The 106,187-nt window shown below is 40.0% G+C and overlaps 5 protein-coding genes, 2 long non-coding RNA genes and 1 pseudogene across 9 annotated transcripts; 4 read left to right on the forward strand and 4 right to left on the reverse strand.

The window, feature by feature from the left end:
- Nucleotides 1-11,886: 11,886 nt before the first annotated feature.
- On the reverse strand, nucleotides 11,887-13,234 carry LOC146501103 (olfactory receptor 2K2-like). Its single transcript, XM_085136114.1, has one exon. It carries the CDS (start codon nucleotides 12,953-12,955, stop codon nucleotides 11,984-11,986), a length of 972 nt encoding a protein of 323 aa, XP_084992240.1. The 5' UTR covers nucleotides 12,956-13,234; the 3' UTR covers nucleotides 11,887-11,983.
- Nucleotides 13,235-14,774: 1,540 nt separating this feature from the next.
- Nucleotides 14,775-15,616, reverse strand: LOC146501104 (olfactory receptor 5F1-like; annotated as a pseudogene).
- Nucleotides 15,617-21,291: 5,675 nt separating this feature from the next.
- LOC146501105 (olfactory receptor 6N2-like) lies at nucleotides 21,292-22,591 on the reverse strand. The gene has a single exon (XM_085136115.1). The coding sequence runs from the start codon at nucleotides 22,467-22,469 to the stop codon at nucleotides 21,540-21,542; it is 930 nt and encodes a 309-aa protein (XP_084992241.1). The 5' UTR covers nucleotides 22,470-22,591; the 3' UTR covers nucleotides 21,292-21,539.
- Nucleotides 22,592-24,854: 2,263 nt separating this feature from the next.
- Nucleotides 24,855-30,661, forward strand: LOC146501106 (putative methyltransferase DDB_G0268948). Its single transcript, XM_085136117.1, has 6 exons — nucleotides 24,855-27,781; nucleotides 27,885-28,045; nucleotides 28,390-28,606; nucleotides 29,928-30,028; nucleotides 30,261-30,398; nucleotides 30,492-30,661. Exons 1-6 carry the CDS (start codon nucleotides 27,671-27,673, stop codon nucleotides 30,580-30,582), a joined length of 819 nt encoding a protein of 272 aa, XP_084992243.1. The 5' UTR covers nucleotides 24,855-27,670; the 3' UTR covers nucleotides 30,583-30,661.
- Nucleotides 30,662-32,803: 2,142 nt separating this feature from the next.
- Nucleotides 32,804-36,462, forward strand: LOC146501107 (putative methyltransferase DDB_G0268948). The gene is made up of 6 exons (XM_085136116.1): nucleotides 32,804-33,024; nucleotides 33,117-33,277; nucleotides 33,536-33,752; nucleotides 34,578-34,681; nucleotides 35,939-36,076; nucleotides 36,328-36,462. Exons 1-6 carry the CDS (start codon nucleotides 32,914-32,916, stop codon nucleotides 36,422-36,424), a joined length of 828 nt encoding a protein of 275 aa, XP_084992242.1. The 5' UTR covers nucleotides 32,804-32,913; the 3' UTR covers nucleotides 36,425-36,462.
- Nucleotides 36,463-47,873: 11,411 nt separating this feature from the next.
- Nucleotides 47,874-104,931, forward strand: ube2f (ubiquitin-conjugating enzyme E2F (putative)). 3 transcript variants are annotated; one of them, XM_085135239.1, is made up of 10 exons: nucleotides 47,875-48,108; nucleotides 53,341-53,525; nucleotides 55,710-55,739; nucleotides 59,262-59,327; nucleotides 69,772-69,839; nucleotides 76,178-76,248; nucleotides 76,547-76,604; nucleotides 86,547-86,579; nucleotides 87,619-87,681; nucleotides 103,469-104,931. In XM_085135239.1, the coding sequence occupies exons 2-10, from the start codon at nucleotides 53,411-53,413 to the stop codon at nucleotides 103,517-103,519; spliced, it is 555 nt and encodes a 184-aa protein (XP_084991365.1). In that variant the 5' UTR covers nucleotides 47,875-48,108; nucleotides 53,341-53,410; the 3' UTR covers nucleotides 103,520-104,931. The 3 variants fall into 3 exon arrangements, 2 of the variants coding, with proteins under 2 accessions (XP_084991367.1, XP_084991365.1); XR_014869773.1 differs by lacking the exons at nucleotides 86,547-86,579; nucleotides 87,619-87,681; nucleotides 103,469-104,931 and adding exons at nucleotides 77,454-82,233; nucleotides 82,774-84,845 and having other exon boundaries at nucleotides 47,874-48,108; XM_085135241.1 differs by lacking the exons at nucleotides 86,547-86,579; nucleotides 87,619-87,681; nucleotides 103,469-104,931 and adding an exon at nucleotides 77,454-84,845 and having other exon boundaries at nucleotides 47,874-48,108.
- Nucleotides 59,335-60,652, forward strand: LOC146501109 (uncharacterized). The gene is made up of 2 exons (XR_014869774.1): nucleotides 59,335-60,464; nucleotides 60,508-60,652. It is a non-coding gene; the product is annotated as an uncharacterized LOC146501109 (long non-coding RNA).
- On the reverse strand, nucleotides 61,870-63,663 carry LOC146501110 (uncharacterized). The gene is made up of 2 exons (XR_014869780.1): nucleotides 63,486-63,663; nucleotides 61,870-62,438 (listed from the first exon to the last, which is right to left on the reverse strand). It is a non-coding gene; the product is annotated as an uncharacterized LOC146501110 (long non-coding RNA).
- Nucleotides 104,932-106,187: the final 1,256 nt, after the last annotated feature.

A 106,187-nucleotide genomic window follows, 5' to 3' on the forward strand; every position in this document is an offset into this window, starting at 1 on the left:
TAGAGAGGAGAATACGGGTGGGCGAGGTCTCTAGTTCACAGTCTCCTCCACGGCTCATGCTAGCAGCTAAATTAATGGTGCAGCTTCAAGTCCACCCTCTTAAGGCTCTAATCGATGCAGGGGCGGAACAAAACTTTATTGACGCTTTGCTGGCCCAACGATTTAATCTGAACTCCGAGCCTCTGCCACAGTCACTCCAAGACACCGCCCTCAGTGGCCAGCGACTCTTTTAAATTCTGACTTCGAGCTCCTTCAGGGGGCCACCATCCTCACTAAGCTGGTCCTGCGCAACGCCTACCATCTGGTAAGAATAAGGGAGGGGGATGAATGGAAAACAGCCTTCAACACTCACCTTGTTCATTTTGAATATCTTGTCATGCCGTTTGGTCTGACGAATGCCCCAGCTGTTTGTCAGGCCCTGGTAAACGACGTACTGCAGGACTTCATTAACCACTTTGTCTTCGTTTATCTGGATGACATCCTCATTTTCTCTCATTCTGTCTCTGAACACGAACGCCATGTCAGGCAGGTCCTCCAACGCCTCCTGGAAAACCGTCTCTTCGTGAAGGGGGGAAAAATGTGAGTTTTATACTTCCACAGTCTCTTTCCTGGGCTATGTCATTGAACAAGGTAACCTGAGAGCGGACCCTGCCAAAGTTCAGGCTGTGTTAAACTGGCCCACTCCATCCCATCGCAAGCAGCTTCAGAATTTCTTGGGTTTTGCTAACTTTTATCGCAATTTCATCCGCAACTATAGCCAGCTCGCTCTACCCCTGACTCGTCTCACCTCACCCAAGGTCCCCTTCCGCTGGGATCAACCGGCTCGCCAGGCTTTCTCTTGCCTGAAGAAGCGCTTTGCCTCTGCACCCATCCTCATCCAACCCGATCTCAGTCAACCCTTCGTCGTAGAGGTGGACGCCTCGGACGCAGGAGTGGGGGCGGTGCTCTCCCAGCGACAAGGCGGTAAGCTTCATCCTTGTGCTTACTTATGATACTTATGATGTGGGGAACTGAGAGCTAGTGGCCATCAAGCTGGCCCTAGAAGAGTGACATCACTGGTTGGAGGGAGCTCCCCAACCGTTCGTGGTTTGGATGGACCACAAAAACTTGGAATACATCCGGTCCGCGAAACGACTCAACGCCAGGCAAGCTAGTTGGACTCTGTTTCTCACCAGATTCCAATTTACAATTACCTACAGACCCAGCTCTCGTAATGTCAAACCCGATTCCTTCTCACGCCAATTTGCCACCTCCGAAGACGCTGCCCAGGACGCCCCCATTCTTCCTTCCACGTGTGTTGTCGGGGCCCTAACCTGGGAGATTGAGTCAGCTATTCGAGAGGCCCAACAAACGGAACCGGACCCTGGTACAGGTCCCCCAGGCCTACTCTTTGTTCCCTCTACTGTCAGATCACGAGTTTTGCATTGGGCTCACACGGCCAAGTTCACCTGCCACCCTGGGGTCCACCGCACCATTACCTTCCTCCAACGCTTCGCCTGGTGGCCGTCTTCAGCTAAGGACGTCTGCGAATACATTGCTGCCTGTCCTACATGTGCTCAAAACAAGAGCATCAATCAGCCATCTTCCGGCCTTCTCCAACCCCTACCGACCCCTGGCCGCCCGTGGTCACACATTGCAATGGACTTCATCACGGGCCTCCCTTCCTCATCAGGTAACTCAGTCATCCTTACTATCATTGATCGTTTTTCGAAAGCTGCTCACTTTGTCCCCCTCTCCAAGCTCCCCAGTGCTTTAGAAATAGCTCGACTCCTGACTAACCATGTCTTTCTCCTTCACGGAATCCCCACGGACATCGTCTCTGATAGGGGGCCGCAGTTCACACCACGGGTCTGGAAAGAATTCTGCAACGCCCTCGGAGCGCAGGTCAGTCTCTCCTCTGGTTTCCACCCTCAGACTAACGGCCAGACAGGATGGGCCAATCAGGAACTCGAGGCAGCCCTCTGGTGCTTGGCATCCACCAATCAGACAACTTGGAGTGAGCAACTCCCATGGGTTGAGTATGCCCACAATAGTGTAACAGGTATTACAATTAAATTATATGAGATACGCATTAAATTATTGTCTCGACAACTTTGGACTAGTATCAGAAAGTTCTAGGTAAGACTATGGAGCCATGAAAGGATCAGCAGAGAAGGAACCACACAATGATAGATAAGATGTGATTAGAATAGAAACTGTATTGAAAGTTGTAAAGTTTACAAACCCTGCCTGTCTAAAGCTGGCTTCCTACAGTGCACAAACGCACATTAAAGGGCTCAAAAATCAAATCAAAACCAAACATCCTCTTTAAGGAAATTCTCCAAAGAGTTTCAATTAAAGAGCTTCCGCTCCTTTTGCTCAGTCCACTTCTCTTTGGAAAGAGAAATTAGAGTTCCTTGTGTGTGTGTGTGTGTGTATGTGTTTCTGTCCACTGGTTCTAACACTACCTGGGTAGATTTTTAAAGTGTTAGTCTTATCAAAGTAGATGTCTTTCTGAAAGCGCTGTAACTAAGTTTAAGAATATAATCCAGCCACTGTTATCATCGTCAATGCCCTGTACCAACACAGAGCAGAGCAGCTATCTGAACGCTACCCCAACAGAGGTCGATTATCTTGTTAATAATTTCACCTCCTCACTACGTACGACTCTGGATACTGTAGCTCCAGTGAAAACTAAGGTCTCTAATCAGAAGTACCTGACCCCGTGGTATAATTCTCAAACACGTACCCTAAAGCAGATGACTCGTAATCTGGAGAGGAAATGGCGTGTCACAAATTTAGAGGATCATCATTTAGCCTGGAGAAATAGTTTGTTGCTTTATAAGAAAGCCCTCCGCAAAGCCAGAACAGCTTACTACTCATCACTGATTGAAGAAAATAAGAACAACCCCAGGTTTCTCTTCAGCACTGTAGCCAGGCTGACAAAAAGTCAGAGCTCTGTTGAGCCAACCATCCCTTTAACGTTAACTAGTGATGACTTCATGAACTTCTTCACAAATAAAATTTTTATCATTAGAGAAAAAATTACCAATAATCATCCCACAGATCTAATATTATCTACAGCTACTCTTAGTTCCATTGATGTTAAGTTAGACTCTTTTTTTCCAATCGATCTTTCTGAGTTAACTTCAATAATTACTTCCTCCAAACCATCAACGTGTCTTTTAGACCCCATTCCTACAAAACTGCTCAAAGAAGTCCTGCCATTGATTAATTCTTCGATCTTATATATGATCAACCTATCTCTAATAATCGGCTATGTACCACAGGCCTTCAAGGTGGCTGCAGTTAAACCTTTACTCAAAAAGCCATCTCTCAGTCTTAGCTAATTATAGGCCAATCTCCAACCTTCCTTTCATATCAAAAATCCTTGAAAGAGTAGTTGTCAAACAGCTAACCGATCATCTGCAGAGGAATGGTTTATTTGAAGAGTTTCAGTCAGGTTTCAGAGCTCATCACAGCACAGAAACAGCTTTAGTGAAGGTTACAAATGATCTTCTTATGGCCTCTGACAGTGGACTCATCTCTGTGCTTGTCCTTCTTGACCTCAGTGCAGCATTTGATACTGTCGACCATAATATCCTATTAGAGCGATTAGAACATGCTGTAGGTATTACAGGTACTGCACTGCAGTGGTTTGTATCATATCTATCTAATAGACTCCAATTTGTGCATGTAAATGGAGAGTCCTCTTCACACACTGAGGTTAATTATGGAGTTCCACAGGGTTCGGTGCTAGGACCAATTCTGTTTACATTATACATGCTTCCCCTAGGCAGCATCATTAGAAGACATAGCATACATTTTCACTGCTATGCAGATGACACCCAGCTCTATCTGTCCATGAAGCCAGATAACACACACCAATTAGTTAAACTGCAGGAATGTCTTAAAGACATAAAGACCTGGATGGCCGCTAACTTTCTGCTTCTTAATTCAGATAAAACTGAGGTTATTGTACTCAGCGCTGAAAAGCTTAGAAATATGGTCTCTAACCAGATTCTTACTCTGGATGGCATTACCTTGGCCTCCAGTAACACTGTGAGGAACCTTGGAGTCATTTTTGACCAGGATATGTCCTTCAACGCACATATTAAACAAATATGTAAGACTGCGTTCTTCCATTTGCGCAACATCTCTAAAATTAGAAATATCCTGTCTCAGAGTGACGCTGAAAAACTAGCTCATGCATTTATTACTTCCAGGCTGGACTACTGCAATTCATTATTATCAGGATGTCCAAAAAACTCACTGAAAAGCCTTCAGCTAATCCAAAATGCTGCAGCAAGAGTACTGACAGGGACTAGAAAGAGAGAGCATATTTCTCCTGTTTTGGCTTCCCTTCATTGGCTTCCTGTTAAATCCAGAATTGAATTCAAAATCCTGCTCCTCACATACAAGGTCTTAAATAATCAGGCCCCATCTTATCTTAATGACCTTGTAGTACCATATCACCCTATTAGAGCACTTCGCTCCCGCTCTGCAGGCCTACTTGTTGTTCCTAGAGTATTTAAAGGTAGAATGGGAGGGAGAGCCTTCAGTTTTCAGGCCCCTCTTCTGTGGAACCAGCTTCCAGTTTGGATTCAGGAGACAGATACAATCTCTACTTTTAAGAGTAGCTTTTTGCTAAAGCATATAGTTAGGGCTGGACCAGGTGACCCTGAATCCTCCCTTAGTTATGCTGCAATAGATGTAGGCTGCCGGGGATTCCCATGATGCATTGAGTTTTTCCTTTCCAGTCACCTTTCTCACTCACTATGTGTTAACAGACCTCTCTGCATTGAATCATATCTGTTATTAACCTCTGTCTCTCTTCCACAGCATGTCTTTTATCCTGTCTTTCTTCTCTCACCCCAACTGGTCGCAGCAGATGGCCGCCCCTCCCTGAGCCTGGTTCTGCCGGAGGTTTCTTCCTGTTAAAAGGGAGTTTTTCCTTCCCACTGTCGCCAAAGTGCTTGCTCATAGGGGGTCATATGATTGTTGGGTTTTTCTCTGTATCTATGAAGCGCCTTGAGGCGACTTTTGTTGTGATTTGGTGCTATATAAATAAAATTGAATTGAATTGAATTGGAGGAGGTGGCTGAGGAAAGGGAAGTCTGGGCTTCTCTGCTAGGGCTGTGGCCCCTGTGACTTGGCCCCGGATAAGCAGATGGACGGATGGATGCTCTTTGTGGATTGCAGCTCAGTTTTCTATACAATCATCCCGGCTATCCTCTTCACCAAACTGGTCACTCTTGGCCTTTGACTTTCTCACCAACCGGCCCCAGACTGTAAGACTTGGCCCCCATCTCTCCTCCGCTCGCATGCTGAGCACTGGCTCCCCACAAGGCTGTGTGCTGATACACGGCATTATATTGTCTCTAAACCCAAGACTGCAGTTCGACCCACTACAACAACATCATCATCAAGTTTGCTGAAGACACCACATTAGTCAGTGTAGCATCCAGTCGAACTGAGAAGGCCAGAACTGATGGTTGTTGAATGACCTTTATTATTCCTTGCCGTGTATCAGACAACGAACCAACGTAAGAGCTAGACAAACAAATAAAACAATTACCATGTTATTTATGTAACACCATTTTAACCGCTCATTACGCTGGTCTACCCGTTTTCTATTAAACTATATAATACATATTATGCGTTTCAGATTGCTCAAATTAAATCATGTACATTACAAACCTTGTTCCCCTGTCGACCGTAGCTAGAACCATTCGTTTTTGTACAATTTAACCATGTTTTTCTCTCCCTTTTCTCCGTTAGCATTAGTTTTCTGTTTGTACATCAAGTTGGTTACCGTTACATCATTCACTTCCGGTCACACAGGAAGTTATCAAAATAAAAGCACGTTATATTACGTGAATATGAGCTAGGTTTACATATCCACCGTTACACTCCCACCAAATGATTTGCTGTTACAAACAAAATAAAACACAAATAATTTCTTTTTTTTTTTTTTTTTTTTTTTTTTTTTTTCCTTTTTTCCAAATTGACCATCCCAGCTTTGCCGTAATGGTCCATTTGATTCACCTTTTATTCTTTATTTTATTTTCACTTGCTGAATACGGGACAGACTTGACTGGGGGAAAGAAAAGGGAGAAAGAAAGAGGGAAAGAAAAACAGTTGAGAAGAGGGACGGGGGAGAAGGGCAAAAAACAAAAACCAACAGAATAAGCAGAAAAAAAATAATAAATAAAAAAAAAATACATATATCGATCACCTGGATCACCTGTTGAGAAAGAAAAAAGAAAACAAGCAGAAGAAAACGAGAGTAATACAATAAACAACATCACAATGATATATGGGAATATGACAGTAAATACTAAATATTAAACATTATTGTGCAGCACGTAAGATCGACAGCACAGTGTGCATTGAGGTAGGAGCCAAAAAGGGTGTAGTTTGTGTGTGTGATCACCCGTGTGTACACCTGTGAGCATGGACGCGCTTGTTTTCTTAAAAGGTTCCCTCATGTAATGATCTGCTAGAGGGTGTGGGGGGCCACTGCCCCGTCCTCCAGGGCATGAAGCAGGTATGGAGGAGATGAAGCAGGTATGGAGGAGAACACAAATAATTTCTAAACAGGTAACTTAACAATGATAATGTCACGGCCAGGGGATCAGCAGGCCGCTGACTAGTAGCGTTCTCTCTCTTGCTCTCTCTCTCGCTCTCTCGCCAGGGCGGAACTCATGGTGGGTTCACGCCCTCGGCCCACGCCCCTCTGAAGAGGAAACACCTGGGCCTCATCAGTGCAGCCAGCATTTAAGCCAGGGAGTAGCTTCTACTCATCGCTGGATCGTTGTGTGTGACTCGCGTCAGTGCAGCCCGGCTCTGAGCAAATTCTCTTTTGCTTCCCTGCGCAAAACTTCTAACGTGTGTTTCCTTCTGTACATAGATCCCCTGGACCCGACCCTGCATTTCCCGAGCGGATTCCTTTTTGTGTGTGAGTGTTTGGAGAGAGACTGGTCACGATAGGAGAGAGTCAGAAGAGGAGCAAGTGTCTTTTCCCTACCTGGATTTCCCCAAAGCCTTTTCCCTGTCACCGCTTTGTATATAGCACTACCCCCTGCACTATTTGTATATACACCTGGTGGAACTGTAATAAATACTAACTGTGCCTCTAAGTCCTGCGTGTGAGTCCTCAAGCAAATGGTGACAGATAATACCTTTGTATATGCAACAACAAATTTTCATTGCATTTTAACTTCTTAGTGCATCTTGCTTTTCACAACTTTCTAACAGTAGAACCAACTTATGAACTTTGCGTTCCACTGTAGACATCTTATGCAAACGTTCACCCTTTTTACTAAGGTTTCGGTCTGCAAAGGTTACTTTGACCTTTCTCACAAGTCCGTCTTCATCTGTTATGGTGGCCACAACTCTACCAAGTCTCCATTGGGCTCGTGGCAGTATTTCTTCCTTGTCCATCACTATGTCACCTACTTGCATATTCCTTTTAGCAGCATGCCATCTCTGCCGAACCCTGATGTTGTAAAGATATTCTCTCTTCCATCTGCTCCAAAATTGCTCCGTTAGGTATTGTACCTGACGCCATTGCTTACGAGCGTACAGATGCTCCTTAACAAACTGTCCTGGAGGAGGCAAAGCTGTTGTGGTTTTCATAGTTAGGAGATGATTTGGAGTTATTGGTTTCAAACTGTTTGGATCATTGAGATTGTCTGTCGTCAATGGGCGGCTGTTTACTATTGCAGCTGCTTCATAGAGAAAGGTTCTGAGCAATGAATCGGTGAGTCGTCTCTTTGTGAGAGCAAGTGTGGCGTTGAGGACGTTTCTCACAGTCCGAATTTGTCGTTCCAATACTCCACCTGCGTGGCTTTTGTTTTCTTTTCTTGCTTGTTTGGTTAGGAACGAGCCGAAAACATCCATACCACAGTATGTGAAAGGCGGAGAGTGTTCAACTCTTTCTGTGGGGAGATCTTTCATTTTTTGTCCTTCCACAGCTCTCCTTAGTCTCCGACATGTCACACACTGACGGATGTAGTCTGATACTGTTTGACTTAGCTTGGGAATCTAATAACCGCTGGACTGTATTTCGTTCATTGTGAAGCTCTTTCCTTGATGATTTATTCTTTCGTGACAGTGAGCGATTATGAGTTTTGTAATATGATGGTCTCTTGGAATGACAGTTGGATGTTTGAATGTGTTAGGAAGCGATGAGTGTTGTAGCCTTCCTCCCACCTTGAGCACATTGTCTTCGTCCAAGAAAGGATCCAAGTTATACATTTTGTTGCTCTCATGTAGTGCCTTTCCTTTGCTTAATGTCTTTATCTCATCTGAAAATGTTAGTCCTTGTAAGTTTTTGATGATCACCATTTCAGCGTTTTGTCTTTCAGTTACAGTGCTGAGTGACTTTGATTTGTCTCTGAGTAGGAAACGTTTGAGACGTGCTATGGCACTGACAGCGTGTGACCAGGATGAGAACCTTGTGAGACGGTCCCAGAGACTTCTGTGTTCTGTAGTTTGGCTGTTGAGTGTTTGCACTTTTCTCACCTCTGGATCTCCCACCAAAAGTTCAATAGACTCTTTAGTTGGAAGATTTAACTTGCTTTCCCATAAGAACTGAGGGCCTGTGAGCCAGTTTGATGATAGCAGTTCCGCAACTGATGTGCCCCTTGATGCTATGTCAGCGGGGTTTTCACTCGTCGGTACATAGAACCATTGCTTTGGTGTAGTATTGTTTCGTGTCTCACCTTCAGGTCCATTATCCTCAGTCTCTTCGGCATCACCCCTTTGTATAATGTCATTCATGTATGTGACATAGTCTCTTTTGTATTTTTCATCACGCGTTGGTTTACATTTGAGCTGATTGAGTCTGCTCTCGGCGAGTTGTCTGTTATCTGGCATTTGTAGCCTTTCTTTAATTATGGCATTTCATAATGTCCCTTTTCTGCTTGTGTTATGCCTTGTTCAAGTTTCTCAAGAAACCTAAGGTCGTCTTGAGACACCATCTTTTCGTTTATTTCGTTTTCTTTGAAGTCCTTTTCTAGTGCACGTATTGCATCTGCAGGAGTACATGGAGGCATTTCTTTAACAGTTATTCTGTGACAGAGACTCCTTGTTGTCTCTGATGCATTACATGGCACTGAGTTGCCAACTATGCTCCATCCTAAATCAGTTTGAATGGCATATGGCTCATTGTCTTTACCTAAGAGTACTTGTCTGGGTGCCAGAGCTTGGGGACAAGTATAACCAATCAGGAGACTCACCTCACAACTGAGGAGCGGTGGGATCTCATCTACAATGGATGACAAATGACTCCACAGTTTTGCCGTGTCACATATTGGTATGTGCTCTCTATTTGCAGGTATGTAGTCCTTTGTGTAAGCAGTTGGGAACCTTAGCACTGTTGCTGAATTGTAACCTCTCACTAGAAGATCACACACCTTTCCGCTGCTTACTACTGCGTTTTTACCCATCATTGTGGTTAGTCTGAGTTTTCCAGGGAACACATTTGCTTGCAGTTTCTGTGTCCTGATCTATAAAAACAGTGTCACTCTGCGTGTCTAGTAGCGCATAGACTAGTTTTTCCCTTTGTGGATTAGCAGCCGTTGAGACCCATACTGGGACTATCATGGAGGTGCTGACTGTGTGTTCTGCTCTAGCGACATTTAACGCCATGGCTGTTGCACTTTCAGGTGAGTTCCCTTGTGTTGCGTGGTCTATACTTACTCAATCTTGCTTTTCTCTTTGCAGACTAATGCTGTAGTTCTCATTGTGAAGACAGGTCAGGTCTTGTTCCCCTGTTGACTGTAGCTAGAACCATTCGTTTTTCTACAATTTAACCATGTTTTTCTCTCCCTTTTCTCCGTTAGCATTAGTTTTCCGTTTTCTTCCGTCTTTTTTGTACATCAAGTTGGTTACCGTTACATCGTTCACTTCCGGTCACACAGGAAGTTACCAAGCACAAACGTTATATTACGTGAATATGAGCTAGATTTACATATCCGCCGTTACAGTCAGACTTATCTCAAAGGGAGACGAGGCAGCCTACAGAGAGGAAGTCCTGAAGTTGACATCATAGTGTTCAGAGGAAAAACTAGCACTGACCACTATGGAAACCAAAGAGATCATTGTCAACTTCAGGTGGCACAGCACTGACTTAGGCCCCCTATACATCAACAGTGATGGTTGGAGAGGGTCCACACCTTCCAGTTTCCCAGGAAGAACAAACTGGACTCCAACCTGCTGCTGATCTTCTACTGCTCGTCCATTGACAGCCTGCTGACATACTGCATCAAAGTAAGGTACGGCAGCTGACCAGATGGGAACAGAGTGAAGCTTCACAGTGTAATCAAGGCAGCACAGACGATTATTGGCTGCCCTCTCCCCTCCTTGGCAGACATTCATTTCACCCGCTGCCTCAACAGAGCAACAAACATCATCAAGGGCAGCTCCCACCCAGGTTTTGACCTGTTCGACCTGCTTCCCTCAGGGAAGCGCTACAGGTGCAGCAGCACAAAAACTGACAGACTTAGAAACGGTTCCTTTGCAAAAGCCATGAGCACCCTGAACTCACACATGAACTGACGACACAGTTTCACCCCCCAATTCAAGCCTCCCCTCTATACACAGAATATACAAACACTACCGCCACTGTGCAATATTTAATTTATGTCAAATACCTCAGTGTAAATATAGACTATTTATGTTTTTCCAGTATTTGTATATTTGATATTTTTTGATATTGACCTGCCCATATGACTGAGCGATCGTGGTTCAAGAGCCCCGGCTTGGACAGTCTCGGTCGTTGTGTTCTTGGGCAAGAAACTTCACCCTTTGCCTACTGGTGGTGGTTAGAGGGCCCGGTGGCGCCAGTGTTTGGCAGCGTTGCCTCTGTCAGTGCGCCCCAGGGTGGCTGTGGCTACAATGTAGCTTGCCATCACCAGTGTGTGAATGGGTGGATGACTGGATGTGTAAAGCGCTTTGGGGTCCTTAGGAACTAAGTAAAGCGCTATACAAAATACAGGCCATTTACCATATGTATACAGTGCCACAGAACTGTGCACCTCACCCCCTTTCTTCTTCTCCCACATGTCTGCACTGGGTAGGAGATGCTCTCAATCTCTTTGTACATGTTTATAGTGACAATAAAAGGCATTCTAGTCAATCAGTTTAGAGGGTCAAGAACAGCAGGGAGTGAACACGCTTATTGGGGAGGCCTTTGCTGGTAGTTTGTGTGGGATGTGGTGCTTCTTGGCCTCACCTGCTGCTGGGAAATGAGCTACCAGATCTTTTTTTTTTTTTTTTGCAATTGTACACATTTATTTCTTACTATTTAACAGATTTCTCATTTCTTTTTACTTAATACAGTAAAAAGAAAATTTTGTCATGTAGAAAAACTTATTTGTACTTTTAAATATTCAGCTTCAACTTTCAATCCTTCAAACAATGGAAAAACCATTTAATTATACAAGTGTTAAGTAAAAACGGACTTTCATGTTTGATTAGACAGAAATTCAAAAACTGGTCCAGTTGCTAAAACCTCTGACTGGTTCAATAAGTGTTAAAGAAAAAGGATAAAACTGAGAAAACTACTACAACTGCTTCACATCCATGTAGTTGTGGATCAGATTTATAAGACAGCATAATATCAAAATAGATTGACACTGTGATAGTGCTGCCACATCTAAAACAGTTTGTCTTTTAGTCCTTTTCACATGTGCAGTCTCCACGGTGCCTGTTATTTCCTTGAACAGTAATGTGAAGAAAGACTGAAATTTACAGCCTTTCTACATATCAGTGTTTTTTTGGTAATTAGGCAGGTGACCATCAAAAATACATTTAGTGCAAAGACATCTACAAAATGTAAATCATCTGGGAAATGCAGATAAATAATAAAACTACATATCTGCTCACATCATTAGACATGTTTTCAGACAACTCCAAATAAAACACAAATTTCAGTAAAAATTTTTAAAAAAATTGGACTTATTTTAAAATGGATGTCAAACAATGGGTGTGACACTTAGCTGTGTGTGAAACTATTTTCTGACCAAATAAAACAAAAATTAGTTCTTTTTAAAATAACAACACTATGCAATTTTTTTCTAATCTTGGTCAGTTTGAAACCGTAAATCAGAGGATTCATAATAGGAGGAATGACAAGAAACTCTATTGCTACAAAGTTTTGAAGGGACCGAGGCAACTCTTTCGAATCCAGTCGCATACTTATAACATCAGTAAGTATTGCCACAACAAAAGTAAATAATGAGACGAGATGTGGGACACATGTTTGCATGAACTTTGCCCTGTTTTCTATAGACCTGACACATGTTTGAATGATATACATATAGGACCAAACTATAAAAACACCATGAAGCAAATAAATAATTATTGTAATATTTGCAGATATAGCATTAATTGCCGTTTGTGCTGGAAAACAAGCGAGTTGAACAATACTCCAGTTCACACAGAAGAGTCTGGAAAGAAACGGGCTGCATAACTTCAGTCTAGATGTTAGAAAGGTATTAACAGCCATAATGCAGAAGGTTGTTAACCACAAAAAACATGCAAACCTAATGACTCTTTGCTTTGACATGATAGAGTGGTACTTCAGGGGCTGACATATGGCCACATATCTGTCATATGCCATGAGTGCAAGAATCGACAATTCACCACAGATAAAAGAATAAACTACCTGATTCTGAATAAGGCAACTGTAATATGAGATGAGATGAACATCAGAGAGGAGATCCCAGAGAAATCTGGGGTAAAAACCTGCTGTTCCATAAAGTGCATTCATGCAAAAGACACAGAGCAGAATATACATTGATTCATGGAGGTTGCTGTCCAAGATGATAATCACAATGAGAGAAACATTTAGCAGGCAAATGATGCAGTAACACAACAAACTGAGGAAAAACAGAACAAACCTGTGACTGATAGTTTCATTGAAACCTGAAAGAAAAAACATTGTTATTACAGAAACATTATTCATTGTGATTGAGAGACCTAAGTGAAGCCTAGTCTCTCACTGTATCTGGTCTCTGATCTCCTCTCTCCTCTATCAGGTACAGATAACAGCAACATGTGAGCTGGGATTTCAAACCAGCCAATCATTGATCTGGAATGAAAGCTCACAGCTTTGGAAAATCACAGGGGATTTAATATGTATCATGTACTAAACACATAATAAAACAAACCTGCAGGTTCTTGAAAAAGAAATATTAAAAAGTTTTAAAACTTTATTAAAAAAACGCTTTCTTCATATTACTGTTAGGAATTTCTTACACGTATGCCAATTAAACATAATTGTCCAGGGCTTGTTGTGGTTTTCTTCTGTTTTTCGTTTGTAGTCTTTCGTAGTCCAGTCAGATCATTGTTGCTTCAGTGATAATGATCAGGCTCTCTGACGTTTGCTAAACACACTAGTCTCTCATGTAGAAAGAAACAAACAAATGAACAAAAGATTTTCTCCTTCATTTCTGTCAAACAAAGCTGTATGAAACGTTTCCAGCTGTTAGTATCATGGTTGCTAGGCAACCTGGGCAGCGCGACGGAGGCTAGACCGTCCCATTTCACAAGCCCCGCACTTCCAGCCTTAGCGGTCTTTGAGTATGCGGCCCTTGTGGACTGTTAAGGCTGCGTACTTTAAGGCTGCAGGCCCTGAATTGGGATACAGCTACAGGTTTGTCACTGTCACTACCCGATCCGTACCGGAAACCCGATCGGTACCCCGCATGCGCGAAAGGTGTCTACTTACGGTCAAAGCGTTTTACGATAGTTACGGGACAGAGTATCTGTTAAGATGTTAAGAATAATAAGTATCTCTTAAAATGTTTCCGATAATGAAAAATTTAATATAATAGTAGTTAGTATAATAGTTACGGATCAGGACTCCCGATCCTTACTGCGCATGTGCAAAGTCAGACCATACAAATCGGGTCTACCCGATCCGTACCGCGCATGTGCAGGGGTTTTCTTCTTCTTCTGTTCGTTTAATGGCAGTTTACTCCCCAGTGTACGAGGATACTGCCACCTGCTGACTGAGCGAATGAACCCTATTGTAAACTGAATTAGCGTCATTACAAACGTGTGTTAAATTTGATTTAGTGATAATCGAGTGTGTTTATGCTTGTCTGTGTGGAGAGGATTGATTGGAATAGTGATGATGATGATGTCCGCTATCACTGTCAGTTGTCAGTAAACACTTAATCTGGCTGATGAATCTTCATGTGACACATTACAAAGTCTGCATTATTAACTCTGTAATTAGGCGCCATTCTTCTTATTTTACGGCGCTGTTGTTCAATCGGGGAACGCTCTCTGTTGAGGAGAAAAGCATGAATTTGTTTGTAAACGGATTATCCATTGTTTAAATGTCCCGGTAGTCGAAAAGGAGGCAGAGCTGTTGAGAAATGCTAGGAGCTAACTGGGCGCTAACCGTATCATTCAAATATATTGAATGTCGCAATGTTGGCAAAGAGAGGAAGTGACGTAAGATTTGTGGGGTACGGATCGGGTTTCCGGTACAGATCGGGTAGCAACAAGGCTCCACATGCTAAAGGCAGTATGTAATCAAATGCCATCTACTCTGAATTATCAGGCTGGAACGCCCTAAGTTACTTTATATGACAGTTTATACAGATAGCTTTGGATATTAATGTATATTTTGCTAACATGAATGTTTTAGTGAGAGTAGTGCACTTTATTGATGTAAACATGTTCTGTCTGTTGGGAAGGATTTTATCTTCTGTCATTTGAGTTTTGACCACATGTTCATGGAGACAATTAAACAAGCTGCAACTAAACTTGGTTTAACTCGGTGTCACCAACATCCTTGTTGAAAACACTACAGGAGGAATGACAAGAAACTCAATTGTCACAAAGTTTTGAAGGGTTCGAGGTAAAACTATTGAACCAAGTCGGATATTCATAACATCGAAAAGTGTAGTCACAAGAAAAGTGAGGAGGGAAACTAAATGTGGGACACATGTCTGCATGAACTTTGCCCTCTTTTCTGTAGACTTTACACATTTTAATGAGGTAAACGTAGGACCACACAATAAACAAACTGTGGAATACATAAACAGCTATTGTAATATATGAAGCTATGTGGTTAATGATAGTAACTGAGTTCACACAGAAGAGTCTGGATACGTACGAGCTGCATGACTTCAGCCTGGATGTTAGAAAAATATTTACAGCTATAATGCAAAAAGGTGCGAACCAAGAAAAACATGCAACCTTTATGACTCTTTGCTTTGACATGATAGAGTGGTACTTCAGGTGCTGACATATGGCCGCATATCTGTCATATGCCATGAGTGTAAGAATCTAAATGTCGATGCCGGCAAAAGAATAAACCACATGAGCCTGAATAAGACAACCAGAGTATGAGATAACATGAACAGGAGAAAGAAGATCCCAGAGAAATTTAGGGTAAAAACCTGCTGTTCCATAAAGTGCATTCATGCAAAAAACACAGAGCAGAATATACATATGTTCATGGAGGTCTTTGTCCAAGATGATGATCACAGTAAGAGCAAGATTTAGCAGGAAAATGATGCAATTACACAGCAAACTGAGAAAGAAGAGAACAAATCTGTGATTCACTGTTTCATTTAAACATGAAACATTATTCATCACGAGCGGGAGACTGAACTTAGGGCTGGGTATCGTCACTGATTTCTAGAATCGATTCAATTCCGATTCACAAGGTCCCGAATCGATTCGATCCACGATTCGATTTAATTCGATTCGATTCACTTCGATTTTAATCTGGGAAATTTTGACAGTCAGAAATATTATAATTCAGATCAGTACATTTACATATTTTTGTATCTATAAAAAGGAAGCTGACACACGCAAGACTTTATCACAGATGTAAGCGTCACAGCAGATGCCTTTGTGTCAAAGTAGCTGAAGATAAAACACAGAAAAACATGAAGGTGATTTTCCTGTTCTGGGATTTTATAAAAATATTCTGCAGTACATCAAAAACGAAAGAAAACCATTAATCAACACATGAACGTTACCTCTGAAGTTACAGCGGTTTTATTAGAGACACAGCGTTTTGCATTTTGCATAATTTTAAAAAGTTTAAATTTGTTCAGTATTGAACGGCAGAAATTAGGTTTTCGTTTCAGAAGTATATAAAACGGAAAAAAAAACCAAAACGTCGACGACAGCGCTGTAAACAACGGTAGTCTTGTGCGTAACAAGCAAGCGAATAATGAAGAAAACAGTACAGAGAGAGAGAGAGAGAGAGAGCTGTGCATCGTGGTTGAAGCAAAACAGTAAAAGTCAGAGTGAATACATGAAGATGTTTATGTGACGCATAGTTTGGATCTTCTTTTGCTGCTGTTCGGTCAATATTGTTTGGAGAGACATCAAACTAACAGCTTTAGAATCGGCGCATAAAGGGCGTGAACACAAAGCTCGACCCGCCACAGATCAGAATCAGCGAGCTGTCGGCTTTCAGCCCCAACCGTGAGAAAGGCGACATCTCACTGATTCTGATCCGCGGGTCGTGCGTTTACGTCTTTGTGCAGAATCCGTGTTCCTGCTCTCATTTACTGTCTTAGCTGTTTGGTGGTTGTTGAAATTTTGTGAGATTTCACCAGAGATTCTGGCATTTCGGGCAAAATAAATTTATATTAAGAAATCGATTCAAGATTTTAATGAATCGATTTTACGTTATCCAAGCCAGAATCGATTTTAATCGATAAATCGATTATAAAAACCCACCCCTAACTGAACTCTGTCCCTCACAAGCTCTGAACTCTCCTTTTCTCTCTAGTGTTGACTAAAGCGTCATTTCTAAACAGCCAATCAATGATCTGGAATCAAAGCTCTCTGCTTTTGAAAACCACTGGAGATTCAGCCATGTTGCAATGTACAAAACACAAAATAAAACAATATAGAAAAAATAAACAAGAATGAACAATTTTCATCATGAACTAAAATAGCATTCACGTGTCACCTGTTTTCCGGTAGGCTGGCCAGTCACACAAGCGAAAACGAACCCACAGCATTAAAGGAAAAAATGAACAGTTGGTAAAAACAACCAGTGAAGTCTGGCAAGCCTGGAAAGAGGCCCTGGGGCAGATCCATGTTCCAGGATCCAGATCCGTGTCTCTCGGTTGTCCTGAGGGATATCATTCAGGAGTAGTGGAAATCTTACACTTTTTAATCCCCATGCAACCATGCTGAAAGCTTGGTATGCATTGCTGGCAGTAAGACACTTTTTCTCTGTAGGTCTGCTCTGGCTATTCTGTTCATAACTTTAATGGACAGAATATCTGCAAATACTACAAAAGTTACAGAGGGTTTCCAATTTGGTGGCCTCAGAAATCATCTCTCTGCATTTTGCGGATTCGTGGTTCTTTTGGCTTCATTGGGTAGTGCGAAGACATGGGAATTAGTACCTCCAAGTCTGAGACAGACCAAGCCAAGACCACGACAAAGTCGAGACGAGACCAAGACCGAGATCGAGACAAAAAAGTCTTTAAACTGCAGCCAGATGCTGCTTCGTTTACGGGTGTCAGGCATATGTATGTGTTTTTGCGATGCACTCGCACAGCCCTCCTCACCGCTGTCTACTGTCTCACTCACTTACTGAGAGGACAGACACATGCTCCACTTGACTGTCGCGTCTCTCACCTTCTCTGTTTTTCACATAATGATATTATCCTATATCCTCGCATGTGATTGTCTACCCACAATATGGAGGGATTGGAGCGTAGCTGAGCCACTGTGTGAGAGCTGAGCAGCAAAAGGAAATTAAGTGAGAAGCCGGCTCTCGCTCAATGGGAGTCGACTCTTCTGATTCACTACAAAGCACTCTCTAAACACGGCTCTTAGAGCTGATGGTTTTGCGCATGACACATTATCGAACGTTACGTTGTGTGTCATGGATGCTGTTGACTCCAAATCTGCCGACCACTATGTTGATCTGAGACAGCAAGACCGAGACAGCAAGACCAAGACAAGACCGATGGATCCGAGACCAAGACAAGACCAAGACCAAAGTCCATTGAGACCAAGACAAGACCAAAACCATGTAAAAGTGAGACCAAGACCGGTCTCGAGACATCCAACTCCGACTTTTGAGAATAAAGTCCTAATTGTATTTTGAGAAAAAAGTTGAAATGTGCAGACAAACTGCAATGTTTGCTATACCCTGTACAACAGCGGTCCCCAACCTTTTTTGCGCCACGGACCGGTTTATGCCCAACATTATTTTCACGGACCGGCCTTTAAGGTGTCGCGGATAAATACAACAAAATAAAACTAGTACCGGTACCGAAAAAAAGAAGATTTATTCATAGCACACGTGAAAAGACCCAGGAAAACTGAGTTAACGATAAAAACGATAACAAAATAACGCTGAAAACCGATAAAAACCCTGAAAACCATACATTTCACACCTGAGCCTCAACTCTCGCGGCCCGGTACCAAATGACTCACGGACCGGTACCGGTCTGAGGCCCAGGGGTTGGGGACCGCTGCTCTACAAAATGCCTTGTTTAGATGAGTTAGTGAACCAAATTGATCCGCCGTCTTGTGATACAACACATAATCTTTATTGGAACATAAAGGTTCACCTCAGTTTTGCCAAAAATCAACTTGATGATCCCCCAAGACTTTTGGGAAAATACTCTGTGGACTGATGAGACAAAACTTGAGGTGTAAGAGTAACACGGCATTTCGGAAAAGGAATATCGTATGAACAGTAAAATATGGTGGTTGTAGTGTGATGGCCTAGGTCTGTTTTGCTGCCTCAAGACCTGGAAGACTTTAGTAAATGGAACCATGAATTCTGCAGTCTACCAAAAAATCCTGAAGGAGAATGTCTGGCCATCTGTTCGTACCTCAAGCTGAAGTGCACTTGGGTTCTGCAGCAGGACAATGATCCAAAACACACCAGCAAGTCCACCTCTGAATGGCTTAAAAAGCATACAGAATACTTTGGCGTTGCCTAGTCAAAGTTCTGACCTGAATCCGATGTGCTGTGGCATGACCTTAAAAAGACGGTTTAAAACCCTCCAACATGGCGGAATAACAACAATTCTGCCAAGATGAGTTGGCCAAAATTCCTCCACGGTGCTGTAAAAGAGTCATTGCCAGTCATTGCACATGCTTGATTGCAGTTGGTGCTGCTAAAAGTCAATCAACCGGTTATTATGTTTAGAGGGTGTAGAATGACCACTCGGTAGCTTTTCTTATAACGCTGCTTTATTGAACATATGCTCAGCATCAGTTATAATGGCACAACAACGGGTGCAACAGCGAGGAGTAAAACTGCCACTAGGCAGCCCTGCCGCAAAGCATATTGGATGGCGTAAAGCTGCAATGCCCACCAGCTCAACACAGGCACTAACATAATCCAGTATATGTCAGAGGGAAATCAATTTCTCACATAGGGCCATGCAAATTTGGACTATTCTTCCCCTTAATATTGAACACCTTTATTTAGAGACTGCATTTTGTGTTTACTTGTGTTATTTTTGCCTATCATTTGAACTTGTTTGATGATCTCAAATATTTAAGTGTGACCAAAAAATAGGAAATCAGGAAGGGGGCAAACACTTTTTCACACCACTGTATATATAATTTTATTTTCTTGTGGCCCTAATATCTGTTGTGCTCAAACAGAAAATCTCAAAGTAACTTACAACGTACCCAGAAGCCCCCCTTAACCCTATACCATAGCTTTCAACCTAATCTTACCTGATGTGCATCTTCCAAAAAACTACAAGTCGGATCGGCTCAGCCTGCAAGTCTTACACCCTTGTTTGCAGTGTGGCTATTCATTTTCAATTGGAGGCAGAAATTAGTTGTAGCTAGTTGTGATATATATATATATATATATATGTGTGTGCGTGTGTGTGTGTGTGTGTGTGTATACTATACAAAACTATAACACAAGGTTAAAATGTAAATGGCATAAGTGCAGACATAATATAGAAGGGCTTTTTAGAAGTACATTAGTGTATTGCAAATTGATTGGAAAAAATGTAAATAATAGTAATCTTTTTACGCAAATGCATTGTCTATGATGCACAGATGGTTGTGGTAGATGGGAGCTGGGCTGCAGAAGGATGTTTTAGAAGGTGGCTGTTGTGCTTGCATCCTACTGTGAAAATATTTGTATTTGGAGGTGTAAAAATTTCGGGTTCGGATCTGTTAAATGTGAAATTAATAAAAATAAATAGTATATAATCTTTTTAATGGTCCCTTTTTCAAAGTGTTTTCTTGTCCATAAACATGTCAAAAATACCATAAATCTTCATATTTAATTTTTAATTTTATATTAAAATTTATTTGACATAACAAGTATTTTTTTTTAACTCAAAGTTCCTTTTTCTGAAACATGCTACCCTATAGCACAAACCATCTGTCTGTCATTCGAGTGCGCATAACTAACTGTATTTACTTGAAGAAGCTAATTAAAGGATAAATTCTTCAAGTCTCTGTCTGGAGAATCCAGTCAGGATAAGAACCCATCGCTCTGTAAACAGCAAGAATCCTGATTTGTAACAACAGTGAAACACAGCTGTAACACAGGCTCAGCAGGTGGGATGGTGTGATGGTGGACCTCACATATGCTCCCACACATCCGCCCCCAGCTCAGCATCTCTGTGTGGTTCCCAACCTTTTCCATTCACTGCAGGCAGATATGTTGTCTCATTTTCCCCTGCAGCCTCATCCAAGGATTTTAATTATGGAGATTATTACTGGTGATATGGTTTGTTGTATTGTGTTCAGCAAATATTTTCATAGTTTTTCACACTTTTCTGGTTGCCTGCGACACCTTGTTACAAGTGCTAGAACCTGTTTACTGAATCAGGTGCGTGCGTAGAAGGAGGAAGTGCATTTACCTTTAGTCATGGTCCCGGAGGAAACACTTTAACTTATTTTTTAAGAAATTCAAAATAATAGTTTCTTACCAATTTAAAAAAAAATAATAAAAAAATCTCTCTCTGTGAACTGCTCTTAAACTGTCGATATTTAATTTTTAACTTACAGTGCATATTGGAGTCGGCCTGCACAAAATTGTTTTAGATGATTTTAGATCTTTGGTCTGAGATTTAACTTTGACTCTACCAAAAGTGAACATGTGTGTGATTAATGTGGAGCTGTATGAATTCAGTGACAGAGCTATTAAAGTGTGTAAAATTAAGAAAATGCTAATTTTATCATTTGCTGGAGAATATCACATTTATTAATTGTTCCCTTTTAAAAGTACTATGTTGTCCATAAACAAGAAAACACATATATTGAATTTACACATTTTTATTAATAATATGTATGAAGCATATCACAAATGTTTGTTGTTGTTTTTTTTAACTCAACTCTTTATTTCAGTTTGTTTTTCTGAAACAGTCACAGCACAGGAACATGCGTTAACATTAATGCTGAAACATGAATCTATCCGCATTTACTCACATATTAAAAGAAAGTCATTCTTAGCAGAACCATAATCCCTGTTTAATTCTTTTAAATTGATAATAAAATAACATTTTTATTAGAAACGGCACAGATTATTTTACACTATTTTCCTTCTCATATGACATTTATCTAATTAGGCACGGTAAGTTTCTTAGGATACACTTTCTAATTTCTGGTAACTTTAAACCATACATGAGAGGATTTAAAATGGGGGGAATCACAACAAACTCCAGTGACAGAATGATGCCCAGAAATGGATTCAGCTCTTCGAGGTCAATTCTGCTGAGGGAAACATCACAAAACACAGTAATGGAATAATTGACAAAAGTAACAATGTGTGGCAGGCAGCTCTGTATGACTTTGCTCTTGAACAGTGACGAGCGCTTCCTACAAACCAGGAAAATTCGCATATATGTATACAAGACAAAAGCAAGTGGCAGAAACACTGTGGTTACGCTCACAAACATGCCAATAATATTATTGATCACTGTAGGGACACATGACAATTTTACAACAGGCCAGTTGGCACAAAATACCTTAGGTATCTTATTGTCACACAGTGGAAGTCTGGAAGCCAAATAAACACAGGCTGCAACTGAAAAGGCTGGATAGATCCATGCAAAAGCGAGCAACTTGGAGATCACCCTGGAAGTTAGTTTGCTGTGGTAATGCAAAGGCTGGCATATAGCAACAAAGCGATCATATGCCATTATGCCTAAAATAGTAAGCTCATAGGATGCATAGGTGTAAATGATATAGATCTGAGTGAAACAAGCTGAACGTGCAATCAAGTTTGAGTCAGACAGAAGATCTCTTAGAAATCTGAAGAAAAATCCACCAGAGCCATACAGAGAGTTAATTGAGAGGCACATAATAAAAATATACATAGGCTCGTGTAAGGTTTTCTCTCTTGATATTACCACTATTATGACAAGATTCGCTGAGATAATAAAAGTATACAAGAGTAAAAACAAAACAAATGCCGGATAGCGGAACTTTCCTATGTTCACAAACATCGTCAGATTAAAATATAGTGGATGGGAATTGTTTTCCATTATCCCATAGGCAATGGGCAGTACCACAGATGAGCAACACAGAACAACACAATTTAACAGAAATATTTTCAAACCAACCAATAATGTAAAACATTAACAGGTTAAAAAAATATTTGTAATAAATCCGGACAAGTTAGAAAATAAACAACTTTTAGTCTCAGTTATATTTAAAATATAAATTCAGTGTTTTTAAGCCTCACCACAACTGAAAGTCCTTTGTGTTGTCAGTGTGTGTGGTCTGTGGAACAGCAGGTAACCGCTGAGGATTAAGAGCGGTGCTGAGAGCCTCTTTAAATAGTCACACAAAACTGTATGATGGCAGCTGACAGTCATCGTTCCATGGAGAATCTAAAACAATGATAGTTTACATTACTGATGATTGCACTTGTGTACAAAAATACAAATAAGTACACAGTATTATCATGATTCACTCACCAGACACTTTCTCAGTTATACCATGTTCATATCCAGTTTGAGGCTTTTTTTTTTTACTTCATAAATGCCTTAATTCTTTATTTTAGAGGGTCCATATTAATATGATAGCATCACAGAGTTACTGCAGGTTTGTCTGCTGCACGTCCATGATGCAGAACCTGCCATTACACTGCATCTGAACAGTGCTCTTATGGACTGCAATCTAGTCACTGTGGGAAAACCAACATGATCCCGTCTTTGTGACATGGCACGTTAACCTGCTGGAAATACCCATCAGAACATGAGCACACTATGGTCATAAAGGGACGGACATGGTCAGCAACAATTTGCTTGGTAAGTTATGATGGTATCAACACTGGTCCAAGTTCCCACTGCATTCATTAAGGCTGTTTGTGACAAGGATGACGCATGACAGGTCCAGAGGTTTGATTTGAGAGCCAACTTTGCGGCCTGCAGCCTGCAGCTCTCCGCACAGACGCGTTGCCACCACACACACCAACAACCCTGAATCCCCGTGACTCTAACTCTCCGGCCAGATTGCGGATGCCGTGCAGGTGTGTCCGCATGGCACCGCAGACCATGCCCCACCACACTGTTGTCTTTTTATGTGTTTTGATCTTGTTTAATTAAATATAAACAAGCCTCTAAAAATAATCAGTGGTGATTGCCGGCTCGCTGGGGTTTTTGTTGTTGTTGTTTTTTAGCATATTCGTTTGTGTCTGTAAGCTAAATTTTTAAGACCTAATGATGAAACTGCAGCCCATGGGCTCATGGATTGAAAGACATCAAATAGCTCAATGCTTCACTCTGAGGCAAAGATTTGAATTTGTACATGAAGCTTAGGATCAGGAATTGTTTATAGCAAGTAATCCAAACAACACAGCAACATATTAATGGCTAACCTCGTTCAGTCAGATGTTGTCTTGACTAAAGTTTGGTTCATTTTCAGCGCCTTTTTTTGCCATATGATTGCATTTGTCTCTGACTATCAGGGACCCTGAAATTGACTTTTATTCAGTGGAAAAGAGATAACACTCATCCTCCATCTTTGCTGTCCTAATGTGTTTATATTATCCTTAACACAGCTTTGTAACTAGCCACCAGGTAGCACACCATTATATGCCAGCAAGCCCAACTTTAATAACCCTTCAAACATTGCTGCTGTTTAGTTTTTCCATCTTCATTTATGCATAAAGTGATTGCAGAACAGTACATGTTAGTCTCTTAGAAATCCATTAGTCAGAACATGGTACATCATCTTTAGATGGAGACCAGCGAGCTAACTTCCTGCTAACTCCTAATCAGTTAAGTCTCATAAATCCTCTTTTCATGGTCGTCGTTGTAACACCTGGGAGAGCAGCCCTATTATTAAAAGATGAAAGATTTTAGGCTGTTTTTAACTCACTGTTTGTTTAGGTTTGGGAACTGAAGAAGAGTGAACCTGGAAATGGCCAATGACGTCAGAGGCCGCTGTATTTAAACACTGCCTCTGATTGGCTGACTAGAGATTTGTGTTAAAGAGACAGGTTTGTGAGCGTGGGTAGCTAACTGCTGGTGATAGAAGCTGTTAAGTCAAACATGACTTTCAATAGCACCCGTTAACTTTTGAAAGGCCCAAGAGGGGGGGGGGAAATAAGAGAAATATCCTGCGAAGATGACGTCACTTCCTGTTTTGCTGACGTGTGCTGTCACAATGCGATGACCTTTATTCCAATGTAGGAAGTGCCATGAGCAGCTGATCAGATCGGCAAAACGTGTTTGTGGATTGTAATGTTTTTGTTGTTGCCAGCGGTTTTTACGCGATCTTTCCAAAGTGGAAGGAAACCGCGGCCTGGGACAAGTTGAGTGCGTGATATGTAAGTAAAACCCTCCGTTTTCATATGCAAAAAATTATTGCTTTAGCACGTTTTGGTTGCAATTCTGAAACCAAGATGAATTTATACAAGATTGAGAAAAGAAAAATGTTCATGATCTCAGCAGGATAAACGTTTACAGACTATACTATATGTATACTGTGAAAGTAAATAATAGATGTTTTTCAGTGGCCAAGTCAGTCACCTGCAGTCAACCTCACAGAACATTTTCAGGTATTAAAACAATAGTAAAGGCCTGACAGAGTCTCTCAAGGCTGATGTTCAGTAATCTTTGTCTGGGACTTTATTCCACATTTTAAAAACATAACTTATAATTTCGTCTAATTACTTTTGATCCTCTGAAATGGTGGACAGCAGTAAACATATATTATGTTGTTTTGGGATAACTGGGCTGAAATAACTGATGATGCTTATTTGGGAAGGACTTATCGGGTTCAATATTCCAAATCACATTTGAGGTCTCAGGTCCTTACTTTTAACTCCCTATATGTGTATTTAGGTGGATAGAGTGATGCATAATGGAATACTAAAGATGGATTCACATGCATGAAGGATTTATAGGACAGACAAAATCTGTTTCATTTCAAACTTTTAAAACAAAAAAACACACACAGGCATGAATGATGCAAGGACACTGAGAAGAATTGCGTGAGTCCCTCGGCCCTTCTAGATGTCCATCACGGCCATGAACCCCCACGTGTATCTGCCTCAGGTGCCAAAACACAGAGCTTGGGTGATTAGTGTCGGTAAAGTGAACTTGGGTGAGCTGTAGTCAAATAACGTTTAATTCATCTCCTGGTTCAATGTTTGATGAGGCTGAAAGTAATGAGAACCCATGGGATGGCTTACTGCTCAAGTTGGAAATGGTCAACAGGTCATTACCTTCATTATCCCACAGGAGCAATTATACACACTTTGCAACGCCCAGGGGGCTGTGCTGGGTTACCAAATCAAAACAAAGATGTTTTTCAGTGTAAGTGGTCAAGAGAAGATCGCAAACTATGACAAACATAGAGTGAAACCAGCTGACTGACCTAATGAACATGTTTGTGAGACTCTATGATGGCAGCAGTCATAAAATTTATTCCATACATTTATGCTACACTGTATACGCATAAAAGGGCCCATAGCAGTATTTACTTTTAAGGGAACAGTGTTACTACTACTAATACTGTATATGTTCATTTTGTTTTGTTTGTAGTGTAGTAAATATCAGATAAAGGTAGCATGACAGATGGTAAATGGCCTGCATTTGTATAGCGCTTTACTCAGTCCCTAAGGACCCCGAAGCACTTTACACTACAACCAGTCATCCACACATTCACACACTGGTGATGGCAGCTACATTGTAGCCACAGCTGCCCTGGGGCGCACTGACAGAGGCGAAGCTGCCGGCCACTGGCGTCACCGGGCCCTCTGACCACCACCAGTAGGCAGCCAACAGGCAGCCTGGGATCCGACCTTCTGATTAGTGGCTGACCTGCTCTGCCACCTGAGCTACAGCTACCCAGCTCAGGTAGCTGTAGCCACCCACCGACAGATGTTTACTTTGACTATATGAACATTATGTAGGCGTTGGTAATCAGTATTAATTTTTAAATAACTGAATATGAATAACTTATATAATATCTTACTGTACTGTGCAATTCTATGAAGATATAACACATTTTGGGGTAGAAACAAAATTCCCAAATAAGATTCTAAAGTCCTAAATGTTGTCAGCACAAACAAAGTTAGTAGAATTTTAAGCAAAGCAAAAGACATTTTCTGAAAGTTTGACCTTATGTGATCTTGAAGAAGAGGTCAGAGGTTCAAAGTGATATTTAGAATCCTCATATATCATTCCCTACATATCAATATGTTGTTAATGCAAATAATGACAGTAAGAAACATAGTCTTAAATACCTTTTATAATGCATTTTTCTGACTTTGACCATCAGATGAATCTATTGACATTAAAGCAGAGGTCAGAGGTCAAATGTGACATGATATTTTTATGAGGCCTTTTGGCAATTTTTAACCAATAAATCATTAACTGGAGCTTGAACACACTGATGAATTATTCCTGTATTGTTAACATAACTTTACACTCCTACAAAGTTTCATTCAAAACTATCCTGTATGACACAGACACTCAAAAACATAACTTGCTTGGTCGAGGTTATGACAAAGCATTTTATCACAGCAGTTGGCTATAATATAATCATAGCCAGGTATCCTTTGCTAAGATAAACCTTTTTTTCTTGAAGATATACTGTAAGGAATTTGGGGTATTAAGTGCCATCGTACAGTAAAATGGGTGACAGGAAAAATAATAATAAAAATCATAAGTATGTTTTGCGTTCTCACTTGAAATCATGCAATACAGTGACTAAAACTGTAGTGTGTTCTCCACTTTTCTATTTTGTTAATGTTCCAGTATGAGACAGTACAGTCTGTAGAAATTGTCCCATGAAAGGGTTAAGTAAGAGGCCCTGCCCCTGTTGTGCAGCTGAGTTTAGTTCCTGGCTTCAGAGACACCTTTCAACTCATAAGAAGCATTTTTCTGCATCGGTTTTACTTTCTGCTTTTCTTCCCTCAGTGTTTTAAACATATCTCTGCTCTCATGTTTGAGACTGCAGCTTCAGTTCAGTGATTTTTTTCCCTGTTAATGCTTTGATTAATGTGGAAAAACAAAGAGTCCAGTGTGTGTCCGGACAGAAAGCAGCTCTAACAGAGACTGTAGCAGGAAGACAAGAGAAGATATGCAGAAGCTTTATTAACAGAAAAGCAATTAAAGTCAAACGAGAGGCTGAAGGGCAATACGGGTGAACTTTGCTCCACAAAGAAGGCTGCTTTACAACCCAGATTAAAAGGCCGCAGTTGTTAAGAGACGAGTGAAAAAGCAACTCCATGGCATACCGGCTCTTTGAAGGGAAGGATCATGCTTCCATCTACCAAAAGTATCGCTTTACACCTCCAGCAGGGCTCAAGGATATTATTATTCAGTACTTAGATAAAAAGGTATGCTATGCTTAAAATATAATGTGCAAATTATCTTCACATATTGAAGGCCTTTCCTAAGGAAAGACATTAACAAGTAGCAAACTCCTTTCTGCAACTCCAGAAGGGACAGCCACATGAGCTGGCGGTGGATCTGGGATGTGGAACGGGACAGAATTCACGTCTACTGGCACCGCACTTCAAGGAAGTAGTGGGTCTTGACATCAGTGAGTGTCAAGTGGAGGAGGCTAGAGCTGTGCCAGGGAACCCCAACATCACGTACAGGTAGGAGAGCTTCCGAGCTGCAGCCTGTAGGAGTGTGTACAGTAAAGTACTTTGAGCAAGTGATTTGCAAAATCTGCCTTCTTATCTGGCTCACAGCAAGAAAGTAAATAAAAGTTTTCTTAATGCCAAACTGTTCTTTCAAGACCATGTCCACATTTCTCTTATAACTGCCAAGTCCACAGCTTGAAGAACATTTCTATTGTAAATCATTTGTTGAGTACTTCCTTCATGTTTCACCGCAATATATTTTCCCGAGTATTATCAAGCAGATCAGCTTTTAGCTGACTAGATAGAAGGATCCCTTTACATGGGCAGGTTGTGTATCGTGTCTGTTGCATTTGCAGAAAGGGGACAGCAGAGGAGCTTCCATTTTCAGATGGATCTGTAGACCTGCTGACGGCAGCTTCAGCAGCACACTGGTTTGATCAGTCGAGGTTTCTGCCAGAGGCAGCTCGGGTCTTGAAACCCAGAGGCTGCATGGCTCTGCTGGGCTTCAGCGATTATAACACCAAACCCACCTACCAGAACTGTGGAGACAGGCTCAAAAACATCTATGAAGAGGTAGGTGCAGACTGATAATCAGAGTAGTGTTAAAGTCCATTCCCATGTGCACCGTTGGATTCCTTTCAGTGCTCCTGGATCTCTCCCTGAACGTGTCCTGTTCTACTCAAACATCCATGTGTGCATGTGCGTTATCACCTCGTCAATCAAACATCGACTTTGCCAAAGAGCCTGCAGCGTCTGAGACAGAATCAGCTCATGAATGTGACAAAGAACACTTTTTTGCAAAATGCCAATTCTTTTCACTTCATACAAAGCGTCATTTGTAAATTTTCTCGAAGTTTAATTACTTCAGCTGCAGTTTTTCAGTATATTTTCATGTTCAGTGAGAGAAATCTGGTCTGTTTAGAGTCAGATTCAGTGCTGTGACTGAGGATCTGTGTCTAGTTTTGTTAAACGTCATCACTGACAATGTTTGTTCACATGTGAAGGTGGATTCAAACATCTTCCGAGCACGTGTCTTTATGTGAGAGAAGAATAAAACTCGAGCAGTGATACTGTCCTGAAGTAATCTAACTGTAGCGAATCAAAGTGCAACAAACTCTCTGTGAAGTTAACTTTCTCAGTTTCAACATCAGCAACGTGGTTAATTTTTAGCGCTGACAAAACCTGGTGCAAAAACGCTGCTTTTGTTGCTTTCCAAGAAGAGTTTCAGATCTCTGTTCCTGCTCTGCTTCCATGAAGTTCTTGTATTTCACTGTGTTTAGTCTCATTCTTGATGATTCAAACTGTAATCTTTCACCACAGAAATCTGCTTTCCACAAACAAACCACACAGCTTTACTTCTGACTTCAGTAAATACTTAGAAGTCTTGTCTTATTGAAAACTTCACATTCCACATCAGTCTTTCTTTTGTCACTGTGACATCTCTCGGGGCTAGAAACCTTCAGAAACAGTCACGGTGCATTCCTTTGTGCACATCTACATACTGTGCACAAGGTTAAGGTGGAACACCCAACTAAATATAGTTTGGCCTAATGTAGCGTAGACTAAAGGTTTGGGGAAAGAGCTAGCAATTCTGTCCCTTAACAAAATCGAACACTACAGCTAAGCCTTCTCTCTGTTATAAAATGCATAACTTTTTATTTTAAAATGTTTGTACTTTGGTAAATGTCTCTTGTTGAAGAATAATACTGGGCACTGACTGTTTTGAGAATCTCATATTTTTGTAAAGTCACTATTTGCAGCAGTTCCACCATTCACTGCTTTAATGTATCTTTTGTTTGTGTTTTTTAGAAATGTACTACTTTGACAGCTTTTGCAGACAGTCACATAACAAATGGTGCAGTACCATCTCACACCTCTATGAACTCACTTCCAGGTGAAGCAAGCGCTGCAGCCGTACATGAGCAACCGAGTAGCTGTAGCTGAGGGTAAGCTGGACCTGCTGTACTCTGCCATCCCGTTTCCAGACAAAGAGAGGTAAACACAAACACATCCCTGTCTTTATGCTGCCTCTGTGATGGCTAAGTAAAAACCACTTAAGCACAAAAACAGCATTAACTTGTTGCTTCAGAGGAAACTCACTGCCAATAATACAAACTTAGACTGGAATGATTTTTTCAGCTGTGTGTAAAACTAATCTCGTGCCTTATAGGAGACATTATTGGTGCTTTTTCATCAGATTCATTGTATTATTTTACTGATCCGACAGGATTGATTGTTTTCAAGCAAAGTCCTTGATCTCAGTGAGGCATCTGGTGGGTTTCATGCAAAGCTGGTCCATGTTCCAAGCCTACGCTTTGAAAGACCCCAAAGGTGCTGAAGAGCTGCTGTCCAACGCTGAGAGGAGGTCACCTGCACACACAAACTCAGATATTTAACTGGCCCGTGCCTGTTATTGTGATCTGACTCACACTTTTTGGTGTCACTGATCTTCTTACAGGTTCATTCAAGAGATGGGAGTCACGTCTCCTGACACTGAAGTGGAGCTTGAACTGGATTATTTCTGCATCCTGGCCTGCAAACCACATTAATCAACACTTCAACATTCAGTGAATATCACTGAGAGATACATAAACCTGTTGTTCTAAATAAACCATGTTTTTATCAGCAGATTCTGTGTTTTACTGATTTTCTTGAACTGGACACATGTTTCATTTTGAAGTGAATAACCTCTTTAAACCGGTGTCTGACATGCACAGTCACAGGTTACGTAAGTGGAAAGAAAGAATTGAAGATTAACCAGCTGTGTCACGTCAGGGGGTGGAGGTGGGTGGGTGCTTAGATGAGTCTGTCAACGGTCTTGATATTGTGGGTGGCTTGTCCTCTTATTGTAACCATATCAGTGCCCCTTCCTTAATATTTCCAATAGTTAATCTGATGTTCCAGCTGAAAGAATAGCTGTCATTATCACTCGGAAATCTATTTAAGAGATTTTTTACTTAATGAACTGTCAGAATCAACAGATATGTCTTAGTGTAGGTATTATTTAGGTGTAGTGTAAAATCCATCCATCCCCTCGTTTCCACTTCTCATGGTGGGGTTGGAGCCTATCCCAGCTGTCCTAGGGTAAGAGCCAGGGTACACCCTGGACATGTCCACAGTCTGTCGCAGGGCTAACACGCAGGCTGTATCCCAATTCAGGGTCTGCAGCCTTAAAGTACGCAGCCTCAACGGTCCTCAAGTGCCGCGTACTCAAAGACCGCTAAGGCCGGAAGTGCGAGGCTTGTGAAATAGGACGGTCTAGCCTCCGTCACGCTGCCCAGGTTGCCTAGCAACCATGATACTAACAGCTGGAAACGTTTCATACAGCTTTGTTTGACAGAAATGAAGGAGAAAATCTTTGTTCATTTGTTTGTTTGTTTCTACATGAGCTTTGATCATTCTCTGATTAAGCTCAGCTATTGAACGGCGTATATTTTAAAGTAAAGGCTGTAAAACCAAGTTAGTACAAACGTCACTTATGTCACATAACTTTGCCGACATGTGGCCAACGGTAATGTTTTAATGTTCTTCGTTATTAAACATTTGCACATAAATAAGTGACATAATATTCAGTGCTTAGTTTACAAAGTTACTCTTCGGGCGCTCCTCATCCGCCGTTTTTTTTCGGCAAAATTATCCACACCCACTGCCGCGCTATGCATTCTGGGATATGTTGGGCCACGAAGTCTACACCGCCACGTCCTTAAAATTCAGGGAAATTAAGGACGCATTTGAGGGCCGCATTTCGAGCAGCCTTCGAATTGGGACAGCCTTCGTCGCGGCGCTGTGATGTAATCGGCCTTAAAATGCTGCCTTTAAGGCTGCAGACCCTGAATTGGGATACAGCCATTGACAATCATTCGCACTCACATTCACACCTTCAGGCAATTAAGAGTTTCCAATCAGCCTATGACCACTAACTGCATGTCTTTGGACTGTGGGAGGAAACCAGAGTACCCGGAGAGAACCCACGCAAACACAGGGAGAACATGCAAACTCCACACAGAAAGATGATGGTGGACTTGAACTCAGGACCTTCTTGCTGTGACGTAACTATCCTAAATACCGTGCCGCCGTAGTAGCGCATGTGAAATGCACTTTACAACTTAAAGTGGCCTAATGGGATCAAGATGAACTCACTGTGCCAAATGTGTTTTGCTAAGTAACTGTAAATCTCTCAAGAAAAGATATCGCTGACGTTCATCATAATTACTTCCTTGGAGGTTTTTTCCTGAACGTAATCCATCCTTCTAAAGGTACCTCACACGTGGGAAAAGAGGAAACCATTACGTTTCCTTGCAAAATAAAATGTGTTGTAGGTGACATTTAAACTTTTTGGTACAGGAAATACTGAAAGACTCCACTTTAGCTGTAACACACAAACAACACATTGCTGACACACACACACACACACAACCTCAGCCAGGAGTTTTTATTGGTTGTGACGGGAGCACATGACCCGTAATCTAACCCTTTTCTCACACAGCGCTTTTGAGCTTGACCCAGATTTCAGTTTAATGTTAATATCATGGCTTAAATTTGACATTTAGAATATTAGAAATTATGTAGGGAAAGAAGAAAACAACAACATTATTATAGCAACAAGCAAAAAATAGGAGTATAAAAAAAAGACTGTCTCTTTAAAAGGCTCTAATTATGAAGCAAAGCAGGTTTTGGCAGGAGTGGGACCCCCCACTCCACTGTGTGTCTTTCTTTGTGTTTGTGACTTACTGCTGATTCTCACAGTGGAGTGTAGAGTTTCACTTCTCTTATCTGGTCAAAAAGAAAAATACACAGACAAAAAAACAACAACACCACATTAGGTAACTTATTACTTAAACTGATGCTGGTTCAGCTGTTTAAGAAGGCTTCAGCTCACCATGGCCTACCGCCTGTTTGAAGGCAAGCAGCATGCTTCTTCCTACTGGAGGTACAGGATCTCTCCATCAGATCATCTATTTCAACACGTGCTCGACTTCTTGGAAAAACATGTAAGTGTGACAAATGCTTCGAGAATCCTTTCCACTGTAAACTGCCATCAAACCTTTACAGCGCGTTAACAACATGTTGAATATTTTGTCAGAAAGGTCGGCCCTTTGAGCTGGCAGTGGACGTGGGCTGCGGCTTAGGACAGGGCACTCTGCTGCTGGCCAGACACTTCACCTGTGTGGTGGGCACTGACGTGAGTCCCGCCCAGCTGGAAGTGGCTTTGCAGCACGCTAAAGAGCCGAACATCACATACAAGTAAGAAAAGACCAAACAAGTCAGAATTTATCAAAACTCATGCCTGTAAAAAAATAAAATACCACAGTTAATGCTACATCATTTGTTCAGTTCTAGTAGGAGAATGTTCCATAACGTGAGCCACACAGCATGACCAGCCTTCACAGGACAGGGGTTACATTGTTCTGCCGCCAGCTACGTGTTTTCAGAAGTCCTGCATAAACACTCTGAAAAATGATCAAAAGTTTCACTTGGCCTTTGCTCCTCTTTCATCTTCAGACAGTGTGGTGCCGAGGAGCTGCCACTCGCTGACAGCTCAGTGGACCTGGTGACGGCCATGTCTGCCTTCCACTGGTTTGACAGGCCACGCTTTCTCGAAGAGGTCCACAGGGTCCTGAAGCCCCGCGGCTGCTTAGCCTTGCTCAACTACACCATTGACATGGAGCTCAGCTACCCCGACTGCTGCTCGCACTCACTAAACCAAGTCTGCAAAGAGGTGCTCGCATAATATCCACCTAGAATAGACTGCTGTGTTTTCATTACCACTGTTTATAGTCTAGTGGTTTTTAAAGTAATGCAGCAAAACCATTTCTGGAGAAACTCTTGAGCGCTCACTTATACACCACAAAGTCAACATGATTACTAAAACAACTCTTTTCTTTAAGACTAAACATTATTCAAGCCTCATATTCATGTCCAGGAAGGTGATTTCAGTTAAAATAGTTACATTTAAACTAAATCATTCTTACAGAAAAGATTTATGTAAAAAGGATTAGATGTTCCTGTGTTTAAAGTCTGTTTTAGAGGGTAAAAAAAGTCCACCTTAACTAATAAATATATAAGGAAGGAGGGTTTGTGTGCCACTCAGATGTTATTTTATAGGAATGTGAGCAGTGAATAACGGCGCTTTCAAAAAACAGCAAAAAGATAATAAATAATAATAAAGGAAGCATCTCCTCTCTGCTTTCGGTGGAGTTTTATGCACCAGCTTCATTGCCACATCATCCAGAGAAACAGCACTTGGTACAGTGCAAACATAAGGACACAGACCTCATCAGAGTTTGGATTACTTTGTTGTTAAGAAACTAAGATGATGTGCGTTGCCATCTAGAGGGCGTTTCTGGTAAAACAGCCTGAGCTGAGGGGTGCAGTTGTTTGAGTTGATGAGTGAGGTGCACTAACTTTGAGTGGACTGTAACACACAGCTCATAGTTATCATAACTTGAATATTACTGAGTTATGTCTGGTTGATGCTCTTTGTCATATTATTAACAAATTCATAATAAATACTTCTCATGGCCTTTTCTGTTGGATTTGCCAGTTTTATGCAGCGTTGCAGCCGTACCGCAGCCCCCACCTTGGAGCGAGCTCTATTAACTTGTACCGGGAGGCCTTAGAAACTATTCCCTACCCTCACAAGGAATGGTAAATAATCCTAACTCTAATTGTTTCTTAATATGGAATTTTCACAGCAGACCAGCATTACTAATGTAACAGACGTCTGTGAAGGTTCTCAGTCATCCAGGTCATCGTAGTCAAAGGAGCTTCTGGACTTCTTGAAGTTGCTTGAAGACGTTTCACCTCTCATCCGAGAAGCTTCTTCAGTTCTAAGGTCAAATGGTGGAGAGTCCCAGATTGTACACCGGCTACATAGGGGATGACAATGTTGTTGCGTCTGTCCTGTCCGTTAGACGCAACAACATTGTCATCCCCTATGTAGCTGGTGTATCAGAAAAAGCATGACATCCCGGTGCATTTCAGACCCAGCAACACACTCAGACAAAAACTGGTTCACCCGAAAGACAAAACTCCAAAACACAGACTTAACAATGTGGTGTTTGCTGTACAGCAGCGAGGAATGCCCAGACCTCTACATTGGAGAGACCAAACAGCCACTTCACAAGCGCATGGCACAACACAGAAGAGCCACCTCCACAGGACAAGACTCAGCTGTCCATCTGCATCTAAAGGTCAAATGTCACTCTTTGAGGATGCCAATGTTCACATTTTGGACAGAGAGGACAGATGGTTTGAAAGAGGAGTGAAAGAAGCATCTATGTCCACTGTGAGCGACCATCTTTGAACAGAGGCGGTGGTTTACGACACCAACTCTCTGCCATCTATAATCCAGTTTTGAGATCCCTTCGCAGACGCCTTAACGCCCACTCACATCCTGGGCCATCTGACCTCAGGAGTTCGCATGATAAGGTGGGGCCAGGTTTCACAATGAGCTCACCCGAAACTCTGGCTGATTGGGACCCACACCCAGTTTCACACCTTGGCTCAGGCGATTAGAGGATCATCAGGGGGTCCTTTTGTCCCTCTGTGGGGGGAAACTCCCACCAGGTTTATATCTGGGACTCCCCACCATTTGACCTTAGAACTGAAGAAGCTTCTCGGATGAGAGGTGAAACGTCTTCAAGTAACTTAAAGAAGTCCAGACGCTTTTCTTTGCAAGCTCCTTTGACTAATGTAACAGACATTTTAATTCTTTCCAGCATATACATGTTGTGTACTTTGTAATTTGTAACATTTAAAAAAAAATATCACTGTAGTTATTTTAATGTTCAGCACCACTTTTAAAAAAAAATCCCCTTGGCATGTCTGATGGGTATTTTATTTATCTCTCTCTCTCTCTCTCCACTGACCGCGTTCATGCCGCGAGTGTATTTTGTGTTACAGGCAGGAGTGTTTGTGTGACAGAAAGACCATGCCTCTGTCCAGCTACATGGGGCTGGTGGAGTCTTTCTCCAGCTATCAGGCTCTGCTGAGAGACGACCCGCAGGAGGCCTCCAGGCTCTCCCGGGACATCTGTCAGAGGTGAACCTTCACGGTGTATATGTGTCATAATGACAATAATGTGTTTTGACAGTTTAATGTTCCTCAGTGTTAAAATCTATTACATACAGTAACATGACGAACATGTCAGCAGGTTTTGTGGGTGATAATAATGTCAGTGGAAAAACACAACAACACACAATTATAGGTGTAAGACTGCCATTCGTTGTTGTCTAAACGAGTCCCTCTAGCTGAATTATCATGCGCTCTGCTTCCTGTGTTTCTCTGCATAGGCTGATGTCTGTAATGAAGGTGACCTCTGCAGAGACAGAGGTGGTGGTGGCTGTCAAGTATTACTACCTTTTGGCCTGCAAACCACAGGAAGCCTGACACCTGTCTCCTCCATTATTATTATTATTATTATTTTTTTAAACAACAAAAATGAACCTAATTAAGGATCCAGTAGAAAACATGTCCTGTTTTTGTTTTCTCTTCAGTTTCTCTGTGCACAAATGTATCTCTTCGATACTCAAAATTAAGGACAAGCTCAGAAACAAATGGTGCTATATAATGCTTTAATTACATAATTTATTTCCTGTATTTTCACTAAAATTAGTCACGTGTGTACATTTACCGTACAAACATGAGTGATATTCATCATCGCACTTAATAATCCAGCTTTTATAAAACCAGCCTTTTCATAGAGAAGTTGCACAGAAAGGTTGTGCAGATATTGATTATCTGCTTAATACGCACTTTTCCCTATAAGCATAGAATTATATACTCAGGGTTTGCATCAGATTGCTTTAGTAAATTCTCAGAAACGTGTGAAGCCTTCATGATGTTTCATAAGTTGCCACTAGAGGGAGGCATTGATCAATGTTCTACTGATGACTGAGACCATTCCGATCAGGTTTTTGTAAGTCTGGCAAAGCACCACCATTAAAACCCGACTGCTGCGTCCTTGGTTTCTTCATCATCATCATCAGTGTCTGCTTGGCTTCATTGCCCAGGAGGAGATGTAAATGAAGGCCCTGTTATCTTAATGTCAGTGTGCTTAGGCCATTTTCAACCTTCAATCTTTGAAAGTTCATCGGAGCTTCTCTTAAATTTGTTTGCTCAGAATCTCAGTGAGAAAATAGAATTTCCTTACCTATCAGAAGGGGTTGGAGTTGCTATTGCTTCTTAACAGTTCTCTATGACCTTGTATCACTCTTGTCTACAGGGCTTTAGAAAACCTTTGAACTTCTCAGGGCCCTCATCCCATTACAGACCACAGTGGATTTATGGGCTTGATCTCCAGACTAATCCTTTTGTATTCTTGTCTTTACTGAGCTAAGAGTAACTTTGTCATGTTTGTTATGCTTAAAATAGCCTCAATTATGTTCTCATAAACCCTAACTTTCTAACTGAGGGCCTTTATTATAAACACATTATAGCACTGGCAGTGCAGGAGTGTTAAACATTAGAGTGCCACTGCTGGCATGACTTGAGATCATGGTTTGACTCAGGAGGGCCAAGTAAGCATGTTTGCCTAATCTGAAGTTGGTTTGCTTTTTCTTTAACCTGACAGGACATCCTCAAAATATGTAGTTACCTACATTTTGTTTCACTCTTTATCATTTTATTTTTTACAGTATCTTCTTGTCTTCCTCCTCTGACCAGGCAGAAGTATCTAACAGAATCTGTTAAATAGTGAAAAACATGATATTCTCACTTCCCGCTTTTTGATTTTCTTCTTCTTCCAATTTCTGGATTTTTAAATGATTTTTTTTACCTTTAACTTTTTAGTTTCCTTTGAGCATTATTGCAGTTTTTTACTGTTTAATGTAATTAATGTAGTGAAGGCTACAGCTGATTTAAACTATGATAGAATAATAGTTGTAAATAATATTACTTTCATGTATTAAATACAACAATTTACTACGGCACATCTGCGTCCTCCTTTCTGTCTGATGTTTCAAGTGCATGGGCTCCATTCAGATCTCATTATAAGCCCCCTGCTATCATCTAAAGAATATGGGAGGAAATCAATAGCTGTCTGTCCTTTGAAATCACATCTGTTCTGTCAGGCTGCTGACAAAGCTTAGCAGAAAGTCAGCTTGAAGTGATTTATTTTTATTGATCTGCTTTTGAATTACGTCTTTGCACAATGGGGTACTCTGTGCATGCATCTCTGCAGACTCCACATCTTTGGACACAGTCTGTGTCTATGTAAGAGTTTCTGATTTTAATGGGAAATGATTAAAAATAATGTGAAAGCTGAGAATAATTTGAAGACCACCTGGAAGTCAAGAACACAAACAAACCAAGATCAGAATCTTCAACTCTGATATTAAATCAGTTTTGCTCTGTGGTGCAGAACATTGGAGGATGAGAAAGGCTACATCAATAGCACACAGACCTTCATCAGCAGCTGTCTAACGAACATTTTAAAGACTTACTGGTCTAATGTGATCTGCAATGACCTGTAGGAAAAAGCAAAACAAAGACCTGCAGAAGAAGAGGATGAGATGGGTAGGACACAAGGGAACACCACCACTAGACGAGCCTGAAGGAAAGGAAAAAAGAGGCAGCCCAGAGTTTGAATAAGCAAATATTTGAATATGCAAATATGAGCTAGAGCTCATTTGCATCCTCCTCCATCCCTATGCAATGATCAAACAGAAGCAAAGGGCTCAGGGAGAGTTTAGTTTTGTCAGCGCACGTGTGCGGTGATTTGTGAGTGAAGAAAACTCCGTCAGAGACGCCAGGCTCTGATAGTAACTCTCATTGAATTCTGCAGAATGCGCTGGAGCAACTTCAAACCAACTGAGATGTTCCATCAAACAGTGAGCATGTCTGATGTGTCTGCTAAACACGCGTTTCCATCTGTGCAGTCTTGAATGTTATGCATTAAAAACCAAAGCAAGGATATTAATAACAGACAAATAATTTTTTAGAGCATACATCGTAAAATGAACACAAGCACAAACAGTCCTCTCGTGACTCAGTAAGCCTGTGTTTTCTGGTACTTGCAAACACTGCACATTACACATCAGCTTCCCGCATGCCCGAGGACAGCATGACCAAATACTGCCATCAGGGTCTACTTTTTGACACAATTCTTCTTTCAGCACTTTGCCCTGTCACGTCGCATATTCCTAAAGCTCAACTACGACAATAACACCACATCTAATGGTACATGAGCAAAGGTGGATTGCTTGTAATGGGTTTGACACAAAAGTTATGCCTTTTTCTGACATGACAAATTTGAGCCTGATACACGTTCTCTGGCAGCACTACGCTACATGTCTTACTCTGCTCAGGAATCACTACTGCAGGGAATTTCAGCTCATAACATTCTTCTACATTTCACACATAAATTAGTCTGAAAGAAAAGCCAGCAGGTTAATGGCTGTCTGTATTTACCATCAGGTATAAGCATGACTGATCTGCAGCTATACGCAACAAACTCTGATCTTCTGTGTGTTCAGACACTTTTCTATCAGAACCAGCACAAACGTTTTGTTCTTTTGTTTTTTTAAACTTTGAGCCACAGAAGCTCATCTGTCGGATCAGACCTTAAATCCTCATGTGCATCCATGAACCTTGGTGGTCCATGACCCATCACTGGATTACCACTGTTCCTTCCGTGGACCACTTTTGATCGATCCCTATAAACCAGGAGCAGAGCTGTGGTTGTGATCCAGTCATCTAACATCACAGTTTGGCCTTTTGTCAAACTCAAAACTCACCGTTTTTCCTGTTTCTAACATCAACTTTGAGGACAAAATGTTCACCTGCTCCCTGAAATAGTCCATCCACTAACAGAAGAGATAATCAGTGTCATTCAGTTCACCTGTCAGCGGTCAGAGCATTACACCTAATCGGAGTAAGTGTTAGTGCAGAGATGGACTGGCATCCTGTCGGCACTGTGCTCTGTAAAACCCCTGTTCCCTGAATCAGACAAGGAGGGATTGTTTTTTCTCACACAATAGTAACAGATTTTTGATAGAACCTAGCTGATAATAGCAAGTTGGCAACAGACATAATAACGGTATAAAAAGGATATCACAAGCATTACTCATGTTCTTGTGGATACATTTTCCTTTAAACTGAGTGGACACTGTGCCAACATCTGGGTCATTTGGTCCAGTGGGGAGAGCAAAGCCCCAAGTGTAACTTTTTGTTTCTGCATGATTAAGACTGGAGCCTCTGGGGCTGATGTCACTGCTGCTGCAGTCGCAGTGTGATCTGAATTGACAGCCAGACATGACTTTATTGTACATTAAGAGTAACCAGGGGAACTTCTGGGGACATTTAAGAAAAATCTTTGTTAAAACTATTTTTTCTTTTTATTCTGTACTTTGGTTTCTGAAAAAATATGAGCAAATCTTTGGTTCACCCATAAACTACAGATGTTTATTGTGCCAGTTAGAAAATGAATTAGAAATAACAAAGACGGTTCTTTTTAGCCGTTGTCCTTGGATACAAGCACATAACATACAGTGATTTAATAAAGTACCAATAACAGTTTAACTGTATTTACATTATTTAGGTGACCTGCAAATTGTCACCAAAGAAATAATTAAAATATACAGTCATTTTAAGTGTTGCATAACTAATTTTGCAGAAAACAAGCAATATTTCCCCATCCTACATTATAAGTATGCTGTGGAGCCATATTATTGAGTGACTTACCTTTTTACATCGTTATTTATTAAAATAGTTTTTAATCGTCCTTATATTGATGTGCATGATGGATATTCTATGTTTATTTGTTCTTTTTTGCTTACTCTGTACTTAGAAGCTACTGAAATTGGCCGATAATATAATAATTTCTTTGTGTTCTGTAAAAACTTGACTTGTTACTTATTGTACTTACTATCTGTAAGTACTTGTAGGTAAATATAATCACATTGTAATTTCAAATAAAATACACTGAAATTCCATTCAGCTGATTTTGTACTGTATGAACTTGCTTGTAAATTTTAGGAATAAATAAATAAATATAGCAGATTGTTTTTGTTTACTTTCAAGGAAGCTGTGTAATGAAGCTGGCTCAGAAGTGAATAATTACATGGAAATGCGATGACTGGTATCCTGTGGTTTAAAGTTGGAACTCATTAGTTTTGCTGTAACTTGATAATAAAGTCACCAAAAGCGGTGAGCAGTCTCGACTTAAAACGTCAAATTACTGTGACATTAAATCAAGTCAGTACCTCAAAATAGCACATGCACTGTGAGGAGCGCACAGCTTCAGTCGGTTAGAGTTATAAAATAATAACTTGTGTAATATTTTCCAAGCAGCGTGACTGAATCTGAGTCACGGAAGGGAAATGAAGATTAAAGATCTGCCTTCAAGGACAATCCAGAGCCACCGGCTTGTAGACAACATAGCAGCAGAAGATAAATCCTAATATGTTTCTATGGGACTGTTTTTTTCACTTGGGCTGAATACTTTCCAAGGCACCGGTGGGCTTCAAACATCAAAGCTGACAGAAGCTAATTAAACATTTCAATTTCAAGATGTTTCTGAAAAGATAAACAGAACTCAGAAATTCCTTAAGGGGCATTTCTGTCAGTTAATTGCCTCCTTTGGGTATAAAAGTAACAAACTTTGTTTTAAATCCCCCTCTTTAGTCTGTTTTGATCTCTGAGGCCCTGACGTGACAGTATACATAATTTTAGTAAATGTCTTGATTTTCAGTACTGGATTGGGGTCATTTAAGGACAGAAAGTCTAATTTGTCTATTTCTTTAGTCTGTGTTCTTGATCTCTCGCTCTCTCTTTAGGCTAAAACTCTCATTGATTTATGAGAGTATTTATTTGCTCAGGGTTCGAGTGTAATTTTTGCACTATTCATTATAAATATTTACTTATTTACTTTGGTTCTCGATCTCTACAATGAAGCACCAACACTCCCACAAATAAATACAGATGTACGCTTTGTTGTTACTGGACATCCTCCAAATAACAAACGCATTGCGTGAAGCGAGGAAGTGAACGTAACACGGTCACGGGGTAAATCCTTTGGCCAGAAAGCCTGATGGCCAACACCTGTCTAAACACGTGTAGATGAAAAACAGAATGCGCACCCGCTGCAAGATTAATACGCCCCTCCTGTTTTAAGACCCTTATCTAATCAGACGGGTCAGTCAAGAGCATGTGCTTGTTTACAGTGACAGCACCACCCTCGTTCCTTGTTCAACTGGCCGAGTGAATGAACAGTTTTGTCCAAATACTTTAGGGCGAACTGGGTTTGCTCCAAGAAAAATGCGCTGTTCTGTCAAACAGCAAATACTTCGCTTTATATTTCTGAGTGTGTTTGTGTGTCTTTGTGCAGACATGGCAAACAGGAGGTTTTCATTTTATACATAGATGCTTCTTCATCCTAACGTTTGAATTTATGAGCCTTTGCCCTGCACGGCAATGCAAGAGAACACCTTCACAGATAGATAGATAGATAGATAGATGGATGGATGGATGGATGGATGGATGGATGGATGGATAGATAGATAGATAGATAGATAGATAGATAGATAGATAGATAGATAGATAGATAGATAGATAGATAGATAAAATTTTAATTCAAACATGAAGATATAACTGAAATAACAAGAGAAAAAAGAAAAACAAAACTTAAAAACCATCACGTTTCATGTATATATCTTTGTCTACAGAATGAGCATGCTCAGAGTTGGATGAAGTCTACACTTTTCCTGTTCCTATCCCGTATTTCAACATTTATTACTTACAAGTCCATATTCAGAATTCAACATTATATGATCCATACATGTTTAACTATATACAAGTCTGCACTCATATACAACACATAAACACACACACATAAAACAATTTTAGCACTTAAACCAAAACAATAACAAACTACATTTTTACATAAACTAAGCACGGTGTGGTTAACACCTGCTTAATCTCTGAGCTTATTTTATATCTGTGTTACAAACCTTAATGAGCACTTGAAGCTTGGGTTACTCTGGCTTTGATCTATAAAAAGGAGGACGAGGCTTCAATAGAGCACAGTGAGACAACTCAGTCACTGAGAGGAATATTTCCTATATTCATGCAATTAGGGATGCAACGATACCAATTTTTTCAAACCGATACGATACGATACTTGGATCTGAGTACTTGCTGATACAGAGTACAAAAAACGATACTTCTACCACACACACACACACACACACACACACACACACACACACACACACACACACACACAAATGCAATGAATTGGAAGACAGGTTTTATCATATTCCCTGCCAATAAAAAATAAAATCTTAATAAAAATGACCACAAAAAAATTTCAAGTGAAAAATAAGCACTTCTGTTAAATTATTGCAGAGTCTCCACATTGTAATTTTACAAAATATCACTGAACTATTGGCACTGTCTCGAGCTTTCAGAATAATAAATAAACACTTCTGTTTGGAATAAAATAAATACAAATTAGGTTTGAGAATAAAATAAACTTTTAAATTATTGCAGAGTGTCCATATTGTAAACAAACAAACAAAAATAATTATTATAAAATAAATAATAAATAAAATAATAATTGGCCCCCTAGTGGCCAATCTAAAAAACTACAACAGAAATGACAAGCCACCCTCTGATTAATGAAATAAGTTGGTATCGGTTCATGGTATCGTTAACTTTTACGAGTATGAGTACACACACATTTTACAGTATCGGCCCCGATACCCGATACCAGTATCGGTATCGGTGCATCCCTACATGCAATTTATTATTTTTAAACAATCGTGTGAATTTGTGAACTGATTACTTTTCTTGATTTCATCTGTACAGGTGTTCTACACACTAACTCATGTGACTGTAATGCTGTGATGTTTTACATTTGTCCCTACTATTGGCTTGCTGAACATAAGGATTCCTCTCAGGTCATGAGTATTTTGTCTTATTTGGAACAAGTTCTGGATGTTGTGGGGCAAAGATTTATTTGCTGCTTTGTACATTGTTTGCACAGTTCTTAAACATTAAAGTTCATTACATTAAAATTAGAAAAAGACCAAATAATATTTGAAAGGGTTACGAGGAGAAAGCCTCATCTTTCAGTTACTTCTGAACAAACACAAACTTCTGGAAAAATTTGCTTTAGACAGATGAGACCAAAATAGAGATGTTTGCCTATAACATAGCACCACATGTGGAAAAACAAACACAACTCATCAGCACAAACACCTCATACCAAGTGTCAAGCCCAGTGCTGAGAGGGTGATGATTTGGGCTTGCTTTGCAGGGACAGTCCCTGGGCACCTAGCAGCAACTGATTCGACCACGAGCTCCTCCGTATGCTAAAGTATTCTAGAGTGAAAAGCGAGGCATCCAGTGCTGCAAAGTCCAGACTTCAACCAGATTAACACTACAGAAGGACCTGTAGGTGTATTTAATTATCCACATGGCCCGACTGTAAGTGATTCCAGCCTCCTCATAAAAAGACTGCAGCTGTTTGTATCAACAAACACATATTGAAACTATTCACTTGCACTCGTGTGTTTCTCCACTTTTGTTCAGTGTTTTCTTTTACTTACTGATATTTTACATATGTTAATCAAAGATGCTCCACTGTTTCACTCAATCCACAGAACTGCACCGTGTCCTAGTTTCCCATTGGTCACATGACTGCATTTACTCCTCTTTGTCTATACAACATTTCTCCTTTTCTTTCTTCTCTTGAATTTACATTTTTCAAACCCTTTAAAATGTATCTTGTACATGCATTATGGATCACACAACTTGGTTCCTCATCAACACTCTAGAGTGTTGATGAAGTATAATTGTAAAAACATATTGAGTTATTGATTAATTTTGAAAACAGGTGATGCTTTGCCAGAATAAGATGGCTGATATGCTTTATTTAAAATGTAGTTTCAAATGTTCGTGGTTGACATGTTAATATTCACTGCTCATTACAAATATGTTATTAGCACAAGTATATAAGCACATTATAGCTATATTGAAACATGTATACTGTCAGGGTGGCAAAGCTATCTTTTTTCATGTCAAAAGAAAGGTGAGTGCAGGACTCAGGCTGACTGAGATTTTTTCCCGAAAGCCCTTCAGACTCAGTCTCCAGTTACAATGAAGTCATTTCAAGGCAGTGAGTCAGGATTGTGCTACTGAGGAAGAGGAGGAGGAAGAAGAAGAAGGTCAAATATATACCTTAAATCTGAAAAAAATGCAGAGGAATTAAGCTGTGGCAGGTCTGTACCAGGGGCGATTTTAGCCCATTTTTGGGGGTGCTTCAGCATCCCCAAAAATGAATCAAAGCACCCCCAAAGATTTCTTACTTTTTTTGACAATATTTGCTGTTTGTGTGACACACCGCTAAAAATATAAAAAGCATACAGTACTTGGTTGAGACATAACATTTTAACAACAAAAGTATAGATGACCCCGTCCCCCCTCTCCCAAAATGGTTTGTTCCAGCTCGCCTCTCCACTGCTCTGGCTCTAGCACCGTTGCTACCAGAGCGCTGGTGGCTGAGACACAGCGGAGGTGTAAGTACCTGGCTTAAAACAGGACATATTAGCTGCATTTAACCTTCAGTTACTCTTTATGTAGTTAGGTAGGAGTCGGACCATGTTTCTTTTTAGCTGAAAAACATTACACCCAGGTAAGGGTGTAAAAAAAACTTGTTTTCCAGCGATGTTTGCTACCCTACACTGCAGTAAAGTCAGCGACATTTGAAAACCTAAAACTTAAAATTGTCCGTAGCCCACTGTTGTTACCACTGTCGTGTTTTAAATCAATACTAACTAGCTAACTGACCGAATGCCCATTAACCTTATAACTCCTGTTGTGTGTGTGTGTGTGTGTGTGTTTTGGGGCCACCCTGGGGCGCACTGGCTGTGGCTACAATGTAGCCAGTACCAGTGTGTGAATGTGTGTGTGTGAATGGGTGGATGACTGGATGTGTAAAGCGCTTTGGGGTCCTTAGGGACTAGTAAGGCGCTATACAAATACAGGCCATTTACCTTTTTTTGTACAGAGAGACAGCCAGGTTCATAATGGATATAAGGAAGTAAGGAAGGAGCCACATTCAGGTAAAAGTGTAAAATCAAATGATCGGTCAATCAAGAATAATGTTGGATCAGTGTTTCAATATTTATATCTTTTATTAGATGTTCGTGTGGTTTGGTTATTTGCCTTTTGGTTGAAAGTACACTGAGAGAGGACTTTTTGTTAGTGATCTTAATAGTATTTTTTCATATTAATGTAATTTATCATCTAATTGAATACAATCTATTTGTGTATGATTGTCAGTCCAAAGAGGGAGAGAGGAAAGAGGAGAATGTGAGGAGAAAGTACAAGGTCAGGAAGAACCAGGTAAGAAAACAGACAGGGAACAGTGACAGGCACAACACAAACTGTTAAACTGACAAAGAGAAAAAACCTGATTTTACTCACACAATCTGGAAGTTGTGTCCTCCCTATATTAAAGCTGCTGTACAGAATCTGCTAAACAAACTGGGTTGAAACATTTTTGACCCTCTTTAACAACATTCCAACATAACATTATAATTGATTGGGGAGATTAAAATTAATGATATATTTTCATGTGGTTCAGCCACAACTCTACTAAAACCGCAGCCAGTAATAGGTGGGCCAACTTTTGGACCGTCCAGTTGTCTGTATGACTGCCACAGTACGTGTGCCACATTTGCGCACTAACAGAAAGTGCAAAACAGCCCTGGTGGAGTGAGGAGCTGTAAAGAGAAGCAGATGCTCTGTTTCTAAAAATGTTAAACTTTTTACAGTGTGTACCACCTGATAAAAATGTTGAGCTCTCCCAAGTACCACTATGAAAGCATGATACCCATAAATCTTACAACACAAAATTAGTATTATTAAATTAGATTTTTATTTGTAATAATTTATTCTGTTTTGGGAGTATTTTTTATGTATCTGTATTATATTATACATACACATTAAAAGTGAATCTCTGTCCAAAAAAATGCACTCAGTTTACTTTTTACTATGAGCATCATTCATTATTCTCCCGCAGTTTTTAAGGTTAGGATATGTATATGTTTTTATTCCAATCCATTCTTCTTTTGCAGCATTTAAATAACCTTGATCAGATTTGATGGTTTTGTTACAGACTTTTCAAAAAAGTGTTTTGCTTTTCTTTCACAAATATGGGGATTCAATTGTGTTAAAATGTACAGTAACAGTAATGTGATGTTTTGAGACAAGGACCCAGGCACAGAGAGACTTGATGAATTTAAGAATCTTATGATTTATCTTGCCTGGTTGGGCAGCTCTCTGGGTGCTCAGCACCCCCAAAGCTCTGATCCTAAAATCGCCACTGGTCTGTACTTTGATAAAGAATCACTGAATTTATGCAACAAGTAGCAATTATAGTGTGCGTACAGAACAAAAATGTATCCCTGCTTTTCATCAAATAAAAACCATTAAATGTTTCCCATTTTTGACTCCATTGAAAACAATATATCTGGTTACATGCAGCTCATAATTATATATAGACACACATTATTTGTGGATAAGTGGAAATATTTTACTGCACAATGAATCCCTGGAAGATCTTAATATAAGAAAAAAGACATACACTTTTAAAATGTACGTCTCAGTTTTTCAACATGACAAAAATGCTGTTGTAGTTAATGACATAAATGAAATGCACGTACAAATGTACAAATAATATACCAATGTAATGTTAAATTATTTCTGTAATTAAATTTTTAAATAATTATATCATCTACTACCCATTTTAAACTGGAACTTACTAGAATGGACGAGAAGACGGCTGCCGCCCTGCGGAACTATTTATCAGCTGCAGTGTCTACACGGACAACAATAAGGTAAACTACTCACTGCACTTCCGTTGCCCATGACACCGGAGCGAAGTTCTGACAGCTGATTCCTAAATCAGTTCATATCCATTTCGTGCCTCCAGGGCGTCATTTTTGAGGTTATTTACAGGCGCACGGAGCTGCTACGACCCTCGGCTGGAGTTGCAGACTGCGGCCCGAGCAGAGGAGGGGCGGCTGATTATGGTGTAGCGCGGAGCGCTAGCTCTGAGACAGCAGGTAACACAGATCACACACAGGCTAACAGCAGTTAGCACACAGACTTTGCGGGTAACTTTCAGTTGTACAGCTGCTCCCATCTGCGTTTAGAGAGGAATAACCCCGAGCCGAGGCTGCGTATGAGCTTGGACATAGTGTCCAGCTAGCCGTGCTGAGCAGTGTGAGCCATTTGTTGTTGTTATTTTACGGTAACACAGCAGCCCACAGCTCGGAGACGAGGCAGTGACTTCACTCTGAAAAGTTTTAGTACGAGTCCTGAATGTGTTTGGAGCACTTTCAGCCCTGCACAAAGGTTTAACTCGTGTACTACACCCCTGTTTGGTTTGGGTGTTATAAGAAGGGAGCCGACTCCTTCTAGTTTGGGTCACTTTGGGTTTTGGGGAAGTTTGGGATTTAGGGAACATTTTCAATTGCGCTGATCGCTGGAACTGCGGTAGGACTTACAGATGTGTCATATGTTGCCTGCTTACTGTTTGACCGGCATCCAGGTACTATGTGTCAAGGAGGTGCAGCAGTGAGTGACAGCTGAGGCAGGTGGGCCTTGACTCAGGCGCAGTGACAAACATTTCACGGTCCGCTGATAGTTGATACCTTTACTCTCTGCTTCCCACATCGCTCAGACTGGATTCACACTGACCGAGAACTGCTGTCTGTGAAGCAGTATCACAGTAAGAGCGCCGTGGCACATGATGTTTTCAAAAGACCAAAAAGATTGCGTCTGATGTCAGATGAGAACGAAGGACAAATATTGCATGTGCAATGTCTCATGATGTTCCAGATAAAAAAATGTAACCTGTGTTACGGATTCAAATACTGGGGATGGATACAAGAGGAAAACCAAAAATAACCACACTGGTCCGGCCGGGTCAAGTCAAACGATGATTTAATGAATACACGTGTGGGAGATGGACACCATACAGCAGACAGCATCAGATCTCGCTTCAGACACCACACAATCATTGTTTTATGAAAATCAGGGTATTAGAACGCCCCCTCATGCGTACAGGTGGTACAATACAGTCAATATTGACAACTTTAGACACAGCAAAGGAACATTCTCTTTGTCTCAAGGACAGACACTGGCTCCCACTCATCTCCTTAGAGCCAACTGTCCCTTATGGAGACACAACATTACAGCTGCAAGGTTTTGCAAATTATCAAGTTGACCTGTGTATAATACGCTGAATCAGGCATGCAATATTAAATGAATGTTGGTTTAATTAACTACCACTACTTAAAAACGTAATGAAAAGATATAACTAGATAAAAAATCACAAAGAATCACATGATATCAGTGTTATGTAAGCGCGTGCAACCTCCTGGGCCCAAAGTCATCCCACACCATGGATCAGCCAGTCATAACGCCGACTGAAGTTTTTAACCTTTATTAACTCGGGCACAACTCTATAATGAGCAACAAACTGCAATGTGTATAAGGTGGTCATGTTTACACCTGCAATGAGAGATAATATGATTATCCTGACACCTGTAAGTAGAAGATTAACACCAGGTTATAGCAATCACTGTAATACAAATGTTAAGATAATGTCAATAGCTTCAGTCAATGTTTAATGCAATGCTTATTAAATGATTCTGATATAATATTGATGCTGATGCAAAAATAAAAGTAAAACACCCCCTTCTCACCCGACACCTGTCAGGAAAAAGGTAAGATAGACCAACTGACAGCAAGCCAGTGCTGTCCTCTGTATGCCCCACTGATGATTTACCCTTAACAGTCAGGGTCACATTCTGCCTCAGACACTGTTTGTTTACAGTATATCTGTGTTCCTGGATTCAAGGTCCTTCTGTTTTCTCCTCATGAAAACTTCCAGCCCATGACTGACTGTGGACTGTACTGTACGAGTAGTGACCCTGCAAGAAATATAACACTCCGTGATGTCTTGACTTAGCAACCTGCTTATCACACAGAAGGAATGTGTGCACTGAGATTTCCTTCTGTTGATGGAAATGTTGTGTTGCGGTGCTCAATACTAGATCCTGTTTTTGAGTTACATTTGAACCCCCCCCTCCCCCCCCCACTAAATTCACACTAAATTCACACCTTCTCTGCAACCAAATGATAGCTACGAGATCAAAAGCATGATTGTGCAGGAAATAATATTTAACATATCTTTAATTCAAAACTTTTTCAGCACGTCTCTGCACATCATTCGCAATTGCAGATGAATTGCTTATGAGTTGCAATTAAGATGGATTAAATATGAACGAGTTTAAAATCATTTTTTCACAGTAGTTGTAGTAATGTATGTGATATGTAGTAGTACTAATTTTCTGTGAAAAAATAGAGAAGACTTCTTACTGTTTGCCTTTGATGCAATTTACCTTGAAAGAGCTGTGGTCTGTGTGTTTGCTCCTCTCTATTCTCTGTGTTACCTGTATGTGCATAATTGTAACAGCATTATGTTTTAAACCACAGTTACATGAGAAGTTTTGAATTTTTGTCCTCAATTTTAGATCGTGGGAGGAAACCAGTGTGAATGTTTGAATAACTGCAATTAACAAGTGACGTTACTACAGATGTGATGCTTGTTTTGAGTGTTGATGGGGAAGTATAGATGAGGTCAGAAGGAGCTTCACTAAGTCTTCAATGTTCTAGGGGAAGCATATGATAGGGTGTCCAGAGAGGAACTGTGGTGCTGCATGAGGAAGTGAGGATTGGCAAAGAAGGATATAAGGGTGGTGCAGGACCTGTATGAGGTCAGCGAGATGGTGGTGAGGTGTGCAGTAGCAGTGACAGATGGGTTCAAGGTCGGGTGAGTTTACTTCAGGGATCTTCTTGTTTGCAGTGGTGATGGACAGGCTGACCATCCACCCATGGACTGTGATGATTGCAGATGACTGTGATCTGTAGTGAGAGTAGGGATCAAGTGGAAGAGAGTCTGGAGAGGTGAAGCTGTGGTCTCAAGAGGAGGAATGAAAGTCAGTAGAAGCAAGACAGAATACATGTGAATGAGAGGGAGATGGGTGTAAGGGTGAAGGAGCAGAGGTGATGAAGGTAGATGAGTTTAAACGGGGGGTCAGCCATTCAGTGCAACAGACAGTTCACAAGAGAGATGAAGAAGTGAGTGCAGGTTGAGTGGAGTGGGTGGAGATGGATGTCAGGGGTAATTTGTGACAGGAGAGCTTCAGGAATAAAAGGGAAGTTTTACAAGATGGTAGTGAGACCTGCTATGATGTGTAGCTTGACATGGTGGCACTGACAATTGGACAGAAGGCCGGCCTGGAGGTGGCAAATTTTTATTGCAGGTGACCAAAATGGACAAGATTAGGAATGAGTTCATGAGAGGCACACATCAGGTTGGAGTCAAAGTTGATCTGGACATGTACAGAGGAGGGGCAATGGGTATATTGTCCAATGGATGTTAAATATGGAGCTGTGAGGTGGTTTATGGATGTATTGAAGGAAGACATGCAGAGGGTGAGAATGAGAACAGTTAAAGGAAGTGGTAGAAATATCTACAGTGGGGCAAAAAAGTATTTAGTCAGCCACCGATTGTGCAAGTTCCCCCACTTAAAATGATGACAGAGGTCAGTAATTTGCACCAGAGGTACACTTCAACTGTGAGAGACAGAATGTGAAAAAAAAATCCATGAATTCACATGGTAGGATTTGTAAAGAATTTATTCGTAAATCAGGGTGGAAAATAAGTATTTGGTCAATAACAAAAATACAACTCAATACTTTGTAACATAACCTTTGTTGGCAATAACAGAGGTCAAACGTTTACTATAGGTCTTTACCAGGTTTGCACACACAGTAGCTGGTATTTTGGCCCATTCCTCCATGCAGATCTTCTCAAGAGCAGTGATGTTTTGGGGCTGTCGCCGAGCAACACGGACTTTCAACTCCCGCCACAGATTTTCTATGGGGTTGAGGTCTGGAGACTGGCTAGGCCACTCCAGGACTTTCAAATGCTTCTTACGGAGCCACTCCTTTGTTGCCCGGGCGGTGTGTTTTGGATCATTGTCATGTTGGAAGACCCAGCCTCGTTTCATCTTCAAAGTTCTCACTGATGGAAGGAGGTTTTGGCTCAAAATCTCACGATACTTGGCCCCATTCATTCTGTCCTTAACACGGATCAGTCGTCCTGTCCCCTTGGCAGAAAACCAGCCCCATAGCATGATGTTTCCACCCCCATGCTTCACAGTAGGTATGGTGTTCTTGGGATGCAACTCAGTATTCTTCTTCCTCCAAACACGACGAGTTGAGTTTATACCAAAAAGTTCTACTTTGGTTTCATCTGACCACATGACATTCTCCCAATCCTCTGCTGTATCATCCATGTGCTCTCTGGCAAACTTCAGACGGGCCTGGACATGCACTGGCTTCAGCAGCGGAACACGTCTGGCACTGCGGGATTTGATTCCCTGCCGTTGTAGTGTGTTACTGATGGTGACCTTTGTTACTTTGGTCCCAGCTCTCTGCAGGTCATTCACCAGGTCCCCCCGTGTGGTTCTGGGATCTTTGCTCACCGTTCTCATGATCATTTTGACCCCACGGGATGAGATCTTGCGTGGAGCCCCAGATCAAGGGAGATTATCAGTGGTTTTGTATGTCTTCCATTTTCTGATGATTGCTCCCACAGTTGATTTTTTCACACCAAGCTGCTTGCCTATTGTAGATTCACTCTTCCCAGTCTGGTGCAGGTCTACAATTCTTTTCCTGGTGTCCTTCGAAAGCTCTTTGGTCTTGGCCATGGCGGAGTTTGGAGTCTGACTGGTTGAGGCTGTGGACAGGTGTCTTTTATACAGATGATGAGGTCAAACAGGTGCCATTCATACAGGTAACGAGTGGGGGACAGAAAAGCTTCTTACAGAAGACGTTACAGGTCTGTGAGAGCCAGGGATTTTCCTTGTTTGAGGTGACCAAATACTTATTTTCCACCCTGATTTACGAATAAATTCTTTACAAATCCTACCATGTGAATTCATGGATTTTTTTTTCACATTCTGTCTCTCACAGTTGAAGTGTACCTCTGGTGCAAATTACTGACCTCTGTCATCATTTTAAGTGGGGGAACTTGCACAATCGGTGGCTGACTAAATACTTTTTTGCCCCACTGTATTTGTAATGAAAACACAGACTCCCTCGTGTAATTCAGGATTATTTGACTGCTGTGTCACTACCTTATAATGCCTCTGCATCTGTGTGTTATGCAGTATGGTGTAACTGAGCATTTTATTCTGTATGCTCTGTGTTGTTTGCAGGCATTTGAGCAGCAGTGCATTGCAGCACGGTGCACCGTGGTTTTGACAGTCATATCACATCAGCGTAGCCATGCTCACGTTGGCCAGTAAGCTGAAGAAAGAAGACGGAGGAAAGACAGGCCGTGCCTCCGGAGCCTCAGACTCCACCCACAGGGTCTCAATCAGAGACCGCCTCCTTACCAAAGGTACCCGGGTATTTTATAATTTGGTCCATTTTTTAGTTTCAGTTTCCCTTTTTTATTACAGGAACAAAACAAGATTTCAACAAGGTTGCAACAGTTTTCCTCTTGGGACTATAATCCATTCCTCCATCCTTCCTTCCTTCTTTCCTTCCTCCCTTCCTTCCTTCTTTTTAACTGTTTCTCCATCTTAGCTTGACGGAGTGGCTGGAGTCTGTCCCAGCATTTGTGCTCACTGGTTAGGGTGAGAGTCACTTGTATGTTAGCTCTCTCTCTGGCTCTGACCACAGACACAAAACATTCACTGTGCAGAGCGCCATGAATACTAGGGATGCTCCTTGAGGCTAATTTACTAATGTTTTTAAATGGCAGAACACAGTCTGACTGACTCGTGTCATAGTAGTACACGCTCGGAAATCCGAGTCGAGCGTAATGGACGAGGTTAAATGCTGTCTCCTCTGATATTACGTGTGTATTCAAGAGTTGTTAGAAACACTTAATCATGTTCTTAAATAATCAAATCACATTTTACATTTTGGGTTGTAGCCCTTGAACTTGTAGCATCTCAGAAACAATGGGCAACAACAAGTGTTCAGTAATAAAATAGGAGAGAGGTACTTTAACTGTTTAGTATTTGAATGTTGACTAGCGATAGCAGCCATTTTTAAACCTCTAGTTTAAACCTATAAGTGGGCATGCCCTGAGGTGAGACTGGCCACCTGCTCTGCGCTCTACAACGTCGTCTTCCTCCTCAACTTGAAACTCTGGTTGAATGCTTGTTTTAGACACAGTAAAGTAGATCCAGAACATCGTAGGGCAAGAGTGCAAGTGGTTAAAATGGGGCTTCCAGTGAGGGCTCTGCAATAGCAGAGATGATCTCTCCAAAGGGATCTTTCTTTATTTTCTTAATAATTTTGTGTTTCAACACAGAAAATAGCCTCGAAATAACTTTCACACTCACATTTATCTGACGTTATTATCAAACATGTAATCTTACAGTCGGCTGTCAGACTCTTATTTCCTTGGTCTTACATTCCTGAAGCTTTACCTCCACTAACAAAACGCTTTTCAGGCCAACTGTTGTAGTAAGACATGTGCCAGCCCTCCAACATAAAGGCTGCACATGTCCTTGTTGTATTATTGTTATTTTGGTATTTTATAGTGCAAGTATATCATGTTTAACGACGCAAAATAAAGTTGGTAAATTTTATGTTTAACTTTTGAATGCATGACCGTATAAGTTGGTGATTTAGAGCCAAAAACATACTTCACACAAATGTTTTTACACATATTAGTTTTATAGAGAGACCCACCTTCAGCCAGAAGGAAGGAGTCTTTTAGCTTTTCTTAGCTGGGGACAGGTGACCTAAATTGTAGGTGATGGATTAAAGATTTTTCAAAATCTGAATAGGACTTTGACTTTTGGCCAAAGTTTGTTACTGTGAGCTACTCTTAATCTGATAAAAGCCCATCGTTGGTCTCCTTAGGCAAAACAGTAAGCCGGCGTTATCTCCAAGGGAGCTGTTAAGTAGATTACTGTGTACACACATTCTGTGTGGAGAAACAGATGAAACTCCAGCGACTTCCTTGAATTACCTAATTATTAGACTATGCACATCTCAAAGAGCATATTTACCAAAGTGAAAAATTCTCAGCAGGCCACGTCCGACCAACAGCACCGGCCGCCCAGAGAAGAAAAATACAACGGGTATTTTTGTTGTGTATTTTTCCGGGAGGTAAAGGTGTTAAACCAGCTGACACAAATTAGGAGTGAAAAGTGTGTCAGTAGTGAGAAAACACAACAGACCCTGAACGCTTTTAAAAATTCAGCCCGACCTCGCCCTCTGGCAGCGAGAACAAAACAACCTTTTATCCTTCTTGCGTTGCTCTTCTCTCTCCCCGTCTCCTTTTTCCTACTTTGGCCCACCGTGTTACTCGCTGTGTGTCTCTGCTACACTGCGCCGTATGTAAAATACATTTTTTTCGTGCATGAATTTCATATTAGACTTTATGTTTTATGCAGAGAAACTTTCCTGACAGTGCAGCTACTAAAACATTACTTCATTATAAAAACACCAGTGTGGGAGTTTGAGTTCTTTGTGTATGAGGATATCACACTGTGCCTCATTCTTCAGCCTCTTTTTTTGTGTTTTTGCTGTTGTCTCACTCGTTCTTATTTTCTGCCAACAGAAGTTGCCGAACTTGAAGCCAATCTTCCTAGTAAGTACTTGCACTTTCATACACACAGCATTTTTTTCAGCTCCACGTTTTCCGCCAGTCAAAAGCAACTGAAACTCTGACAACTGAGTAATTGGCCTAATTTGCCATAAATCCTCATAGTCTCCTTCTGGCTCTTAATTTCCTCAGTTATGGTATAAAGGAGGCAGGAAAGAAAAGCAAGCCTCTGATGTGCTTCACGTTCTCTTTTTTTGACAAATTGCTTTGCTAATGTTAAGTGAAAGCTATTTGTAACCATACTTTAAGCCGTTATTACATCGCCACAAAGTTATTCAGCAACAACCAGTAACATGATCATTTTTATCATGGTTCAAATGTTTGTTAAATGAGTGATTCATGGAAGACTACTTAGTCCAAATGACAGACTGGTGGATGTTTTTAAATGATAAGTGACAGCTTGGCATTATTTAGCTGCGCATTTTCAGCCAGCTCGTCGAGTTCGACCTTATAAATGTTTCTATGTTAAGCTGCAAGTGATTCATGTCTTTAAATATAAACAAAAGTGATGCATGCCTGAAGATGTTTGCTGCTCGCTGTATTTCTGCCCTTAGGGGAGGTATTTGTTCAAACAGACTTTACCCTTGGCTACTATTTTAGCACCCGCCTTAATTTGGGAACTTCCACCTCAGTATATCAGATCTTCTTTAGTCACGGCTATGCACAAGTGCAGAGTTCATCATGCTTGCTGTGGCTCAGACCAGGTTGCTTCTTTTTTTGTTTTTGTTTGTGGCCTGATGAAACTGATGTGTAGCTTGAGGGTCAATGAACAATGTGTCATGCACACGGAAATAGGAAAGTAACACCGCTGATGGGCTTTCTTAGAAGATGTTTTTGTGGGATTCAAATTTAAAACGCAATTCAAAGAGCCCAAAAAAAGCACTAGTGTGTAGTTGCTGGAGGTAGGCGCTGCTGCAGCAGGTGTTCGCAGCTTATTTGATCTCGTCCTCATATGACAACCTGAGAGTTCTTTAAATTGCTTTTCAAGCAATCACTACAGTTGCTGTGAGGTCATGCGGCTCTTAGATGAACAGCAGTGTGAAGCAGGAGGCGTTTATGTTTCTGCAACCTGTGCTGTACAATTAAAGACTGACAAAATAATGTTCTGTGCAAAGTAGTTTTTATTTATGGAAACCGGGCTTATGTGTCAGAACATTATTAGGATTTAATATATGTTAGAGGTGGGAATCACCAGACTTCCAACTATAGTTCACTCGAGACACAATTTTATTGTGATTTTCCATCTCACTATTGGAATAACATATATTTCACTTTTTTATACTGCAAATTATCTTAATCTAAGTTAAGATTTTTCAGCATATGTTTTGTCCAATAAGATTTTATCCAATCTGCTGATTACAAAGATCTAATTATTACATTTTCAATCAGCAACCTTCAATTTAATTACATTTTATTTTTTTTATACAGCGCCAAATTACAACAACAGTCGCCTCAAGGTGCTTTATATTGTAAGGTAGACCCTACAATTATACACACAGAGAAAAACCCAACATTCATATGACCCTTTGGGGACAGTGGGAAGGAAAAACTCCCTTTTAACAGGAAGAAACCTCCGGCAGAACGGAGCTTCCTGTTTTATAGGCTCTATGTTAGTATAACAGAAACAGAAGGACCAGTCAAAACAAATCGAGGACCATATTTCTAAACACGGGGCTACCTCTGTAGCATGGACATGGTTTGGTTATGAAAAGTCTGACACGGACCAGAAAACTGTACTATGCAATTTATGCAGAAAACCGGTCCCCACCACAGGCTCAAACACGACAAACCTCTTCTACCACCTACTCAAGAGCCACGTTAAAGAGTACGGAGCGAGTTTACGGATGAAAAGCAAAATAGAGCCGTCAGGTGCTCAAAATACACCTTAAACGTTAAAACAAGCTTTTTTCCCGCAGCACGCCGTGTAATAAATACTCACAAAGAAAATGCCGGCCGTTACAACTTGTATCTAAAGATGTATCTTTTCATGCATCGGTCAAAACACTCGACTTCAGGTACACGGCGCTCAGCTGAAAATACTTCAAGTCGAGTTGCCCGAGATTCACAGAATTTACAGAAAATTTAAAATGTTTGGGATTTATATCGTTGTCTGGATGATAAATGTTTTATCGAAGCATATCAATGTTTTTTTTGTTTGTTTGTTTGGGGGTTTTTTTAGATGCAAAGTGCTGTCTGTTTTAGGAAGTCCCGAGTGTTCAAACCTCATTTGTTAAATATGTATGGACCACTACGTATCCTTTCTTTACGTCCCAGTATGAACGCTAAGATACCTCGAAGAGTATGAATTCATTAAATTCATTAAACCCTCCCGGCTGTGAACACAGTGAGAAACACCAGTGTGAAGAACAGTGACAGATTTGTGTTCACAGTCTTTCACTTTTATATTTGTGACTTTCTTGGAATCACTTAAAGCAGAGAGCTTTGCCTGTTAAAGGCAGTATGTTAAACAGAGGGTGGATGGGAAGCAAATCAGATGTAAAAAAAACAAGGAGGACTCGTGACTGATGGACTTCACTGAGTGCAGTTTTGTTGTCCAGGTGAAAGCTGGGATTCATCCACCGTGCAGTGAAGACATTTTTATTCTCTATAGGTTTACGCTCATAAACGTGTCTTAATTGTAGCTGTTTACTTCATCACATAATTATTATTATTATTATTATTATTATTATTGTTATTGATCCATTTATGTAAGTTTTTATTTGCGGCTTTTAAGACATCATTTTCATGTTTTGAGGTGAAGAAAGGTTGTAAAAAATTTGATGCTGTATTTAAATGCAATATGCAATCTTCTCATAGAGCAAGCAGAGCACCTTATTTCTCAAAGGCTCTTTAACGACACTGATTCAGACAACCAGGGTTTCATTAATTCTTTTCTAATCAGGGAGCAATGTGTGAATGTTAACGTTATATTAACATTCTGATGCATTGACTGGCAGCCAGCCCGTATAATTTGATCATCCTCTTCAGAATAAGTTTCTAGTTCATGTGTGTGTCTGCATTACTCTGATATTAGAACTTCCATTGTGCAGCACAGAGTAGTGTTACGGTGTGTGACCAAAGCCAATAGTGACCACTTATATATGCTAGAGCTGCTGGGGCTCATTTGCATATATATATATAATGTGAATGCGAAGATGGCAGTCTGGAGTCATTTTAAGACATAAAGGAATTATTTTTATTATTATTTTTTTAATCGAAAAGCTGGTAAGTGTGTAAGTAAAACAAATGAAAGGAGTTCTTTTATACTTTTAAGTGTAGTACCTGTCCTTGAACACCAGGGGGGAATATGGTGCCACAGGGACGTTGAAATGCAAGGCAAAAATCCTGCACCAAATTAAGGCGGTATCAACATCATGGTTAGAACAGATTGCAGTATGTCTTAGATTTTAATGCCTTTATTTGCCAGTAAGGCAAATATGCTTCTGTTTTTATTATCTGACTCTAATGACTCTTTTTTTCCTCTTTCCCCACATCGTTCGTGTCCAGGCACATGCAAAGCCAGTTTTCCAGATGAGGATAAGCTGCATCATTTTCAGCTGGCAGTGTCTCCTGGTAAGAAAATAAGAAAGCCTGTTTTGATCCCGCTCTAAAAACTGCTTTGGTACAAAAAAAAAAAGTTGGTTCTTATTCTAGTTATAAAAGTTTTTAAAACTCCGTCTCACTTAAATTTACTACACCAGCACATTTAAAGATGAACTGGTGTAGTAAAAGAAGCTCTGACAGGGACGTTGTTGGGTTCAGGTGGTTTAGTGTGAAGGAGAGGAGACTGCAAGTGTTTGCAATTTGTTTCTCAATCTCTGTGTGTCCTAAAGTATTCCCTTTGAAGGGCACTTAAGCATTCTCTGTACTTTCACATTACCGCAGCACTGTCTTCACTCCCCAAGGCAGTTGTGCTTAATCAGCATTGTTTCAAGCTCAGCGGTCTACCTGTCGAATATTGTACAAACCAAACATAGTGGTGTGGGGTTACCTAAGTCTCCGGAGGCTCTCATGCGTCCCACTTCCTGCTTCCTCTCCATCACACACAAACTTTCTTCCAGCCCAAACCCAGTTTCTCCTCATCATTCTCCTCATGTAGCAATCTGTCTTCATTTTCATCAGTAAACATGCCAATCCATAGACTGAGAGAAATCTCAGTCATGTTGGAGCAATAGAAGAAGAGAAGCAAAGAAACAGAGCGGTAATAAATATATTATTTAAATATTTGTAGAATATTTCATCTAGCTAATAATTTAAGGAAGATGTCTTATTATGTTTTCACATTTCCCAACAACTACTCATCCAGTCCACTTCAAAGCTGGCGGGTGTACGGCTCCGGAGTGAGTGGACTGAGGTCATGTGCATGAAGGATGGTCTCGGTTTGGAAGTTGTTTTGGAAAAGTTTGAGTTCATTTCTGATGGTTTTTGTGAGCAAGGCTTCGTCCACATTTGCAACTTTACAAATACATGGTAACACAAGTCTTTGCATGAGTGACACCACTGCAGCATCTCAAAGAACTCTTTATAGAAATTAATCAGATGATTATAACATTAATGACCGCGAGGCTGCACGTTGCTCCTTGTATTCTTAAAAATGACACCTTAGGGTGCTCAGTGCATCAAAACATGGCAACAATGGGTTCTGAATCCACCAAGCATCTGTGCATCAAAGGTTTTACTCCTACCTGTATAGTTTTAGTAACATGGGGGGTTTAACCCTAACTGTTAAGTTTGGTTTGGTTTTAGGATTTAGGATAAGTGTTATACTAAATTAGTTTTTTCATATGACAAGGCTTTTTATCTTTTTCATTCACCATTTGTACATTATTCCTTAGATAAAATACATTTATTGCAGCAATCACAGACTAATAGAATAAATTGGAGGGACAAATAAATTTTGTATAAGTTAAAAAAAAATATTGGTGCGATTTGGTCTAATCGAAAGCATTTGAATTGAGTTTGTTAGTAGCAGTTTTAAGCTTAAACATGACTTTAGAGAACTCTGATATTTAACTTTAGGAACTGATCAATATTGAAACTTTTTTTCTTTTTTTTACAATGGAATTAATTGTTTAGGTTTTTGTTTTTTTTGTTTTTGTCGGGTCAGGCATTTAGAAATGAATTAATTTGAAAATTTTAAGTCTCATCCTGTAATAAATGTGTGCGTTGTGTAAAAGTGTAATTGTGTCTCGGTGATTCTCTCCTCCACTGCAGTTTGCACTGTAACGTTCAGGTTAACGTTCACAGAGGCCTTTGTAAGCAATATCTGCAGAGAAAGCAAAGATCAGCAATTAGAGGAAAGCTTTGGTGTCGTGTTATTCTAAGAGGAGTTGATAAGGAGACTGAGTTCTCAGAAAAAGGCTTGCTCAATTATTCAAAACCTTTGTCTCTTCTGGCGTGCACCACCTCGGCTCCACCTGCACCGCGCTCGGCTATCACATGCTCCCTTTTGCCATTTCTGTTTTCTGTCTTTGTTTAATCTTCCTTTTCCCTCCTCCTGTGCGGCTCCCTCAGCCGTCCTGCATTTCCTCAGTTGTAACCAATGTGGTGTTTAAGACAACAGCCCTGATCATTCGTTGGTCGTTTGTATTTCATCTGTGAGAACAAACAAAATATTGCCTCTCGTCAAAACACAAAATACTAATAGCCAAATCTAAAAGCATTTAAGCACAGGCACGATTACAGGAGTGCATTTCTCTATAATGCATGTTAAAGGATGATACTATAATTTGTGTGAGTTTGATTACTAAAAAAGTAGCATCAAGCTTTTCAAATTAATAAATGAATAAATAGTGGATTTATAAAGACGTGTCATGTTACAGGTGTGTTTCTGGCAAAGATGTATGAATATTTGTCTTATTTCCATTGTTAGATTTTTCCTTTAAGAAAGGCAGTGTAAAAAGCTGACGTTACCCATGAAGCATCTTTAATTTGTGCTTCAGGGAAGGTAATTGTAGTCAGGCAGGAAAATGAAAAATCAAATGCAAGAGGAACTTGCCTCCGGATGCAGGCTGTCTAATATCTCTTAGCAGCGTAAGGTAAAATCAGCTTGACTTGTTATGTAGAGCATTTTTAGCTCTAGGCTAAGCAATCCTTTGTTTTTCTTTTTTGCCTATTTCCTCATGTTCTTTCATATTTTCTTCTCATGTTCTCTATGTTTCTCATAGACCGTGGCACCGTTTACTCTGGAACAGTTTTCATGCTACAAGGGTTAAAATGTTGTTCTATAAAACTCACTGCTTTGGTTAGAAATGCATGAATACATTGAGCATATTCTGCTACCTTCAGAACAATCACTTTTTGTATCAAATGTGGAATATTAGGAAAAAATATTCCTGAATCCTGTATTCAATGTTGGACTCAAAGGCCGTGCATCTTGGGCTCTGTGGCTCTTCATTTTAAAGTCAACTCTCTGATTTGATCAACCTGTAAAGAAGGTAAAAAATATATATATATATCAGTCAAGTATTTAGGCAATGACACAACATTTGTAGTTTTGACTCTGTGTACCGCCCCTCATAGATTTTGAATCTTAGTCATTTGGTTCAAATTGCACTGTTAAACATCATTGGAGCATTTATCTGAATATGAGCAGAAAGTGGAGCCCTGTGCACGCCAGAATTCATCCTTCTGTTTCTGAAAGTGCTCACATCATCAGTAAACTCTAATCGCAGCCATACATGCCTGTACCTAGGGATGGGTACCGGTATCCGGTGCCATGATGGCACCGGTTCTGACATAAACGGTAGTAACCAGACCGAAAAGCAGCGCACATTTCGGTGCTTTATTTCGGTGCCTTTTTTTTTTCCTGAGATGTGATACACTTTGAATTCTAGCCAATCATTTTACGTTTCCGAGGATAGTAGGCGGGTCCAGGTACGTACGTTCTTTTAGAGCAGAGCTACAGATTAAAAATGCCCAAGACGAAGCGGTCAAAGTCTGGCTGTACTTCACAGCAAAATATGCAAACTCAGCAGCTGCAACAAGTGCTTTAAGCTGATACTGTGATACTGTCAAAGGAGGTAACACCTCAAATCTGATGAAACACCTGGCGACGCATAGCGTTTTTTTTTAAAAGCCGAGAAATGCGCCGTATTTGATAGCTTGCTGCGAGACCTCACACCGAGCACATCTACTGCGGGTGGGTTGCCTGTTATTGCCTGCAACATCCCCCAAAAACACGAAGAGGAGAGTCCTGGCCCCTAGCCCTGCCAGTGTAGCAGAAATGATGAGGATGATGATGGCAGCAGCAGCCGTTCTTCTCTGCGTGAGTAGCTTAATGTTGTTCGTGTGTAATTTACGTTGAGTAGGCTAACCACGTTATTACATTAATGCATGTAAGGTGAACTAGCAAACACCATCATAGCTACATGCAGCTGTCTTCTTGTTTGATGGCAGATACTCCCTTCACCCTGGCCAAAAAGGCTAAAATGACCAAAGAAAAAGTGGAAAACAGTTAAACATGAGAGGTTTTTGGACAAAGTTTGTGTTTTTTCCATTGATTAAGCTGCTTCCAGCCAAGAGTGATACCATATATGCCCCATAGCTGCAGAAAAGGCTAACATTGTTATCTTTTTACAAAAAACAGCTGAACATGAGAGGTTTTAGGACCAATTTTGTGTTTTCCATTCTTTAAGCACCGGTTTGAGCACCGTTTAAGCACCGGCACCGTTTCAAAAGTACCGGTTTGGCACCGGTATCGGATAAAACCTAAACGATACCCATCCCTACCTGTACCATAACATTGATTCCACCATGTTTGATGTGATATGCTTCAGAGCGCTCTCCTTCTTACATTTATCTCCCTGTCAATCTGGATAAGCCCGACCTCTTTGAGAGTCTCATTGACTTGTCTAGGTTTCATGAAATATTTTCAGTTTTCTTGACAGGTTAATTACTTTTTATTTTATTATATTTTATTTTTATTGACAGCTCTTTCGACTGTTTGTTGTGTTGCAGTGAAAAGATCCCGAATGCAACACCCACAACTCCACAGCTGGCTTAACTTGTCGTAAAATAACGAGGTAGCTGCCCTCACCTCATTGTGAAACTGCTCGTCATAGAATTGTCCAATTACTTTTGAGTCCCTGACAACAGGGAACTATGTACAAAAATGGCTCTTATTTCTAAACAGCTAATACAATACTTTTGTTAAGACCCTGGATGTTTGATTTCAATCACATCTTGATTGTTTGTTTTAAAAGCCATCTGGCATGACTGGTTGGAAGCTGATGGGGAAAGAAAGGAAAGGAAAAGCATAGAGACCAAGGACAAGATAAAAGTGTGTGAGAGAGAGAGAGGAGATGAAAGTTGATGATATGCAGTGGTGGCACAAACGAAGCTGTGCAATTTGACTCAGAGGGCTTTTGAAAATATTATTTTTATATATTTAAACGTGTTAAATGGTGTGATTTAAAGAGAAAAAAAGGACCTCTTGTTGGTGTTTTGTTCACAAAAAGCTTGATTCACTTTGCTCACCCATGGTGAGGAAATGCTGCTGCACTGATACTAATAACTTCAGGCAAAATCCTGTAGTTGGAGTGTTTTAATGAATAGAGCTTTGTGAGTCCTCTGAAAAGGAGATTATTTGTAAAGATCTAACCTTCATCTGTAATTAGTTTTAAATCAGCAGTGCAAAACATCAGAAAATCACCTTTCAGATAAAGTCCTTGACAGTCACATATAATAGATCTGTAGGTCATTACGGGAATTAAGCTGTATTACTATTGAAAGTAAATATTGATTCCACTACATCAATTTCTGTTCTTTCTCATATTTATAGTAAACAATTACTTGTAAAAACATTTTTTGAGCAGCTCAAACCATCTCATACATATCACACAAAGTAAACGACACAAAACCAAATTAAGAACACATGAATACTCATCAAAGGAAACATAGCTGGTGCTGGATTGGCTTCCCAGATCTAATTGAAACAAGGCAGGTGGTAGACAACACATTAGTTAGGTCTGTTGTTATTTAGTTGGAATGTCTGTGTACTTTTGTTTCTTTTCCCATGAAACGCTGTGACCCCGTGCTCTTAGACCCCTCAGCCTCTGAGGAATGGGGACACCAGCAACACGACGGGGTGAACGCATTCTCACGTGTCACTGTTATTATTATTAGAACTACAATGATGAAAGAAAATTGATGTACCAATCGCCTTGTCTTTGTGCTGCGTGGAAGCATAATTACAGTATTGTAAAGCCCATTGTTGCTGCGTACAGAGTGTATGAGCAAGCCTGGAAGTGTGACTAAAGTTTGAATAAAGTAAAAGGGCACCATCTTGATACAAAGTCAATTTCAAACATTTATTATGCTTTTCTAATTCGTTGCTAACTTCACTGACTGTTTGTTGCAGCCATGTCTTCAGATTTAGCCTCAGAATCACCACAGTTGGCTTTTTGTGCTTTTTGTGTTTTCTGTTTGGGTTAAATACTTTCTGCTTTTTGATTTTTGGTTATTAAGATGCTTGCCAGTGCTTGTTCCTTCCTGCTGGGAAGTTATTAGACTGATAAACATGGAGAACAAAAGTTCTGGCTAAGAGAACAGCGAGAGGTGCTGTAGAGTAAACAACTGTTGTTTTTTTCCTGCTGAGACATGACCATAAGGAAGCTACAGCAGCTGCATAGTCATCAGAAGTTCAGTGATGTCCAGCTTGTGCACAGCTTTAAGTGGCGCCAGAATCATCTATAGTTTGGTATCGCAAAGTGTCGCTCTGCTTTTCAGCATATTTTGAGTCATAGTCTCGTTCTTCTTATTACTATATTACTATTTTTTTCAACATTTAGATGATCCGTGTTTATGTCATGTTTAAAATGCCTTTCAGTAAAACGGTAATTATCTGTAAACACAGACATGCACAGCAGAGATCACTTTTCCACACGCCGCCTTCCTAAGGGGAAAATCACAAATACAATAATTCGTCCGGGTAGGGCAATAAATTTTATGCTGCAATCAGCGAGTCAGAGGCTGTTGATCCCAATAAGGGTTGAATATTTGTATTGAGTAGGATACTCGGTGTGAAGGGCAAAGCAGACCGACCATGATGAAGGGCTGAGCTTTGTGTCCCTTATTTAAATGTTAAGCTGTTTCTTTACGTAGGAAGAAAGCAATCTTCTCGGTGCCCTAAATAGGCAATAAGCAATATACATAATTATGCTAAATCATGTGATAAACATGGTTTACAGAAATTTGGAGTTCAGTTGTGAGATTATTTGTTTTAGTGTTCATGAGAAGTGTTTAGTCACAACAAATACTGATTGTTCCTGTGTACTGGAGACAGTCATGAATTATTTATGACCTCTGACTGCAGCTGTTAGAAAAAAATACTGACTGTCATATTCTTACTCCTCTTCTTTTTATGGGAGGCTGTGTAAAAAATATTTTTGTTACTTTGCCTTGTTGGTTTTGATTCCTGAGCTTTTTCTTTCTTTATTCCTTCTTGCTAATGTTGAAGCTGCGTTTCTCTATGTCAGTTTCTCTGTGTGTGTCTTTTACCTTTTAAAATACAGAGGAGGTTGTTTGTTGTCTAATTAAATCGCACCGCATTGTAACATTGAATAGAATGTAACAATGTAATAATGTTTGAATAGAAACAAGTGATAAAAACTCTGGAAATAAAGCCAGACTCATGTTGACTATACTGAGCCAAGACTGATTTTTAGGGAGTATATTTCAGATCTCTCTTTGTTAGAATTGCATTGGGAAGGAAAATTGTTGCTGATTACGTTTCTGGAGCATCCCTAATTGTATTACAGTGGAGCTGATCCACAATATCGGAAAATCTTGAGTACATACACACGCACACGGACACACACGGATCATTTAATGGTCAGTTACCAAGGGTTTTTTTTTCCATCCCTTGTCTCTCTTACCTTAATTTCAGCGGGTTGTCAGGAGTGACAAGTCCACCTTTGTGACAGGCTCAGTAGCCATTTCTCTTTTTTTCCTTTTATCTTTTTCCTTTTTCTTTCTTTTTTTTTAAACTTTCAATCTGACCCATGTCTCTTCATTTTCTTTTCTCCTGTGATCCGCGATGGTACCATATTTAGTGCCTATCCTTTTCAAAGCATAAGGTGAGAGCAGAAATGTAAATGTCATCCGGCTAATTAAAGACCCTTTAAACAGACCCTATGTCTGAACACGCCTTTAATGAGCTTTGAAGGCTACCTGAGGATGTGAGAGTGTGTGGAAAACTGGACCAAAAACTTTCCCCACCGTAGACCTCCCTGCATGTAGCGTAACTATATTTCACAGTAATTGGTTATTCCAAGAAAAAAGGTGAAATTGGTGTTTAACCTGCAGAATGCAATCAAATGATCTGAGATTAGTGTCTGAAATGCTCCAGCTGGGCCACTCATTTACTCCGCTGTCACACATGGATTGATCTTGGGTACAATGGCTGCTGATTCTGTGCCGAAACAACCCTCACGTCGACTTGCACTGAGACTGCAGGGGTCCTTTCACAGAGACCCCCCCCCCCCAAAGCACCAAGCCAGAAATATGAGCAGATTTGAACTTATTCTTGAAGTGTGACCTCATTAGCAGTCTACTGCATTGGGCTAGTCACATAATCTGCAAAAAAAAACACAATGAAAAAGATCACATTCAATAATTAGTCCAAGTAACACCACTACAGAGCCAGCGCGTTAAATAGTAACAAGGCTAAAAAAAAGTATGAGTGGATAACAATGGACACAAATGAGCCAAAAAGTACATCAAACTCACGGATTAATACAAGAAACTCACATTGTGTGGTTAGAGAAGGGAAGGTTCAGCTGCTCCTTTAAGTGTGAGATAAAGACATATGGGGAAGAAGTGGAGTGAAACATTGGAGGTGAAAGAGCCAAACTAAAGCAAAAGTGGACCTGGAATGTTAAACGCAGTGTGAGTGCAGTCCTGGGGGGCGTGGAGGCATTCATGTGTTTCCACTGCTAAAGCCCATGCCCAGTATGAGGATGACCTAAGCGACTTTGAACGAGGGTTCATTGTAAGGGCATTGTTGAAATGAGCTTCAGTCATAAAAACTACTCAGCTGGATAGTTTTTCCATTAGCAGCTGTGACCGCAGAGGCCTCTGTATTTAGATTTACAGGAAGGATGTCAGTAAATGTGAACCAACTCCTATTTTTTTGATGACCGTACCTAATTGATGTCAGAAATTGTGGTTTGTCACTGTGATCACATGTACACTGCATCTGTGTGATGTGTTGAGGTCAGTGCAGTACGCTTCAGCAAAACTAGCCATCAAGAGTTAAATAGAGAAGGATATTTAATAAAGCTGCAATGCATAAACGCCTCATTACAAAGACAAATGCACATGTAAGAGTTTACTCCTCAGTGGAGATGTGGGGAAAGGAGATGTGGTCAAATACGTCATCCTTCACTGTGGTCCAGCATGTTTGGCCCCTACAGTGACGGGATCTGCCGATGGTATTTTGCTGCCATGTTTTAGTTTCCACTTGTCTCTTCAGAGAGAAGAGGTCACAGCAAATCGATACAGAGTTGCCCTGGGTGATCACCTTTATCCTATGATGAAACATTTCCATCAATGATAACTGTCCTTTTTAAATCTTTTTTTATCACAAAAATGGTTCTCCCGTCTCCAGGGCATCAGGGGTCAGGCAGTGGTTTGATGATAATGGCATGGATTGTTTGCTATATCTTCATGTTTCAAATCTGCCAGTTAAAGGTTAATGAGATTTTAGGCTGGTGTGTCAGGCAGAATTCTTAAGATCATCAAAACACCAAAGAAAGGATGTATTTTTGGAAGAATGGTTTTCTGTTAGCTCCAACCATTTAATGCAACTGTTTAATGCAAACATTGTCATGTTAAGTGTGGGCCTGTGAGAGAGAATCAAAATTATATCTCACCATTTCAAGGAAACATGTGATAATAATATTTCTAATGGTCTAGGAGAAAAATACTGAGTGATTTATTAGTGATGGCAGCTTGCATTTAGCCGCATTTATTAGTGCAGATAGAATGAAGGGCATTTCCATCTTTCTTTTCCAATGAGCTCCTGTCACTGATGACAGAGTCTAATGTGAAGAATGACATTATCAAGGTTGAGCAACATTAAAGTCCAATACTACTGACACAGCATCAGTCAAGTGTAAGCACGGTAATCTGGGTGGTGTTATCCCTGGGAATTTGAAGTAAAATTATAAAATAATCGCTTAACAATACCTTGCGTATCTTAACCTTAGTCTCTGCAAGAGCTGCTGCACAATATTCTCACATATTGAAATAGCTGGAACAGTTTTCTGTAAAGTGTTGTACTTTGTGTTATAGGCCGATACCAGAGGTGGACAGATCAGTCTAAATATCGATAGTATCAATACCAGTGCAGGATCAATAGTACCACAACATGATTGATACTTTGTTACTGAATGAATGAATTATGCTAAATAACATTTGTGTCAAACACCTATGACTTCTCCATCTTTAGCATAATGAAGGTGAAAGGTGTGACTTGTTGTGTTAACTAATTGTTGTGAGCAGTACAAATCAGTTATTTAGTGGTCATTAAAATGTGTTCAGAAATTACAAACCGATTCATCTCATAACGACACACTGCTCTCCCCTACGTAAGTTGACTTTATCGGTAGTTTAAGTACTGTCTGTGTTTGTATCAGCAACACTTGGTATCAAATCTATAGCAAAATCTGCAGTACTGCACAGCTGATACTAGCTGGTACATGGCTCTCGCTGTCAGACATATTTGGACTTGTGTCATTGCTGTGTCACCATATCACTGATGCCACAAATTGTCACATAAAACTGATACTCTTATTATCGTGGACAGTTTGATGTGGCGCAGCTCTTGTCATGTGTTTGCTAAAGTTCTTGTTTTCAAGGTCATTTTTACTGAAGTCTTTCTGAATTCAAATACTTCTATTGTTGTTTTATTTTTAAGTCCTGATCACCAACACTGAATGAATGTGATCTCTTACCAAAAATCAGTATTCATGTAGATGACTGAAAATCTCCTTTGTTGTCATCCTCTTTCCAGATGAGGGTTACTACCAAAGTGGAAGGTTTCAATTTGAAATAGATGTCCCTGAAGCCTATAACATGGTGGTGAGTAGTCAAGTTTCTCTCCTGTGGGCTGGTTTGAAAAGCACATTTCTGTGCCCGTGGGTGTCTCTGTGTTAGCCTGCTCACCTCTTCCTTTTGTTTGCTCTTTCACTCATTCTTTTCCTACCAAGCATTTATTCTGATACTCTTCTGTGTAAGTGTATTTATTCTGTGTTGTTTTTCTCCCTTTGCTCTACATTTTTTCACACAATCATTATTTGCTCCACACAAGTATATGCAGCACTTCATAATAGCTTCACAAATCCTTCTGCATAAAAAAGCAATCATTTTAGATCATTTAGATCTTAATGTAAGGAATGTAGTAATAATAATAATAATGCATTTTATTTATAGGTGCCTTTAAAGACCCTCAAAGTCACCTTACATTAGTGCAACAAAATAAAAACATGAGGTAAATGAAAAATAAAAAATGTATGAAGTATAAAAGCTCAACAAGCTAAAAAGAGACTAAGACGGAATGATCATGAAGGGTTTTAAGACGTGATTTAAAAGTAGAGAGTTTGTAGTCTGGGGGTGTGGTGGAAGTGCATCCAAAGTCTCGGGGCAGAATAACTAAAGGCTCTGACTCCCATGGTAGTCAGGTGAACAGATGGAACAGATGGAAGGGAAGCTAAAGAAGAGCAGAGTGTACGAAGTGGTGAGTGCGTATGGAGAAGATCAGATAGATATGGAGGAGCGAGGTTATGAAGCGCTTTGAAAGTAAGAAGCAGGATCTTGAAATTGACACGGAGTTGTTTAAGTCTAATTCTGAAAATAATACACGAAGCTGTATTTTGAACTAACTGCAGTTTAAGGAGAGATTTATGAGGTAGACCATAGAGAAGAGAATTACAGTAATCTAAACAAAATGTGACGAGCATTGGCAAGTATGGCGGTACTGTTTGGAGTGAGTGAAGGTCGAAGGCGGTTAATAATACGAAGATGAAAATAAGTTTTGATTTGGTTCCCGTCAGAATAAATTCTGGGGGCTTTTTGCTATTAAGTTTAAGAAAATTGTGAGTAAACCAAACCGTGATTTCTCAATCAGAAATGGATGTGGGTGGGAGAGTAGCTGTGGGTGTGGAAGATAAGTAGAGCTTTGTAGGGCTGCCACAAACGATTATTTTGATAGTCACTAGTCACCAATTATTTTTGCGATTAGTCGACTAATCAGATCATGCATCTGCTCTTATATAACTATCATTAGCTTACAGCTTGAAGTGTTTAAGGTATGTGCTAACTAAAAATAAAGACAAGATGATAGTTTATTAAATTTTAATGAAGTTTGCAGATTGTTTCGGTGAAGTTTAATAAACTCTGTGCTATCTAAAATATAACAGGACACCGGAGTAAATTCTCGAGCATCTCACACTTCTGATAATCAGCTGTCTGCTTGACTTTATTCAGCTGTGTAAAAACTATAACTTTAATCTCAGCCAAACCGATTTACTCAGGAACAAATAAAATACTAAAAAAAAGCCAAACAATAACATTTTTAAGTTATCTAAGTGACTTATATATCATGTTTAACCTGAGTAGCAAAAGACGGCGGTGGGTTTGAAAACGATTTGCCGGGAGTCCGGTGTTCTCACGGCTCTAGTGAGCCTAGCCCCCGGCTAGCTATCAAGCTAGTGGGTAACAGACGTCTCCGAAAACGTCGGAGCGCTTTTGAAAATTTGTGGTGTCTTGATAAACTGAGCAGATATTTGAGGTTTACACAGCTACATTCTCGCCTGAAAATATGTTAAACGTTTATTTTGTGACCCAGAAAGAATAATAAGAGTAATATTAAAACTAACTAGCTGCCGCCATTGTTGGAAACTGAGCTGGGCCGCGCTATGAATTCTGGGACACAGCTTCTTCTTCTTCGGGGTTTAACGGCAGCTGGCATCCTTGTACATGCAGTGCTGCCATCTTCTGTTTCAGTCCGTTACTACACTCTTAAATCCTACTACTTATTCCTGCGTCTTTTGTGATCTTACAAAGCTTCAAACGACGCGTCGACTATTAAATCAGTCGTCGACGATTTTGATAGTCGACGTAATCGTCACTAGTCGACTAATCATGGCAGCCCTAGAGCTGGGTGTCGTCTGCATAGCAGTGAAATTGGATGTTATATTTCTTGAAAATATTACCTAAGGGTAGGAGATGGATGATAAAAGGTAAAGCACCCAGGACAGAGCCTTGGGGTACACCAGAGTTAACTGGAGTAGATGGGGATCTGTGAGTGAGTAATTGAACAAACTGTGAACGGAAACTGAGATATGAGGTAAACTAGGCAACTGTTAAGGTGTAAAACTGTTTTTTTTTTTTAAATGGCTACATTTATTACTGGCTTGACTCCAGCAGTTAAACTGAACTATCTTTACAAATGATATGATGCACTAAATTAATAATTGCTGTATCTTAACAAGGTTAGTTGTGAGTCTGTGCTCTCCAGGTTGTAAATATGGCTTTCTCCTCATGGTAGAGCCAGAATAAAGTCGGGGGTTAGAGACGGAATTAATGAACACATAAATACACTCATACATGACAGGAAGATGCTGTTTATGGAGCAAATTACAATTCTCAATTAAAATCTTTATACATCAGTAGTACAAATTTCAAAACTTCTACGTTGCTCATTCTTGAGTTATCATGTTGACAAACTTGCATGTCCGCATCGCCCACTCGGCAGGCTGACTATAATACTCTGTCAGCCTTTTACGGCTGAGGGCTAAACACCTGTTAATCATGGGAAAAAAAACTGCTTTTAATTTTGACATGTATCTCTGACCTGAAGCGAGGCTTTGTCATGAGCTGTGTAGCTGTAAAATCTTGCTCATGGACAGATCCTTCATGAATAATCACCAAGAAAAATAATTTCCATGAACAGTTAATCAGATCGACCTTACTACTCAAAATGTCAGCTGTTAGGGGAATAATAAGTGGGTTTATTCATTATCAGACTGACACGTCTTTTTAAAAACAAATTCTTTCTAATCTGAGCTGATACAAATGTTCACCTTGCTGTTGAACAAGAAGTTCTTGATTATAGGTTTTTATATGTAAAAAAAATAACCTAATTTCAAATGGCCTAAAATGTTACATTAGTTTATCTATTGATAAACTTTAACTGAAACACAATCATAATTAATGGTCAGTCATTAAAGGACAGTCAGTTGCACTGTGCTTTTCTAGTCTTACTGACCGGTTAAACAGTATTACAACACAAGCAAAGAGAAGCATTTTCAATAACTGTTAGATTTGTTCCAGAAATCCCCCCTCACTTTACTTTAATCCAGTTCCTGTTAGATGTGAAGTTGTTTATGTTTAATAGCTTTGTCGTCTCCAAATGTAATAGTTGGTTGTCACATGTAGGTACTCAAGCTGTCAAGATGGGATTGACATCAGTGTAAGACTTAACTTCATGATATAGAAACAAGTAATTTGAGAAATTAAATCCATATAATTTAATTCTCATCAGAACCACATCACGTAGCTGCTGGTATAAAGTTTTGTAGATATCAGGACATCAGAATGATTCTACAAATATGTTCAAGGATGCAGAAAAACAGTCTTTATTTCATCAGTGTACTTGCTTATTGTCAGTTTGATGTTTTCATTACAACGCACGGTTTGTTGCAGACATAATTATAATTATCACTCAAGTCACTCCGACTTATTGGGGGGAAGTGAACAGTGTGTGTCATGCAACAGCGTTTCTTCATTTTCAAGTGTTTATGAGTGCAATCTCTTTGTAATAAGGTGTTAGTTAGGGGTGGGTTTTTATAATCGATTTATCGATTAAAATCGATTCTGGCTTGGATAACGTAAAATCGATTCATTAAAATCCTGAATCGATTTTTTAATATAAATTTATTTTGCCCAAAATGCCAGAATCTCTGGTGAAATCTCACAAAATTTCAACAACCACCAAACAGCTAAGACAGTAAATGAGAGCAGGAACACGGATTCTGCACAAAGACTTAAACACACAGCGCGACCCGCGGATCAGAATCAGTTAGATGTCGCCTTTCTCACGGTCGGGGCTGAAAGCCGACAGCTCGCTGATTCTGATCTGTCGGCGGGTCCGAGCTTTGTGTTCACGCCCTTTATGCGCTGATTCTAAAGCTGTTAGTTTGATCTCTCTCCAAACAATATTGACCGAACCAGCAGCAAAAGCAACAGCAAACTGCGCTTCACATAAACATCGTCATGAATTCACTCTTACTTTTACTGTTTTGCTTCCAACAGATGCACAGCTCTCTCTCTCTCTCTCTCTCTCTCTCTCTCTCTCTCTCTCTCTCTCTCTCTCTCTCTCTCTCTCTCTCTCTCTCTCTCTCTCTCTCTCTCTCTCTCTCTCTCTCTGTACTTCAAAAACAGTTTCTCTCTAAAGATCTGTTTTCTTCATTATTCGCTTGCTTGTTACGCACAAGTCTGCCGTTGTTTGCAGCGCTGTCGGCGGCTGTTTTTTTTTTTCCCCTTTTACATTCTTCCGAAAAAAACCCCTCATTTCTGCCGTTCAATACTGAACCAATTTAAACTTTTTAAAATTATGCAAAATGCAAAACGCTTAACGTGTCTCTAATAAAACCGCTGTAACGTCAGAGGTAATGTTCATATGTTGATTAATGGTTTTCTTTCGTTTTTGATCTACTGCAGAATATTTTTTATAAAATCCCAGAACAGGAAAATCACCTTCATGTTTTTCTGTGTTTTATCCTCAGCTACTTTGACACAAAGGCCTCTGCTGTGACGCTCACACCTTTGATAAAGTCTTGCGTGTGTCAGCTTCCTTTTTATAGATACAAAAATATGTAAATGCACTGATCTGAATTATAATATTTCTGACTGTCAAAATTTCCCAGATTCAAATCGAATTGAATCGAATCGAATCTAATTAAATCGAATCGTGGATCGAATCGATTCAGGACCTTGTGAATCGGAATTGAATCGATTCTAGAAATCAGTGACGATACCCAGCCCTAGTGTTAGTCATAAAAAGTGCGATAAGAAATGTTTCTTTTTTGGCTGTACTTGAAAATAGGGTGTTGTGACTTTCTGGGGGCTACTGTATATTACTCTTTTTTTCATAACAAAATGGCTCCAGACAAATAGCATTATAGGAAGAAGAAAGTAGCCATGAAGTCCAGAATGGGGAAGCTTAAACCCGTTTAAAAAAATCTGATTAGCAAAAAGTTTGTTTTTGTTTTGGACAGAAATAGAATCAACAGCAACAAATTATTATTATTATTATTATTATTATTATTATTATTATTATTATTATTAATAATAATAATAATAATAATAATAATAATAATAATAATAATAATAATATACAGTTTAAAAATCAGAACAACTGTGCAGGAGAGGTTAGGAAGACCATAAGGTTTTATAAGGTCACCTCCCCTATAACATTAACAGGTTAGCAGGAGGAACAGATAAGTGACATACAATAATTTACAAATATAATAAATATTCACATCATATACTATTAGAAATTAACATTGGCTTTTGTTGTTTTTTGAAAGATTAAAATGCAGTTATGGACTGAAGAGCTGGTGGTGGCTTGTTCTCATATGAAGGTCCTCTGTATTTAAATCTATTTTTGCCCAGTTAACGTTGTTCATAAGGGTAAACAAAAACCACCACAATGTCTTGTTGAATAAGTACGTGCATCTGAAGTTGAAAAGTAGAAGATAGTGTCACAGGAAATTAGATTTATCTATGTTTTTTCTCATCATGCTGCAGTAACGGGAGCTCTTAGCTAGAAACCTTCCTGACTGTCTTCTTTGTTTTTACGTACTTAATTCAAACACCATCTTTGAAACCACTCCTGTAAAGCTACAATAAAATTCTAATTACATGATTTTACTGTTTTTACAGTGGCCTATGTCAGATTTGCTAACAAAGAAAAGAGGTCAGAAAAGTCAATAATGCTTTACTAGAAACAGCGGGACACGAGGCACGTGCACCAAAGGCTCAGAAGCATCCTTGTTGCCCAGAAAGGATGACTAGACCATTTTTGGACACTGGGTTTTGTGTGCTCTGCTTTTTAACTGCTATTTGCACAACACGATTCAAATAAGAAACAATACTAACATGATTCCTCTGTTTTTATTTTCTGGTTGAGGGTTTTCTTTCTTGGACATTTCTCTGTGTCTGAGTCTTGTCTGTCAGCTAATGAAATTTAGTCTGATTAATTAAGTTGGTTTAGAGCGTGTATGAAGTGATGCTCAGGTAATTTGGGAGACTAATAGGAAGTAGAAATGGACTGCTTTTAAAACATCACATAATGTTAAAATAATCAGATAACTTAAATGTGTCTCTTCCTAAATTGTTGGTTTGTTGGTTTCCAGCCTCCTAAAGTGAGATGTCTGACCAGAATATGGCATCCCAATATCACGGAGAATGGAGAAATCTGTTTGAGGTAAATTGTGTGTACCCTTCCCCAATATTACTTCTTCCTAGCGCGTGACATTTTATCTCATGTTGTCATTTTCTATTTAGCCTAGAAATTGATAGAAAACCGAAACTGAAAAATAATTTCTCTGAGCCCTCATTCTTTGAGAATCCTCGACAATGCATGCAAATGCAAAACAAATTTGTAGTCTACAGTAAAAAAAAAAAACATTGTGCATTAAAAAGCACACAAAGCATCTTACATAAAGCGCAAGCATTTACAGTATTGCAGATACTATAGCTGTGTATCTCTTTGTTTTCTGCAGCTTATTGCGGGAGCACTCTATTGATGGCACAGGCTGGGCCCCCACTAGAACATTAAAGGTAAAGTGTAACCTTTTCTTCAGTAGAATTTCCTTTTCTTTGTTTTTGCTGTGTAATTGAACTTTGGGGTCATCATCAGTGTTTTATCTGTGGGCTAGGGGTTCAATTCAAGTCCCGTTACAAAGATGTGGCTCAAACCAGTGTGTGAATGGGTGGATGACTGGATATGTAAAGCGCTTTGGGGTCCTTAGGGACTAGTAAAGCGCTATATAAATACAGGCCATTTACCATTTACCAAAGGTGTGATGAAAGGTGCAGTTTGCTGATGTCAGCAGTGCCTGTCTTACTAGAATTGGACTCCATGATGAAAAAAGTTTGGACTCTTCTAATTGCTACATCATAATATTTATGAATCTGTCCTTAGCTTTTGATACCATTGCAATGTACCCAAAACTCAACAAACTATCTGGATAACAGGTCAATTTTCTCCGTCAGAGACCAACATGTGGTGGTCATAGTCTGCCAAGCGTTTGAAACCCAAGGCTTTTGTTTTCCTCTGTTCCTGCTATGAAGCGCACAGATATCTTCATTTATATGTGAATCTAAATTAAACTTAATGCTATTATTTTTTTCAAGACTATTCCAACTAACTATATAACTTATATTGTGCTGAACCCTTGGAGGGAAATATTGATGCAATGCTAATTTTTAAGAAATGTGGACACTGTAACAAACTGTTGCAAATGTCATAAACCCATATTTTACTCGCAGTGAAATGTAGAAAACATCAGATGTTTAAACTGAAACAATGTCCCATTTTTAGAAAAAAATAAAGTCATTTTGAACTCTATGGGAGAATCGTGCGTCAAACATTAGGACGGACCCAGCATGTCTTTTTTTATTTAACAGTCTGTAAACATCTGGGAACTGAGGAGGGGCGCTGCTAGACTTTGGGGAGAAGAAGGTTGACGCAGTCTCGTCTGAGCGAGGATTCTTGCTGCTCAGCAGTCCCGGGTCGTCCTTGTCCAATTTTTTTTTCATTTCATGACGAGCTAAATGTTTTTAAAAGGTAAAATGTCTGGAATGTAAGCAGTCCAGTTCATCGCCCAGACTCTTCTGTAAAGCCGTGTTGTTGTAATAGATGTAATGCGCAGTTCTGCTTCGTCTTGCTGATTATCCTGAATATGAATATGTAAGGTTTTGCTTAAAGAAGATAAATGGGAGCATATGTTCCTCTAAAACCCATGTCACCCTATATCATCAAAGATCAAGAGTTTTGAACTGCAAGCCAGATGTCGTCAATTAATTTCAAGTCGTCTGACCACAGAACAGTTTTCCACTTTGCTTCAGTTCATTTTAATAAGCCTTGTCCCAGAGAACATGGTAGTGTTTCTGGATCACGTTCACACATGGCGCCTTCTTTGTATCATAGAGCTTTAACCTGCATTTGTGGACTGCACTGTAAACTGTGTCCTGGACGTGTTCCTGAGCCCAGGCAGTAATTTCCATGACAGAATCAAGCCTGTTTTTAATGCAGTGCTGCCTGAGGGCCTGAAGATCACGTGTTTGCACGCAGATATTTCTTTTGAAGGCGTTACGTACTGCAGATAATAAGATATTCAAAGTCATCACAAATTTAAGTGGAGCATCGTTATTCTGAAATTGTTCTTCTATTTATAGACGCTGGGTGGTGAACCTCTGCCCATCTTTTCATAAACATTCAGCATGTTTTCTGTGCTCTATTGGGAGTAAAATATGGGTTCATGAGTTTTGCAAGTGATTGTTTTCTGTTTTTATTTACTTTACACAGGAGTTGGGGTTGTATATGATTTCAAACACAAAAGACACGAGCATCACACTCCTTGACACACAGTGTCTTTCACTTTCTTAAACGAACAAAGAGGCAGAAAAAATACAGCTCAGAGCTTTGGCATTCTCTCAGGACACAATAAAGTGTTGCAGGGCCGTGGAAGGTAAACTCCACAATAAAAAAGCTTTTCAGCTGCATGTAAAAGAAAGCCTTGACTTTTCATGCTTCACCCTTCACTCAATTTAGATTTTTTTTTTTCTTTAGCTCTTAAGAAAGAGTTACTGAAGACTCGAGCAAGGACGTCCTCCTCTAGCCCAATTCAAGATTGACTGAAACAATGTCTGATAGAAACTATGGACTGAAACATAATGTAGTTGTACTTTCTACGTTAAATAAGATTTCTCTGCAGAGATTCAAGAGTATATAAAAATTGCTGTCACAAACTGCACTGGTATGCTCTTGTAGTTTTAGAAACATGCAAATATATGCATGTATGCATTTGAAGTACTGGGTGGGCTTTCTTCCTCCAGTGCAGGATTTCCGAGTTTAGAGGGTCATTCACACATCCTCTTTGAATACCCTCGAGTTTCCTGCAAAGGCGCTTGTCGGAAGTTACTGTCAGGATTTCTCTTACCCTTTATTCCTGTTTTAGGTTTTGTGTGTTTGTGGGGGGGTTTTTTTGGGGGTTTTTTTGCAGGCATTGCTTTTATTCTTTACCTTCCTTCAAAGAAGACACATTCCTTTATTCTTGTACAAACACTTTGTTCATACTATTTGTCCTTGTACAATATGTCTCACATAGTTGAAACTCTCAGGCTGGTTATGTTTTCTTTTATTGGGTGATCATCATTACAGGTTTAGTATCCCCAGAGCATTGAATAAATGATGTTACATTATTCAGCATGCTCTCAGTCACAGTCAGTTAGGGGGAAAAATGTATAATGGGGTCCAATGACTGTTATGTGTCTGCAATCAGGTTTCTACTAAGGATTCATAAAGGGAAATTATAGAAATTTAGGCTTATAACTTGGAGAAAAATAACTGTACAAAAGAACTGAATTATCTACTATTCGTCCTTGTACAACATGATTGTACAAGAATTAAAGAATGTGTCAAATCTACTTTTAACATCTACGAAACAATGTACACAGCAGTAAAAGTCTGGTGGCCACCGCTGCTGTGATCCAAAAATGTCCAATGTTGATTTGCGGACAGCAGGACATCTTTAACTCCCACAATCTTAAATGAGCTGGGTCCGATAAAACCTTGTCATTGTTTCTTTGTAGAGTTATTACCTTGAATCCGTGAATGTCGTTCACTGAAAATAGTTTCTGAGCACACAGAGTGATTTCACCAACCAGATCTTTTCTTTTTTTTTTCCCCTTTATTGTAAATGCAGTGCTGCCTGAAGGCCTGGAGATCATGGCAATTCAACATTGGTTTTGTCCCTTATAACCAGGCATTTCTGTTGAATTTCTAGAACTTGAATTAGATTAGGTACCACAGTCAGTGAATTACTTGCAGTTTTAATGTTGCTTAACAATTTGAATATCTAATTCAATATTCCAGAAAGTAGTGAACACTTTCCATTCTTTACCTCTTCATATGCAGCCGTGTTACTTATGACGTGTGGTTGGTTTTAAAAAATGTTTCAGGTATTTTTTTCCACATTTGATACAAAATAAATGTTGGGTCTGTGTTTCCACAAGCCCCGCTGGTTTAGAGACTTATTCATCATGAAGAAAACAAGACAGTCAGCGATCGATCGATTTACTTGCAAGGGAGGCCTCGTTTATTGGGAAAGCAGTTCACACAATACACATCACAGCAAGGCAACGCCCACATGGTTCTAAGACAAGGCATTGTATGTATATGTGTGAACATCTCTGTGTGTGTGTGAGACCTCCTGCTGACCAAAGGGTCATAAAAGCAGGAGCAACATCACAAGAAACAGATCTTACAGATAGGATGTATCTGCAAAACACTACAGCCCCCCCAGAACCTCGAGAGGCTGGGGAGGGGGACAAAAGAATGAATTCCTTTCATCAGCATAAAAATGACAACATTTAACAATTCACTCTAACATTTCCCTCCTGTTTTGTTATTTTTATGCTCCAAATTATTCCTGTGTAGTATATTCTTAGCCATGCATCTCTTGCTTGACATTTTCAGCGCAGGCGTCATTTATACACAGGCTTCTGTCAAGTCATTCATTTCAGTCATTTCATATTGTTGTAAAAGTACGTAATTAACAAATGTATTAGACATCATTTTAGTTAGCATTGATCTTACACACAGTAAAATGCGTCCTATACATAAGCAAATCAATGTCAACAGTCCAAAAACAGGAGTTAATATTTTCAAAAGAAGATGCTACCAAGGACCAGACGTTAACCAAGCTATCCAGCCTTATGGTGCATCTACTCCTGTCGTGCGATTCATCATGCATTTCTGCAAGTAAACAACTGAATGTCAACAGTCAAACAAGAAGAATCAACATTCTCAAAAATCATATGTCACTACAATACAACTGTATACAGACATATGCATTTACACACATCAGTTGACTTTATTGTTTGTCCATGTGGCTCTCAGCTAACTTCAAAGCTGTAGCCCGGTCAACACCCTTCTTTATGACTCCTATCAACCCCCCAAAATCTCACTGTAGGCATCCTGTGGGGGTTAGAGTCAACTGGTGAATTATCTGCATTTACAACTTTTCTCCTGTCCTGTTGTCACCACAGAAAAAGCTTTGTAAGGGAAATTGGATCAAGCTGTTTTGATCTTCTTGGCTCAAAACCTCACGTGTTCATGATGTAAATGTAGACAAAAGGCTTCTCTGTTTACATCCTTCTTGCAGAAGAAAAGAATAGGTGATGTTGCCATGTTCCATGGTTAATCTCCAACTTGGATGAATCCATTGCCCTTCATACACATAAGTAACTGGCCTGTTTCCAGTTTGTTTAGCAGTTCAATGTCCTGCAGCGAGTCAGATACTTGGAGTCCGGCCAGCAGGTCTGTCTTACCAGGTAAATCAACCGTCCATTCAGGTTCAGAGGAGTTGAAAAGTTGGCAGTGTTCCAAGTATGTTTACTCCTGGATGTGTTGCTAAGGCAACCAAACAAACTGTCTCGCTCTCAGTGATGCTATATGGCCACAGTCCAGAAGAATGTGTAGCCAGTGGCATCACAAGCATAACCATTGGTCTCGTTGTTTATGTGAGCGGTTGTGTTCTTAAACTGCCACCAGTAGTTGTTGAAAACCCATGTGGGTACTGGGTGTGGCTTGCTCTGTTCCAGTGCGCTCCCTGTCATCCCACTCTGGGTCCACAGGCTCAAGAAGATGCACAGCACATTCCCAGCCATTCTGATTGATGAGTACCTGTGGCTCACTTGGTTTCTTCACTGGATTGAGGCGAGGGGCCCTGGAGGCTCCCCCCCCCCCCCCCCCCCCCCCCGTACCCGGTCTTCCTGCCACTTACTCCGAGGTGGCCTGGATGTGTGTCACCTTTTATTAGTGCGCTTGATGTATCCAAGTGTTTCTTTCAGCAGTCTTCACTGCTGTGGGCGTTGTCAGCAGCACCTGATAGGGACAGTCTCAAACTGTATTCATTTCTCCCCTGTAACATTCACATGTTCTCCAACATTACCTCAACAACACAGTGTAATTTCATCATCAACATATATCCTGTAACCACAGTTTTCTTCACACAATATCTCAGTAATCCTGTGGTAGAAAAACATCATTAAGTTGTGTCCTGCTGTAAATCACATGATCAAATCAATTGATTAACCATCTGCTGTAAAAAAGAAATGTAAATGTTAGCGCTGCGCAGGTGTATACACTCTTTCTCACAGTAATCTCTGTGAGCAACACAAGGTAGTAGAGGTGGGAATCACCATACATCCCACGAAACGATATTATCACAATACGTAATGCACGATACGATATTATTGCAATTTTTTAAAATATTTTGGGATATTCAGATTCTGTACATAAAAGTAAACTTTATCAATATTAATTTTATCTAATAACAAAGTCTCACACTCAGTCTTTCTCTCATTTCAGTCAGTTTTATGCAGCCCATTCAGCAACTGAAGAATTTGAAAGTAAATTAAAATAAAATATAATTTTACATTAAATAAGAAAGTTTTAAACTTAATTAAAATAAAACATGTCTTAAATTAAAATAAGTAAACTGTCATGTTTATTGCTGCCAAAAAAAGTTAAACACATTTGGACAGTGAAGGAATGTCAGGATTCTTGCTCAGAAAAAGGATCAACATGCTCTGAAGTCAGAGCACAAAAACCTTTTTTGTAACAAAATATCGATTTCTGCTGTCCCTGTATCGATACATTATTAGCAAACAAAATATCACCATACTACACAGTATCGATTTTTTCCCCCACCTCTACAAGGTAGTGAATAACACACCCATGGTAAATTCACAGACACAGAAAAATTTAAACTAAAAAGGTTAAATTTGCATGTAGTTTTTGTATTATTTTCTAATAAATGTAGAATTGAAATAATTTCCAAATCACTAAGTCAGTTTTTGATTACATTTTAGATGTTGTCACAATTTGTTAAGGTTATAGAGCTCATGAGTTGCTCAGCCTGTATATGCTGTGGTTATAAGCAGTTTTTCTTGTTGTGGTTTGGTGTACAATCACAGGTGATGTAGCGGACATGCACACATAGTTTTATGTTCATTTACCTTCCTCTGATTACTTCTATGGAACACACTGACTGTAAGTCAATGAAACCCCACAAATCCTCCGAAGCTCAAATCAATTACGTTACATTCGACTTTAATCTCATGTTGCTGTCGCTGGTTGGCACTAGTTTCCAGAACACAGTGGAAATGTATAAAAAAATGTAAATAATAAAACAAATCCTAATCTGTGCTGATTTTAAAAAAGCATTTTTATTTCTGTAAAATGAAACTTAAAATGTTGAAAATCTGAGAAACGGAGAACATTTTACTCTGAAACCTCTTTGATAAAGTACTTCAGCCACGCTTCCTCTGTCGTTTTCTTTTCCATGACTTTGATTATAAGAAGGCACTGCACAGAAAGCAACTTTGTATCCAGTGTGAGGGCATAATTGGTTTTCTCTTTATCGTAATGTTAAAAAAAACAAGTCATGGACAAATGAATTTTTGCATATGTATTCCTTACACAGTGTAATTTTTTTTTGAGAAGAGTATTTGAATGAATCATACAAATGGGATTTACTAAAGTTTGTGGCAGACTTGCATGAATTATACTTTAATTTGCGTCTAAGTTGGTTTTGATAGTTGCTGCTCAGACTGTTAATTTACTTTGAATGACAGGAGATGTTATTAGAATGAGTCCATAATACGTATGGGTAGATTACAGCCCTGTGGCTCCGTTCAGAACAATTAGAGGCTAGTCTCACACAATCAGTCCTGTGAAAAACTTCACAAAGCTTCACAAAAATGCAGTAGAAGTGTGTGTGCAAAAAATGAGTACATCCCACAATTCGACTGCTTGTAGAACTTTAAGAGTAATAACTTGAGACGATTGTTTGAGTCCACAGGGTTTCTCTCGACTTGAGGTCTGAACTTTGACTGGGCCGTTGCAACACCTCGATTCTTTTCTTTTGCAGCCATTCTGTTAGAGGTTTGCTGCTGTGTTTGGGATCATTGTCGAGATCAATTTCCTGATTTTGCCCAAGCTTTAGCTGTCAGACCTATTACACAGTAAGTAGTAGTGCTTGTTATTGACAAAAACATAATATAAGAATAGAGAAAAATCAAGAGATTTCTGATTTTAAATAAATTTAAAAGCATATAGATGTTAATAATTGCTGTATGTGTGATGATGTCTGTGCAAAGTTTCGTTCAGATTGGCCCAGCTGCAAAGGAGGAGAGAGGGTACATACCAAAGTACAAATGATTATAGTAAAATGCATAACCCCCAACACTGCTTTGGCCTTAAACTGGCTCTAAATCTGTCCAAATTACGATTGTACTTTGCATATCCAAAGCTAAGTGGTTGCTAGAACAGATATTATAATTAAATATGGCAACATTTAAACAGCCTTTCACTGATTATCTGGTGGAACAATTTATGAAGGACATAAAAGGCTTCAAGTGATGCTCACAGTCATATTGTTTAAGGTTTTTTGCAGCTGTCCCTTTCTATTCCTGGCCCGTCTCTCTGTGTGACCCCAGCTCAAGTTAAAACGTGGCCTGTGTTTGTTTACCTAAAGGTAGGTGTGAGTGTGACCATATGTGTGAGACTGGTTGACTTTGGGTTGATGTGCGTCAGCAAATGTCATCAGGTTCACAAAAGTGAAAAGAAAACACAAAAAAAGGATTGTTGGTCACCGCTCTTCTGTACTTCAGCCCACACACTGCTACATGAAATATCTTTGCTGTGTGTATTTGTATATAGTCATGCCATATTCAATATTTCATTGCTTTAAGGTTTATTTCAGCAGAAATATTGTGCCTACATGTATTTATTTTCAACTTATTCTATGCAAGTGTTTCTATAGTCAGGTCCTATATCAGTAGTTCCAGTACTGAGAATTCACTTCAAACTAAACTATTTGCTGACTAATCAGAAATGCTGCCAGAGGTTTTTTGTTAAAGGATTAGAAAAAAGCAATGTTTGTTTCACAGTTTAAATCCGATGTTTGTTTTTAAGGTGCACTATAGCTTTTAGAAAATTCTGGAAATGTTGATTGGAAAGGCGTCGTGACACTTTTCAAAGTCGTCCTTTCTCTTTTGCTGACTTCTGCTCACACTCGTGGCTCTGAGCACTGGGCTGCCGGGGTGTCCTTGCAGTGAAGTATGTAACGTAAGTCAGTGGAGTGTAGTTTTTGCTTCTAGGTTGATTGGAGTGGTAATAACATTGTTTTTGTTTTTCTTCAGGTAGTCAGTTTCCTCACATTTTTTCCTTCTGTGTTTTGCGGATGTTTTCTCTAAAGTGGTTTTTACCTACCTAACTTCTAGTTCACTCGGAGCTTGTGTTGACTTTTCTTTTTCTTGTCGCTCATAAACTTTCTTCTGCTTAGAAGGGCATATCACTGGCTGCAGTGCCTTACAGCTTTAAGAAGAAATACAGCAAAGTAAAAATAATCTCTTACTTTAGACTGGCTTTAATAAAAGCTGGAAGGGATTTAGTTTTAGCTCACCATGATTTGGAAGAGAAAACTTTTGGTTTTAATATCATGAACATTGTACAACGAGAAGACTTTGTGTTTACTTTTGTCACAAAGCATCCAGTGCACACCTTCAGAACTTTGAAAGACAAGCTAGTTGTTTGTCTTTTAAAATAATCATTACTCAGAACTTCATGTAATTATGTAAATTAACAAAATATGTGCTTATGGCATGAATGAAGGTAAACGAAACTTCTGAAAGCATTCAGTTAAATCAAAGCGATCATTTAAAATGATCAGTATTGGAAGTTGTATTTAGCAAGTGAATGAAATGAAGGTTATTTAGTCTTTTTGGTCTCTCACAATTTCTTCTGATGTACTTGTTGTCATTTCTAACTGTCGTTTTTTTTCTTTACTGTAGCTATTGTGGGTGAAGATCACCCTTCAACTTTTTTACTGTGCATAATCCCAACATGAGACGGCACTGAAAAACATCTTTTTGCTTTTGACGTGTAAAAATGTGTTTATGTAACAGGTTATGTATAAAAATTAATAAACGTTTTTGAAATTGTTTGCCGTTTTTGACATTCTGGTCAAGGAAACAGTTTATCTTCAATAACGTGTTTTCAGATAGGGGAAATACACTTACACCAAAACAAAGAAAGGCTGGCCTTTAAGGGTTTTATTCAACAAACGTGTTGTTAGATGTCATCTATTGAGGGATTCTCACATTCTCTGCTAGTTTGGAGCACTTCAGCAGAAAATGACTTCTTATAAAAGTTTTGCATTGTGTTATAGATCTTATACATGTTGTGTTGAGCTGTTCATCAGTCTCTGACATCTGCTTGCCAAAAAGTTTGCCAGACTTATAAGATGTTTTTGTGCTGTCGTTTTGTACATCATCTTTCATTCGCTTTTATAGAATTTAATAAATAAACAAAAATGTTTTTCTTCAGAATGTTTTTAAAAACATAGTATAAATATGTACATAGTATGCATATAATGTAGTAAGTGTAGTGTTTTTGTTAATGTTCTTTAATTTGTTTTTGTCTTCTAGGATGTGGTCTGGGGATTGAACTCCTTGTTTACTGTAAGTTTTTGCTAGTTTATGACCTAACGCATGAACACATGCACAGTTTCATTGGAAAATTTCTTCATCTAAATCGGGGGAATCCAACGAAAGAGCTTCCTAAAGGCCTCACTGAATTAAATCCCCTAACTGGAGAGTAAACGTTCACAAATACATTCACACTATTGAAGCTGCTCGCTGTATGTAGGTTATGCTAATGACATTACTCTTAATTCACATCAAATTAAACAAGGTCCTTGTTTTTGTATCCGCTTCTGCAGCGTAGAGAAATTATCTTTCTCCTCATGATAAACGCTTTGAGTTAATGGGGAATAAAAGCAAGAAAATTGGATTACGTATTACTTATCGAGATCCTGGGCCAGCTGACTCTGGATGTCTCCTAGTTCCAGGTCTTATAAGGAAAGATAAGGACTAATTGATTATAAATTCTTTAGGAAATGAAGGAAATTGATAAGTAATCGAATTGAGGGTGATATTGAGGAAAAACATACAGTTATCTGAATGTCCTTTCAGAATTATGTTAAATGTTTAATTTTGTGAATCTAAACGTGAATTTTAAAAGTATGTCTGATTTTTTTTTTTTTTTTAAGTTTTTTTAATTAAATAAAAATAAATTTTAAAAAGTTATTTACTGCCATAGTAAGAAGAGATCAAGGAGCTTAAAGCATTTGGAATATTTAGTCCAGTCATTTAATGTGAGCTTGAATAACCTCATCACATTTCGAGCATGTCTAAACAGCATCTAACATCTTTAAATATCGGTGGCCATGTCCTAAGTCCTACCACTTTATAAGGAAACCACTTCTCAGGCATCCTTATCGTCTGTTTTAGCTCAATTTTCTTTCTGTTTCTGTTTATCACAGTTTGCTTTCAGGGTGTCAGTACAGAAAGGAAGTAATGTGAACGTGGGTTGTATTTCCCACACCAAAGTTTACAGAATTAACACATGTAGCTGACACTGAAATAAATGCCAGTTTTGAAGATGTGTGTGGTTTGATCCATTGAACGATGATGACCCCCTCCTTTGCCTCTTCCACAGGACCTTTTGAACTTTGATGACCCGCTGAACATTGATGCAGCAGAACATCATCTGAGAGACAAGGTGAGACATGTCGTTCGGGTCATCTGGTATAAATTCGGCACACTTGTTAATTATAGATAGATAGATAGATAAAACTTTATTAATCCCTCGGGTGGGTTCCTCTGGGAAATTTGTTTTCCAAAAAGCACAGCACCGACAGAAGTTACAGAGTTAAGAATATTATATATATATATATATATATATATATATATATATATATATATATATATATATATATATATATATATATATATATATACACACATATATAAATACAAAGACATATATAGATAAAATATACAAAGGGGATAAATAGAATAAATAGGAATAAAAATAAAAATAAAAATACAAGTGAATTGCACATTTCAAGTATGGAGTCTATTGCACCGCTGATTATTAACAAAAAGTATTGCACAAAAGGTAATCGTACAGTGAAGTAGAGAGGCACTACAGCTTAGTTGTTCCCCCCTCCTTTGTCCTCCTGTCTCCCCTCCCTCTCCCCTCCAGAGAGGAGTTAAACAGTTTGATGGCGTGTGGGACAAAGGAGTTTTTAAGTCTGTTGGTTCTTGTCTTTGGGAGAAGCAACCTGTCACTGAACAGACTCTTCTGGTTGTTTATGGCCGTGTGCAGAGGATGCCCAGCATTGTCCATAATGTCCAGCAGTTTCTTTAGTGTCCTTTTCTCTGCCACTGACACCAGAGTGTCCAGCTTCATGCCGACCACAGAGCCAGCCTTCCTGATCAGTTTTTCCAGCCTGGATGAGTCCTTCTTTGCTGTGCTGCTCCCCCAGCACACCACAGCATAGAAAAGTACTCCAGCAACCACCGACTGGTAAAACATCCTCAGGAGCTTCCTGCAGATGTTAAAAGACCTCAGCCTCCTGAGGAAGTACAGTCGGCTTTGGGCTTTTTTGTACAGGTGCTCTGTGTTGCATGACCAATTATCTGCAGCATCCAAGATGTGCTCGTAGTCCTCATAATACTAGCCTGTGGCTATCGCTCACATATGTAAACACAGACTTTGTACTTTAATTTATCACATTGCCTTTTTAAAATCGCCATTATATCTCTGTATATATGAGATGGCAAAAAAAAGCTTATTTACTCTTATTTACTGATATGCACGACAACACATTCCAGTTTAGTTTAACGAAAATGTATGTAAGTGTGCACGTAATGCACACATAATGTGAACAATGTCTCCATTCATTTGAGATCAGCTACTACACATAACATATAATTCGTAGATGTGTGTTATAAAATTAATAGTTGCATTGTTATATGTAGATGTTGATAATCCCAGTACCCTAGATTGATCTACGTGTCTTGGAGGAGATACATACACACATTGCGATCATTACAGTGAGATTCTTACTGCTGCTTATCCTGCATATAAGTTATATTTAGAAACAAAATTTCTGCTGCTGTAGGTTTCAGAGGTGCTCTGTGCACACCGCTTGCTTTTGTAGGTGGATTATGTGGTAACTTGGTGTGCTTTAATCTGGTATGGTGGGCTGAAGACAAAGAGCACGCGGCAAGCTTTTTGAGCAGACAGTGACGTTATGACTCCAGAACTGTGCATATGGTGTTTTTGTGCAAGACTGCTGAATACACTGCCTCTGAAGCACGCGCTGCCATTTGTAAGTCAAATAAGACACCATCAAACTGGATGTCTGGGTTTATATATGCTTCACTACCCTGATGGTTTGTAAACTAATTATGTATTCTGACTATAACTTTAATATATTTAGTCAAGCTTATATTGGTGAGTGCCAGGGATTTACTGGGCTTTTTGCATATTGGGTAAGCTTTGAGCTAACATGAGAACAGTGGAATCCCAATAGAGAATAAATAAATATACACACACAAGATCCCTGAAAGAATATATGTTTATCCTGGCGGATTAATCTTTAAATTATTATTCCCGCTGCGTCGCCTTACTTCCCTTCCATCTATGTTTAACTTGACCATCAGTTACCTGCGATTTAGTGTCAAAACTGTTAAAACTGATCATTTGAGTATTTTGGTCACATAAGTTTAATTCATAGATTTCTGGCCAACATCTGCAGGGAGTCTACTGACTGTTGAAATAATTATAAGGCTCAGTAGGGGCAAGCTGAAAGCATTTTGAAGTACATCACTGACCTTCTGCCCTGTGTACGTACAATTTCCCGTGTTCACTGGAGTGTATCCAACAGTGTGTGATAATGGTTGCCATGTGAGCCCCCATTAGATATGCAGGTTTGACTCTGCGTGGGGTTTTAAAAGGCTGAAGGTTTAAAAGGTGTTTGTGGCAGAAGTTGCAGCTGTTAGGCTGTTGCAGGTAAATTTACATGCAAATAGTTCATTTATTGACTGCTGTGTTTTGTCAAGCATCAACTGGATCTTTATTAACTGACTAAATAGGTGGAAACAAACGCCTGTAAACCATGTATAGACTTAATCTGTCATGTGAGTGTGGTTTACTGGTTCATGAAAGCCTTCTTGTCTCTTAACTTCCGGTTTGCTATGACAAATATCTAACACGATGTAGCTGATGAATTCGTTCAATATACCCCTCTAAAAATATTATATGCTCTGCTGCCTTAATGGCTGCAGAGTTCCAGACCTCCTCTGGCATTAACAGCAGCACAAAATCTGTGCACCAGGAGCTTTATGGGATGGGCTTGCATGGCTTAGCAGCTCCTGTAGGTATAAATGTTTACTAACTATATGTCATTCTTTTCAGAATTTGTTTTTGTGACCCGGGCAATGACCTTTTAAATGTTTAACTATAAGTTATTAAAAATTCATTTCTGGTTACAAAAGTAAAGGTTAATAAGAATGATATTTTCTTGCATCCTGTATCACTCTGCACTATTCTCATATGTTACTCATATACAGTGTTGGGAAGGTTACTTTTAAAATGTATTCCATTACAGAATACAGAATACATGCCCCAAAATGTATTCTGTAACGTATTCCGTTACGTTACTCAATGAGAGTAACGTATTCTGAATACTTTGGATTACTTAATATATTATCATGCTGTTTACAACTACATGAATGTACTATTGCTGTGATTTATTACTATTACTGAAGGTTCGCGGCTCCGAACCGTAGTAAAGGGACCTCTGACTAAAACGTAGGGTTCGTGTCGGGCTCGTAGCCGAAAACTAGCTTTACTTTGTTGTCTGGGTCAACTTTGCTAGCCAGAGACAGAGAGAGGCGTTGAAAGGCTGCTCCAACGGAACTTGTTGTTTCGGAGGAAAACACGAACAAAGAGTACAGTTGAGTCTTAATAGCTTACTTACAGCTGGGCTCGTCAGGCTCTCTTCTTGGCTGCAGTGGTTATTATTATATTTACATGCTTCCAGCTCCCGTTTCTGCTCGATGACAGCTCGTACTTTTCCTTTTTCTCCCTCCCTCGCTCACAGACACATAACGTGTATGGCAGTCCATTCTCCCTGCAGCACGGACTACACTGCCTATGATGCTACATTCTTTAGAGCTATACCTGTAGCATTCTGCCTATTAGCTTAGCACAACAACAACAAAAAGGCCTCTCTCACCCAGGAAACACAGAGAGAGAGAGCGTCACTCTGTAACCATGGCAACCGTAACGCTGCCACCTGGAACAACAGAACGTAGCTGTCAAACAAAACCCAAACAGGCCTGACCCGCCACAATATGAAACAGGGAAGTACCGCCGTGTAATCCATTTATTTCAACAAAGTAACTGTATTCTAAATACCACCTTTTTAAACAGTAACTGTAACGGAATACAGTTACTCATATTTTGTATTTTAAATACGTAACGGCGGTACATGTATTCCGTTACTCCCCAACACTGCTCATATATTGTGCATTGTAATTTAATGCATTTTAATGCCGTTGGGATGTAGAACACATTTCCACACAGTCTAGCCAGCTTGTGATGGGTAAGAAAATCTACTACTGGAAATGCACTTCTTATTTTTCCCAGACCAGCTGACCACATGTGACACTTAAACATTTAGGTGTCAGTTTAATTGCTAATTAACACTCACACTAGTGGCAGTGTATGTGGTGCAGAATCTCTATATGAAGGTTTCTTGTAGTTGATGTAGTTGATGTACTGCTGTCTCAACAACCGCGTCCTGTGGGGCACAGACAGAATAGCAGAAACTCATACGTGTGGCTGTCGCTACTTCATTCATTGCTGTTCACTTACAGCAGACCTTCCCAAAGTGTGGGGCCCGCCCCCTAGGGGGGGCGCAGAGCCATTGCAGGGGGGGCGCGACATGAAAAGGGGAAAAAAAAAACAACAACGCTTGGACACTGCTAGCACAGGGCGCCTACACAAACGCAGGAGAAGCATCGCTGAATATTTTTCCAAACCAACTTCATTCTAAGGCAAAGACTAGAAAATATGATGAAGCATATCTTCCCTTTTGTTTCACCTGCACAAGTGCCGAGGTAGGTCTCCCTGCAGGATTGGTCTTTCCTTTGTCGGGAGCAACGCTGGGCTCACTGACAAACAGTATCCCACATTCTTGATTTTTAGTTCACAAACACTTGTTGTAGCTCTTTATACAGTAAAGTTACAGCGGGATACAAATAATATCAGGCTGATCCTGCCACGATTTGTTCCCTGGTTCAAATCACGGACAAACAGTATCCCACAGCTGCATTTTTTTTTGAAAAATTTATTGATAGCAATGTTGAATATTATTACACAGGAAAAAAAAACAACTACATGTAAAATAATTACGCAACGCCTCTGCCTTTCTAAATAGAGGGACAGTAACTGCGTGTTTATATGTAAGAGTGTAAAACCTGAAGATAGTGACAAAATACTGTTAATCTGACTATCTGCCATTCTGCAATTCATCTTATGTAAACAATAACGTGGCGCACAGCTGATGTGAAAAAAGGCACATACCTTTGATGTTGTGAGAGGAACTCTGTATTCCTCCTCCACACATATGAGTTTTAAAAAATCTCCGTTTTCGGTGATTCCAAACGCCGTTTACGTGTGGACGAACAGCTGCATTTTCAAAAATACCCATGTAGGTGCTGACATAGCATAAAAGAGTTAGTAGTTTATTTTCTTACTACCTGCAGATTACTTGTATTTGCTTAATTGTTTACTAAATGTTTGAGGTGTGAAATAAACCGCAATGGAGCAAAATATGGGTATGTGTGGTTGGAGGATGTGTTAGTGCGTGCGTGTGTGCGCGCGCGCGAGGGGGGGGGGGGGGCGCGAAAGATTTTCTGTAAAACAAAGGGGGGCCCAGCGAAAAAAGTTTGGGAACCACTGACTTACAGCAATGAATGAATATGATAATTACACTGACAGAAAACCCTATGAGCTTACCCCCAACTGTTCCTCCCTGAGCCTGTTTCTGCTGGAGGATTTTTCCTGTTAAAAGGGAGTTTTTCCTTCCCACTGTCGCCAAGTGCTTGCTGATAGGGGTTGTCCATCTGTTGGGGTTTTCTCTGTGTTCTTTAGTAACTTGACCTTACAGTATAAAGCAGTTCGAGGGGACTTGTGATTCGGTGCTTTATAATTAAACAAATAAACAAAATTTATTTGAAATTAAATTTAAAATTCTACTGCCCCAGTCTGTTATTTAGCCCCTTTACCCTTTTCAGCATTATAATGTGGCTTTAGTCAAATTGGTGTTTTTTTCTAAACTTAGTCTGATTACACACATTTATACTGAAACAGACTGTGTGGCGTTGAACCACAGATATATAATCAGATCAGTTGTGAAACTAAAAGCAGTTTGAATTGATAAGACTGACCAAAAGGCAGAATTTGTTTTTGTAGTGTATCCATTTAGTGTTTTCAGTTATAGTTCTGAGTTAACAAAGTTACTAATTTGATACATTAATGATAAAAATCTCTCATTTCGAAATGTGTTTCAGTAAGTTTTAGTGGTGCTTTACCGCCTGTTGTGGCTTTTCAGAGTCACAACATCTGAAAAGTCATCCAACCGTGACCCACTCCCACTGAGTCAAAGCCTGCTGTAATCAACTTCAGCAGCGAGTGGATAGAGATGTGGGAGTGCGAGTGTCAGTACACAAATATGCTTGTGAATGTGGATGCGTGTGCTACTTTGTGTTGAGGCATTTGAAGTGGGGCTCCTCCTGTGGCTGCTCTCTGAATACATTAGCTGGTTAAAGTGGCTAAAAGGAAGCATCCTCATGAGCAATGCAGTATGAGTGTGTGTAAATCTGTGTGTGTGCGCGTTGTTGGTTATAATGGTATTGTGCTATTATTAGTTGCGAGTGGGTTTTTGTCTGTGTACATGTGTAGACACCGGTACAACAAACAGTTCAGAGATAACTCTAAATAGGACAGCAACATGTCTACTTCTTTAAAAATTATATTTATATATATATTGTTGAAACTTTTCTTTTACATAAACTGCTGTATTTGTAGTAGGTGATCAAAGCGTGTTAGAGTAGCTGACACTGAAGAATGGAGATCTTCCTATGACAGATGTTCAGGAGTCGCTGCCCAGAACAAAAAAAATTGTATTTCTCTGTATGAATCTCTCTGTGATTTATGAAGGAAGTGGATTAATAATGAGCTCTGCAATGCACAGTCTCTGACATTTGAAGTCTTCAGCAAAGACTTGATCTATAAATACTAATTAGCTTCTTCCAGCTTAAAGAAGTGTGTGAAAGATGAGACTGACTGACTGTCATCTTTCTGAGATCTGTGTTTCAAGAACAGGATGATTTGGGCGCTTGTTGTCAGTTACCTGTTTTTCTTGATGTGTAAACATTTTCTGTGCCCTAGTTACATAATACATGCTGACTCGAAGTAGGTTTTGCATGTGAAGAAAAAAGTAAATGTTGAATGGTGGAAAGACTTGAGGAAGGGCTATGGGGCTGGGTTGCATTCGATGATGCACCAACTATACGAGTTACTTTAAGAATATTTTGTACAGTTCTGAATCTGTTAGCAAACTGAAAAGCATACAGGTCCACAAGTATCTGCACAATTACACATTTGTATTTTTTAGCTCTGTGTGGCACCACGCTGGATTTTAAATAAAGCCATCACCTTGTGCTGAAATGCAAATCTTCAGTTTTTAATCAAGGGTTTTAACAAGTTTTTAGGAATTACATTTTTAATTACAGCGTATCAACCAAAGATCCAGGAATCAAAATCATTACATAAAAATGATAAATTAAACTTTTAGCAAAGTATTTGATTTCCAAGCAAAACATGGCTTAGTACTTGTTGGAGAAATTCTTGTTGGTGATCTCAGCGATAAGACGTTTCTTTAAGTTTGCACCTACAAGAAAGAGAAGTTGGATTCTATCTCATTTCTTTTTACTGAAATGTTTTAATTCAATAGAAGAAATGTAAAAACATCACATTGTTTCAAAATTGTCCTACATCTTACTTATTCAGTTTTTTTCAACAGCAGTGGTGGAAATGTTCTGGGCAGTGTGAACAGTGTACATTGGCTCTTACCATTAACACGCTACCAGAGAGCACGAGCATGCTTCTATCATAAAATATCGAATGTTGTTAACATGTCAACAAGCTGAACCGTGAGCGAGCAGACGGCTCAGAGGACTGTGTTACAGCACGTATACTTCAGTGGATATGAAATACAAACGGGAGCCTGTGTATTTGGGACTCTCTGTCCTAGTCCTAAAGCGCACAGAGCGGCACAGTGACCTTGTACCAGTCAGCCCTTGGAGGGTTCAAAGTTCATTCATACAATGCTAAATGTTCTGCATCTCCATTTATTGTTACTGACCAATTAAAGGGACTAACTCTCTCTAACTCTCCCAGATGCTCACTCCCGGGTCTCTCGAGTGGCTTTGCTTCATCAGTCAATAGTCAGACGTGTCAAGTACAGACACACACTCTTTCACCTTTTGCTGCATCTCAATTGGGTTTCTCTTCTCCTCATCAGCTTTCTGTCCATGAATGACCCACAGGGTCTCGCTAAAGCACAAAAGGAGACCACGTATCAAGGTTGTTTATTCTTGAGTCTCTCTTAAAAGAAGCAGTGTTCGCTTCTTGTTTATAAAATACTAACATTTTTCTACTTTGTAACCCACTAAATGTCCTGAATTATCGGTACCATCCCAGCAGGCTTCAGCAGATGTTATTGCCCCTGTAATAAGGTATTCCCTAAATTTGTCAAACCGTGGCACAGAAACAGAAAAGATAAAATAACTCTCTCAACATATAAAGAACTGAACGACCGATGGATTTAGCTTGGAGTGAGTTCCATGCATAGACACGATTTCTCACTGTCTTTCAGTCCACAGTACAGGAAGTTGGGGATATGAGTGCATGTGGGAGTGTGTGGTGTAGAACAGGATCCCAAAATAATACCCCAACGATCTATATAACAGTGAACAGTCCACTCGTTTTGTGCCATCGCCGTACACAACAGACGAGGTTTACTGGGGGGTTTAATGTCCACTCCCAAAGTCTTACAGGGGAGACTGTCCTTTGGATTTACACTGCAGGCTCTTACACGGGTTAACAAGCACACTGTCAGAGCCTTCAGCAGCTCCAGTCACCTTATTATGTTGTGTACCTGTTCTGTCAGTTTAGTGTCAGAGCTCTGCAGCGGCAGCCAGGCAGTGAACGACAACAGCATCGGACATTAAGTCAGACCAAGTGCTGACTTAACAAGCATGTGATGTAAAGTGGTCTATAAAGGTCTTTAACTCCATTTGTTGTCATCTGAAAAGATGGTGCGTCCGGAGTGGCCAGACGAAGCGTAGGCCCTGCCTGTAGACACTAATGAACTGTAGCTGAAGTGGAAGCAAAGATTTGTGCAAATAATCAGAAAACAGTCACTGGAAGATAAAGTGAGGCACAAGTTGGCTCTAAATTTCAAAGTCAAAGCAGCAGTTGTATAATGAGCAGCGTGGCCTTTCTTAAGGTGAAGAAGCCGAGGGAATCCAGAGTGGTGACGAGTTCAGTGCTGCATGAGCCACGATGTCATCCATCGTGAGCGGCCAGAGCCTCCACCTCCTCCTTTCAGACTGTAGCAGAGTTGCTTTTGCATAGTGACACCTCCAGTATAGGGTTTTCAAACAAAAGGCTGTGGCCTCAGTATACCACTCCATGCACTCAATTAATGCAGAGCTATTCACCCGCTGCAGTGCTAATTAAGTTTCAGCTGAGCTGAGTAGGTGCAGAGAGGGGGGGGGGGATACCTGGGAGTTTATTTCACACTTCCAGGTTTTACCAGCGAGATATCAAATCACATTTACATGCAGCAAAGAATGATCCAGGGTACTGAAATCCTTGATTAGTGGACAGAAGTGGATTGACTACAGAAGCTTAGAGCATGATTTTAACACGTGTCTGGTTCTTCCTTCTGCTTTTCTTTCGTCTTTTTTGTATGTTTAAAAAGACGACTGGGAACAGTTGGCTCATTCGATGGATGTCGTCTCTGTTTGCTGTCCTTTCTTTACTTCCCTGTTCACATCGCTCCTTACTCCAACATATTTTCCCTTCATAGTCTGCTTACCTGATATATCCCGAGGCTCTCAGTTGCTCAGTTTTTATATTTTAGCAGATTTTAAACCAACCATTTGAACCCACAGGGTTTAATTTACATTCCCCTCCCACTGATGGTGGTGCATATTTTGAGTACCTGTGCAGATCACTGGAGGAACAGAGTTAATTGCTTTCTCTAGGTGAAGCCAAGAAAAGTAAGCTCCAGTCCAACAAAGTTTTTAATCGACTGCAGAGTTCTCTAATGAATCTCAGAGTAATTTGCAGTTCAGCCAATTTTCTTTTGTAAGAGAAAAATCGAGAACAAAGGAAGAGAAACGTATATGATCAAAGTATGTAAATGTACTCGTACTATTTTTTTGTGAGTCGTCTTTAATAGAATTGTTGCTCTTATTCTGTTTCTCCTCATATTTGTGTGATAGCTTAATTAAGGTTTTCTTATTCTGCCACTCAGAAACTTCCTGATCTGTGTTGACATCTTAATTGGACCCAGTTGACAAAGAGTTTCTAGTTTAAAATCTGTGTGCACTCTATTGGTGTTTACTTCCACAATTAATGTCATTTTGTCACCACATATTCGCCTTTTTTTTTTTTTTAAATTCCCTCTGTGATGTCGCGTCATCTGCCAAATGAGGAAGAAGAGCCACTAAGTGTCACAGGCAGGGTTTTATTATAACAGAAGTCAGAAGATGAACTGTGAGCTTAAAATTTTCAGCCTTTAGTGAATTCTCTCTGCAGTTCTTGGATAGATTGACATACTAATGTCTATACGCACATCACTGGCCACTTCATTAAGTATATCTTACAGTACAGAGTTTGCCCTAGGGCATTTCGATATAACGATATATATCAGATGGCGATATAAAAACGTCTATCGTTTCATTTTACGCTATCGTTTGTTTCGTGGTGTCGCAAAATAAACTGTTTACAGCAATATTTTTTCATTATTTTGATGGTCACTGTAGTGGCTATATTAATTTCTTAAAGTTCTCTCTTTCTCTTATATTTAATATAACCACACTACAGATGGACAAGCGCCTGTTTTTATGCGTTGTGGTTAGCAACAACGACGGTAACAGCATCGCGTGTCCGCTTGTTTATGTTCCACATAAACCTTTCACAATAAAGCTCAAGATCCTGTTGAGACTTTTCAAAATTAACTGAATCACGTGAAAGAGCAGATTATTTACGGATGAGAAGTAAAAAAGAGCCGGCCAGGTGCTAAAAAATAAACCTTAGACTCAAACGTTAGAACAGGCTTTTCCTCGCAGCACGCCGTGTAATAAATACTCACAAAGAAAACGGCGGCTGTTACAACTTATGTCTAAAAATGTGTCGTTTCATGCATCGGTTAAAACACTCGACTCCAGGTACACAACGCCCAGCTGGAAACACTTCCCGCAAGTCGAGCTGCCCGAGATTCACAGAATTTACAGAAAATTTTACATTTTTGTGATTTATATCGTTATCGGGACGATAGAATTCTTATATCGGGATATGAGATTTTGGTCATATCGCACAGCCCTAGTTTGCCCCATCCTTTTTTCTTCAGAACTGTCTGAACTCTTTGTGGTACAGATTCAGCAAGATGCTGGAAACATCCCTCTGAGATTTTGAGATGATATTGACACAGTGGTGTCACACAGTTGCTGTCAGCTGCTCATTAGTGATGCAAACCTTCTATTCCACCACATCCCAAAGGTGCACTATTAGATCTGTTGACTGAGAGGGTCACAATGAACTCGTGATGAGCTTTGTCCTGAAAGATGGGTACACTGAGGTCATAAAGGGGTGGACATGGTCAGTAACTACACCCGGACAGGCTGTGGTGTTTAGGTGCTGCCCAGCTGGTACTAAGGGGCCCAACGCATGTAAATAAAATATCCCCCACAGGATTTCACCTCTACTACCAGCCCTAACAGTTTAAGTAGTTTAAGTACCATATTTTCTGCACTATAAGGCGCACTGAAAATCCTTTAATTTTCTCAAAAATCGACAGTGCGCCTTATGTATTCTGGTTGTGATACAGACCTCGAACCGATTTTATGTGGTACACGACGCTCAAAAATCTGTCAAAAAATGTTTTAGTCCAACTTTGGTAAGCTACGAAGCCGTAGTCAAGAGCCTCGCGGAGTAATCTGGGTCCTAAACTCCGTCACTTCAGGTCCCAAAGTCAAACGAACACTGCAGCATCACTGAGAGTTAAAAACTGTCTAAATTCTTTCATCTTTAATAAAATGATCAGCGTTGCTGCTTTACCAGGTGGAACAATTAAGTTTAACATCCATGAAAACAGAATTTATTACATTTAACAGCGTTAGAAGTTAGCAGGAAGTTAGCTCGCTGGTTTGCACCTAAACATGACATACCATGTTCTGACTGAGAGATTTCTGAGAAAATTAAACGTACAGCTCTGTTATCACTTCAAACATAAATGAAGACAGAAAACTAAACAGCAGTGACGTCTGTAGGGTTACTGAAGTTGGGCTAGCTGGTATATAATGATGTGCTACGTGGTGGCTAGCGACACAGCTATGTTAGCATAACAAACAGTGAAGCTGGAGGATGAACGCTAACTTTTTTCTACTCGTTAACATGAGGGTTTCCGATGGTCAGGGATTAATGCAATCGCATGGCAGGATGCTGTAAGTGGACCAAATTTCAGTCAGGAAAACAACTGAGATACTCCATCCACAATACGAGGTTAGTCATTAATATACTGCAACAACATTAAAATAGAGCAGCTGTGAGAGAATTCAACAGTAATGAATCAATGGTACGGAAGTGGAGGAAGCAAGAAGAATGAGTTGAGTAAAGTTTGACTTATCTGACTGTTTTGTTTTGCTTAATGCGCCTTATAATCCGGTGCACCGTATGGTCCGAAAAATACGGTAAAACAGAATAGATCAAGGCTTTCATATTATTTACACCAAATTCTGGCCCATCATCCAAGCTCCTGCTCTTAGCTGACCAGAGTGCTGTCCAGTGAGGTCTTCTGCTGTTGTGGCCCATCTGCTTCGAGGTTTGGCAGTCTGAGCTGCTCTTAAACACCACATTTAAACACCACAGCCCGTCCGAGTGCTGTTACTGACCATGTCCACCCATTTATGGCCTCAGTGTACCCATATTTCAGGACAAAGCTCATCGTGAGTTCATTGTGACCTCCACTCACCAGGTTGTACACCTTAGTTATAATGAGTACTACTTTGAGTTACTCTTGCCTTCATATTAGCCTGAAACCTTCCAGCGCTTCTCCTCTGATCTCTACCAGTAAACGGCCGCAAACTGGATGTTTTCCCTTTTTCAGACCATTCTCTGTAAACACCAGTGATGGCTGTGTGGGAAAGTCCGAGCAGATCAGGAGTTTCTGGAATACTCAGATGAGCCCATTTAGCATCAACAACCATGTCACCTTCAACGTCATATGAATCACTTTTCTTCTGCTGTTTGGTTTTAACTTCTCCAGGCTGTCTTGGCCGTGTCTACATGCCTCAATGTGCTGAATGGGACTGACTGGTTAAATAATTGCATTTAGCAAGTAGTTGATTAGGTATACTTGATGAAGCCTGGATCAAGCTGTTCAAATGTAATTAATGGAAGAGAAAAAGTTGTTTATAATTATTGTGCAGTAATTCTTCAAGTTACACCTTTTGTAATAGCAGCTTTGAAATATATTTGGCCCATTTTAATCTCCTCTTGGCTCAGTGTGTTTTGACAGTTTTCTTTCTAATAACTGGAACTAAAAAAAAAATCAAGAAAACATCAACGTTTCGTGCAAAATACGAAACAGACGTGAGGCTGAACGGATGTTTACCAATCAAGGATGATTCTGATCCCTGACTCATTGATTTGTGCATCACTAGGTGTATCTCTTCAGTTTCACCATTTTTACTGTAGTCTTGTCCATTCTCAGTAGCTCTCTTTGCTTTTTTAAGCTGAGGTCACAAGCCAAGCAGTGTGACTGGCTGAGTATGTTAGTCAGTACGGTCTGATCTCTCTATATCAATATAATAAACCAAAATAGTAGGTTCACTTAGAAACAAGCAGTTTGGGTACCCAGACTCCAGCACACTGCGCTCATTCCTCTTCTAGCATTAATTAGAGTCTTAAGGGAGTAATCTCTCAACAGAGAATAGCTGATCCATCATCCCTCTATGGACCAATTCTCAGACTGCTGTCATCAATTCTTTTATGGTTGCTGGCAACTTTTCAGCATTTATTCGCGTCTCCCCTGTTTGTGCACAGACGGTCTCTTTCTCTTTCCCATTTACTCTTTATTTTCTCATGCTCTCCATTTCTTGTTCGTACTCCGGCGACCTCAGAGAAATGTGTGCGTAACCAACATCCGCTCGACCTGACGCATAAATAAGGACGTTGTTGTCAATGCAAGGCACATTTATGTGAAAGGTTGGACAAGAGGGGGACTCTGTGACAAGGGCAGGACCCTGTGGTGGTGGATGGGTTTAAAAAAAATAAAAATAAGCAGAGGTATATTACTTAAGAAGTGGGTCGACAGACGAGGATGCTTAGGATCCACGTATTAATTTAGTCACAAATAAGCTAGCTAAATATTTATAGCAAAACAAAATGGCCAGTTGAAAGCACAGATGGATTAAATCCATCTGTTTGGAATGATTTTTGTGCTGTTCTTTGGGGAAAAAGATCATTTACTCAAAATACATTCAGCAGAAGACCATGTGAGCCTGTAGCACATAGTTTCTCATTAGAAATTTAAATAAACAGAGTAGGATTAACCTGCTATTTAGGGCCTAAGTCAGATTCAACTCTTTTTGGGGGGCCTAACTTCTACCCCATGTCCGCATACTTGGGAAATGCTAGCAATCTGTGCACAGAGTCATACCTGCATCATCATTAATACTAGTAAAAAAGGTCCCCTGTGTTGTTGTTATGTGTGAGCAGCACCCTCAGTTACAGCACTTTCTATGATTTATAATGTGCGTAGCTAACAGAAGAGTTTTGCCTGGCCTTGCATTTTCTTGTGTAGACCAAATAAAGGAAACCTTTTCACAACAGAGTAAAGCTGCTGCAGCTCAAATTAATAGCCTGTAGCCTCATTGTGTGTGTGTGTGTGTGTCTTGTAATGTCTCTGGACTGTCACAAAGTGCTTGCTGAAACATTTTTCTGTAATATTATAAGGTTTTTACTCTACAATGTAAAGCAAGTATAAGCTATCTGAATAAAATTGAATTGAAACAGTGTTTAAAGGAATAATGGGATTAAAAAGAAGTTAAGATGAAAAGGATGTTGGCAAGAAAAGCCATACGGTTGTAAAGGATGGAAAACTTAAACTGTGACTAAAACTAGCGGGTAGCAGAGGAGGGAAAAAAAGATGGAGAGTAGAGGTCACACACAGCTTGGTTGGACCAGATGCCACCAGGAGATATGAGTCAAAGTAACGACAGAGGAGAGTTTACAGGATTCGTGCATGGTGGGTGGGGGTGGAACGATGTCAAGCATAACCCGAAGGGGCATGATCGAGTAGGGGGGGGGGGGAACACATGGTAAGGAAAGAGGAAGACACTAAGGACCAGAAGGGATATGGCCAAGGAACGTCGACTCAATACAGACGTCATTATTATCAAGATGTCAAGCACTCCACGTCTCGGGCACTAGATGTGCCCCGAGTGAGAAAAACTTGAAGAATTTCATTTTTAAACTACCAGACGTAAGAATATAAACGTTTTTCTTTTTGTTTTGGGTTTTTGTGCTTGCAGATTTTACGTACATTTACTTGCAGTGTAACATCTGCATAGGACTGATACTGTGCATAGTACAGTTAAAGGAGATGTAATATTTGGTGAAATTAATATTCTAGTTTTGTAACAGTGGCTGTTATTTATCTTTTTGTTGTTGCTTGTTTAACAGTGTTTATGCATCATACTGTACCCCTACACATGTTGCATTTTTAGCAGGGTGCCATCACTGTACATCAAGAAATTAATTGACAAATCTGCCGAAGGTCATTTGCATATTTTCAGTGTAGTAAAATTCAAATGACACTTGATTTTTCTGGATCTACATTTGTGCAGTGTCGCCTCAGATTAGCCGAGTCCTCGTGCATCTTTTTGTTTTGTTTGTTTTGAATTATTTGGCAAGAAGTTAACATGTGGAATGAAAAAGTGCCTTACAGCGTCTAATATGTCCAAAACTAGCATAGCGACCTAAAAAGTACATTAAAATATCTTCAGTTAGATCTGTGTTTGTGCTTTTTTGCCATTTTTGGTTTTAAATGGGGAAAAAGCAACACAGCAACATTTTTACTTCTAGTTTTCCCATCTAACTCTTTTCTTCTCTTTACCTTCTCTGTCCTCAGGAGGACTTTCGGAATAAGGTTCAAGATTACATCAAGCATTACGCCAGATGATAAAAGCATTGGTGACCCGCTGCAGCCTGCACCAACTAACCAAACTGCTCTACCTTGCCTCTGCTTCTCTTGGCCAACTCCCCCCCCCCCCACATGTGTGAATCAGCAGCTGACTCTGACTCGTACCACTCCCCTTCCTCTCGACACCACAGCTCTGGCGACGCCCCGCCTCTTCTGTTCACCCAGTTGCAATAAACTTCACATCGCAGGAATGAAATAAAAAAAAAAAGTCACACGTTGAAGAGAAAATAACGCTTTAGTTAATCGGTCGAAGGTTACAGTGACCACAGTGTCTGTCTGTTGTGGCAAGACACACGAATGACGCCACCCCGCTGACGAGCCCGTCGGACACGAGCCACGTGGCGATGGAATTGGATGCGATGTTTAACTGAAGAAGACAACAAGTCGCGCTTGGCTATTTTTAAATTTGATGACTCAAGAGAAAGATTATCTGTTACTGTCGGTTCTCTGTTCCAGTGCCTGCCATGTTTGTGTCACTAAAGTGAAAATGCATGTGAGTTCATGCACACACACACACACACACAGTCACAGCCTGCAGTGAAAGGTGAGCACATGGAAAAACACACATTGGTTGGAAGTTGGAAAGCCTGCAGCCCCCAGCCCCATTAGACAGCATGTGAATGACCACACTGACCCATTTTATTGTCATTCTCTCTGCATGTGTACACACACACACACACACACACACACACACACACACACACACACACACACACATGCACGCACGCAGACACAGCTGTGTGTTTTCAGTTCCAGTGACATAAAATACTGCCACAAAAACAGCCAAATGCACTGTTCATTTTTCAGCTTCATCTCTTGTCTCCGCACCACTGCCCTCTTCACTTCTTTGTCTTTTTTACTGCATCTGTCTCTGTTACACACACACACACACACACACACACAGCAGAGGTGATCGTACATGTGAAGTTCTGTGTTGCAGATGGAGAGGTTAAAACGGTACAGTCAAAACTTCTGGCATGCTGGCTCTTCATGCAAGCGAAACGACTGGTTTTAAAGAAGTGATGACGTAAGCCTGAGTCTGTTAACAGCACTAAGCAACAAAGTGCTAAACACGGTAAAGAATCTGTCAAAGAAAGAAACGTTGGAGGAAACCTTAAACACGACTCCAAATGACATCCTGGATGTACGTAGGCAACACTTACAATGACTCGAGATCGTTCTTCGTCATCAACCACGTGCACTGCAGCTCCGAACCTTTCCAAACATTATTGAGAGACGTGCAGCCACCTTTCAATGATCTTTAAAGTGAGCTGCGAAAAGAACAGGTGACTGTCAGGTGAATTCACAGCAAGCACTCCCTCCTGCCTGCTCCGGTAGCTGCAGAGTGTATCGTATCCCACCAGACAGTCCTGACATTCTCCAGAGTTCGTGTGAAAATGTCTCCAATGAAGATCAGTAGGTGCGAAGAAAGCCTTACAACTTTTAAACTCAGTCATTTTTTTACTTTATAGTCACTGTTCAGTGCTGAGCCAAACCGATAATTGAGGTTTTTGACTGATCTGCACAAACCCCCTCGTTCTGCTCCCTTAGGGAGATTTCCGAGCTGACTGTATCTTTCTAAAAATGGCGCTATTTCAGTCTCTCCCCCTTTGTAAGCAGACTGTATGATTTCACTATCTGAATGTGTGTGGAGAAAACAATAGCAGAGGTTCATAAAGACCACTCTGTAAATGATATCTGCATACAGACGTGCAGAGTCTGCTGTTATTGTTTGTAGTCAGAGTTCAACTGATCGGTGAGCAGGCTGTAGTTGCATGCAGGTGCAAGCCATAACTGGCCAAAAGAATATGAAAGCTTGGCCCAAATATATCTCCACTGGGTACATCAGAAGCCCAGAAGACCTGAACGTTGGTTCAAGCAGCTACATTAAAAGGCAGGTTTCCAGATTGCATGAAAACAGATGGCAAGATGACATGCTAGCAGGATTACTAGCTAGCTAATGTGAGTGGCTTTAGATCTGTTAGAGACTGCAGGAAGACGTCATTCTGGACATCTATGAAATCTATGAGTGCAGTACTTAACAAAGCTATTGGAACGCCTGTCATAAAAACAGGAATCACAAATATTTGAGAATTCTGTCAAAAATATCTTTTTTTTTTCTTTGTTTATGCAAAAACAAACCGATTTTACATTTTTATAGGTGAATTTGATCCGCAGCACTTCTCTGAGACATCACATTCAACAACTAAAACAAATTTTTCTATTCAGTAATGCAAGTTAGCATGTCATTTGGCATCTTAATAAAAATAATAATAATAATTGCCAATAATTGTGATTTACTTTTTCAGCGTTTTTGTGAAACAGGAAATTTAAAATGTCAGGGATCATAACAATAACTATATTTTACCATTTAAAAATCAAATTTTGATTAAGAGCTTGTGCGTACTGCAGGATTAAGCATTACAGAAACATAAACAATGATTTGGGTCATTACTAATACTTTTAATTTAGGGCAGCAGTGGCGTAAACCTTACCCGGAGGTGGGGGGTCTAATAAATGTGTGGAGCTCTGCAGGCTTGGTCACAGTCAAACACTGGGGAAAAGGGGGAGGTTAAAAAAACTGCACAGATTTGGTGGGAAACACTCTTGAGGCAGTTGACATGTTTGACACTGGATTAAATTGCTA

The sequence above is a fragment of the Neolamprologus multifasciatus genome, chromosome 16 (genome assembly GCF_963576455.1).
Source record: "Neolamprologus multifasciatus chromosome 16, fNeoMul1.2, whole genome shotgun sequence".
NCBI classification, from domain to species: domain Eukaryota; kingdom Metazoa; phylum Chordata; class Actinopteri; order Cichliformes; family Cichlidae; genus Neolamprologus; species Neolamprologus multifasciatus.

Coding starts and splice junctions, on each gene's coding strand:
- LOC146501107 (XM_085136116.1), top strand. CDS start 32,914: ATGGCCTACCGCCTGTTTGAAGGCAAGCAGCATGCTTCTTCCTACTGG. Junction 33,278..33,535: donor GAGCCGAACATCACATACAA/GTAAGAAAAGAC, acceptor TTTCATCTTCAG/ACAGTGTGGTGCCGAGGAGC. Junction 36,077..36,327: donor TCCCGGGACATCTGTCAGAG/GTGAACCTTCAC, acceptor TTCTCTGCATAG/GCTGATGTCTGTAATGAAGG.
- ube2f (XM_085135239.1), top strand. CDS start 53,411: ATGCTCACGTTGGCCAGTAAGCTGAAGAAAGAAGACGGAGGAAAGACA. Junction 55,740..59,261: donor ACTTGAAGCCAATCTTCCTA/GTAAGTACTTGC, acceptor GTTCGTGTCCAG/GCACATGCAAAGCCAGTTTT. Junction 86,580..87,618: donor GATTGAACTCCTTGTTTACT/GTAAGTTTTTGC, acceptor CCTCTTCCACAG/GACCTTTTGAACTTTGATGA.
- LOC146501106 (XM_085136117.1), top strand. CDS start 27,671: ATGGCATACCGGCTCTTTGAAGGGAAGGATCATGCTTCCATCTACCAA. Junction 30,029..30,260: donor CCGTTTCCAGACAAAGAGAG/GTAAACACAAAC, acceptor CTGATCCGACAG/GATTGATTGTTTTCAAGCAA. Junction 30,399..30,491: donor CTGTCCAACGCTGAGAGGAG/GTCACCTGCACA, acceptor ATCTTCTTACAG/GTTCATTCAAGAGATGGGAG.
- LOC146501105 (XM_085136115.1), bottom strand. CDS start 22,469: ATGGAAAACAATTCCCATCCACTATATTTTAATCTGACGATGTTTGTG.
- LOC146501103 (XM_085136114.1), bottom strand. CDS start 12,955: ATGAATAATGTTTCTGTAATAACAATGTTTTTTCTTTCAGGTTTCAAT.